This window comes from Calliphora vicina, chromosome 1, assembly GCF_958450345.1.
Source record: "Calliphora vicina chromosome 1, idCalVici1.1, whole genome shotgun sequence".
NCBI classification, from domain to species: domain Eukaryota; kingdom Metazoa; phylum Arthropoda; class Insecta; order Diptera; family Calliphoridae; genus Calliphora; species Calliphora vicina.
Genome location: NC_088780.1, coordinates 67,201,644 through 67,345,822, shown reverse-complemented (window position 1 = coordinate 67,345,822; position 144,179 = coordinate 67,201,644). Strand labels below are relative to the sequence as shown.

Below are 144,179 nucleotides of genomic sequence, written 5' to 3'. Positions count from 1 at the left end.
GAGTGGTTGGGGTTTTTTTTCGCGATTTCTAATGTTTATCACATTTTTTGTCTTAAAACCTTTATCTTCTAAGCTTTGCTTTATTTCGAGTGGTTCAACATTACAGTCAATACCCTTTATTACAACTTGTAGACCCTTGCATCCTTTCAGCTGATAGGTGTAAAAACTTTTCTTTTGAGTTTCAAAATCTGTTACAACCTTTCTATAATCGTTTTCACTAATGACCTGTATTTTAGTTTCATGAATCGTGCCTTTCTTGATTGGGATAACGTAAAAAGAGTTCTCACCTATTAATGATATCAGGCTCTGAACCAGTGAGTTTGAATTATTTTCTCTCAAGTAAATAGGGGGTGGTTTTATAGAGGTAATTTTATTTACTGGTTCATCTGTTTCACATTCCAGAATAGAAAAACGATTTTCATTGTTTAGTCTATCAGGTTCACTATCCTTATATAATTTAGCCAAGGGTGCCGCTTTCGAAGACTTGGGACTTCGTGCCCGTTTTAATACTGTAACATACCGGTCCATTCCAACCTGTATTTGGGATTTACTATCTTTATTTAATGGTTGACTAATCTTGGGTATAGCGCCGCTTAATGGGTTAATTTTAATTGTAGTCGGTGTGGTGGATTTCGTTTCTGAAGCTGATATTGCTAGCATACTTTCAGGCGTAAATAAAGTATTTGTATTTTTTGGTAACTCCAGATTAACTCCAGATAACAGTTGGATTTTCTTTTGTTTGACAATCATTAGTTGTTGACAATGCGGGGGAACAAGAACGAGCACGGTTAACAGGCTTGGCGGTTAAAAACATCTATTCTTCTGTTTGTTTTGTTTATATTTTTTTCATCTGCATTAACTGTAACGTATGCATTTGTGCCGTTTACACAGTGTTGCCAGAAAATGAATTTCAAAATATGCTAAAACTTGAAAAACTAAGTGCTAAAATGTTCTACAGAAGAAAAAAAAGTGGTAAATTTTTTCAATGTAACAATATAATTTTACAAATATAAATTAAAGTTTTTTCTAATTTTGTTCATAACAATTGTTGACTTGTTTTAATAGATTACATTTCATACTGTACAGGAGAAGAAAACAACTTAATAAAACTTAAATTTCTGTAGTTGTGATTTTTTTTTTAACACAAAATTTTATGAAGGTCTTCATCCAATTTAATGTTGTCACATTGTATTTAATTAATGGTGTATTACGGGATTATCTATCGAAGTATGCAAAAAACTAAATTTTGGAAAAAACGAGTTACGGCGTTTCTATATTAAGGTAACGAATTATTAATTTCTTTTCTTTTGAGTTTCAAAATCTGTTACAACCTTTCTATAATCGTTTTCACTAATGACCTGTATTTTAGTTTCATGAATCGTGCCTTTCTTGATTGGGATAACGTAAAAAGAGTTCTCACCTATTAATGATATCAGGCTCTGAACCAGTGAGTTTGAATTATTTTCTCTCAAGTAAATAGGGGGTGGTTTTATAGAGGTAATTTTATTTACTGGTTCATCTGTTTCACATTCCAGAATAGAAAAACGATTTTCATTGTTTAGTCTATCAGGTTCACTATCCTTATATAATTTAGCCAAGGGTGCCGCTTTCGAAGACTTGGGACTTCGTGCCCGTTTTAATACTGTAACATACCGGTCCATTCCAACCTGTATTTGGGATTTACTATCTTTATTTAATGGTTGACTAATCTTGGGTATAGCGCCGCTTAATGGGTTAATTTTAATTGTAGTCGGTGTGGTGGATTTCGTTTCTGAAGCTGATATTGCTAGCATACTTTCAGGCGTAAATAAAGTATTTGTATTTTTTGGTAACTCCAGATTAACTCCAGATAACAGTTGGATTTTCTTTTGTTTGACAATCATTAGTTGTTGACAATGCGGGGGAACAAGAACGAGCACGGTTAACAGGCTTGGCGGTTAAAAACATCTATTCTTCTGTTTGTTTTGTTTATATTTTTTTCATCTGCATTAACTGTAACGTATGCATTTGTGCCGTTTACACAGTGTTGCAAGAAAATGAATTTCAAAATATGCTAAAACTTGAAAAACTAAGTGCTAAAATGTTCTACAGAAGAAAAAAAAGTGCTAAATTTTTTCAATGTAACAATATAATTTTACAAATATAAATTAAAGTTTTTTCTAATTTTGTTCATAACAATTGTTGACTTGTTTTAATAGATTACATTTCATACTGTACAGGAGAAGAAAACAACTTAATAAAACTTAAATTTCTGTAGTTGTGATTTTTTTTTAACACAAAATTTTATGAAGGTCTTCATCCAATTTAATGTTGTCACATTGTATTTAATTAATGGTGTATTACGGGATTATCTATCGAAGTATGCAAAAAACTAAATTTTGGAAAAAAACGAGTTACGGCGTTTCTATATTAAGGTAACGAATTATTAATTCAAAATTTTTTCTGAAAATAAATTGGGAATAAGAAATTGTAGGTTATTTTATAAAATGTAGTACAAAAATATTTAAATAAATATTTTAATTTTTAAAAAATATATTATATTCAGAATTGAATATTATTTTATATATGTATTTTACATTAAATATACATACATATATAGTTTTTTTAAATATACTTTTATATTGAATTTCTGTTTTTGTTTTAAAGAATAAAATAACAAATATTTTTTATAACTTCCATGTTTTAATGAAATAAGATTTTTAATTTATTAATACATTTATCAATATTATTCGATACAAAAGCTATTAGAATACCTACTGATTATACAAAATAATTAATTAATTGAATGATGATCTTATTTTATTTGCAATATCATTAGTTATATTTTAAGTGTAACAACATGCATTTTCGAATTTCAAAATTTATCGTTAAGAGATATTCCCAATTTGTCACTTAACACTTAAAGATTCGGCACAGCCGAATAAAGCTCTCTTACTTGTTTTTATATAAAATAAGCACTATTTTAATAATAGCTTCATCTAAATATCAAATTTTAGTTCTAATTCAAACTTAACCGTTCTAAGTGTTAAAGAAATATTGTCTTTTAAATTTGCTCCTGTAACATCAGTTGATGTCGAAAGAACATTTTCTATGTTTAAAAATGTTTTCAGATCCAATAGACAACGATTTTTATTTGAAAATTTAAGTAAATTTTTTTTGGTTAAAAATTTTGTAAAAGTTTGTTTTTTTAAGAGCATATTTTTTAAATTTTAAGAGCATATTTTAAAGTTTTTACTGCATATTTAAAGCGCCTAAAACGCTTTTTTTAGAGCATATTTCCGGTTTCCCTGGTAATGACAATAGAAAAATAGGCAATTCTTTAAATAAATTTTCACCGACAGAATTTTTAAAATTATATACTTTGAGATATAAGAACACTGATTTTGAATAATATTTATATCAGTTAAACTATTTTTGAACTCTTCTAAAATGTTTGTAATTGGGCTCTTTACATGATTTAGGGTATTTTGTATAGAAAACATGGAAATATTTTTTAATATTTTTAGGCAAAAGATTTCTTAGTTGATTAACAAGTTCTTTTAAAAATAAAATGCAAATATTTCGAATTTTCTTCTCATATTCAATTGAATTTTTTTTAGCTAATCGCTTGCTTTATTAAATTTTCAAATTCATATCCTAAATACGGAGATGGAAGTAAAAATTCATTAAAAGAATCTTACTATTAATGTTTCAAAAAAAATAACTGTTATTATTTTCCCTTTTGTTTTTAATTTCTTTAAACAACTGATATAAAACAGTTGTAAAAATACGTAACACATTACATAGTTATAAAAAAAAGGAAGTAAATTTGTGCGTTGTGTTCATTTACTTACCACACCGAAAGAAATTTAGTTGAAATATTAATAAAAGTTAATTTTTATTTCTCCAAAAACATTTTATGGAGTAAAATATTTTTTGGAAGTAAAAATTTTTTCGAGAAAAAATTTTTTTTATCAAGCAAATTATGCTAAAAAGCATTTAGCATAATTTTTAAAAATTTCAATGCATTTTCAAGAAACAAAATGCTAAATCTAGCACTGAAAGTGCTAAAATGGCAACACTGCGTTTACACTCAACCTTCGCTCACTGTTTTCGTTTAAGAGACTCATTTAAGAGTAGTTGTAAATAATTTAGTTAACACTCTTGATCTTTATTTAATGTTAATGTACAAAAAAGGTTCAAAAGAAATAAAGAATTTTCTTTACTTATTTGTCTTTTAATTTATGTTTTGATTTTTTTTTATTTAATATTATTAAAATATAAGCGTCCTTTCGCGTTAATAAAAAACAGGTGTAATTTATATTTATTTCCCGATAAAAACATTAGGATAACGAATTAACTCGGAGTAAAAAATAAAACACGTCCAATCTCTATCACAGTCGACATGACTACTACTATATTAAGAAATGAATTGTACAAAATAACATGAATTTACCATTTTTGTATAATTTAAAATTATTATTATACTTGAATTTTGTAAATATGCTTATAATTATCTCCGAGTTTTAAGGTTGCATGATAGCAAGGGGGCCGGGATGTTTATGCGTAAAATACATTTGTTTTTTAACTGCCCAAATTTAAAGGTCCTGTGCTGTACAAAAACTTCCAGTCGACGGGAAGTTTTTGTACTCTCACTTGCTCTCTTTATTAAAGTATTGTTACGTTTTAACCTTTTCAAAACTTTGGTTTATTTTCTTGAAATAAACCGGATACTTTTGATTTCAAATAAAAGCCGTTTAATAGTTTAAAAATTGTAACAACTCTGTTGTTAATATTGTTGTTAATAACATCAGACACTTTCTGAATTTTCTTATCTGTGGCTCTAGAAGATTCTTGAAGTTCTGTTAGAAGTTTATCGTTGTTTACTCTGGAAGTTCCTTTAACTTCAGCTAACAGCTTCTCGTTGTTTACTCGAAGTTCAGCTAGTAACTGCTCGTTCTTTACTTTAAAAATTTCTCGAACTTCTCTAAAATTTTCCTGAACTTCAGCTTTAACTTCCTTCAATTTGTCCATCATAGCAGCAAACATTGTGCTTAAATCCATGCTGCTTGTTGTTGCACATGTAGAAACTTCCATTTCTTCTTTATACTCGAATTCATAAGCTCCAATGTCAATATCACGCCGCTTAAATTCATCTATTATTCATTCTCTGCAATTCTGCCTTGTTACCTGCTGGTGGTAGCTCCAACTTACTCAATTCTTTCTTGAGTTGTTCAACTTTTAGTTCTTCAAACTTCATGCTTATTATTTTGCAATCCCACTTCTGACACCAATTGTTACGTTTTAACCTTTTCAAAATGTTGGTTTATTTCCTTTAAATAAACAGGATACTTTTGATTGCAAATAAAAGCCGTTTAGTAGTTTAAAAATTGTAACAACTCTTTATTTATTTAAAATGTATAACAACAGAATTAAATAGTCACTCAATGATTTTTTATACACGTTTATAAATTCGCAGAAATACAGACACACTTTATAATGTACACGAATTCACTTGAAAAACACAGCACTCAGTTGATGTTTATTCGAAAAGCGTCTCTGATAAACTCACTAACGACTGCAACCTCTGCCACTATTTATAACACTGCCATCTGCACTCTAGATTGCTATTTAACTGTCTAGAGCTTTCTAATACATACGCCATCTGTGGTGTACTTTCTACAATGTTCTTTAACTGAATATTCGAATTCGAATATATGGTCGCAGCAATACGGTCGTTGCCTTTTATTCAATGTTAATAATGCCCATAGATATGTTACAGTTTGCTATTACAGGACTGCTATGAAAGCATTATGCTACTTTTAAATCAGCCGTGTTAAAATCGTTATATTTGAATTCAAGTACAATTTCGTAACAGTATTATTATCCGTGTGACTTAAAACAAAAAAGAAATTGTAACTAAACTTTACTTGCCAAACAACCCGATAGAAAAAAGGTTCGTACAACCACAATAAAATATTATTGAAAAGTATCCCATACTAATCCCCGTGTTTTTTATTTATCAACAATTTGTTAAATTTATTTACGGTACACCCCAACAGTAGTGTCATCGAGACATGTGGAATAAAATTTGTAGAACTAGATCTTAGATTTAAAAGAAAATTTATTTGGAATTTCATAATAGCAAATGTAGGAAAAGCAATTTTGGGTTCAGATTTCCTTCTCTACTATAAAATTCTACCGGACTTAAAACATTGTAAACTAGTTGATGGTAAATCCTTGCATAGTATATCTGGAATTTATACATCAGAACCTTTAATCGAACTACACATGCTTCAAACAGATAATTAACATCACAAGTTATTATTAGAATTTCCTCAATTATATTCCGTTAATCGCATTCGACAAGTAACGATTGATCCACACGTTTACCATCACATTGAAACAAATGGTGATCACATTGAAAGAAATAGCAAAAAAAGAGTTTCATTACCTACTAGATGATAGATATCCTATTCCTTTTATAACGGACTGCACTTCAAATTTAGCAGGTTGTAAATTTTTCTCAAAACTGGATTTGGTGAAAGCCTATCATCGAATACCAGTGTTTCCTAAGGATATAAAGAAAACAGCAATTATAAAACCATTTGTATTATATGAATATGTAAAAATTCCATTTGGACTAAATCATCATGGAATTATTATAAATTCAGCAAAATGCGTATTTGGAGTAAACGAAATTGATTTTCAAGGATTTCATCTTATATCCGATGGGATAAAACCCATGTCAGATAAAGTACAAGCCATATTGAAATTTGAAAAACCACAAACTATATACCAACTGCGAAGATTTGTAGCGATAACAAATTTCTACAGACGTATTTACCACATGCTGCTACTCACCAAATATTATTAAATTAATACCATAAAGGTGCAAAGAAAAAAGATAAGCATTGAGTTAAAAGGACTCAAGCATCAGAAAAAGCTTTTGTAAAATTAAATTCGGAAATAGTAGTACTTATGACCGTGAGTTATTGGCTGCATTTGCGGGAATAAAACATTTTCGTTTTATGTTAAAGGTCGACAATTCCCCTTATATACGGATCATAAACCACTTACTTTCGCATTTCGGCAAAAATCAAAGAACGCTTCACCCCGTCAAATTCGTCAATTGGACTATATATCTCAATTTACAACAAACATTCAAAATATTTCTGGTACTTTAAACACCGTAGCAGATTGTCTTTCAGGTGAACATGTCATAGTCGAAATTAATAAAAAAAACATTATCCGAACTTTATTTAGATGATCCGGAATTGATAAATATTCTAGCTAATCCTAATGTGTCATCACTAAATTTGAAAAAATTAGTGTTCCGGATTCCTCTATCGAAATATATTGCGATATATCATCAAAGAACGTAAGACCGTTTATACCAAAAACAATGAGAAGAGAAGTTTTCGAAAAAAATCATAATTTACATCATCCTGGTATCCGAGCAAACAAACGTTTGGCCATCTATTAATAAAAACCAAAATACTTTACGATAAAAATGGGAAAAAGATAAGATACCATTTCGATAGAGCGAATTAAACCAGCTTATATAGATCACGGTTAGTTTTGATAAAATAATTGGAGAGGGGATTGATGTGGCGACGAACATATTGTACTGCACAACTTACTACTTTTTATTTTTTTTTAATATTTTACCTATTTTTAGCCCTTATTAGTTTTTAACAATTTTTTATTGTACTAATTTATGCTACATAGAAACTTATTATAACGTATTGTATGAAGAGGATGAATGCTATAAATATAAACTCAGTTGCTGTTATATATAACAATACATTTTTTATAAAACATGGAGAGCTTCAACTATAAGAAATTGTCTGAAAGTATTTTAAAAATAAAAAGCGGGAAGATGTTCTAAGTTACGTTCAAAGAAACGTAATCTTATATTCATGCAGCATCGAAATACAATTAGACTTGGAACATAAAATATCAAAGAACTACAAAAAAGTTGGATGGAGCAAACAAAGATTTTATACAAGGGCGAACTTACTGTCCAGGTATCTTCAGAAAGTACCAACCAAAACAATCTTGGGAGACCTCCAAAATTGTCGACAACTGTAACGATAGATCTTAAAGGCGGAAACTTAAGGATATCAATGCACAAATCGGATGTGAAAATATCCATGAAACTTTTCTATATCAATTTCGATCATAGAAACAAATCACAAAAGTCAATATCATTCAAAAAGTTTTTAACGCTAGTCCATTAGAAAATAAATTCTTAAAAGTATTCCAACATCAGGAAATTGATGTTCTGAAACACACTTTGCCCCAAAGAATGGCACCTACGTAATGTATTTAAGCCAAATCCACCCAGCAATGATTTTGTACTGGAAAATCCTCCTGTTCATGAGACAGCGGATGATCATATCAGAGTAAGTCCCGAGGACGTTCAAAAAGTTATCAAAAATAACATAAATACAAAAAAATCTCCAGGATATGACAAAATTACGCCATCCATGATTAAAAATCTACCGAATATAGCTATAATCGTGCTATCTGTATTGTTTTCTGCGATCATTAGACTAACCGTTTTCCCAACAAATTGGAAAATTGCTCAGATCATAATGATACCTAAACCAGGAAAAGATTTAACAATGCCGTCTTCATACAGACCTATAAGTCTACTGCCATGCATATCAAAGTTATTTGAGATAATATTGCAATGTAAAATTATGCCATACTTAAATAACCAAAATATTATCCCAGTTCATCAATTTGGTTTTCGTGAACAACATGGAACAATTGAACAAGTTAATCGATTGACTGGATAGATCAGAAAATCTTTTGATAATAAAAAATACTGCTGTGCTATCTTTTTGGACATCGCCCAGGCCTTCGACAAGGTGTGGCATAAGGGGTTATTTCACAAAATTAAGTGTCTACTGCCATCATGTCATACATATCAAACCGAGTTTTTAGAGTGAAATATTGCTATTATGTAACAGGAAATTATGAAATTAAAGCTGGTGTTCCACAGGGAAGTGTTCTCGGACCAATTATTTATTATATATATCTCTGACTTGCCTGTGTGTTATAGACTTACCATATCAACATTCGCTGATGATACGGCAATACTTAGCTCACATGCAGATCCGCAGGTAGCTTCTAAGAAAATGGCCAATTATCTGAGACTTGTGGAGATATGGTTGAATAACTGGAGAATACGAGTAAATGAACTCAAGAGTAAACACATCACATTTACTCTCAGAAGGGGAGATCCACCTATCACACTAAATAACATAAAAATTCCACAGACAGATACTGTTACATACCTTGGTATTCACTTGGATAGACGACTTACTTGGCGTCGTCATATAGAATCAAAGATACTTCACATGAAGTTAAGAGCCTCTAGCCTTACTCAGCCTCTAGGTTACTCAATCACCAATCTAAATTAAGCCTTGACTATAAAGTTATCCAGTATAAATGTGTTTTAAAACCAATCTGGACATATGGAATCCAATTGTTTGTAACGGCCAGTAATTCCAGTATTGAACTTATACAGAGGGCCCAATCGAGAATTCTTAGGACAATGACAGGCATAAGCGTAGCTAGACTATTCTTCTGGGGTGGGCAAGTGCCCTTCCAAATAGTAAAAATAAACAATTTTTTTTATAAAAAAAAAATAATTTTTTATTAAAACAAAACTAAAATATCACAAAAATTCAGTTTGCTAACATAACTACTTCATTTTTAATATTTAAAACTGCTAATTTATTTTATAAAATATTTTTATATATTTAACTTCCAATAATCAACTGAAGGAATAGAATCCGGCAAATCCAGATTTTAACTTTTACCTAATGTTGATTATATATAAAAATCTTCAAGAAAACTTTTAATTACAGCGTAATTTTTAATTACTGACTTACAATTTTCATATCTACAACTCCATCTAGTTGTGCAAAGGATGTTTATTTTATACTGTTTAATTTGAAGAGCTTGGCTTAGGCTTTTTAAATCATTATTATTTTCTGGTTTCGAAAAGTGAATGAATAAAGTCTCTATGCTAAGAATGTTTGCGCTGAGCCTATCGGATAAACAATGAACCAAAATGGCTTGCGGATTTGACTCCTTTATTTTAGCTTGTAAAAACCAAACATTACATGTGCTCCGTTGTACGATTGGCATTGGAATATTTTTTAACTTTTTGGGTTCCAAAAACCCCATGATTAATGTTCTAGGGCACAGGAATCTCATAACGGAACAATCTACAAATCCAAAAAAATCTTTCTGCGACTTTCCAAATTTTTATCTGGGGTGGGCAGATGCGAGTCTGGGGTGGTTTTGCCCACCCCAGCACCCCCCTATCTACGCCAATGATGACAGGTGCACCTTGGTACATAAGAAATGAGAACATCCATAGAGACCTACAAGTACCGTTAGTTAAAGATGAATTCAAGAATGTCCGTGAGAAATACATCATGAAATTAAGGAACCACTCGAACCCGCTTGCAACACATCTCACACAGACCCAAACAAGATCAAGGCTTCGTAGAGCCGATCTACCACCCAGCTAAGATGTGGCCCATATGTACATCAACGCTCCTGTCATAGAGCATTTAGTTTTAATTTTAATTATAAGATTTTATTACTTATTGTCTTTAAAAAAAAACGTTAAAAAATGCGATTAACTCGTAAACTATAAGAGATATTATATGGCTAGATTTCGTCTAGTAGATCCCATATTTATAAAAAACTTTTATATATATGGGCAAATAAAAATTTGCCATCATTTTTAATTCATGATATACCCGAGGTGCCCCACTTAGGGGCATTGTGGCTCACCGCCCCCTTAGTGTTATAAGCCCAAATTAAAAACTTAAATTTATCAACACCTAATCTATAGCCGGTCTGTTCTATTTGTTTAGAAGTTACAGATTTATTTCCACTTTTTTTCTCAGTCTCCCACTGTGCAGCATGTGCTTTACCGCTAGGATGATTTGCTTGTACATGTTAACAATTTTTAATTTAAACAAAGTTTTGGCTGTGAAATGTGTTTCGGATATTTGAATTTTAGGAAAGTTTCAATTTCCTTTGTATGATAGGATGCACCAGTGACATTCCATGTTGCACTCATGACATTCTCATGTTTATTTGATACTAGCTGACCCGACAGACGTTGTCCTGTCCAAATTAGAAAAAAGTTCGATTTGTGAATTTGTGAGAATCTGTTTAAAATGTGTAAAAATAGTTAAAAAGAGAAGAAACCGTATTTTTGTATGTATGTACAACGAATCTTAAGGTGTTTTATTTACATTTTAATTTAAAGATCTATGTTCAGGTAACCAATTAAAATAAAGAAATACTTTTTTTCGATTGTTTTGCTGTGATATCATAATGTCGTTGAGTGCAATGCTCTATAATACACGACATTTTTTGTTGTTGTCTGGCATGTAAACAAATAATGCTGATGGTGTTCCAACACGGGAACACCGCAACCCGCTTTGATTGTTTCGAAAATATTGCAACGTCATCCCAAACGATAATTTTGCTTGCTGCAAAACTTTGGCCATCTCACTGTTCTTGGAAACGTTGCATGTTGGATTTTCATTGATTCGCATATTCAATGGCAACTTGAGTGCTGAATGAGCAGTTCGACAGGACAACCCCTGTAGTTTGCTGTGTGGTTACCTCCGCAATTGCTGCATTTTTTTATTTTAGGATTTGTTACATTGGGACGTGTTATGCAACTCCCCGCAAATAACACAACTGGTGGCAATTTGCAATATGCCTTGGTGTGTCCATATTCGTGGCAATTCATACATTGGACGGGGCCAAATCGTTTGTGTGGTTCTTCTACCGTAATTTTACGATGCAATAAGTACTTCATCTTATATATGGGATTTGTTTAACTTTTTTAAGGTTTATGTCAAGTTCAACACGGAAGAGTGGTTGGGTTTTTTTTTCGCGATTTCTAATATTTATCACATTTTTTGTCTTTAAGCCTTTATCTTCTAAGCTTTGCTTTATTTCGAGTGGTTCAACTTATAGTCAATACCCTTTATTACAACTTGTAGACCCTTGCTTCCTTTCAGCTGATAAGTGTAAAAACTTTTCTTTTGAGTTTCAAAATAAGTTACAACCTTTCTATAATCGTTTTCACTATTGACCTGTATTTTAGTTTCATGAATCGTGCCTTTCTTGATTGGGATAACGTAAAAAGAGTTCTCTCCTATTAATGAGATCAGGCTCTGAACCAGTGAATTTGAATTATTTTCTCTCAAGTAAATAGGATGTGGTTTTGTAAAGGTAATTTTATTTACTGGTTCAACTGTTTCACATTCCAGAATAGAAACACGATTTTCATTGTTTAGTCTAGCATGTTCACTATCCTTATATAATTTAGCCAAGGGTGCCGCTTTCGAAGACTTGGGACAACAAGTTGTCATCTATTCTTCTGTTTGTTTTGTTTATATTTTTTTCACCTACATTAACTGTAACGTATGCATTTCTGCCGTTTACACTTAACCTTCGCTCACTGTTTTCGTTAAAGAGACTCATTAAAGAGTATTTGTAATTACTTTCTTAAACACTCTTGATCTTTATTTAATAGTCAATGCACAAAAAAATATAAAGAATTTTCTGTACTTATTTGTCTTTAGTTGTTGTTTTGATTTTTTTTATTTAATAATATTATTAAAATAAAAGCGTCCTTTCGCGTAAATAATAAACAGGAGATATTTATATTTATTTTCCGATACATTAAATAACGAATTAACTCGGAGTAAAAATAAAACACGTCCAGTTTCAATCACGATCAATTTACTTCAAATTGTTTTTCGCGTCGCAACTCTTGATTAAATGCATCGCAATCAAATTGTTTTTCGCGTCTCAACTCTTGATTAAATGCGTCGTGCATCGGACGATTGAGAGCTGTCATGCCTAACTCAGATAATACCTTTTTCGACATCAATCACATGTCCTCAATTAACATGAATGAAATAAACAAGATTGCGACATCGACAATTCCGTTATTTTAGTGTACTCTTTTACTCTTTTTTCGTGACGTCAACAGTGACCCTTTTCTTATGTTTTGAATGTAAAATACTTACTTTTTATATGAAATTTCAAAAATTGCAATAATTATAACTAGGAACGCCCGGTGGCCGAAATTCGATCACTTTTAAACGCTTCTTACCACTTTTATGGAAAGAATTTAAAAAAAAATTATGTTCTGCAAATCTAGAGAAAATAACCGTTTAAACCAAATATGTTTCATCAATATTGGTGGACAATAACATACTTAAAAGTGTACCACAAAAAAACGTGTGGCCTATTTATATATAAGATAATAATAAAAAATCAAAATCGTGAACTAAAATATAGCAAAAATATTGAAAATTAATGAAGTAAAATATGTCTAATAACATAAAACCTAAACTACTTTTTATTTTATTAAACATAAATAACTTTTAAACATAATTATTGACTTTTCCATTCTAAATCACATACAATTTTCAACAGATATAATACAATCAGTTTGGGTCACTGTTGACGTCACTAAGCTTAAGAGAATTTTTTAAGAGAGCCATGTCGCCATCTGTGTTTATTTCTTTATGCTCAATTAATATCAAAGCCTCGTTGAAAAATTTCCTCGCCCAGTTGCAAATTTGGATTTGATTTCTAATACGCATCTGATGCAAAATATCATCACACATGGCATCTTTGTACTTACTTCACAAATCAGTCGGTTTATCTCAACTTGATTCCCATATGTTTAGATGTACATAATGAAGTGGCCACTTAAAATCCGGACTGATTAAAACGAGCATAACTTTTAAATGAAACAACGTATGTTAACATTGTATACATGAAATTAAAGGTAAATTATTAAGCTTTAAAAAAATATAACTGCAGGTTTATGTGTCTTTGTTTCGAATACATTTTCTGGCCTTTCTTTTTATGCCTCCTATTAATAGCTGCACAACTTTACTTCCCACTTCTACCGTTATTCCAGCATATTTATTCCACTTTGTTCTCATCAAAATCTGGTTATTTACTGTACCTGCACTCTTTTTCAATTTACGTTTAACAATTCTCCAATATATCTCGATTGGACGAAGATTTGGGCAATTTGTTTAATTGATGTGTTTTGCTATAACATCAATATTGGGCCTTTTCGGAAATGCATCACTGCGCTGCATCTGATGCGCAGTACATTCTAAAATGCAAAAGTTGCCAACACTGTAAATGTCATGAGTAACAGTAAAATATATGAAGTGCAAAAACCCATCAAACAAGCAGCACAAAAGCATCACATTGTCTGCGCATCAGCATCAGCTGATTTGCATGAGCATCGCAAACTAATCACAGATGCGCATCAAATGCAGCGCAGTGATGTATTTCCGAAAAGGTCCATTATTCTGATTATACCACTTCATAGTTGTATTTGAGTAATGACAACTTGTCATTGAGTAATGACAACTTGACTAAAACTTTGTATCAGATGCGAGATGTCTTATAAATGACAACAATCGCTTTTCCAAACTATCTTTTTTATATATAATTCTGAAAATTCTTTAAAAACATTTCTGAAAATCTTGACTCTTCTAACCTTCTTTGTTCAATTTTACGTATTCATATTTAAAGACCACACAACCTCGAGCTGCCGAGATGTAAAATTTCTGACCTGATATCTGCCAAAAATCAGATTTTGGGTTTCTTTTAACACGCCAAAGTCGGATTTTCTAGATATTTGTGCACAATTTTATCACTAGCTTCTTTTTCCATTGTGTCTACACTTTTTAAAACTAAACATAATGACTTGCAATTCATTGTAGAAAAGCGGTAGATTTGTTGTTAAAAACATATGTATGTAAATCTTTTTCCATTTTGATAATTGGGAGCTTTGTTATGATTACTACAGTGCGTACGGATTTTAAGTGGCCAGTTCTTTATTTTTTTTATTTGATGAGCATTTTACGAAAGCACTGCATCTCCGAGTTATTATTTCCAATGAGTGTCATTATCTAACAATCGCATGCGTTGACATGCTTCTCTATACGTTACACAATTCAACATTTATAGTTCGTAAATCTCGGAATGATGTCGGTCCACGAACGTTGACTAATAGCAAACGCAAATAGAAACACTCATCGTTTCTTGGATGGACTGTGTAAATGGGACCTAATACGTCGTATAAAAATAAATGGGGGAAACGTGGAACTGGATTTCCTTGTTTTCGCCGTTGAAATTTCTTTGTCGAATGATTCCAAGTAATATCTTGGCATTTCGGAGTAAGCAGCGTTCGGGCACATTTCTAAACATCTGGTCAATGTTGTAGATGGCGTTCGACCAACTCGCTGTAATACATTCTCCTCAGTAAAGTACACTTTTTGGACATTTTCCAGATTTTCCAGCAGCTGGATGTCTTTCATGAATGGTAAATGAAAAATGCGCAAAATTGCTTCATTACTGCTAACATAGCGGCCCATTTGAAGTTGATTGACTTCATCGTTGGAATTTTCCGCACTAACTCAGCCAAGTCATTGCATTTGGTTACATATTTGCAGATGTATTTGATAAGTGGGCGTGGACAATTTTTCTTTCTGTAAAACACTTTTGTGCACTATTGCGAACATTTAAACAAAAAATTACCAAAATCCGTCAATGCGTTCTGCGATTTTAATATATCATATGTCGTTAATTTTTGTTTTATTAAAAACTTAAATTGGATTACTACGATTATTTAACAAAAATTAACAAAATATACAGCAGCCGTTTTCGGATAAATCGTAAAAAAAAGTAGGCGTGGTCAAATTTTCTTTCAGTAAAAACTTAAATTATATTACATAGTACAACATTTTTCAGTTCATTGCTTTGGGACTTAATTCTGACAATTGCACGTGAAAGTAGCCCCAAGAATAAGAACTTCTGCATCATTAGTTTTGTCAAGTTGGCTGCCGTAATAATTTAATGGCCATACGAATTTTTTTTCCTCAAGGTGGATTTTTATCACTTTTTCTATATTTTAGCACGGTTATATCTCGTATACAGTACGGAATATCTCTTTTGTGGCTGGATCAAAGTTGTAGATATTGAATAGTAGAAAAAAAGTACGGAACATACCTACCCGAAAAATGTGCACCCAGTGCCTTAAAAATCGCAAAAATCGAATTATGGACCGATCACCATGAAATTAGGTCGTGTGATTTGTGTCTATATGAAAGTTATTTATCATGAATATTGTATGTATACCATATTTTTTTACAGATTTATGCACTTTAAAGTGATTTTCGGAAGCGTGTCTTATATGGGAGCTATGACAAATTATGGACCGATTATAAAAAAATTTGGTACATATAATGTGTTTGGTCTAAGGACGAAGCCTGTTAAAATTGGCTGAAATCGGTTCATTATTTCACCTAGCCCCCATACCAATGCCCTCCCGAAATTGGACTTTATCGGTCATAAATGTTTAATTTATATATGTATCTACACAAATTTCGCTCAAAATATGTTTTATATATACAAAATTCATCTCAAAAAATGTTATTATGGTATACATACAAAATTCACGATAAATAACTTTCATATAGACACAAATCACACGACCTAATTTCATGGTGATCGGTCCATAATTGGATTTGTAATCCAGTTATTGAGCAAAAAAGGTGAAAAATTTAAAAAATGGCCATTTTTGCGATTTTTAAGGCACTGGGTGCACCTTTTTCGGGTAGGTATGTTCCGTACTTTTTTTCTACTATTCAATATCTATAATTTTGCTTCAGCCACAAAAGAGATATTCCGTACGGTATATAAAATCCACCTTGAGGAAAAAAATTCGTATGGTCATTAAATTATTACGGCAGCCAACTTGACAAAACTAATGATGCAGAAGTTCTTATTTTTGGGGCTACTTTCACGTGCAATTGTCAGAATTGAGTCCCAAAATCTTGTGTTGTACTGTGTTATTACGAACATTTAAAAAAAATTAACTATATCGGTGCAGCCGTTTTCCAATTTCAGATAAATCGAAAAAATTGGGCGTAAAAGCAGGCATGGTCAAGTTGGACTATGACGAACATTTTACAAAAACAAATTGGTCAAATCGGTCCATCCGGTCTCAACTGATGCAATTACCAACGAACGACATTTGATTTTTATTTATATACAAGATAGATTTTCATCATAATTAGTTCATCATTTCAAACATTTTATCCATCATTTCTTCGAGTCTCTCCATAAACCGACTCTATACATTTGTCGTAATGCATTTAACTGCCTGGGAATATTATACACCATTATTGTTGAATTCATTTGTGTTATTTTTAAGAGAATTTAAAAAAAGGTTATTGTTGATTTTATAACATCTCATGTCTTCTAGACTCATTTATGTTTTTAAAGTGGGATGCTCTTTTTATACCCTTCACCTTCGTGAGAAGGGTATATTAAGTTTGTCATTCCGTTTGTAATTTCCACAATATAATTTTCCGACCCTATAAAGTATATATATACTATATATATTCTGGATCCATATAGATAGCGGAGTCGATTAGGCCATGTCCGTCTGTCTGTTGAAATCAACTTTCATACATCAATATCTCCGGAATTCTTCCGACTCAGTTGTTATTTAAAATCGAGAAAATCGGTCCACAAATGGCTGAGATATAAGGAAAAAACAGGACAACCTAGATTTTTTAACTATTTTTGAACTATATCTGGATTACTAAGTCATAAATATAGACAATATGGATATCTAATGATAGATATTTCAAAGACCTTTGCAACGACGTTTATAAGACCATAGTAAGTTGGGCCTACAATGGAAAAAATTATATTAAAAAAAAAATTGAAAAAACCCAAAAAAAATTTTATAAATTTAAAAAAAAAACAATTCCAAAAAATGAAAAAAACAACTTTGTAAAAAAAATTTTTATTTACCTAAAAATATTTAAAATTTTTATTTTGAAGTATAATTTGGGGAAGGGTATATAAGATTCGCAACAGCCGAATATAGCTTTCTTACTTGTTTTAATTAAAAGAGTTGAATGTTTCTGATGTCTGCTGATTTGGTCGTTTTTATCGCATCCAAAAGGCTTTTTGCAGAAAGATTTGGTGTGACCGAATTGCTGACAACAATGATATTGAACCAAATCGTCAACTTATTATTAATATTTTTTAATATTAAAAACATATTTATTAATATGGTTAGTATCTACAAAAACCTAGAGTCTAGTGTGAAATGATGGCAGAGAATTTACTTGATCTCTCCACTGATCTTGAATTTATCGATTATCAGCCGAGAGTGAACTAGTTCCTGTAATTTTTCAACATCAAAAAGTTATGTAGAACTACACTGGCTAAGACAATTTTGTCTGCATTTTTTGGAGACATATGCATTGTTGTATGTATTACTCTCCATCTATTAGCTAAAATACCAAAAGCATTTTCTATATGCACTCGAGCTTTGGACAACATAGTATTAAATTTATCTTTATCTAGTGGCAAGTGGTGTCCGGGAAACGGCCGCATTAAATAATTTTTTAAAGGGAATGCATTATCCCCGACAAAATAATATGGAAAATTTGTAGAAATGCCCGCTAAATTAGTACAGCCAGGAACTTCCAAAGTTTCATTTAATATTTGTTTTCCAAATATACTTCGAACAAGTACTTCACCATCACTCTGACTGCCTAAAGCTCCAACGTCTACGTATGTGATAATTAAAAATTTTGCTTATGTTATTGTTACTGCCAAGCACGTATCGGCATCTATGGCTTTTCTGTGGGAAAATCGTTCCATTTTGTTTTTCAAAAGAGACAGCAATAAATTGTAGTAGGCTACGGTCATCCGAAATGCTTTAAAAAAATGCTCTTCATCTTTTTCTATAAGCTGCCGTACACATGTTTGATAGAAGCCTTCCTCATCTCGAGTTATATTTACCGCCAGACCCACCATCTTCTGTTATCTATATATATAAAAGTGAATGTGTGTCTGTATGTATGTATGTTTATTATTATTAGTTTGGGATCTATAGACGGCTAACGGCTGAACCGATTTGCTTGAAATTTTTACAGTATATTTATGTATGTCTGGAAGGAGCTATAGGCTACTTTTTGTTTTGAAATTTTAAGTGGGCGTGGTACCTCCCATACAAAGTTAATTTTTAAAATCAAATATTTAGGAAACTATAATAGCTATAGTCCTCAAATTTTGCATGAGCAATTCCACTGTTGGTTTAAATATTTGCGGATAAATGGGAGTAGTAGCCACAGAGGGCGTGGCACCTCCCATATGATGATTATTTAAAAAATCTTATATATGGGATACAATAAGAGATAGAATCCATACATTTTGTACGGATATTCTACCATCAATTTTAATATTTAGGACAAGAATGGGCGGACTGAAATAGTGGGCGTGGCACTTCCCAAACAATCTAAATACTAAAATTCATATCTATCTGTATAATTGTAGTATGTAAAGCGTTCAAATTTTGTATGAACTACTTATTTAGGCCAAAAATGGGCAAAATAGCAATAGTGGGCGTGGCACCTCCCATAGATGTGATGAAAAATTATATATAGGGACAGCTATAGCAGCTATCAATATTAATATTTAGTACAGAAATGCGCGGACTACCAAAAATATTAAGTAAATGTTAAAATTTGTATGTATACATTTGAAACCCTTATACATATATGGGGCATTTCATGTCAAGTGAACCAACTTTTGAAATCGATGTCTTCCGATCGGGATGAAATTTGCACCAAGGTTAGCTCTATTGGATAGTAACTCAGACACAATTTTTCAACAACATCGGTCGAGAACTCTCTGAGTTATAGGGGGTAAAATTTTGACAATTTGGTCAAACAGGGGTTTTTTCTTATCCATGTAACTTATTACCTATTGTTCTTAGCAAAATGTGTCCCAAATAGTATAGATAGCTATTTCTTCGATCTTTCGAAAAAAAATATTTAAAAAAAAAAATAAAAAATTTTTAATATTTTTTTTCCGAAATCAAAAACTTTTTTGACTTTTTTTTAAAATACGTCCTTTTTTTTTTTTTTCTTAAAATAAAGTTTAGATATTTTCCTTGAACACCTACTTGGTCGCTTAGTGGGATGCGAGTGGGATATCTATCAAAATAAATATTTTGTAACTCAAAACATAAAATTTTTGACTTTTTTTGCAAAATCAAAAACTTTGTTGACTTTTTTTTTTCAAAATGGACCCTTTTTTAATCTTTTTTTTTAGGTCAAACAAAAGCTTAGATATTATCCTTGAAGACCCTTTTGGTCGCTTAGTGGGATGCGAGTGGGATATCTATCAAAATAAATATTTTTTAACTCAAGACTTACAATTTTTGACTTTTTTTTTTGCAAATACGACTTTTTTTCCAAATGGGCCCTTTTTTTAAAATTTTTTTGTAGTCAAAAGAAAGCTTAGGTCCATTCCTTTAAGATATTTTTAGTCCCTTAGTGGGATGCGAGTGGGATATCTATCAAAATAAATATTTTGTAACGCAAGACATACAATTTTTTAATTTTTTTTTGCAAAATCAAAATTTTTTTCCAATATGGGCCCTTTTTTAATTTTCTTTTTTGCTCAAAAGAAAGCCTAGGTCCATTCCTTTAAGATATTTTTAGTCCATTAGTGGGATGCGAGTGGGATATCTATCAAAATAAATATTTTGTAACAATTTTTTAATTTTTTTTTGCAAAATCGAAATTTTTTTCCAATATGGGACTTTTTTTTAAAAATTTTTTTTGCTCAAAAGAAAGCTTAGGTCTTTTCCTTTAAGACCTATTTTGTCACTTAGGAAGATGTGAGTAGGATATCTATTAAAATAAAAATGTTGTAACTCAAGACATTCAATTATTGACTTTTTTTTTGCAAATTCGATTTTTTTTTCAAAATGGGCCCTTTTTTAAAATTTTTTTTTAGTCAAAAGAAAGCTTAGGTCCATTCCTTTAAGATATTTTAGGTCCCTTAGTGGGATACGAGTGGGATATCTATCAAAATAAATATTTTGTAACTCAAGATATACAATTTTTGATTTTTTGGCAAAATCAAAAACTTTTTTGACTTTTTTTTAAAATGGGCCCTTTTTGTAATTTTTTTTTTTGCTATAAAGAAAGCTTAGGCCTATTCCTTTAAGATGGTTTTGATCGCTTAGTGGGATGCGAGTGGGATATATATCAAAATAAATGTTTTGTAACTCAAGACATACAATTTTTGTGTTAAAACATTTATTTTGATAGATATCCCACTCGCATCCCACTAAGGGACTAAAAATATCTTAAAGGAATGGACCTAGGCTTTCTTTTGAGCAAAAAAAAAAATTAAAAAAGGGCCCATATTGGAAAAAAATTTTGATTTTGCAAAAAAAAATTAAAAAATTGTATGTCTTGCGTTACAAAATATTTATTTTGATAGATATCCCACTCGCATCCCACTAAGGGACTAAAAATATCTTAAAGGAATGGACCTAAGCTTTCTTTTGACTACAAAAAAAAAAGGGCCCATTTGGAAAAAAAATCGTATTTGCAAAAAAAAAAGTCAAAAATTGTAAGTCTTGAGTTAAAAAATATTTATTTTGATAGATATCCCACTCGCATCCCACTAAGCGACCAAAAGGGTCTTCAAGGATAATATCTAAGCTTTTGTTTGACCTAAAAAAAAAAATTAAAAAAGGGTCCATTTTGAAAAAAAAAAGTCAACAAAGTTTTTGATTTTGCAAAAAAAGTCAAAAATTTTATGTTTTGAGTTACAAAATATTTATTTTGATAGATATCCCACTCGCATCCCACTAAGCGACCAAGTAGGTGTTCAAGGAAAATATCTAAACTTTATTTTAAGAAAAAAAAAAAAAAAAAGGACGTATTTTAAAAAAAAGTCAAAAAAGTTTTTGATTTCGGAAAAAAAAATATTAAAAATTTTTTATTTTTTTTTTTAAATATTTTTTTTCGAAAGATCGAAGAAATAGCTATCTATACTATTTGGGACACATTTTGCTAAGAACAATAGGTAATAAGTTACATGGATAAGAAAAAACCCCTGTTTGACCAAATTGTCAAAATTTTACCCCCTATAACTCAGAGAGTTCTCGACCGATGTTGTTGAAAAATTGTGTCTGAGTTACTATCCAATAGAGCTAACCTTGGTGCAAATTTCATCCCGATCGGAAGACATCGATTTCAAAAGTTGGTTCACTTGACATGAAATGCCCCATATATATAAAAGTCAATGTGTGTTTGTTTGTTTGTATGATTGTTTGCGTATTTGTAATGACACTCGACTTACAGTAAGGCAATTAATGAACAATCTAATCGGAGCGAACTTTATAACTGGGAATTATAACTTCGGAAATGCCATTTGATTTTATTCGATTGCAGTTTCCTATTTGCTTAGTATTTGCAATGATAATTGATAAAGCTCAGCATCAGTGTTTGCAAGTTTGCGGACTAAATCTAGAAAATCCATGTTTTTCACATGAACAGAAACTAATTTTAGATAGACTAAATATATTGTAAATCTTTACGGTACGGGTAGCGAAGCACACCGGGTTTTAGCTAGTTTCTTTTATATAGTTTATCTTTAACTTCATACACTGAAACTGTTGTTCGAAATATTTAAATAATGGTTGTTACGAAGTTTATTAAATTTTCTGCAGACATTTTTTTAAACAAATATAAAAAGTAATTTTATTATTTATCAAAACGTAAATATTACAGATTAGCTGTCGTATTGTAGCTGTACAGATTGTAGCTGTCGTATTTAAAGTAATTCAGTAGCTGCCACACGACTACAATTTCAGCCAGCAGAATTTGTGTTCATGTAGTCGTGTAGCCTATTGTCTTGAATGTGTTTAATGCATTACTTAAAGATAATTTTATTGCGGAGTTTCGTTTTTTTTTAGTTTATTCAATAAGCTAACTAAAATATATTTTACATATTCCAAACTACTGACTTATTTAAAAAAAAATTATAAAACGGATGAAATACCTCAGTTATTAAATATTAAGGAGTAATTTTTATCTTCTTTATTTGCCTATTCGTTTTCATTACATTTCAAACAATTTCATAAATTTCTTAATATATCTGTAAAAGCGTCTCTATTTCTCGCCTCGCTCAAAAGATTTCTTACATCTTGGATACCAGTCCACACCATGATGTTGTCAAGCCATGTAGTTTCCATTCTTCCTCTTGTAAGCCTTCTTTCAATGTTTGCTCGTAAAGTTATTTGTAATATTTTATATTTTGGGTTTCTCATAATATGGCCCAAATATGCTGTCTTCCGTTTATTTATAGTGACTAGGAGCTCTCTACCGCGGTGAATTTTTCTTAGTACTTCGCTGTTCGATATATGACTCCATGGTATTTTGAGTATTCTTCGATAGATCCACATTTCAAAGGCATCTAGCCTCTTTATATCTATTGCTTTTATGGTCCATACCTCCATTGCATATAGTAAAACTGACCACACATACGTCTTGATAAAACGTAATTTAGTTTGAAGATTAATGTCATGGCTGGTAAAAACTTGCTTGTATCTAAAAAACGCATCTCTTGCCATTTCAATATGGCATCTGATTTCCTTCTAACAATCCCATTAGTCATTGATTGTAACCCCGAGATATTTAAATCAATATACTCTATCGATGTAGGAGTTTCTTATTTTTAACCCTCCGTTAGTCGCAATCATTTTCAACCGAGACTAGTCGCAATGTATCAAATTGATATCAATAAAAGAAAGGCGCGTTTGAAAATAATCTCTTCACTTTTTATTTCGAAAACATAAAAACAATATTAAATTCAAAGTATTTATCAAAAAATAGCTTAAAACTTAGCGTGTTTAAAAAATTTACAATAAAACAATTTTTGCCTGTATCAACTAGATCAGTTGCGAGTAACGGAGGGTTAAGATGGTATTGTTATGGTTATTTTTTCTACTCACAATCATATATTTTGTTTTTCGTTTATCTTTAGGCCGTATGCTTCACTGTTTGTCGTTAGTTTATCTACCAGGTCTTGAAATCCAGTCATGTTATCAGCCAGTAATGTAGTGTCATCAGCATATCTAATGTTGTTGATAAATAAACCGTTTATGTATATACCCTTTCGGACGTTGTTGATGGATTCTTGGAAGATTCTTTCGGAGTAGATGTTAAATAATAATGGGGATAATATACAGCCTTGTCGGACTCCTCTGGAAATTAGAAGACTTTCTGTTAGTTCTACGTTGACATCAACATGCGCTGTTTGATGCCAATATAGACTTTTTATACAATGAATTTCCTTGTCGTCTAGACCTATAGACATAAGAATTTCTATCAGTTTATCATGCTGCACCGTGTCGAAGGCTTTTTCATAGTTAATGAAGCATAAGAAAACATCTTTCTGTACATTTCGGCATTTCTGAACCAGTATTTGTATAGAAAAAAGTTCCCATGCCTGCTTTAAAGCCAAACTGAGACGCTCCCATTACCCTCTTGCATTTTTCATTAATTCTGGAGTGAATTATTCTTAGGAATATTGTGCGTGGCTCATTAGAGTGATAAGTCTATAATCTCTGCAATGTTTTGCGTAACTTTTCTTGGGAATGGTTATAAAAGTTGATCTTAGCCAATCTTGTGTGTATTGACCCGTGTCATAAATAAAGTTGAACAGCTCTGTTAGAAGTTGAGTGATATTGTCGTCTATCAATTTAAGTATTTCAGATGGAATCTCATCAGGACCACAAGCTTTCTTATCCCGCAGAGACGTTATTGCAGACATCACCTCTGTTTTAGTGATTAACATCAGTATCAGTAAACACTTGTCTAATATATTCATTCCAAATAACCTTCTTTCCTTGAATGTCGAAAACAGCTTCGTTGTTGTTGTTATATAGTATTTTTGTGGTTGGATTGCGGTATATGCCGGCAGCTTCTTTCAGTTTTTTATGTAGATTAAAGTCGTCATGTACGTATTGTAATTGTTCGATCTCCTGACATTTTGTATTTAGGTGTTCGCTCTTTGCGATGCGTATTGCCGTTTGAATCTGCCCATTTAATTCATAATATAATTCATAATTTGAATTTTTATGCTTTCGACGTTCCTCCATTAGTTCCAGTATTTCCTTTGTCATTCCCAGGGTATTGTCTGCTATCGATTTCAATGTTATCTTAACAGATTCCATATATAGAGTTCCATACCGTTATCTAGCTCTCGATTTATACGTTCCTTAACATTTATTCGAATTGCAGGCTCCTCAAGTTTCCTAATATTTAGTTACCTACGTACTTTGCTCTTTGTATTCATTGAAAGTTTTGTACATAAGTTCGCCATTAAAAGATTATGGTCAGACGGTACATCCGCCCCTGGGTAGGTTGAAGTTTTTGTTACAAAAGAGCAATAGCGCCTCTTTATCAGTATAAAATCAATTTGATTTCGGACAATGTTACCTCTTGTATCCTGGGGGGATTTTCAAGTATAGAGTCTTCTTGCATGAAGGCAGAACAGTGTGATAGTTATCTTCATTTCGTGTTCTTGACAGAATTAGCCTCTTTCATTTCTGTCGCCTCTTTCATTTCTTTTTCCTAGTCCGAATTGTTCTGTTATACCGGGTATATTTTCCTCATCTACTTTCGCGTTGAAAGCACCTTGAATGACGGTTATCTCGTGAGATTTCGTCATTTTTAGTAGGTCATTAATTTCATCATAGAAAACTTCAATTTCCTCATTGCTTTTGTCAGCAGTGGGTTCATATATTTGGATAATATTTATACTTATTGGTTTAGCCTCTAGCCTTATAAGCATGGCTCTGTCTGATTTTGGAAAAAATCCGGTTACACATTTCGCTATTTTGTTCTGTAAGATAATTCCCACGCCGTTTCTGTGATTATTGTTTAGGTTTCCTGAATAATACATTTTCGCATTTAGAGAAACAAGTTCTCCGCAATCTGGCCACCACGTGTCACATATACCAAGTATATCAATTTTAAGCCTGTTCATTTCGTTTATGGTATTGGCTAATTTTCCAGCTTCATAAAGGCTTCGTACATTTCGGATTTCTGATTTAATCGGTTAATCGAGCAAATAATTAATCGAGGTTTAGATTTAATCGGTTAATAATCGGTTAATTTTTAATTATTCGATTAACCGAATAATTTCCATTTTAATTTTTAATTAAAAAGAAAAGCAAGAATTTTGTGTACTTAACATTTCAACAAAACAATAAATAAACATGTGAGTTTTTTTAGGATTTTAGGAAGATCTTGTGAAATGATCTTTTAAAAAAGACTATAATTTAAATAATTTCTTTTTAAACGATTTGTTTTAGTTTTAATAAAACTTGACTTGAAATAATTCTCTCACTGATTGTAGATATTGGAGAAATCGAAAGTAAGGCATGATAAAGAATATCCAATTTTTCAGTTCTTTTTTTAGTTTTTTCTAAGCATATAAAATCCTCCATCATACCATGGGAGTCCTGTTTGGATTTTTTTTAGATTTTGAATACTTTAATCGTTTCTTTAATTTGTGATAAAAGACTCGTTTCTGTAATGCCTTCAGTTTCGTCTATTACAATGTTGTCCTCCGATTCATTAGGACAAAGTTCATCATAGAACATTCTAGAAAAAAGGATAATTTCCAAATTCCTTAGTGTCAGTTTTCGTACTATACTTCAAAAAACTATTTCTAGAAGGGAATGTTTACGAGTTAAAAAATAAAATTTGTGTGTTTAAAACTATATTTCTATATGAAGTGCCAAAAAAAATAAATTTCGGTTAATCGGTTAATCGACAATCGAAATCGAAAATCGTCAATTTTGAATTATTCGAACAGTTAACCGACAAATATTAATCGGTTAACCGATTAACGGTTAATCGATTGAATACCCTAGTACATACCACGTTAGCTGCCGACAGATGGGTATCTAAACGACATTACCAGGTATTACTTGGTCTAAGACCGGAAGTGTGAGTTGCTTGGGAAATTCGTCAAATGAATCACTTCTGGCCATTTCCAAGTGAATGGCAATCAGAAAGCTTTCAACATCTGAGAAAGACCCCGATATACTATTTTATACTATTCTCTAAATAGTAAATATCGTCGGCGTGTTAGTAATTTTCCAAAAAAATCGTCAAACGACAAATCACTAAATTTACTCTAAAAAATCTAACACCACTGCCTATACACATGCACATAGTAAATCCTCTCTATCCGCCGGTCTATGATCTAAATCAGTGATGTTCATGCCATACAACAAATGTTTAAAAAATTTAAACACATTTGTTATGCTATTTTAAAGAGCATAATAAATGTCTAATTTTTTCAGAAATTCAATAAGCATTGTTGCATAGCATATGAAGCATAGCAAACACACGCGTTTCAATTACAATTGAACACAAAAAAAACAAAGTCAAAAATAAATAAAAAAATTGAGAGTATTTCGGCCGTATAATGTATATTCTTTCATTTCCTTAAAATTTATATTACATTAATTTTATAAATTGGTTATATCTGGCAAAAATTCTAAATCTAAACATTCTTTATTTTGTTCTTATTTTAAGTGTTTTTTTTATGTTTGCAATTCTCTCACCAATAAATCTTCATTTTTATTTTTGAATATCACTGATCTAAATCTACAAAAAAGTGGGAGTGACAGTTTTGTTACGCGACTATTCACATTAACAACGTCTCTAACTTGATGTCATAAAAATAATAACTCAGCCTTGTTATCTTCAACTGGGGTATCCAAATCCAATTTGATTTTGAGAAAATACAAATTGCAACCAGGGCTGTCAGATGAAGCGATTTCTCGTTAAACGTGGCGATTTTTCATTGCATTTGGCGACCAAAATTTCCAATTGGCGACATGGCGATTTTTTAACAAATTATTTGTTTTTCTTGAAATATTTTTGTTGATATTTATTAACCCAATAGTTAATATAATTAATCATTTATAATCCGATAATATGGATACAGGTAGCATACATGATCAAATAGTTTCAACAATATAATTTGTTTTTCTAAAATGTTTAAGCCGTCATTTTTAAGTAATAATGGAAATATTGATAACTTAATATGCTCAATAAAATTGGCTATTGGTTCGACGGAGTCTTTGGAATCAGTAATCTATCGATTTTGGCACAGAATTTGAAATGGAATTACAAAATATAAAAATGGATGAATATGATGTAGAAATTTTAAAAGAAAATTGTTTTTTTGTACTTAAAAAGCTTTTAAAAGAAATGCTTAAACGGTTACCAGAAAATATAGCTCTTTTTAAAGTATATAATGAATTTTCAATATTGAAATGAAATGGAAATTTTAGGTAGTTCAAAATTCATTAACTTTATTTTTCAATCCAAAAGTATCTGCAGGGGAATATGAATTACAATGGTCAAAATTAGCATATATAAATTTGTTCGATTTTTTGCCATAAGTTTACAATTATTGAGATGCAGGTGGAACATTTCACTCTAAAGACTTAGCATTGGCTAAGTAGAAAGGAAATTTCAATATGAACTTTTAGATTCATTGATAAGAATAGTAAGTTATATAAATGTTAATAAATTTTGTTGCAATTCAATTCAGCCTACAGATAAAATTTAATTCTAATACAATGTATACTTTTGATATCAATTTAATATAAATAACTAAATAATAACTAGATTTAAACCGAAATAAATTGACTTTATAATACATACAATTAGTATGTATGTATTTTACAATAAAAAATTCAAACAAATTATTTTAGCGATATTTGGCGATGGAGGTAAAAAAAATCTGACAACCCTGATTGCAACGTGAAAAGTAATAGTTTTATTGGTGTATAATGGTTTAGTATAATTGTTCCTTATGTTAGTTTGTGTTTGTTTGATTAAAATTATTATTATTTTTTTTATTTTTTATTTTTTTTATTATTGTTTTTTGTTAAATACAATTTTTAATCCCTGAATATCAAAATATCGGTAAAGTTATTTATAGACGGCAATACTGAGTATTAATATTTGTCAAAAATTCAAGTATCATAATACAATTTCATCGTCTAAACAAATTTTGTATTAGATTTTCAAAAAATACGAATTATTTTTATACCCTTCAGCTTCGTGAGAAGGGTATATATAAGTTTGTCATTCCGTTTGTAATTTCTACATTTTTCATTTCCGACCCTATAAAGTATATATATTCTGGATCCTTATAGATAGCGGAGTCGATTAAGCCATGTCCGTCTGTCTGTCTGTCTGTCTGTTGAAATCAATTTTCTGAAGGCCCCAGATATCTCCGGGATCCAAATCTTCAACAATTCTGTCAGACATACTTTCGAGAATTTTGCTATTTAAAATCAGCAAAATCAGTCCATAAATAACGGAGATATGAGCAAAAATCCGAGACAACCTCTGAAAATTTCATCAAAAAACACAATGTATTGCATGCTTTGACAAAAAAACAACAAAACGTATGGTTGGATGTGCAAGCTTTGCGTATTTTGTTTTCTTTTTGTGTTTTGTTTCTTTTGGCGATGTTGTTGTTTTTTATACAACTAAACGTTTGTTTGGTTGTGTGTTGGTTTTTTTGACAAAAAAACAACAAAACGTATGTTTGGATGTGCAAGCTTTGCGTATTTTGTTTTTTTTGTGTTTTGTTTCTTTTGGCGTTGTTGTTATTTTTTATACAACTAAACTTTTGTTTGGTTGTGTGTTGGTTTTTTTGACAAAAAATCAACAAATCGTATGTTTGAATGTGCATGCTTTGCGTATTTTGTTTTTCTTTTGTGTTTTGTTTCTTTTGGCGTTGTTGTTGTTTTTTATACAATTAAACGTATGTTTGGATGTGTGTTGGTTTCATTGCCTTGCGTATTTTGTTTTTTCTTTTGGTGTTCTGTTTCGTTTGGCGTTGTTGTTGTTTTTTGTGTTCTTGATAAATTTAGGATGCTGTAAGCTGAAAGTGGGCAATGACATACATACCTATATACTAGTTATAAAAAATAATGATGCATCCACAACAAAGGTGAAGGGTATATAAGATTCGGCATAGCCGAATATAGCACTCTTACTTCTTTTGATTTACTTTTTATTTTCATATGTATCGGGTATGTATTTATAAATACAAATAAGGCAAACAAAGAAAACATTTAATAGAAATAAAGTTTTCAGGAAAATATCAATCAACAAAGAAATAAAATATTTTAATACTATCGTGTAAACAATAAATGTTTTTTCGAAACGATTTTTTTAAATACCGAATGATATCAATAATATTTTAAATTCGATAAGTGTTAATACTCAGTATTGCCTTGTATAAATACCTTAAATAAAATAATTGAGTTCGAATAATAGTTTACAAAAAAATCTATTTATTTCAAATATGTACCTACTTTTTGTTTTATTTGAATAATTTTGCGATTACATTCGTGACACATTATAAAAATTATTGTTCTTAATACTAAAAACATACATACATATGTAATAAATTTACCAATCAATATTTTCATAAGCTTCGCTAAATAGGCGACTATTTTCGGAGTAGAATTGCGAATACCAATTGCGAAATAATTTAACTGACATTTCTTCTTTAACTAACTGTGGCTGCTTTCGAAATATCTTGTGATTCCACATACTCATATCCCGTTCAAACTGTAAATAATGTTTTTTTTTTATTATAATTAGTAATTTAAAACAGATATTACCATAATGCTCTCTCCTAACACTACAAATTTCATAAATGGACCCAGAATTCTAGGTGCATAAAATCGATGAACAACTTTTTGCAACATGGGTTCAATGGGTGTCACTGTTTGCAAAACTTCTATACGTCCCATTGATGGGGACTTCATGTGGAGTTGTACATATGATGGTCCAATCTGTAATCAAACAAATAATAAATAATTTTCAGTCTACAATACTAAGTATTAATACTTGTCAAAAACTCATGTATCATAATACAATTTCATCGTCAAAACAAAAATTGTATTAGATTTTCAAAAAATACAAATAATTTTACTGATTAACAAGATATGTATTTTTTGAAACAATTTCTTGACAAACCGAATGAATCCAATAATATTTTAATTTTGAAATGTATTAATACACAGTATCGTCGTCTATAAATATCTTAATGAAAATTTTATAATTAAACATACCTGTTCACCTACAACGTCCATTTCAAAAGCATGTATTTTTTTCGTAATTTCTATGGAATGTTTCAATGTAACTCTTGCAATATGTTTTGACGGGGCTTCCGATGGCTTCCACCTTAAAAAAAATTGGTTTGAAATTAAAATCATAACATAACAGAAACTGGACAAAAGTAAATCGAATACAATTTTATTCTAACAAGTAACTTATTTCGTATCGCTTCGATACCCAAATTATAGTAATTTAAAAAAAAAATTGAGAATTTTGTAAAAAGTAACGAAAGATTGCTAACAAATATGGAGAGAAGCGCGATTGTTTTTCAAAACGACTTGAGTAATATTGGGAGGTCAGCCGTTTCTGCTTGCAAAATTGAAAATCTTTTTCCGGTATTTTGCCTATCAATTTTCTTACCTTTAGGTACTTTTGCGGTCTAATACCAATAATTTCAACAAATAGATATATATCAGTGTATAGTTACTTATGGAGTAAAAATGTTCGGTAATTTTTGATGATTTTGGGCTATGTCCTCTTTTCAGTACGGTAATGTACCTATCAATTCCCACTTGTATTTGTGGTTTATGTGCACTATTTTTGGACTGACCATTTTTAGGTATTGCTCCCAATTGGGTCAATTGGGTTCGTACTTACTGTGTAAGTTTTAGCTTTAGGGGATGAATTACTTGGCATACTTTCAGGTGCTACCAAAATATTACTGTTGGTTACCATATTTCTATTAACAGACAATGATGGAGAGCGATCACTTGGTTTGGCGGTCAAATACAAGCTGTCATAATTGTAATCCAAATTTTAAAATTTTGTTTCAATATCAAAAGTGGATTCTCCCATATCAAACCGGACAGAAAACTGCTAATTTTGGATTTGACATATTCGATTTTAATCAAAATTACCACACATTTACGGTTGCAGAGGGTTCCTCAAATCAATCATCGGAAACCCTTTCTACTTCAAAAATATCGCGATTTGAAAATTAGTTAAAATTGTCTAAAATTATATACACATAATTGCCCATAATATTGAAACTACTCAAAGTCCAACATAATTTTTGATTCCATTTTAAATGCAAAGATATTGTCCTTAAAATTGTGTAAATAAAATTGTTTACTTTCAAAAGGTTAAAGTTCAATTTTCGGAGTAATGTAAAAAAATCAAAGATCGCAGTGTTAAAAATTCAAAAAAAAAAAGTGGAATCAATTGTTGTCAATTAACTGTTTCTCTGCCGTTTACAGTGGATAGACGTGTTTTACATCGCTCTCACAAATAAATAAAATAATTGTGAAGATAAATACAAAAAAAAAAAATATATACAAAGATAAGTAACAGCGAATGGACGCTTATTAAATACTTATTAAATACTTATAAATATATTTAAATATTGATTTAAACAGCCAAAAAAAATAAAAAAAAACTGTTTGTTAATGCAAATATTAACAATCAGAAAAAAAACAAAGCAAAAGTAATAAAAAAAAACAACAACATAAATAAAACCCTAAATAAAGAGTGTAGTGTTTGTGTATGAGTTTCTCTTACTCTCCAACAAGTGAAAGGAGGCTCAGCAGCAATGGAAATAATGCATACATTGTTGTGAGCTCTCCATACAACAATAATAATACATATGATCCAAAAGATCACAAAAATTATTTAAGTGTAAGAACAACAACAAACGAGAGATCTCCACTCTCTAGTGCGCCAAAACAAAACAATTGTGTAGAAGACAATATAAAAGAAATTATAGAAAAACAAACAACAACTCCAATGGTTGCTGAAAATAGTAATGCTACTGTGATCAATGTCACAAATAGAAGTAATGAAAATATTAACTCTATAAAAACCGGTAATGATAAGCAAAATCAATCGAGTTTTACATTAAAAAATACTGGTGCCATACCAAAAAATACTCGAAGTATAGTGAAAAATACGGGAAAAATCCTAACAGGAATGGACCGTTACATCACTATAACTAAACGCAAGTCCAGTCCTAGGACATCAAAATTGGAACAAAATCCAAAACAGGCGAAGAAAAATCCGGTAAGTCAAAATCGTTTTGCAATTCTTGACAATCAAGAAAGTAAGGAAAAACCCGCAAAGCCTGTAAAAGACTATAAGCCACCTCCTCTATATTTGCGCGAACCTTCTACAAATGCTTTGGTGAACAAATTGTCCCAACTTGTAGGTAAGGAGAATTTCCACGTGGTCTCTCTACGTAAAGGAAATATTCAAGAGACAAAGGTACGAACTTATTCGGAAAAAAATTTCAGAATGATTGTTGATAATTTCGATTCCGAGAAAAGAAACTATTATACATATCAACTGAAAAGTGCAAAAGGTTTGACAGTAGTCATCAAAGCTATAGATAGTTCTGAGCCAACTGATGATATTAAAAGGGCGCTAGAGTCTGAAGGCTTTGAAGTGAAGTCCATTCACAACATAATAAATAAGAATAAAATTCCTCAACCAATTTTTAGAGTTGAAATCACTTTCAACTCTTCTCAATTAAAGAAAAAGGGTGACACTCATCCAATATACGGTTTAAGATATCTTCTTAATCGTAAAATAATTGTAGAAGAACCAATTAAGCGCAAAGGTCCACCTCAGTGCCTTAATTGCCAAGAGTTCCGAACATTCTGCAAATTACCTTCTGTATGTGTAAGATGTGGAGATATTCATTAAAGTCAAGAATGTAGTAACTGTGGTCAAAATCACACCGCAAACTACCGGGGATTCCCAGTATTCCTACGCATACAGGAATCAACGAAGGCAAGAAGACCTTTATATGCTCAATATACGGCTTCTAACTTTCCAAGCCTTCCTGATGCTTCTAGTGCTCAATATAGAAGTATCATAAAAAACAATAATCAAAACAAATCGTATGCCCATACGACAAATGAGGGTTCAGTTACCCAAATGAAAACAAACACTGGTGCTTCTAGTGCTGAATATAGAGGCATCATAAATGATAATCGTATGCCAATACGACAAATGAGGGTTCAGTTACCCAAATGAAAAGAAGCAATGGAAATAATACCCCATTATTTTCATATGCACATGCATTAAAAGAGGGTGTACCAGTACCCGACACTAACTCTCAAAGCTCTATTGAGAATATAATTCTAACCATGAACAGTTTCATGACGAACATGCAAAATATGTTTCAACAATTGATGCAGAATCAAAGCATGCTCATGCAGATCCTGCTAAATAAAAAATTAATTCTCTAAGAATTTGTTTTTGGAATGCTAACGGCCTTAGCCAACATAAGAATGAAGTACAACAATTTCTCCACCTTCAGGAAATTGATGTACTACTCGTTTCTGAAACACACTTTACCATAAAGAACTGTTTCAGAATTAACGGATACTTATGATACAAAACATCCAAGTGGTAGAGCTTGTGGTGGAACAGCTATATTAGTGAGAAAGGATATTAGACATTTCCCAATGCCAGAATATAAAACGGATCACATCCAGGCCACATCTATAAATATACCTGATGGTAGAGTTACAATATCTTCAATATATTGTCCTCCTAGGTATAATATTAATCGAGAGCAGTTTCTCGAATATTTTAGAACTCTAGGTCCAAGATTTATAGCAGCTGGTGATTACAATGCAAAACATACATTTTGGGGCTCTCGCCTTATTACTCATAGAGGGAGGCAACTGTTAGAAGCAATATCGTCTAACAGACTAGATGCCATATCTAGTGGCCAACCTACTTATTGGCCTACAGACCTCAATAAGATTCCCGATCTAATTGACTTCGCTGTAATCAAGAATATAAAACGAGAATTTATTTCAGTGATCCCTTCGCTGGACCTCTCGTCAGACCACTCGCCTACAGTTTTAACGTTATTAGCAGTTCCAAGTAAATTGGAAAACTCTTACTCTTGTTTCCCTAACAAGAAAACGAACTGGTTAAAGTATAAAATGTATGTTAGCTCACACTTGCCACAAAACATCTCATTGAAAAATGAGTGTGAGATACAATCCGCTGTCGATATATTTACAGACATTTTAACAAACGCCGTTAAAGTGTCCACGCCCCCAGTCACCCTGGGGAATTACAGACATTCAAAATGTCCTAAAAACATTGAGTCTCTTATCAAAGAAAAGAGAACACTCAGACGTCAATGGCAACAATCGCGATCTCCGAACGTAAAGGCTAAACTTAATCAGTGCCAAAGAAGACTTCACGTCGCCTTAAAGATTAATAAAGAATCTAACCTGAGAAATTATCTTAGAAACTTAGACCCTACTAAGAACACAGAATATAGCCTCCGGAAAGCTGTGAAAAATATGCAATGCCCTATTGTATATGAGTCGCCCATATGCCTTCAGAACGGAGAATGGCCAAAAAATACTTCAGAAAAAATCGAAGCATTTGCCAATCACTTGGAGAATGTATTTACCCCAAATGATACAAATTCATATATTAGAGACTAGCTGAACCCGGTCCGCGTTGCTGGCCTTTAGAAAACATCTGTTTTATATTGCATCTCGATCTCGATTTTAATGTACAGTGTTAGACAAAGTCGAGAACCAAACTTCAATGTTAATACATGTAGTAGCATTTCGGCTGGTTCCGATGAATTAAAAAATTCAGTATGGAAATTTCTTATTCATGCACCTAATATGCAAGAGTAAACAAAATTGTTTATCACAGTTACCCGCCAGGCTATTCTGAAGGTTCCCTGAAAATTTCATCAAAATCGGTCCAGCCATTTTTTAATCCATACGGAACGTACATACACAAATCCATTTTTATGAAATATAGGGCATTAGCGGTATAATGTAAAAATTGGACTTTTATACGTCACTCCGCCCACAGACCAAATATCAAAAATCTGACTATACAGTGTTACCCGCTGGGAAATTCTGAATATTCCCTGAAAATTTCATCAAAATCGGTCCAGAAGTTTTTTATATATATAGATGGTATTAGCGGTATAATGTAAAAATTTGATTTTGCCACGCCCCTCCGCCCACAGACCGAAAATCAAAAATCTGACTTTACAGTGTTACCCGCAAGGATATTCTGAAGATTCCCTGAAAATTTCATCAAAATCGGTCCAGCCGTTTTTGAGGTCATTCGGAACATACATATATACATACATACATACCCACATACAAACATCCATTTTTATATATATAGATAGATAGATAGATAGGGCATTAGCGGTATAATGTAAAAATTAGATTTTTACACACCCCTCCGCCCACAGACCGAAAATCAAAAATCTGACTATACAGTGTTACCCGCTGGGATATTCTGAAGATTCCCTGAAAATTTCATCAAAATCGGTGGAGCCGTTTTTTATATATATAGATGGCATTAGCGGTATAATGTAAAAATTTGATAATGCCACGCCCCTCCGCCCACAGACCGAAAATCAAAAATCTGACCTTACAGTGTTACCCGCTAGACTATTCTGAAGATTCCCTGAAAATTTCATCAAAATCGGTCCAGCCGTTTTTGAGTTCATTCGGAACATACATACATACATACATACATACATACATACATACATACATACATACCCACATACAAACATCCATTTTTATATATATAGATAATGTCATAAATAATGTGGTGCCAGCCCCACTAAAATTCCGGTTCTCAGCCGTGAGGACGACGGTCAAAGGTCTTAAGGCTGGAAAATCACCTGGTATAGATAAAATTACTACCACGATGATAAGTAATCTGCCCAACTCAGCACTGAGAATTATTTTGTTCATATTTAACTCAATACTACGTATTGGATATTTCCCATCCTCATGGAAAATATCTGATATAGTTATGATACCGAAACCGGGAAAAGATGTCACTCAAGTGACATCATACCGTCCCATTAGCCTATTGTCAATATTCTCAAAACTTTTTGAAAAGTTGTTACTTGAGAGACTTATAGTGCACCTTGACGAAAATTGCATTATTCCTGACCATCAATTTGGTTTCAGAAGGAAACATAGTACTATCGAACAGGTACATCGGATAACTACACGTATTCGGAAAACCTTCGAGAGCAAGCAGTATTGTTCCGCATTATTTATTGACATATCTCAAGCCTTCGATAAAGTCTGGCACGATGGACTAATACACAAAATTACTAGATTACTACCTGCGAACGTACATAAACTGCTTAAAAATTACATACAAGAAAGATCTTTCCAAATCAGATCAAAGGATGTGATCTCAACACGTCGAAAAATATCCGCTGGTGTACCACAGGGAAGTATTCTAGGGCCGTTCCTATATATTTTATATACTGCAGATATGCCCACGAGCGCACTGACTCACACATCTACATTTGCGGATGATACCGCTTTTTTAAGTACACATGAAAACCCCGTAATAGCTTCTCAACAACTCCAGTCTCACATCGGCGATTTGGAAAAATGGCTGGACAAATGGAAAATTAAGGTCAATGCAACAAAATGTATTCACGTTACATATAAGATAAATAATATCCATACAGATAAATAATATCAAAATCCCAGAACAGAGCCATGTGCGATATCTCGGTATCCATCTTTATCGCCGTTTAACATGGTCCCACCATATTGAAGCCAAGGTTACGCAAATAAAATTAAAGTCAGTCCAACTGTACTGATTAATTGGCCCACGCTCTGCTCTAGACTTGGAATACAAAGTGCTTTTGTACAAAACAATTATAAAACCGATATGGCTATACGGCATTCAGCTATGGGGAACAGCCTCCTCATCTAACGTTGAAAAATTGCAAAGAAAGCAGTCAGCACTGTTAAGGACAGTAACAGGTGCCCCATGGTACATTCGCAATAGTAATATCCATAGGGATCTCAATGTCCCCATAATACGTGAGGATATCAAACTCTCCAGTCTAAAATACATTTCAAAACTAATGGATCATCCAAACCCCCTCGCCAGGGAGTTGCTGTCATTTAAGGGTCATAGACGACTGAGGCGATTGGAAACACTGGATCTGGCCAGATAATCATTTAACGAGCACTCATGTTGGATATTGCAGCGGCAATAACAACTTTAGTTTTAGTTTAGGTTAAGATTTGAATACTTATTTGTAAATTTCTAATAAGAAAGATTCAATAAAGAAAAAAGAAACTGAAAAAAATTATATTTGATATTTCTAAAACTTTGGAAGCTTTGATAACTTATCCCACGATAAAAGGGATTGTTTTAAATTTAAAAATTTAATTTTGTTGTAAAATGATTCGTCTCCGAAATCATATCATTGCTCTAAGTACGCAATATCATTTTTTATGAATTGATTTGCTTCTAATTGTAAAGGTTTTGTTTCGAGAGATGAAATCTTTTTTAAAATAGTTTCAACTTTACTTCCATATTTTAACCGATTTTTAAGGCAATTCAAAAGATTACTCACTGTACAGTTTTATGATAGTAAAGGAATCACTTTCTAGGGCTAAATTCATGCATTCATGTAATACATAAAATACAAATATGCCTCTGACAAACCTTCATCCATATAGTCTTCATCATCATTATAAAAAATTCCCATGTGACTATTCGACAAGCGTTTTGAAGAGGTATTTTTACCTCTTTACTGCTGACCAAGGATATATTATCGGTCGGTTGCTCGCTAGGTACTAATCACTGTAAGGAAAAAATACAACTGACTATACATTTGCAATAATAATTCTATAACTGTACAAATTTTATGTACAAAATATTAATTAATAAATAAAAATATTTTGCAAAATGGAAGAAATTATTTTTTAATTGGACAAATTGTGTTTTAGCTGGAAACTGGACAAGACACAAAAAACTGGACAATCCAGGCCATTCCAGGCCGTCTGACAACCCTAGCCCGAATACAGGTTGTTCGGCTACAGTTCAGTAGTCTAAACTCTTTGCCCAATATTCATAAACAGTTTTAAAATTTTTCAAAGGTTTGTAAAACAGAATTTTAATATAAACGTTTGAATAATTATTTATGAATAAGGCTTTAAGAATAAGGTTTAAAATACTAATTTTATTTTCCAACAACATGTTTTACTCAATTCCCTATTAGATAAATTCAAATAGTGTTGAAAATAGCAATTTAACTATAGTTATTAAAAGAATGTACAACCGTTATGGGCGAAAAAATATAGTAAGGGCAAAATTAATAAATATAAGGCTTTCAGCACTCTTTCGGAATTCTAATGCTGAAGGTCTGAAGATTATGTCATATTTTGTATTTTTTAATGTTCAACAATCGTTCCAGATTTTTCGAAAATAATTTTGAATAACCGAGTGAATATCCCCACAGATTAAGTCATACTCGCTTTCAATGCTATTTATATTAAACAATTTTACATATAAGTATCGAAGTAAGTATCGAATTATTTATTAAACTAATGGTGTTTTCTTTTCTGACACAGAATGTTGCCTACATATACATATATTTTGTACCATTTATTTAACGATCACAATAGAACAAAAATCATTTCCATTTATGCACTTTTCTTTTATGTAGCTTATAAATATTATAAAACTATACTTTTTGCTTACATAAAAAGTGGTGCATTTCAAACTCTTTGATTAAATTGATGGTGAAACATGTTGCATATATTCAGGGTTTTAGGTTAACATTATTAGAAAAGAACACGACCAAACTACATTTTTATCAGAAAAGAGCACAAAGAAGGGTAAGAGCACAAGAAAGGCAGAATAAATGCATCATTTATGCCAGAAAAGAAAACACCATAAGAAAACGTCAGTCTTTGAGTATGATAACAAAGTCGGAGTAAACTACAATGTTATTCATCTGATAGTATTTTTGATTTTCATAGACATAGAATACTTAAAAGTTAGAACTTGAGATTCTCTGAGACTTAAAAACAAGGGACTTAATATATGAAATTATCAGAATTCCTACCCAAATTCCAAAAAGTCAAAATATTCTTGATTATTATGCATATAAAAAATATTTGTCCGTCAGACTGTACGTACGAAGCATGAAAATGATGGTATTTAAAATCAGCGAAATCCATTTACAAATCATAGAGTTATAAGGAATTTTCCAGGTTTTCCCATCGAAAATGGGAAATATAGGTCAATCTGGGCAAATAAAAGAAAACATCGTTTTTATTTAGATACTTTTTGAGTTTTTTAAACAATGAAAACAAAAAAACGTTTAAAGAAGAACTTTTAAGGTGACTCTTAATGGTACTTTGATCCTAGATTATTCTAGAACCCTGAAAGTTATAATCCTTAGTGGTCAAGGTGTTGGTAGCAGTGCCGAAGATCTGAATGGCTAGTAAGTGGTTAAAGAAAACTAGTCGCTAACAGCTCCCCTCCGACGCCAGGGCGCGGGTCGGTTGTAATACAGTTTTTGCCTAATCCATGTAGCCGTCCCTGCATGGAGTGTCCATCCCCTTACGCGCTCACTCGTGGGAACAAAAATGAAAAATTCACCAACACACAATAACAAAAAACAAATAACAGCAAAAGGTCAGCAGGGGAAACCTATGCTGGCTGATTGCAAACAGTCAACTGTCCAACCATCTGGTGACAGTTTGACTAAAAGCAGCGAGGTAGCCTTGGACTTTAAGCCGAGCACCTCAAAAGCTGCATTAGCCCTCGCTGGTAATATACCAGCAACAGCCCCTTCATTGGACACTGTCGAAAAGACAGTTGTCCCTGCGAAAATGCTACAGGTTGGATCGTCGAACCAGAACTCGGGTCCAACCACCGTAGCCCCACCCGCCACTACGGCAGAACCGAACGCCCCCATTCGCAAAGAACCATCTAGGAGGGCTTTCGTGCAAAGGCGTGCCGCCATGCGCATTATCGACCGGCTTGGATCCAAGTCGGCCGATGCGCTTAACATCGACGAATTGTCGAAACTAAGTTGGGCTAAGGCCCAACTGACTGAGCTGGACAGTTCAAACCCTCCTCCAAGCGCAGATGCAGCGACCCAAGGCGCATCTGCTGGGCCCAAACGGCAACGCTCAGAGGAGGAGCTGCTCCAGCGAAATCCACAGCCGAGGACTAAACGTCCGAAGCAAGATGCACGTGTGATAAGAAGGCCTTACAGTGAAGTTGCTGGCAATCCACTGGTAAGGGCTATTATCGACAGGAGTGTTGATGACGGAGCTATCTCCCAGGAGAAATGGCTGAAAATCCGTCAGGGTATGCTGGGGGTATACTGGAAGATTCTCAAGGAGAATCCCGGTCCATCCCCGCAAAACGATGATGTGTACCAATGAGCGCTCAGCTCTACTGCTAAAATTAGCAATTGCGTCCCTAGGGGAATTGTGGCCTGGCGCGAAACTGGACGTGATCCCGGTAAACGAGATACCTCGCAGACCGAGATCAGTCGCAGTTATTCCGGCGGAACCACATGAACCTGAGGAGATTCTGGCATACATTCAGAGCGGTAATCCCCATCTACCAACCCATAACTGGAAGGTGGTAAAGGTTTCCGCTCCTGAAGGTGCGCATAGAAAGATGGTCGTAGTCCTTAACAAGGAATCCTTGGCGCCACTACGTGAGAGGCAAAGCATAATTTACTATGGTTTCGATAGTATCAAGCTGCGCATCTACCGTGGTGACGACAAGCTCGACCCCGAAACTTCTGGTGTTAAACTGGAAGCTCCGCAGCATATGGACTGCAAAATTAAACTGGATGACCCCGCAAGCTCTGAGGACAAAATGGAGACCCAATCACACTCCAGTATGGTTGGGGACCTATTCTGCGCTGTGGGCGATGTGGAGGATGAAGATGTTCTTCTGGAATCAGACCCAGAAGACATCGACGTTACGGTCATATATGATCCAGACCATGGTGAAGGCGATCCAAGTGAACCTTCACCACTCTAAGGCAGCTTCGGCTGCCCTGCTCCTCCACATTGCTAGATATGGGGAGGACATTGCGTTGGTCCAGGAGCCGTGGATACACAATGGCGAAATACGTGGACTCAACGCCAAAGAGTACAAACTTTTGTACATAAGACGCACAGGTAAAATAAGATCTTGCATTTTGGTTAAGAACCATATTAATATCTTCATTCTTCCTGATTACAGCGATGAAGATACAGTAGCTGCTGCTTGGGAGACAGGTGCAGGTAAGGTGTGGCTGCTCTCAAGCTACATGGCGCACGACCAGGTTGAACCACCACCAAACAACCTGGTATCTAACATGATGCGTGCCGCTCCGGTAATTATCGGAGCTGATGCAAATGCTCACCACACAATCTGGGGAACGAGGTGAGTACATTCTAGACTTCATATTAGACTTTAATCTGGTAGTTGTCAATCGAGGTTCAGAACCTACTTTTGTGGTAGCAAATATGCAAGAAGTTCTGGACATTACGCTTGTCAGTGCAAGCCATTCGCAACTCATAAGGAATTGGAAGGTTTCAGATGATTGCTCTCTGTCTGATCATAGGTATCTGACATTTTTAATAGAATTGGAAGTTGAAAAGGAAAAGCCTTTTCTAAATAGGAGGAAAACCAAGTGGGATGATCACAGGCGGATCCTTGATGGTTTACTTCCCTCACCCCCTCTTATAGGTGACACTAGGGACATTGAAAGCACTGTGGAAAAGCTCACACTTTCTCTCAGTGAGGCCACAAGACGTACATACACTCCCTCTGCTCGCAGAGGAAAGGTAAGACCTCCATGGTGGACTTTAGACATAGCGAACACTAGGCGTAGTTGTCGTAAACTATTCAACGAGGCGAAAAGATCAGGCAACTGGTCAATGTACAAGTCTATGTTGAACAAATTTAAGAATCTGGTCAGGAGCGCGAAACGTAAGTCCTGGAGGAATTTCTGCAGCGGCGTCGAAAGTTCCTCTGAGACAAATCGTCTGTGCAAGATCTTATCGAAAACACCAACTGTTCAAGGTTATATTCAGAAACAGGATGGTAGGTGGACTACTGATGGACGTGAGACACTAGAAGTACTCATGGACACTCATTTTCCGGGGAACTTGCCTCCAGACATGGCTAGTGCATCCCAACCGAACAATCGGACAACTCCGTCAATTATACTTGACGAACATTTGATAAAATGGGCCATACGGAGTTTTGACTCTTACAAGTCTCCGGGCCCAGATGGCATAATACCCGCTGATCTACAGAATAATATAGATCTAGTCACTCCTTGGCTGATAACTATCTATCATGCCTGTCTTGCATGGTCGTACATACCAAAACGGTGGACCGAATGCACTGTGACATTCATTCCGAAAGGAGGAAAAGTGTCACACACCAAAGCAAAAGATTTCAGACCGATAAGTCTATCATCATTCTTGCTGAAAACCCTTGAAAGAATCATCGACATCCATATACGAGTGTCTTTGAAACAAGGATCATTATCTCCTTCTCAACACGCCTACATGAAAGGCAAATCTGTTGAGACAGCACTTCACTCATTAGTGGGATATATTGAGAAATCCCTTGAATTTGGTAATTTCTCGTTAGTGGACTTTCTGTAACGTAGAATCTGCAATAACGTAGAATCTGCAACTATTGTTTCAGCTCTACAGGATCTTGGTTTAGACCAATCAACTGTAAGGTTCATCACAAACCTTCTACGATACAGGATCATTCGCTTCGAAAAGGGAACGGCAGTGATCACGAGAATGGCCACTAAGGGTACACCTCAGGGAGGCGTCTTATCACCACTTCTGTGGAATTTGGCCATAAATTGTCTGCTCAGGAAATTGGATCTCTTAGGTTATAAAACTGTCGCCTACGCGGATGACGTCGCGGTGGCAGTCTCTGGGATCCAATTGGACACGATATCACAACGCCTGGAACACGCATTCAGTATACTGAGTCGGTGGAGTACGGACAGTGGATTGAGTGTAAACCCAAGCAAAACTGAACTTGTACTGTTCACAAGGAGGTACAAGATTCCTCATTTCTCGCTCCCCCGATTAAATGGTGTTGAACTAACACTATCGGACAATGCAAAATACTTAGGAGTTATTCTGGATAGTAAACTATCCTGGAAACCCAATACCCTTTCAAGGACGTCAAAAGCCTTGACGGCTATGTATGTCTGTAAGAAGGCGATAGGTATGCAGTGGGGTATTAGACCCCAGTTCGTTAACTGGCTATGTGATAGGTCATTAAGCCGACACTATTTTATGGAGTTTCTGTCTGGTGAAGGCATTAGACAGTGGCTCGACGTGTATGCTATTCGAGAGAGTTTTAAGGAGAATGGCAATCCTGATAACAGGAGCTTTAAGAACGACCGCAATAAAGTCGCTCTTTACTATATTGAACTGGATCTCTGTGGATCTAATGGCAAGAAAAATGGCATTTACTTCTGCCTTTAGGCTAAACGCGATTGGTGCGTGGAAACACACTCCATATGGTCACGCCAGCATAATAGGTAGTATTAAGACTCTTCTGGAGAATATCGATTACTGCATTTCTAGGCCCTTCATAGCGAGGAATTTCGATTTCTCAATTCCGTACGGTACGGAAGCAATGAACGGGCCCTTACATGACACAACGGGTCTCTCAGTCTATACGGACGGTTCTGTGAAGGGAGATCGAGTTGGCGTAGGTGTCTATATTCGGGAACTCGATATTAGGTTATCTTTCAGACTTCCGAACGAATGTAGCATTATTCAGGCTGAATTATCGGCCATCAAAAGGGCGGCTAACTGGCTTAGTTATAACAAGATATCTGACAGGGATATTTGTATATATACTGACAGTCAGGCAGCTATGAAATCCCTAACAGGTGTATACACAACATCTAACTTAGTCCAGGAATGCCGGGCATCCTTAAACAGGATGGCGAGACATTCAACAGTCGTACTCAAGTGGGTACGGGGACACGGGGATATTATGGGCAACTGTGTTGCCGATGATCTGGCGAAAAAAGGCGCCATGTTACCTGACGGAGACATAGAGTTCCTATGTGGGATTCCGTTATCCAAATGCAAGCTACAAATTAGTAACTTCTACTATGAGCTCGCTCAGGCAAGATGGGACTGTGAACCCACATGCACTATAACCAGGACGATATGGCCCCGACTAAATCGGGGACGGACAATTCATCTTCTTGGCTTTACACGCTCACAATTGAGTGGTGTAGTGGCGGTCATAACTGGACACTGCACCTTTGGTAACCACGCTAGGAGACTTGGTTTGCCGTACCACGACTTCTGCAGAAGTTGTCAAAACGAGGAGGAGGATGAAACTATTTTTCATCTTCTTTGTCATTGTCCGGCATTAGGAGATCTACGCCTAAGATTTCTGGGACATCGTTCCCCAAATAGTCTTTCTGAGCTCTCGAATATGAGGCTTGAGGGCATTAGTGCCTTTATAGGTAGGAGTAATTGGTTGAAAAGACCAGACACGGGGATCACTTTAGAGTGATCCAATAACCGCCGACTCATTGGCACGTAAATTCTTCAAGATCTCCTCCCTCTCCTTTTCTTCATACATCTCCTTCTTAACTTCTTCAATCATCTTCTTCTCCCTTTTTCACTTATATCTGTCCCTCTTTCTTCTGCTTTCTTCTACTTTCAGGTAACACAAAAGGACCATTGCTGGACCCATGTGAGCTGCTCTTCTTTCTTCCTCATTTCGTGGCTGCCTGGAAAACCTAACCTAACCTAGTGGTATAAAATGTTTAGCTTGCTTATAGGGGGGTCAGACGGCATGTATTGCTTGTGTATTGGGACATGTATTCGATACATATGGAATTCCATGAGTATGTCATAATTCACATTATACATACGATTCATAATTTCCACGTTCAAACGTACATATGTAATTGCATGTGACATAACCTCTATAAGTTTATATGTTTATTGTTTTTAACAATATATTTATTTAAAACATTTTTAAATCACAATAAATATATTTAATGCAATGAAACTTATTTTATTATGATTCTTCTTTACTCGCTTTTGTTTTGTTTTTTTTTATTTTGCACTCACACAGTGTTGTATTTGAAAATACAACACTGTTATACACACGAAAATAGAACATGCTCTAATTGCCAAAAATATCACGAGTAATACACATGTATTTTACATACACAAAGTTTCATATGGATCACACGGTATGTATATGTTTACATATGGAAAAATGTCCCAATACATGGCACAAAACACAAGCAATACATGCCGTCTGACCCCATTTTTAATGATCCTGCGGCGTCAAATTTATATCATAGGTTTCAGCATGTGGCAATAAAAGGCGATGGGCTTAATAGGACATTTAAATAAATTAATGAACATATACAAATAATATTAGGCACAGATATCTACTTGAGTTTAGTAATAAACCACATGACTTAATAATATTTCTAACATTTTTAATTTATTTGTTGAGTATATTGAGATTTCAACTGACTTTCAGATGTGTCTGCATTACTGATAATAGCAAAAGAAATGTGAACGTTTTTTTTTCCACAACATTTTTTTTGATTTGGTGATATTAGACTTTCTTCGAATAGAAAACAAAAATTATATATACATTTATACAAAACATTTTCTGTAGAAAATGTTTAATACACAATTTTCTAATGAAAATAATGTTATACACAAAATCTTAAATGGAAAATACTTTTCTTCATATCATACTGCAAAATTAAATATATTGAAATTATACACCATCTTTGAACAATCAATGGGTTAAGATTTTTTGCAATGAGTGAGTTCAGCATTACTCATTAGTCCACAAATTTTAAAGTATTTGGTATTTTGAATCTTAAAACAAAACAAATATATATAACAATTAAAAAATTATCATAATTATGATTCATTCCTTACCCATAACACTTTTCTTTCTTCTGATCACATTATTTTCTTATTGTTCTGAACTTAATTTGACTTATACATATATACGTATCTGAGTATAGTATAGTTTCATTTCAGTCTGATTTTAATAAATCTATCATTAGTTATATACTTCAGGGGTTAGTTAGGAATATAGGAAAAGGTAATATTTGTTAATACATATGATACTGTTTGTTTGTGAATTAGGAATTTACATAAAAGTGAATGTACTTTCTGTAAAATTCACCTAATCTTCAAATATGTTCATTAACCCGAATCGTCCCCGTGTGCCCATATGGATACATAAATAAAAAGTTTTTAAAAGTGCACATCAAATGTAAAGAATTTTCTTTAGAATAACGGTGCATATGGTCACACCACTTTTTCCCTTACTTTGTATGTCAGACTATAAATAAGGTTTTTTTTACCAGAAATTTAACTTAATTATTTATTTATTAATTATTTATTTATTTATCGGGATAGTAAATTAAATATGAATGTTCTTACTTGCTTTGGTTGAATTCTTCCGCTAACGAAGTAGTGGGTTAAAAGCTAATGTTCTATAGCAGTGGTACGCAAAAAGAGGCATTTAATTTGTGTGCTCTTTTGGGTAAAAAATAAAATATCCACAACAACATCAAGAAACTGAATGAATTGTGTGTATTTTTACGCTCTATTACGCTCTTTTGTTCACATTCAGGTTTTTTGACGAAAATCATCGTAACCTCAACAATATGAACGCCTACCATGGTTCTATAGTCTCACTAAAGTGTTACGTTAAGTCAACATTACGGTTACATTCCATCAACGGTCGGCTAACCCAGCCTTAAGCCTGCGCTCACTATAATTTCCCCTTGAGAAACTCATAAAGCGTAATCTCTGTTTATATTATTGCACTTGTGCTCTTTATAGGTGGAAAAAATAAAAACAAACACCAGAATGAAAAAAAAGAGTTTTAATTGCACTTCAATATTTGTTTTATTTATTTTTATATATTTATGTAAATATATTTTCGACGTCCATTCGCTTTAAAGATATATATATTTTTTTTATATTTCACGAATTCCACAGAAAAGACATCCGTATGGGTAAAAAATCAAATTATAAAGAGAGAAGAGAAATTATGTTAAATATAATCAGTAAATTTACAACATCATTTGCAAAGTTGAATTTTTAAAAATAACGGTTTTTTCCTTCGTTTTCCGTTACTTTTGTGAGTGAATAAGTTGGGCTAAAGTTTTGCAGTTTTTTTTTTAGCATAATTTGCAGTGCGTTCGTTATTACAGAAAGTGAAAAAAAAACTTTTTGCTAAAAATTTGTTTATAAATTGCTTATATTTATGGGGGATTTCATGTCAAGTGAACCAACTTTTGAAATCGATGTCTTCCGATCGGGATGAAATTTGCACCAAGGTTAGCTCTATTGGATAGTAACTCAGACACAATTTTTCAACAACATCGGTCGAGAACTCTCTGAGTTATAGGGGGTAAAATTTTGACAATTTGGTCAAACAGGGGTTTTTTCTTATCCATGTAACTTATTACCTATTGTTCTTAGCAAAATGTGTTCCAAATAGTATAGATAGCTATTTCTTCGATCTTTCGAAAAAAAATATTTAAAAAAAAAAATAAAAAATTTTTAATATTTTTTTTCCGAAATCAAAAACTTTTTTGACTTTTTTTTAAAATACGCTATTTTTTTTTATTTTTTTTTTTTTCTTAAAATAAAGTTTAGATATTTTCCTTGAACACCTACTTGGTCGCTTAGTGGGATGCGAGTGGGATATCTATCAAAATAAATATTTTGTAACGCAAGACATACAATTTTTTAATTTTTTTTTGCAAAATCGAAATTTTTTTCCAATATGGGACTTTTTTTAAAAAATTTTTTTTGCTCAAAAGAAAGCTTAGGTCTTTTCCTTTAAGACCTATTTTGTCACTTAGGAAGATGTGAGTAGGATATCTATTAAAATAAAAATGTTGTAACTCAAGACATTCAATTATTGACTTTTTTTTTGCAAATTCGAATTTTTTTCAAAATGGGCCCTTTTTTAAAATTTTTTTTTAGTCAAAAGAAAGCTTAGGTCCATTCCTTTAAGATATTTTAGGTCCCTTAGTGGGATACGAGTGGGATATCTATCAAAATAAATATTTTGTAACTCAAGACTTACAATTTTTGACTTTTTTTTTTGCAAATACGACTTTTTTTCCAAATGGGCCCTTTTTTTAAAATTTTTTTGTAGTCAAAAGAAAGCTTAGGTCCATTCCTTTAAGATATTTTTAGTCCCTTAGTGGGATGCGAGTGGGATATCTATCAAAATAAATATTTTGTAACGCAAGACATACAATTTTTTAATTTTTTTTTGCAAAATCAAAATTTTTTTCCAATATGGGCCCTTTTTTAATTTTCTTTTTTGCTCAAAAGAAAGCCTAGGTCCATTCCTTTAAGATATTTTTAGTCCATTAGTGGGATGCGAGTGGGATATCTATCAAAATAAATATTTTGTAACAATTTTTTAATTTTTTTTTGCAAAATCGAAATTTTTTTCCAATATGGGACTTTTTTTTAAAAATTTTTTTTGCTCAAAAGAAAGCTTAGGTCTTTTCCTTTAAGACCTATTTTGTCACTTAGGAAGATGTGAGTAGGATATCTATTAAAATAAAAATGTTGTAACTCAAGACATTCAATTATTGACTTTTTTTTTGCAAATTCGATTTTTTTTTCAAAATGGGCCCTTTTTTAAAATTTTTTTTTAGTCAAAAGAAAGCTTAGGTCCATTCCTTTAAGATATTTTAGGTCCCTTAGTGGGATACGAGTGGGATATCTATCAAAATAAATATTTTGTAACTCAAGATATACAATTTTTGATTTTTTGGCAAAATCAAAAACTTTTTTGACTTTTTTTTAAAATGGGCCCTTTTTGTAATTTTTTTTTTTTGCTATAAAGAAAGCTTAGGCCTATTCCTTTAAGATGGTTTTGATCGCTTAGTGGGATGCGAGTGGGATATATATCAAAATAAATGTTTTGTAACTCAAGACATACAATTTTTGTGTTAAAACATTTATTTTGATAGATATCCCACTCGCATCCCACTAAGGGACTAAAAATATCTTAAAGGAATGGACCTAGGCTTTCTTTTGAGCAAAAAAAAAATTAAAAAAGGGCCCATATTGGAAAAAAATTTTGATTTTGCAAAAAAAAATTAAAAAATTGTATGTCTTGCGTTACAAAATATTTATTTTGATAGATATCCCACTCGCATCCCACTAAGGGACTAAAAATATCTTAAAGGAATGGACCTAAGCTTTCTTTTGACTACAAAAAAAAAAGGGCCCATTTGGAAAAAAAATCGTATTTGCAAAAAAAAAAGTCAAAAATTGTAAGTCTTGAGTTAAAAAATATTTATTTTGATAGATATCCCACTCGCATCCCACTAAGCGACCAAAAGGGTCTTCAAGGATAATATCTAAGCTTTTGTTTGACCTAAAAAAAAAAATTAAAAAAGGGTCCATTTTGAAAAAAAAAAGTCAACAAAGTTTTTGATTTTGCAAAAAAAGTCAAAAATTTTATGTTTTGAGTTACAAAATATTTATTTTGATAGATATCCCACTCGCATCCCACTAAGCGACCAAGTAGGTGTTCAAGGAAAATATCTAAACTTTATTTTAAGAAAAAAAAAAAAATAAAAAAAAATAGCGTATTTTAAAAAAAAGTCAAAAAAGTTTTTGATTTCGGAAAAAAAATATTAAAAATTTTTTATTTTTTTTTTAAATATTTTTTTTCGAAAGATCGAAGAAATAGCTATCTATACTATTTGAAACACATTTTGCTAAGAACAATAGGTAATAAGTTACATGGATAAGAAAAAACCCCTGTTTGACCAAATTGTCAAAATTTTACCCCCTATAACTCAGAGAGTTCTCGACCGATGTTGTTGAAAAATTGTGTCTGAGTTACTATCCAATAGAGCTAACCTTGGTGCAAATTTCATCCCGATCGGAAGACATCGATTTCAAAAGTTGGTTCACTTGACATGAAATCCCCCTTATATATAATACATAGGAATAAATATCAACGAAATTCCAAGATAAATGAAGTTTAATAGAATAAGAAATAATGTAACATGTGCGTTACGAAATTGATAAATGTTTCAATATAGTATCAGATATTAGAATTTCTTTCCCGGAATATAGTATTATGTGTGGGTTTTGAGATGCTAAACCCGATTAAAAAATGTTTGATGTTATATATCTATTAAAAAAATTTTCACGCGTTTCGCACATGTTACACTTTTTTTTCTTCAATACATACAACTTGTTGCTTCTGGACACAAAATTAGACTCAGTCAATTGCAATTTTGAAGATATTTTGATAAAATTTGGTACATACAATTTGATCGGCCCATACAAATGTCCTCCGAAATTGGACTTTATCGGTCATAAATATTTAATTTATGTAGGTATCTACACAAATTTCACTCCAAATAAGTTTTATATATACAAAAATCATGTCACCAACTTTTATGATGATCGGTCCATAATTAGTCGTAGCTCCCATATAAGGCCTGCTTCCGAAAATCACTTCAACGAGCATAAATCTCTTAAAAATGTTGGAATACACATAAAATTCAACACGAATAACTTTCATATAGACATAAATCACACGACCTAATTTTATGATGATCGGTCCATAATTAGTCATAGCTCTCATATAAGGCCCGCTTCCGAAAATCACTTCAACGAGCATAAATCTCTTAAAAATGTTGGAATACACATAAAATTTAACAGGAATAACTTTCATATAGACATAAATCACTAATTGGTCATAGCTCCCATATAAGGCCCTCTTCCGAAAATCATTCACGAAAATAAATGATTGAAATTTTAAAAGAAAAATTATTTTGCTCATTTACTTAGTGTAGGTTATTATATGGTCGGGCTTGATCGACCATACTTTCTTACTTGTTTTGTATTGCATTTTATTTTTTAGAATGTTCGAAACAACCAAGTATGTATTATAAATGTACGGTGTAATTGTGCGTGACAAATGTAACATGTGCGTGACGATGTTAAAAGTTAAAAATATTAATATAAATATATTTTTTCCAGATAACATATTTATATAATCTAGGATAGCTACTTATAGCTGTAAAAAAATATGAAAATTCTATCTGAAGTAATTTCGCAGAAATTTTTGATTGAAAATGACATTAAAGAGATAAATTTTGTAACGCGTGCGTATGATACATTTTGTTTTATACCAACAAAACTAGAAAACCGCACAGTAATTATTTACTTGATTGTGGTAACCATAATATGGGTAATTTACAATTCACATGATTGTATCAATGTATCAGTAAACAAGGAACGAAAATGGCTTGAGTTGCCACATTTTATCATCGAAAACAATATAGATGTATTGTTAATTTCGGAGACTCAGTTAACAAATAGATATAATTTTCATATTCCAGGTTTCATATTTCATCTCACGATTTATCCTAATGGTAAGGTACTGGTACTGGTATTTTAATTAGGAAAAGGATAAAACATTATACCCCAGAAAAATTCTCCAAAGACTATTTGCAAGCAACATCCATTCGCTTGCGGAGTTGGAGATTTAACTCTAAGCTCAATATATTCCCCCAACGATTTTCTGTGACTAAGGAACATTTTGAAGAATTTGTTAATACACTAGGAGATCATTTCCTGACTTGTGGCGACTACAACGGTAAGCATACATATTGGGGTTCCAGATTAATGAATCCCAAAGGCAGACAGCACTAGTTGATCGACAGACAGGACTCTAGTTGATCGAAAAAATTGCTTAAATTTATATCACCTGGACAGCCTACTTACTGGCCTTCTGATCCTAGAAAAATTCTGATCTAATAGATTTTGTCATATCAAATAATTTAAATAGAAATTATATTATTGCAGAAACTATTACTTAACTATTACGGCCAATATCCAGCGTATCATACAGAAGCTTTATTGTTCATGATTTGTTGGTTGAAATATAAAAAATACATAAGCTGACATATCCATACTTGTATCAGAGACTTCAAGTATCTAATCTTTTCTGCCTTGGATCACTCTAAGTGCAAAATTCCTCATAAACTTAAAATGTATATTTCTAATACAGAAATTAATAGACTCCTCCTCGAAAACTTAAAATGTATATTTCTAATACAGAAATTAATAGACTCCTCCTCGAAAAGAGGAGATGTAGAAGAGATCTCCTGATGCTAAGCTGAGTCTGTCCACTGCAAGTAGGAAACTAAAAAGAGACCTTCATTCGAAAGGGGATTGCAGAAATCGAAACTATATTTACAGTTTAAGATTTACTAAGCACACAAACTTCTCCCTTTGGAAGGTAAAAAAATAAAATTTTACTTTTCAAATGCGAATAACTTGTAAACTATAATAGACAATATCGAGCCCTTACCGCCAAATTATCATAAGCGACATTTTTAAAATTTCAGAATTTAAAATTTTATGGACTGACTGATGTTTTAGCGTTCTCAGAATATCAAAATTGTTAATAACATCAAAAATATAGGGTGTAAGATTTTATCGTAAGTCAATGTTTATATTTTACAGTAAACTAATTTTATCGTAAGCGACACACAGTGGTAAAAAAAAAGAGGGAAATAAATCTGCAACTTCTAAATAGTTAGATTGGTTTGAATGAAATTTCACATGCGCAAAGAAGAAGGGGCGCGACCAAGGGCCCTCAAAGTAGGACACCTCGGGTACATTACATTTTTAAAACGATATTATTTCTTGGTTTGAGTTCCGATTTCAAAAACATTATACATGTAGAATCCTCTCATCGAGCATTACAAAAAAACTCGTCGTAGCTATCAATTATCTATTATAGCTTAGGAGATATTCGCATTTGAAAATTAATTTTTTTTTTTTTGATAACAGCGTACCCAAATATTTTCCGATTTTCTCCAGGTTTCCTTTATTGGACTAACAACACATGTATGTGTCAAATGGAAAAAGAACTGTTTAAAAATAATGACTAAGTCCAAAGTTATATGCATTTGAATTCAAAAAATTTTTAAAAAACGATTTTTCGCTATTTTTTGGGAAAAAAGAACTTTTTTCTTTTTAAGTTATGGCAAAAAATTTCTAAGAGGATGTATAATGAATTTCTACTTTCTGAAAGCTAAGTTTTGATAAAATATTTTAAAGGAAACCCAATTTCAAAATTGTTGTTACCGTGTTTATGTAAAATAAAACTTTAGGGCAAAAATTCTCAAATCGCGTATCCGATATCAAAATATAGTAACCGATTATAGGTGGCTCAATATGTTTCTAATTATTTTGTAAAGGGATAACCCCGACCCTGGTATGGATATTATAGCCAAAAAAACTAAAAATTAGCATTTTTGGAATTTTTCAACACTTTCTTGGGAATTGCGGGATTGCTGATAATAAATATCAAAATTCATTTTTATTTTTCCATTTTAAATAGAAAAATCTACATAGCTGTAAAATTTCATTAAAAACTATTCATAAATAAAAATTTAATTTCAATTCGAAAAATTTTTATCTATGCAAAAATCCAATAAAAAACATTTTTTTGTCATATTTTTCTATAAAGTATTCCATGAATTTTTAATTGTCAAAAGTTATAAATATTTTTGAAAAATAGACAAATAGCTTGAACGAAATTATATTATATCGTATCATAACTTTTTTAATTCTATGTATAAATTTCAAAATAATCAAAAAAAAAAACCTCCTGTAAAATTTGTGTTTTGTCGCTTACGATAATTTGGCGCTAAGGGCTCGATATATATAAAAATCTTTCAAATCTGATAGCAAACAAAGATTTGTCATAATTTTTTGATATACCCGAGGTGCCCGACTTAGGACATTGTTATATTCCATATATATAACAATCTTTCAAATCTGATCGCTTATTTTCAGTTCCCTTATTGTGCGGTAGATGTACCTGGGCATGTAGATCAACGGATAAAGCCATTGTTATCGCTAAACATTTAAGTAATGTGTTCCAACCCCAATAAATAATTTTGGTATTAAGGGAATTTCCTGTTTGCATAGAAACCGACTCCGAACTAATCAATGTTAGTCTCGAAGATGTTCAGAAAATGATAGGGAAGCTACCAGATGTGGCAATTTTTGTGCTCACAGTATTATTCAATGCGATCTTGTCTCTATTTTTTCTAGTTTTTCCGAGTAATTAGAAAATCCCTAGGAAAGGATTTTACATTGACATCATCCTACAGACCTATTAGTTTATTGCATTGTTTGTCTAAACTATTTGAGAAAATAAAATTTTAACATTCTTAAATAGTCCAAACATTATTCCAGATCATCAATTCGGATTAGGTGAGTATCACGGAGCAATTGAGCAAGTTAACCGCCTAACTGGAGATATACGAAAATCTTTCGAACTGAAAAAGTACTGTTTCTAGATGTTTCGCAGGATCTTGACAAGGTTTGTCATAAAGGTCTAATACACAAGATTAAATGCATACTGCCTTCTAGTACACACAAAATATTAGAGTCTTAGATATTGGATCGCTTGTTTAGGATATAGTGCGGCGATTATGTGACAAGCGATTATGCGATCAATGCTGGTGTACCACATGGAAGTGTTCTAGGACCAACCCTGTATTGCTCTGATTAGCCCGAATCCGAAGAATTAAACATCTTCATCTTTGAAGATGATACTGCAATTCTTGTTGTCAGCATCTAGAAACCTAGATATTTATCTCAGACGTGACTAAAAAATTGGAGAATACAAGTAAGTACATAACGTTTTCACTTAGGAGAGAAAGTTGTCCACCAGTGACTCTAAAAAGCGTGAGCATCCCACAGTTTGAGCACGTTACATACCTTGGTATTCATTTAGATAGACGCATTACTTGACGTTGGTACATAGAAGCCTAGCGGCTTCCATGAAACTAAAAGCTTCTAATTTCTACTGGCTAATCCACCAGCAATCGAAATTAAGTCTTAACTGCAAAGTCATTCTGTACAAGACGGTCTTAAAACCAATTTGGACATACGAAATCCAATTATGGGGAACAGCAAGCAATACCAGTATAGATATAATACAGAGAGCATAATCTAAAATTCTTAGAACCACGAAAATAAAAAGCTTTGCCATCTATTGTAAATTCGTAGTTTTAAGTCATATACCCAATATTCATACCAAAAGGTTGCCAAACATAAATCAAATACGTTTAAAACATGCCAACTACATATTTATAACCAAGGCATAACATAACAGTAGTCCCAGAGCCACCAAGTGGCTAAGAATGAGTTAAAGAAGAATAGTTATCTGGCGTTGGCCATGTGGTGGTATATTAGAGCATTAAGACCAACCTTTCTCAAATGGGGGTAATCGGCCCTATAGGTGTCCGTATAAACATTACAGAGGGACTGCAAAGAACTCAGAAAACCAACAAGCTTAAACACTGTATAATAAATATCTTTCCAATTTTAGTTTGATCAAAAATATCTTTGATTTATAATGTTTTCTTATTTACATTAATATTTTGACAGCACATTATTTTATTATAGATATGTATCTGGGTAATTGAAATCGTAAACTTTAGTTTATATATTACAAAGTTCACGTATGGACGCTGAGAATGATATCAGATATGAATTATCTGAAATTTCTTCAGAGAAGCTAGTTAATATTGAAAACAGCTGATTGAAATTAAGAAATTCAAATTAATATTGAGAAAATATAAATTGAAATTCAGAATAGTAAATATTAAAAAATCTGACAACTGCTTCCATTATCTTAATTTTATCTTATTTTTTCGCAAATTGACTATTTTTTTTTGAGACATTTGGCAACACTAGTCTACTCTAATTTTTTTTCATTTTCTGCAGCATCAGATAGAACGAAAATACGATGGGCCACACTCGACATTACATGGAGTCATCGAAGTAGCATATTTTATAGGATTTTACTTTACTTGAATTTGTTTTCAAAAACATAAGCGAAATATCTGACTATTGTTTATTATTGAATATTCTGGTGAAATGTAGTACAAATGATTTCAGTATTTTTATGGGACGGATTCTTCCTATATACATAATTAACTAAGAATTTTGTTTATATGACACTATACAGTTGAACACAAGAGTCTTGAAGATATTTAATAAATAATCCAGCCGATACTAAATAACACCTAAGTAATGCAGATGATATATAGTAGTCATTAAAAAGTATGTGGATAGATAATGGCATTTCATTACCAATAATTTTGAGAAATTGTATCCGTATATGACTATTAGGGTATTCAATTAATCGGGTTTCTGGTTTAATCGGTTAATCGAGCAAATAATTAATCGAGGTTTAGATTTATTCGGTTAATAATCGGTTAATTTAAAATTATTCGATTAACCGAATAATTTCTATTTTCATTTTAAATTTGAAATACAACAACGAATTTTGTGTACAAAACAGAGACCAAAAATAACTGTTATTAAATTTTTTGAGACTGAAAAAGTTAGGCATAAATCAATGAACAATTTTTACGTTTTCAAATAAGGGTTATTCATAATATATATTTTTTTACGTTGCTCATAACTTTTATTTTCGATTTATATTTTTTTACGTTGCTCATAACTAGGGGGCGGATTTATATGAAAATGCATGTTTTTTCTCGAACGTCCCAATACAATGTAGACTAATTATCTATCCGAATCACACATTTTGCTGTAAAATGGCATCGATTTGTTAGAGCATATTTTTGCATATTTTATTGGTAATGCATGTTTTGTTATATTTAACTTCAAAATGCATATTTATATGCATATTATCCCAATTTTTAATAAAAATATTATTTTTTGGCGTCAATGGACAATAAATTGTCTCGACATAAAGTTTTTTGTTGAATTTCTTATAGAAATGTCATCAAACTTTGCCGATTAACTTCTTTCGACATCGATGACTGCGACTTCATTTAATTAAGTTTTTTGATGATTTTAAAGTTCAGGCTTTAAAGACTAGTATTCATCCCATGATGAATACTATTAGAAGAACCTTTCTAATTTTAAAACATTAACAATTTAATTTTTGTATAATTTAAAGAGTCTTAACTAGTGGGAACTCTGACGTGTATTTTTTGGACATTGCGCGATCCATAGTTAATTATTTTATGTTTCTGCATGAAAATATAAGTGCATTATTTTTAAATTTTTAGGTCATATTTTGATTTTTTTGAAGCATATTTTAGGCGCATATTTTTCAATAATAAATGCATAAAAATCCGCCCCCTACTCATAACTTTTTTTTCAATTTGTAAGTTTTTAAGTTGCCTAATAAGAGTTATTCTAAAGAATATATTTTTTTCGTTGCTCATAACTCAAAAGAAGTTTTCTTCGCCACGTTGGTTGCATTTTATTAGTACATACATTGAATTTAACCGATTAACGGTTAATCGATTGAATACCCTATTGACTATGGTTATTTACTTACAAAGCGTCCCAATGATGATATCCTGCACTTTTCAAAGCACTATTAAGTGGATCTGTACCTCCTGCTAAAACGCTGGCCTTGTGTATCGCTCTGAAATGCGCCAAATCTGCACCATTTTCTGGAATTTCTTGTATGTGACAATTTACATAAAATTCATTTCTTCCATGATAAACAAACTCTTTTGACTCAATTTCTTTTACCACAGGAAGAGGCCATGGTTCCTGATCAGATTCGGAGTGGTACCAGACAAATATGTTGTCATTTATTTCACACGATATCCATTTCTTGACCTTTGAGGTCTGTGGTGCTATATGGAATAAAATGATTATGATGATTGATAAAAGAGATTTTTGAATACACTTACCACAAGTGCTATAAGGCACATTGACACACTTTCCATCACTGCCACGAAAACTCCATTGATGAAATGGACATTCAATTGAACCACCAACAACTCGACCACCGACTCCTAGATTAGCTCCCATGTGTGGGCAGTACGCGTCCAACACATATACTGTATTATCTAATGTCCGAAATATCGCAAATTGTTCACCTAGAGCAGATACACTTTTAGCTTCACCTTGCCTGAGATCTGAAGACTCCATTATACTATACCATCCATTGGGATATGGAGGTGGCAGTTCCTTAACGCCAATTTTACGTAATTTGCGTATTCTGTTTATGGCATCTTTTTTACTGACTGCATTTAAATGTTTCTTATCGCGCAGGATAATATTGTAACCGACTTCATCAATATTCTTAAATAATTAAAACAGAAATACAAATATAATTTTTATATTGATAGTACATATTCAATATAATAAGAAGTCAGCATGAAGATAAAGTTTTTAAACTTGGAAAACACAATATTGTATTATCAATATTAATCTTTGTCATTTAATGACCAAATAAATGTCATTTCTTTCTGAAAACTGGAATCTGATGTCTAACACTGCAGCCACACGATCAAGTTTTTCTTGATAGTCTTTTACATATACTGTTTGTCAAAATTTATAAAAATTGAAAGCTGTGACGTAGGCAGCACGCAACTTGAAAACAATTTTAGTACAAATTGGGCAAAAACCTGTAATCAGCTGTTTTCTTGAAAGAAAAATTGAAAACCAACTTGAATGAGAAATTGAATGCAAGTTCGTTTCAATTCTTAAAAGTGTGAGTGTATTAGTAAAAAAGTGTGAGTGTATTAAAACTTGAAAGGCAAAACTTGATCGTGTAACCCCCAAGTAAGCAACCAGTAAAATTAGCAACTATAGTTTATATACATTAGAGTGCTCCAAAAAAATAAAATTGCGAATTTTGATCGTCCCCCCCTCTAGAATTGTTCTATGTATTGTAGAAACACGTTGTGTAAAATATTAGGATGATAGGATAAGGTTAACTGGTGGCGCAACGACGCTGAAGTTTTGAGGTGCATTTACAAGGGGAAAATATGCAATTTTTTCAGTTTTTGTAAAAATTTTGCCATTAAATAATGACTTTTACAATTTAATTTAAAAGAATCGAAATGTGTACGTAATTGTCGTTATAATAAGATATAAAAGACAAAAATTGGTGAAAAAATGTTAAAGTTATTAAAAAATCGCCAGGCCATTAACGTGTCTCAGGCCACTAGAACAAGAAATTTATGAACAAAATTAACATATTTTGAGAAATATTAAAATAAAAGCTTATTTTTACTTAAAATATATCCATATTTACTTGTATATGAGTTTTTGTACTCGTAGGATACCGTTAACCTATTCGCAGGTATGACCAAAAAAATTAAATTTTTTTAACGGCAGTTTCAAAACTCCAACTTCAAATTTTTAAAAATTTTGTTAAACAAATTTCAGAATTTTTTGATCATCACATGGGGATTTATTGACAACATAATAGGGAATAAAAATGTGAAAAAAGTATGTCAATACCTCCTATAGTTTTTCCGTACCTGCGATATAAATTTTGCGATTTTCGAGAAAAACTAATTTTTTGGCCATATTTTGGGGAATGACCAGAATTTCCTTACTGTAATGATTTTTATATTTTTCTTTTTAAAATTACCTGGACTATATTATTCTGAATAGCTTTTACTTAAAAATCATTGATTGTCTAGATTGTCAGGAACATGCTCAGAAAATGGTTAACACAATCATGAGAACTTATGTTGAAACATATGGGTGTTAACCATTTATTGAACATTTTCTGACAATATTGTAAGAATATGACAACCGTGTATACGTAACATCATATAATAAAAAATGTTAATCAATTTAGTGCTTAAAAAATATATATTTTTTTTACTTAATTAAGAAAAGTTTCTGATATGGTTATATTGAAATAAATTTATAACAGGAACATAAATTATTACCACATACATATATATTTTTACTCAAAATCATTGTTTAAATCTTAATTACTTTGGAATTTTATACGGTTATCTTTTATTAAAGTGACACCACTGAATTATAAATCGGCTGTTTATTTTGAAGCTGTCGTCTTTAAAAGAATTCAGCAGCTGCCGCACGACTGCAACTGCAGCCAGCAGCATTTGTGTTCGTATGTTCGTGAAGCCTGCTGTCTTCAATGTGTTTAATGCATTAGAGGTATACTTGGGCAATAACGGATAAAAACTGTACCTCTATATCTGCAAAACAAATACCTAGAAACAAACAAAACCTAGAAATAATATTTTAAATGTGTCCGCCAGGTGTATGGTACTTTTTTGAAATTCGAAACTCAATTGGCCATAAAGGGTAAAAATAGTCCCCTTAGTTCCCAATATTTAATGCATCTGGCTCAGATCAATAAAAACACTGCGTTACACAATTTTGGTACAATCTTAACTGTTAGCTGGAATGAGTAGGCAATGAGTCATGAGTAAATGTTCCAAACGTATGTGGTATCCATCACGTCTAGTTTTCGAGGTACATGTCAATTATTTTTACTACCCTTACTTGCTGCGGGTAGTCACTTTGAGTCTTCGGGCACGGTGCAGGGGCTTAAGCATCCTAGAACTACCCTCCCCATACCTCACAGCGTCTGACCACTATGTTAAGAGCGGCTGTGGGGTAAATGACCATCTTCGGTCGCCTAGCGATCACGACTTCAACGTGGTAGGGAACAGACCCTTAGTTAGGGCGGCTACCAATTTCCTCCGTCTGCATTTTTTTTATGTCGGTCGGTGACTGTGGTTTGGGTTACCTAGGCAACATAACCGTATCATTTAGCGTCTGTTTCCTATGTTAAGGGCGGCTTGAAAGTACAATCTGATTCTGTCAGTCCGAATGTTTTTGGTAAAAACTTAAATACAGGATGTGTCTGACTCACATTGAGCGGCATCCTGGTCTGCGTCTGACTCCAGTGGAGCTTCATCCTGGTCTGCGTCTGACTCCAGTGGAGCGGCAGTGTCTTTTTCTTACATATGGTAGAGGTATAAACTGAAAAGGTTGGCGGGCTACAAACGCTCTCTCCGGTATGTCAGGACGTTGGACTCACGAGATCCCGCGTCTTTGACCACCAGGGAAAAGCGTTTGCGGCGTAAACATTCCTACCACATATAGAAGTATGAAGCTATGCTAAATACTACTGTTGTAGAGGTCAGTCCAGCCAAGACTACGACCGAACCAAACCAGAGCAGGCCGGTGGTCACATCTAAACATGTACCCATGCCAGCACTGGACCGAACACAATCACCGTCTCGGAGGATATTGACGTACGCCCATCTACATCAAAGAGGGCCACGTCGGGACCAAAGAGAGGTGATGACCAATGCGGCACGACGAAGTCTGCTAGCAAAACACCCAAGGTGCTGTCCGCAATCTCCTCTACTCGAGAAACCGCGACGCTTGCCAAAGGTCCAGCAAGTAGACCTAGTATTAAGCGGCAAAGGTCAGGTGAAGCGCAGGCGTCTGAGAGTAAGCGGCTGAAACCATCAACTAGCTTAACATCAGCACCTGAGCTACAAGTAGCCATCATAGATCGTAGTCAACCTGATGGGAAAATGACTACGGATAGATGGTTGACGAACTCGCACGCAGTGAGGATGATTCCTTCAATGCATTCGACAGCGCCAAATGGTTAAAGGGTGTCAAGATCATCGGGTGTGGTAACGAGAAGGCTCTAGGCTTTCTCAGAAACTGTATCCGAGGAGTTGGCGAACTCTGGCCCAACGCAAGAATCGAAAAGGTTTTTTTTTGCGTACGACGGTGAGAGTGTGGGTTCCTCTTTTGGTGGACGAAGCCACTCTAAGACTTATAAAACGTCAGAACAAGGAACTTGGCACAGAGCACTGGACGATTGAACGAGGACGCTCGAGGGACAAATGAGAAGGCAAGAATCTCGGGATCAAAATTGGTTCAGAATCCCTCCGACTCCTGCGTTCTTCGCAAGGCATCATTAAGTACGGGCTAAACCAACTCCGGTTGATCTAGCCCGCGGTGAAGCGCAACGATGAACCCAAGCGGCCTGAGAGTGGTACAGATTAATCTGCATCACTCCGAAGCAGCATCGGATGATTTGCTGCGCTTCATGGAGAGGGAAGCTATCCACGTGGCCTTAATCCAAGAACCCTGGCTTGTTGCCAGTAAAGTTCGAGGCGTCCGGTCACGAAACTATGTGCTCCTTTCTCCAACCCCTGAAGGTAAAGTAAGGAGCTGTATTTTGGTCAGGAAAGACATTAAGGTTTTCGTTCTATCTAATTACAGTTCTGGTGATTTAACGGTAGTTGCACTAGAGCAACAAGGGTTACCAACCCTAATCATATCATCTGCGTACCTACCATACGACGAAGTTAATCCGCCCTCACGTGCCGTACGCACACTTGTAGACTGGTGTAACACAAGGGGCCATGATCTCATCATAGGATGTGATGCTAATGCCCATCGTACTCTGTGGGGGAGCTCGGATATAAATGACAGGGGTGAGTGTTTACTTCAATACCTTCTATCTTCTAAGTGTTTGCAATAGGGGTAATAGACCAACGTTCTTCAATAGGATCAGGGAGCAGGTCATTGATATTACTTTGGTAGGGAACACTGACTCAGTTAGAATTCTTGATTGGAGAATTTCACTAGAGTGCTCATTATACGATCACCACAGGATGGTTTTTACGATACAGCTTACACTGGATAGGGAAAGACCCTTTAGAAATCCGAGGAGAACCGACTGTATCAAATTCAGCAATCTTAGTGGCACCACACCTCCAGAAATGGATAGATTAAATGGTACACGGGACTTGGACGACTCGGTAGAGATTCTATCCAGGTCATTAAGGGAAGCCTACAATGCTTCGTGTGGGGAGCGGCAAGGACCTAGGTAATTCCGGCAACCATGGTGGAATCCTAGACTAATGCAGCTAAGGAAGGAATGTAGAAAACTTTTTAATAAGACGAAGAGGGACCAAGACTTGTAAAGCTGGCACGATTATCGTCAAAGCTTCAACACTTTCAAGAGGGAAACCAGATGGACAAAGAAGGTATCTTGGGAGCGTTTCTGTGAGGAACTGGAGAATACCACGGAGGCATCTCGTCTACGAAAGGTACTATCCAAAGATCCTGGTACGCCTGGATTCCTGATGAAACCGGATAGTAACATTACTGAAAGTAGTACCGAAAATTATGGCTCCGCTTCGGAGCACCTTGCAGCTTCTCAAATCCACATACATAAGTGAATTAGTTAGCTCCATTGTTAGCGTGGAGAAAATTTCGTGGGCGGTGTCATCTTCCAAGCGTTACTCCAAAAATCAATTTCAACCATCATGCCATGGCTTATAATGATATTTAGGTACAGCCTGGAAACAGGATACATTCCTAAAGAATGGAGAGAGGTTACAGTGGTATTTATCCCCAAAGCTGGAAAGGTAAACCACAGTACCGCCAAGGACTATAGACCGATCAGTCATCGTTTTTATTGAAAACACTGGAAAGAGGGGACACTTGACAAAAAGGAGTATGTTATGGCATCTTTCTTGGATATAAAGGGTGCGTTTAACAACGTGAACATATCCGTAATAGTTGATGCATTGGGTGACTTAGGTGTGGATCAGCGGATAAGAAATTGGACAGAAAATATTCAAGGGAAGTTTCTTCCCACAATAAATGAACTCATGGAATCAGCTCTCAGCGTTATGCTATCATGGGCCAAGGAAAACGGTCTAGGTGTTAAACCTGCCAAGACCGAACTGGTTCTTTTCACCAGGAGATATACAACTCCAGAATTCAGACCTCCACGACTGGATGGTACTTTTCTGAAGATTTCAAGCGAATCCAAATATCTTGGCGTAATTTTGGACTCTAAGCTCTCGTAGAAACGTGCCTTCTATATATGTAAGAAAACCTTTGGGAAGAGATGGGGTCTTAAACCATACATTGTACACTGGATGTACACTAGGCTGTCCCGTCTTTGGATGAGAAACATGTTTTTTCGAGCTACACTTTCACAAGAGGTATCAAAATTTGCGTAATTTTACACAGATTAAGGTAAAAGTAAAAAAAATCGAATTACATGCCATCTTGAGGGCTCTACTTTTGAAAACGTTTTTACAAACCTGAACCGTATGCTTAAAAAAAACGAGATACAAATTTTTTTTATTGATATATTTTATACTTGCAATTAATGTAAAATAAAATGAAACTTATAATAAGTGACTAACCGTAATAATTGGTATATAATTTGAAAGTGAATGTTTTGGGTCAGGAAAAAAATTTTTTCCGGAATTTTTTTTTATAAAAAAATCGTCATAACCGGTGTACGTTATAAACGAACTCCACTGTATCTAGCAAATTTGTAGTGTCGTTTTTATATATAGTCGTGGCATATTTATAACATGTGTCGAATTTAAGGATAGCGAAATATAATCATGAGAATAACTACTTTTCAAAACTTTGAAGATCGGTAGAGCCCTAAAAATATAGTTTCATTTTATTTTTAAAATCATTTTGGTAATCTACGATCAATTACGCAAATTTTAGGAGGTCTTGCGTTAGCGAAATAAAAAAAATCTCGGGACAACCTAATGTACACCGCGGCCATAAGACCTATTTTGACCTATGGGGCTCTTGTTTGGTGGAGAGTGGTAGACACTAAGACTCACCTTTCTAAGACTCATCGTATTGGCCATGGCACCATCCTACAAAAGATAGGCAGGCAAATCATAGGACGGGAAACGAACTACATAATATCTTCACCGAATTTTGATAGAACATTTAAGATCAGAATACCGACAAGAGATGATTGGGCCGCGAACTCCGTCCTAAGGGATGACGTGATCTCAATCTACACTGATGGTTCAAAGACAGAAAGAGGCACAGGCTCGGGAATCTTCTCAGATGAGCTGGACCTTTTGATGTCTCTTCGATTACCCGATACATGCCATCGATACAGCCGCGAGAAGAATCCGGGAACTGAATCTCGAAAATTCGACTATACATATCTACTTGGACAGCCTTGCATCAATCAATGCTCTTAACTCCAACGTGATTAGGTCAAAATGTCTTCTCAATTGTATCAAATCACTGGCAAAACTGACACAACATCACGTCGAGTTGATACCGCACACCCTGTTCAAAAGTGACACAACTTAAAATTTTAATTTTTCAGAAATCTAAAATAAATATATAACAATTGAAACATAATGAAAGACATTTGTGTTTTTTTAGCCACAGTTAATAACAACAGAATACACTGATGTCTTTTCTATAGATAAACAAGTATATTGTGCATAGTTTAAGCGTAAAATTCATTTTTAGGGTTTATATAACTCGAAAAATTAATTTTGAGTTGTGTCACTTTTGAACTGGGAGTGCGATATGGGTTCCGGGACATGAGGGCATCCGGGGAAATGAAGAATCTGATGAGTGCGCAACCGTCCCTGGACGGATCTCTTGCGCAAAGGGATATTCACACTCCCTTGGTGACAGTATCGAAATTGATAGATGAATGGGCTTTGAGCAAGACGGAACTCAGGTGGTCAAATATCATCACTTGTAGAATATCCAGAATGCTCTGGCCCAATCTGACAGAGGATAGAACTAGGACTCTTTTGTCTCTTAGTAGAAATTCGATTAGGATTCTTACGGGTATAATTACTGAGCACTGTATGATTGGACATATGTCGGAGCGTATGGGTTACCCACGTTATAGCTATTGCAGAATTTGTTTAAATGAAGAGGAGGAGGAATCGGTACAGCACCTTCTATGTGAATGTCCAGCCTTACAAGAGTATAGACTACTACATCTTGGTAGAGCTCTTTTCCATGATCTGGACTGTCGCAGAGATGTGTCACTAGTAAATATGATCAGTTTTATTAGAAGTACCGGCTGGTTTCTGTAGGGAAACTATTCTCACTTTATGTTTGAATTTTTCAGCATAAGTAAGGTATAGTATTTCTAAGGGTACCACAATGGGCCACCGAGTAGGGTTGCCAGCCAGGCTGGACTTAGCTGGATTGTCCAGCTTTTTTGATGCCTGTCCAGTTTCAAGCTAAAATTGAATTTGTTCAGCTATAGGGTACAACTAGAGGCGCAACTGAGAGTAAGCTGAGAGTAAAATAATTACTCTCTTCACACGTACTTGTGATATGTGAATTCAACATACTTGTGAGAGAATTAAACACATACAAATACTTGAAATTTAAACTTCGATATTCCGATTAAATAGAGACCGAACTACTTTATTACACTTCTACACAATATTTGGCTTTTTTTTGAATACTTTTAAGGACACTTTTTTGCCGAAACACGTTAATTTTGCTCAAACGAAAAAAAATATTTTTTATTAATTTTTGACAATTAATTTTATTTGTGGTGGAATTTAATTTATAGAACAGAGTTTCAATTTTTGGCATTGAAAATAGAAGAAAATTTAAATAAATTAAAATTTAAACATTTTTATACAACTCTGTGTGAATGGTGAAAATTAAAACGGCACCAATACAATATCAAAACTATGTACTAATACATTCTCACGACTTAGGTTTTTGACAACAGACTTAGGTTTTCTCCTTCTCAGTAACGCTTCTATGGATATATTATTCTATGTTTTCGACGTTAATATCCATAAATGAAAATTTACTCTAACACAGGTCAACAGGAAAAAAGGCTTCACTAATAACTGTTATTATAATAACAAATTGAAACAAAAAATATATTTTTTAAGTGAAAAAATCAAATTTTTGTGTTTTAAACAACTCACGAAAAATCTAAAATGGCAGAAATTGTTCAGGTTTATTACTTTGTCGCAAAAGCGTATATAATAGCAATAAAATAGTATATCGAACATAAAAATCGATTGATTCTTTTCGAATTTATTCACAATTAAGTAAATTCGATCCTTTTCAAAAAATTTTACTCTTCTTTCGATTGCTTGAATTTTGAAAACATTTTCCCTATGCTAAGTACCATAGTTGGGGGTAGTGCACTAAATGTTGATTGAAATCAGCATTGCACTGTCACTCACTAAAATTGCAAAAAATTTAGTTTGCACAATTTTTTATCAGCTTTAGTGATAATGCTTATTTCATAAGTCCCGGTCCACACTGTGAAACATTTCCTGCAAAACATTTGAGTTTGTTGATGAAAGGGGAAAGAGGAATGAAAAAGGGATCTTTGTTTCATGTACATGAAGTTTTTGTTGAGTATGCCATCGACATTTATTCGTTCGTATTCGTACTGTACAGAACTGTCAAAAAATGAAAAGCAAAAACTTCACTGTGTGGACACGAATGCAGTTTCAAAAGAGAAATGTTTTGCAGCAAATGTTTCACAGTGTGGACCGGGACTAACTAGCACTAAAAAAAATAGTGATAATTTGATGATAATCACTAAACAAAGATTTAGTGCAAAAATCTGCACTACAATTAATTAGTGCAAAATTTTAACCTGCAATCAAAGAAAACTGCGTTGAATATACTATCACTTTATTTTCAAAAAGGAGTAGTCATGAAATTGTTGAATCCAAATTCGAAAAATAAAAATTTTAAATATTTTTTGTTATTTTTAAAGAAATTATTAGTCTTAGGTTTTAAATTAGTATACAGAAATAAACTTAAAACATTTTGAACTTAAAAATTTAGTGCACTATTTGAAGTTGCACTCAAATTAGTGCATACGAAAACGTTGCAATAAACTGATTGCATTTTTTTAAATCAACTAATTTAATTTTGAGTCCAAAATTTTTTAACTCACTATCACTACTTTTTAGTGAGGCTGCTAATTTTCAACTCAGCACTAAATATGAACAAAATGATTGCACTAATTTTGCACTATCACTAAGTATTAGTGCAAACTGCAAAATTAGTGCCTACCCCCATCTATGCTATCTACAAATTTTCACATATATCTTGCGTTTCGATCGGCTCAGTAGTTTCGGAGTTGTAATAACAAATTGAAGCAAAAAATATATTTTTTTGCGTGAAAATAAAATTTGTATTGCTTTAAAAAAATCATGAAAAATCGAAATTCTGATACCGAACAGAAAAAATTTTACAATGTACAATATATACCAAACTTAACTGACAACAAAAACATAAAAACAACTATTAAATCACGGAACATATGTTTTGCATACAAACCCAACAATATTTTCTAAAACAAAAACACCGATTGACAAACAACAACAAAACAATGTTGTGTATGAAATTCAATGCAAGGGAAAAGACAACAAAAATTGTGAACTCATATATATAGGTACAACAAAGAGAAGCTTAGAGACAAGAATGGGAGAACATAAAATGGGCATAATGAGGGGAAAAGAAACAACTGCACTTGCACAACATATTTTAGAAACAGGACACTAAGCTGATTTTGAAAGTGTCAAAATATTGGTCAAAGAGGGCATGGAGAGGAAAAGATATACGATTGAAAGCTTGAGGATACAACAAAAAATTGAAAAAACGATGAACCTAAAAGAAGACACGGCAAATATAAATATGAGTTACAGGGTTGCTATTAATTAAACGAACTGTGATATTAAACTAAGTTGTACAATTGTGGTTATATGTATGTATTTTATGTTTAATATTGTTACGTTTTAACCTTTTCAAAACGTTTGGTTTATTTCCTTTAAATAAACCGGATACTTTTGATTGCAAATAAAAGCCGTTTAGTTGTTTAAAAATTGTAAGAACTCTTTATTTATTTAAAATGTACAACAACAACAGAATTAAATAGCCACTCAATGTTTTTTTATACACGTTTATAAATTCTCAGAATTACAGACACAATTTATAATGTACACGAATTTACTTGAAAAACACAACACACTGTAAGAGCTAGTTTCTGGGATAGAGATAATCTACATTCTTCGCTTAAACCTAAATTAAACTAAAAATTGTGTTTCTCACTTATTGTGTATATGCTATATAATCTAGGTTTAACTGAGCATCATTGGTGAGTTAAACCTAAGTATAAAATGCCAAAGCACAAACAGATGGAAAATAAAATAAACAATTCAGCACAGCAGCTCTTTGTTTTTATTTGCTTTATTAACATCAATATAATTTTTAATATACATTTTATATACATTTATGTCGCTTTTTCTTTTAGAAAGTTAAAATTTACAAAAAAAAGTTATGTAACGCATTTTCTTATAAAATGTATAGTACTGCCATATTTATATGAACAAATTTGAAGAATAAACATGTGATTTGACTGAAAAGTATGGCAATGCTAACAAAATTAATCCACTAGTGAGAAACACAATCATTGGTTAAATTCCGGCAAAATATGTTTCAGAATTAATATAACAGCGTGTTAAGCTGAGTTTAACTGACAAGTAAGAAACTAGCTCTAAGGCACTCAGATGATGTTTATTCGAAAAGCATCTCTGATAAACTCACTCACGACTGCAACCTCTGCCACTATTTATAACACTGCATTACCATCTAGAAAGCTCTTTAACTATCTAGAGGTTTCTAATACATACGCCATCTGTGGTGTACTTTCTACAATGTTCTTTAACTGAATATTCGAAATCGAATACAGCGTTGCCAACATACGATCAAATCAACTGAAAGCTTTTATTTAATAATGCCCACAGATATGTTACAGTTCTACAGCACTGTTATTTGAAAGCATTATGCTACTTTTAAATCAGCCGTTAAAATCGTTATATTTGAATTCAAGTACAATTTCGTAACAATATTATATGTGTAATGATGAATGTAACAATAATTTAATGTAAAGAAAATATCTACAAAAAACTATAAGTGTTCTAAATGTTTGTTTTGAAAATATTGTTTTAATTTTAAGTTTTATTATTTAAATAGACGATCCCTTGAAAAAGTAGACATAACATCTACGAAACGTCGGGAAAATTGTAATAAAAATATGATTTTTTATTTACATTAAGGAAGTTCAGGCCCTATTAGCTTAAGAAACTCATAAACTTGAAAACGGGAGAAATTGTTCAGATTTATTGCTTTATCGCAAAGCCACATGTAATAGAAACAAAATGAGATTCGATCATAAAAATCGATGGATTCTTTTCGAATTTATTCACAATTAAGTGAATTCGCTCAATTTCCTAGTTTTTTTTTACTGTAGCACCGTGTACAATGGATATAAATATATTTTTAAAAAAATATTTACACAAAACCAAAATTAACATTGTCTCGGTCATATTTTTAATGTCCAGTTTTTTTTTGATTTGTCCATCTTTTTAAAACCCAATGTCCAGCTTTTTGCGAATCTGAATCTGGCAACCATATCTCCGTGTGAACTCGCTAACTTACGAGCAACCCACATAACCTAACCTACTTTAGGGTTAAAAGAAACTGTTACTGTTTTCGATGTATTGTACTTTTTTATTGTTTTGTTTAGTAATCGTTCCTATTCGATAACGTCGACATATTTGTTCACATTTAATTGAAAATCCAATATGAATAAATACTGAACTAAGTGGTCGTAGCAACTGCTTAATTGTCAATAATTGGCAATAACCAAATACCAATTACGTGTAATTGGTATTTGGTATTTGAAAGTAATTGATAAAAAATGTGTAATGATTACTTTTAAAGTATTTATTACCAACAATGTAATTATTAAATAACTCGTACATTACACAATATACGAAACATAAAAAATTTAACAGAAACCAAATATGTTATTACTAGGGGTCGGATTAATACAGTCAGCGTCTAAAGAAAGTGTACAACTTGTTTTTACATTTAAAACATTTTATTTACATATTAAAAAACAATTTTTTCTCCAGTTCTAGTATATTTAACAAAACATTTAATTGTTCTCTTGCAATATATAAACAAAAAACTAATCTATTTCAACTGCAACAAAAACAGTAACAACAAAACCAAAAATACTCCATTTTTAACGCGTCAGAAAAAAGTGTACACATTTAGAATTGCAATAAGATTTTTCTAGCTACATACAAAAATATATTGTTATTCTTTATTTTTGCCTAGATTATAATATTTTGTGGATGAGATTTTAAGATAGTAGCTTTTCTTGTTTGATCGCGAGAACTTAAAAACCAAAATGGGAAAACAAACTGCAATTGAAACAAGAAAGTAAGTCATAAAATTTAAAAATGAAGGCAAATCGTCACGTGAAATCTCCTCTATAATAGGAAGAAGCCATAATACTGTAAAAAAAATTATAGACAAACAAAAAAATTTAGAATTTTAGAAGATCAGCAACGTGCCGGAACACCAAAACGCCTTAACAACCTTGAAATACGATCGATTGTGAGAGCAGTGAAGAAAGTATTCACAGTAAGTGCAGTAAAAATATGCGAAGAATTAACAGATTCGTCTGGAGTGAGAGTTAGTAACAGTACGATTCGCCGAGCGCTACACCCAAATGCTCTATATGGTGGAGTTCCGAGAGAATATCCCCACATTTCCAAACGAAATAAAGAGCGACTTCGAGAATTCGCAAACAGGTATAAAAACCAAGAAAATTGTTTTGGAATAATGTGCTGTTTACGGACGAAAGCAAGTTTGAGATTTTCCGAAGTAAAAAAAGGAGTAAAATTTGGAGAAGCAAAAATCAAGAGTTCGACCAAAAAATGTACTATCCACCGTAAAGCATGGTGGTGGTTAGGTGATGGTGTGGGGGTGTATGGCGGCAAGTGGAATGGGAAAACTTATATTTATTGATAGTTTGATGAGAAAAACCGATTACCTAAACATTCTTATAGAAAATATGGAACCCATCATTAGAAAATTAAATCTAGACCGAATCTGGATCTTCCAACAGGACAACGATCCGAAGCATACTTCTTAACTTGTTAAAGAATGGTTGTTGTATCAAACACCGAAACAACTGGAACACCTCCCACAGTCACCGAACATTAATCCCATTGAACATCTGTGGGAGCATTTTGACAGACAGATCAGAAAATGAAATATTACCAGCAATGACTCTCTACACGAAATCCTGCAGGAAGAGTGGTTCAAAATCCCAACATAGGTGACATCAAAATTAGTAGAAACAATGCCAAGGAGGCTTGATACTGTTTTAAAACCCAAAAGATGTCAAATAAAATACTAAACACGTTTTTTCTTCTAATTTCCCTAAACTGTACACTTTCTTTTGACGCGTTAAAAATGGAGTATTTTTGGTTTTGTTGTTACTGTTTTTGTTGCAGTTGAACTAGTTTAGTTTTTTGTTTATATATTGCAAGAGAACAATTAAATGTTTTGTTAAATATACTAGAACTGGAGAAAAAATAGTTTTTTAATATGTAAATAAAATGTTTTAAATGTAAAAACAAGTTGTACACTTTCTTTCGACGCTGACTGTATGTAAATGCATGTTTTTTCTCGAACGTCCAAATAAAATTTAGACTAATTATCTATTAGAATCGCACATTTTGCTGTAAAATAGCATTGATTTGTTAGGGCGTATTTTTGCATATTTTATTGATAATGCATATTTAGTTATATTTAAGTTCAAAATGCATATTTAATTGTTTGTCGTCAAAGGGCAACATATTTGTCGAATTTGTTATAGAAATAGCTCTAAATGTTGTCGACTAACTTCTTCATTTCTATGAGCAATTGAAAATTATAATTCAAAATATTGTGCTTCAAAAAAGTTTAGAGTTTTGTTGCTTCATTACAATTTGCAATTTTTAAAAGATTTCGTTATCGAACGATTTTGTAACTTCACATAGGTACAAAGTTTTACCGCTCTTGACAGTCATTTCCCAGCAGTTATATGAGATTAGTGATTTTACCTAGCATTTAGGGTAGAGTTGTGTAGCTCATGAATGACCTAGTTCAATTGAGCTATTCACTCAACTGAGCGAAGTGAATCATTCATCACACTGAGCGTTTTCAGCTCAGCACTGAGCGTTTTCAACTGAGCGGTATTGTTTTATGCTCATGTTTCTTTCAGTACTCATGAAAGAGCTGCACAAGCACATTCATTTGTCTTCTTCAATGTTTCACATGTTTCACTTTACTCGTCAATTCTGTAACATTCTTTCGCTCACTGACATTGAAAAGTGAGTGAGTATTGTGTCCTACAAAAATAAAACGATCATTCGAATGTAGGTTTGTTATGTATGTATGTATATCAGTGATGTTCAAAAATAAAAATGAAGATGTATTGGTGAGAGAGCTACCCAGCAAACATAATGTCAAACACTTAAAATAATAACAAAATGAAGAAAGTTTAGATTTAGAATTTTTGTCAAATAAAACCAATTTATTAAATGAATGTAATTTAAATTTTAAGGAAATGAAAAAATATACATTGTAAGTCCGAAATTCTCTTAAATTTAGTATTTATTTTTGACTTTGTTTTATTGTGTTCAATTGTAATTGAAACGCGTGTGTTTGCTATGCTTCAAACAAAATCAACCAACAACAATGCTTAATAAATTTCTGGAAAAAATTGCGATAGTCCGTCACATGTGGTTTCTTCGCATTCTCAGCGATGAATGAACAAAAGTTTTTAAAAGAGCATAACAAATGTGTGTAAATTTTTCAAACAATTGTTGTATGGCGTGAACATCACTGATGTATATGATCGTATGCTGCCGCGTATATATTTTTGTTTCAAGAATTATTAGAGTTATTCAAATTGTTTTTGTTTTCATGAAGGAATTTTTATATGTGTGCTATTGAATGAATGTGAATTTATTTCAGTGATGTTCAAAAATAAAAATGAAGATATTTGGTGAGAGAGCTACCCAGCAAACATAATGTCAAACAATAACAACAAAATGAAGAAAGTTTAAATTTAGAATTTTTGTCAAATAAAACCAATTTATTAAATGAATATAATTTAAATTTTAAGGAAATGAAAGAATATACATTATACGGCCGAAATACTCTCAAATTTTTTATTTATTTTTAACTTTGTTTTTTGTGTTCAATTGTAATTGAAACGCGTGTGTTTGCTATGCTTCATTCAAAAACCAACCAACAACAATGCTTATTGAATTTCTGAAAAAATGAGACATTTATTACGCTCTTTAAAAGAGCGTAACAAATGTGTTTAAATTTTTTAAACAATTGTTGTATGGGATGAACATCACTGATTTATTTATGGTATGGTGATGTAGAATGAAATAAAGAAAGAGTATTGCTACAGTTTTTAAGTAAATTTCATAAAATAATAATGAAAAAGGGAAATACATAATTGTTATTGTTAAAATAATAATTGTAATTGAAAGTATGTAATTAGTAAAAAATACTATTTCAAAAATACATTAGTGGGATTATTTCTAACTAAACACATAATTAAAATTAATTTAATTAATAATTATTAGTAAAACAATAAAATCTTATTCCTTAAATTCAGAAATTCTATTTATATATTGTTATATCATAAAATAATTAAGTTAATGTTGAAAATATACAAATTGTATCACAAAACTATTTTTCTTTCGTATTTTTAGTAGAAATATTGTTGATCATATATATATAAGTTGTAAAAGTCAGGTAAAAAATATATTTTTTGCCAATTGATAACTAACATTCCCATTGTAAATGGGAAAACATCCAAAAAATTGCAACAATATTCATTTTGGTTTAGTTATTGTCACATTTTTATTTTGGATCACAATTATCAGATCATCAAAATATTTTTCAAATTCCAGTTAATATCTTGAGTTTTTTGGTAATTTTATTATTTTGTGATAAAAGAATACCTTATAGTTATTGAATGTTCTGCTTAACAAATATTGTCTAAACATTTGGTTAGCATCGGAAATTAGAAATAATAAAAAATTAACTTTTTTCCGCAAAAATATTAGTTTAAATAAAATACAATTTGATTTTTTAAAATTTTAATCAATTATTTCACGCATAAATCTCTAATTGTCAAAAGACTGTGTGTTTTTACAACTAACAACAGAAATAATTGATTTAATTCACTACAAGCAATTCTCAAAATGAAATGGTCATTATACAACGTACTGAGGTAATGAGCTAAAAGAGCGACCTAGTTCATTTCAGTGAGCTGAGCTGAAAAGAGCGGTCACTTCACTGAGCTAATAAACCCAACTCTAATTTAGGGTGACAACGGGGTCCCTTCGACTCTACGTGACAACTAGCTACATAACTAGCTACGTGACTACTTATTTTAACACGTGAATGTCACAAGCAGAGGGTCAATTGGTCCTTTGGATTACTAGAAACGAATGCAATACTCAGATTACTTAGAGGCACTTAAGTGACAATTTACACTATTGACTTCTCTCTGCAATACAAATAGCACATACGTGTCAAATGACCGAAAATAAATAAATTGGAGTCAGCCAAATCATCAAACATTAGTCTATAAGTAAGGTTTCCCGGGAAACGGGAATGAAAAAGAAGTTCCCGGGAACTTCATGATAGACGGACGTGTGCGGAAATTGATTTTCTTAATAGTTAAATCGATGAGCATTTTTTCTGTTTTTTCAATACGCATTCTTTAATGTGTGTTGTTGTCATATTTAACTTTGTTTATTTACAAAGTACTAGAGAAATAGACTCTTTAAAACAAATATTGTAATATACAAAAAAAATGAGTGAGCTTGATGCTCCCAACTCAACAACTAAAAATGACAATATAAATGTTAATAATAAAATCTTCAATAAAACAAAATATAATAAAAGAAAAAGTGACCTCGAAATGTGTTCGCTACCTAAACACTTAAAAAATAATTACTGGTCAGTTCTCTCCAATGACAACAATTGTAACAAGGATCTGTTGAAAAATTTCAAAAATATGTTCAAGAGAATGAGAGACCAACAACATCGAAAAATGCATCGTCGAGCATCGCTGCAATGAATGTAAACAGCACAAATAAAGAGAACACAAAAAATATTAAAAACAACAATAAAAACCCACCAATAAATATTTATGATGTGGAACCTAAGAGACTTATCGAGTTTATTAAAGATGCGCTAAATATTAAAGAATTTAAAATTAAAGAATTTAACAATAACAAATTAGCATTGTATACCACAACAGCTGAGGATTATTATAGAGTGAAAGCATACTTAGAAAAAACCAAAACAAATTTTTTTACTTATACACCCAAAGAAATTAAGACAAAATCTTATTTACTAAAGGGCCTAAGTGCCAATATCGAACCAAAAGAAATATTAGATGAATTAATTAAACTTCAAAACGATAACTTAAAATTTCTAAAAGTTAGTCCATTTACTACAAAACAATCAGTTATCAATGGTCAAGCGTTACCTATTTATCTTGTACAAATATATGGTGATAGCAAAATAAATGAACTTAAACAAATTAAAGGTATCCATATCGATGTATACGCTGGGAGGCACTGAGGAAAAGCGAAATACCACATTGTCGAAATTGTCAACGTTTCTTTAACAACGCATCAAATTGCTACTTACCACGAAGGTGCGTTAAATGCTCTCAAAACCACGAAATAGGACAATGCTCCCTCAAAGATATTCCTGATAATGAGAAAGAAAAACTTTTTTGTGTTTTATGTAATAAATACGGACACCCAGCGCGCTGCTGCGTCCTACAAGGGGTGTGATAAATATAAAGAATTGCAGCAAAAACTTCGAGCTAAGAAACAAAATCTTTCCCAAGGAAGAGCGAATAATCCAACAGTAACTTTCAACAATGCCACAAGAAAGGCGAATTTATACAAGGTGGTGGTAGTTCTACAAAAACAACAATTGGTCTTAACAAATGTCAAAAAACAGAAATTAAAAATTAAACAAATATGTATTAAAACTAAATATAGTGTAGATAGTTGAATAGTGAGGGCTTTACTTATTTATGAAAAATATAAATATTTTGTTAATTAGCTTAGAATATGTAGATATTGAAGTATAAAAACAAGCTTTGACAGTTGTTAGAACCAAACAAGCGAAAAAAGAGTAATCAGCTGATTGACTGACTCCACCTTGTATAAATTCGCCTTGGCCACAAGTTTTGCAAATATTGTAAAAAATAACAATACACCGATGGAAACTATGAACAACTCAATTAAGAGTGTGTTAGAACATCTGAATAATTCAATACAAAATATAGCAAATCAATTAGTTAACTTAAACAAACAATTAGAAATACAAACGTCTAGAATAGCCACTCTTTTCTCGATGCTGGAATCTTAAGTAATAACAATGGAGGATACAATTGAAAAAACTCTTAAAATTATTCATATAAACGTTAATTCCTTAATAAAATTAAGTAGGCGTTATGATCTAAGTAACTTTATAACTAACAACAAACCTAATTTAGTATTACTGAATGAAACTAAACTTAACTCTAAGCATAAAATACACTTTAACAACTATTGTTTTATAAGACGAGATAGAAAAAATGCAAAAAGAGGCGGTAGGACTGGTATTTTAATTAAAACTAAGGGTTAAGTATAGTAATTATACTAACAATATTATAAATAAATTCGAATATTTCGAAACTTGTATTATAAAAATACCTCTACCACACAACAAGTTGCTCTATGTAATATCAGCATATATTCCTTCCGGAAAAAACTATATCACTCTAAAGTCGGAATTATCTCAACTTTTTCAATACTTAAATTTAGAAAATTCAAATTATTATTATGTTCTTGCAGGGGATTTGAACTGTAAGCATGAAGATTGGGGTAACAGTACAAATAATCCACAAGGAAATGTGTTGAAAGAATGGCTTTCAGGCAATGAAATGATATTAAAATCGAAATACTTCAAATTGAAAATGATCATCCACTTAGTCTTTACAAAGATACACCCGCTTTAAAACTAAACTATAGTAAAGCCAATTGGAAAAAATTTAACTATAATATGTTATCTGATTTAAAAGATATTGAACTAATACCTAATGACAAAAACCTTTCAAATTCAGAAATTGATTTCCATCTACGCAGGCTTAATCAACTAATTCACAGTTCCATAGAAAAAACTATCCCAAAATATAAAAATAAAAATGAATTTGAGAAATTTACTAGCCCGATTATAAAGAAGCTTAACCTGAAAAAAGCAAATTAGTTAATTTAATCAAAAAACATAATGGACTAGAGATTAGTTTGTCTCAACGAAACTTAAATTTACTAAAATCAAAAATAAAACTTATCAAAAAACTCATAAATGATAACTTTATCCTGACAGTCAATGAATATTACCATCATAAACTTGTAAAAATTAATCAAAACAACCCTTCTGAAATGTTTAGTGAGGTAAAAAAACAGTTTAAACAAACTCATTTAAACACACCTAACATTTTAAAAATACCTACAGAATATGAAATTTTTATAAGAAATGCTGGTATAAACCCAATTATATTAGAAAAAGATAATCACGGTGAAGTATTTATAGTGAGAGATGATGTTCAAAAATTGAATGTGATCGGAACATTTTTAGAATCAGTTCACTCATATAAAGAAATTGGTACAAATAACCGATTACATGTCCAAATCGATAACTGCTTCAACAGATTTTTAAATGAAAAAAATCAGTATGAATGCAACAAATCAACAATTACTTCATTTAGATCATCAAAATATGCCAATAACTTTAATGATTTTTCTAACGAAAAGTATTTTATTACCAAAGAATGTCTGGAGGTTTTGATAATATTCCGAATACTGTGTTGAAAAATCTCCCAGAACAAATTATACTTGAATATTGTACCCTATTTAACAATATGATCAATAACGCATACTTTCCTCATGCTTGGAAAGAAGCTAAAGTGGTTGTATTACCCAAAAAAATAAGGACAACAGCAATCCAAAAAATTTAAGAGCAATTAGTCTGCTGCCAAATATAAGCAAAATATTTGAAATTTGTATAAATAACTACATAAATAGTATATGTAAAGAAAAAAAATTAGATTGTGAAAGACAGTTTAGGTTTAAACACAAACATTCTACAATTCATGCAATACATTTACTGGGGCCTATTTCACTAAACTACAATTCTACAAGTTTACAAGTTACAATCACAAGTCTAATTCTTACAAGTGCTGATAAATTGTGTTTCATTAAAATTTCCACACACTTGTAGCTTTTTGCACTTGTAAACTACAATTTCTACAATTACAAGTTCTTGTACATATATATCGTGATATTAATTTTACAATTCTTATTTATTATTACTCAAAATGCTAAAATATCCTATAAAAACGCAATATAACATATTTCAATAATATTTCTTATATAAAAAATATTTTTTAAGCCGAATTTTTTTTTCATCCAAAAAAAAAATTAAAAATCCAAAAAAAATGTTTTTAAATTTAAAAAATTAAAATTTTTTTTAAAATTAAAAAAAAAAAATTAAAATTTTTTTAAAAAAAAAAATAAAATAACAATTCGAAAAATATTTTTTCCAAAAAAATTTAAATTTTGTATTTTGAAGTATAATTTGGTGAAGAGTGTATAAGATTCGGCATAGCCGAATATAGCTCTCTTACTTGTTTATACCCAATCTATCGGAAAATGTGCGGGGACTGATAAAAATAAATACTTTTGCAATTTTGGGTACTAATTTAGAATTTTCTATATATGTTTAGATTTCCAAAGTGGCTATTCCCAAAGGCAAAAAAAAAAACAAGTAAGAAAGTATAGTCTGTGAAGCCCGACTATATAATACCCTACATCAATCGCCTTAAATTTAGGTGGCATAACTTCTGTATATATGAAACCTATTTAATAGTAAACAAAATAAATAAAGCGTTACTTTAATATAGAAAGCCCCTAATTCGTGTTTTTTATAAGCCCAGATTTTTGATTATTTCGATAAATGGTCCAATCATACTATATCATATTTAGCAAAAAAATTCGTCTTAAAAAAACACGAGTTAGGGCCTTTCTATATTAAGGTAACCAAATGCTAATTAATATTAAAATTTTGTTTAAAATTTTATTTCAATTTATCATTCACTTGTAACTTGTAAAATTTTTTCGAGGGTCTCCGTCGACCCTAAGCTTTTTTTCTACAATTCTACAAGTTTACAAGTGCAAATTTAGTTTAGTGAAACAAAACCACTTGTAGAAGTATGACTTGTAGACTTGTGACTTGTAAAATTCACTTGTAGCTACAAACTTGTAATTGTATTTTGATGAAACGCAATTATTCACAAGTTCACAATTTTACAGCAAAAACACTTGTAATTGTGAACTTGTAGCTTAGTGAAATATGCCCCTGGTATCAAATATACAATGGAAGTTAAACAAATCTTTAGCCACCGGCGCTTGTTTAATAGATTTCGAAAAGGCGTTTGATAACGTCTGGATTCCTGGGGCCTATTTCACTAAACTACAATTCTACAAGTTTACAAGTTACAATTACAAGTCTAATTGAAGCCCGACCATATGATACCCTACATCAATCGCCTTTAAATTAGGTGGCATAACTTCTGTATATATGAAACCTATTTAAAAATAAATAAATCGTTACTTTAATATATAAATGCCCTAACTCGTGTTTTTTATAAGCCCAGATTTTCGATTATTTCGATAAATGGTCACTTCATATATCATATTTAGCAAAAAAATTTCGACTTAAAAAAAGTGCAAATTTAGTTTAGTGAAACAAAACCACTTGTAGAAGTATGACTTGTAGACTTGTGACTTGTAAAATTCACTTGTAGCTACAAACTTGTAATTGTATTTTGATGAAACACAATTATTCACAAGTTCACAATTTTACAGGCAAAAACACTTGTAATTGCGAACTTGTAGCTTAGTGAAATAGGCCCCAGGTCAGCTAGTTACTCATAAGATTTTTTTTTGTTAAAAACAATAAATTAATTCATATTATATATTGTACTTGAGAGCCCATTTAAAGGGACTGTGTGTTATAAATTATATTTATGTTTACTATTTGTTTATTTATAGTTTAATCTTTATATATTTTGAATAAATAAACGTATAAAAAAAAAAACAATGAAGAAAAAGCTATAGAATTGATATTGGCCTTAAAAGGAAATGCAGCACTAGTTCTTGAAAGCGTGCCAGCAAGAAACAGAAATTGTTATGATGACATAATGGAGGCGCTACAACGTAAGTACGGTGGCGAACATAAAAAATAATTATACCGAATGGAATTGCGTGTTAGAGTGCAGAAGGCAAATAAGACACTACAAGATTTTGCGTTGGAAATCGAGCGTTTGCTACAGCTCACTTATCCAGGGGAAAACAATCCATTTTTGGACCATATCAAGATAGAGGCATTCGTTAATGGCATTCGTGATCCTGAAATAAAACATGCGGTTTGTGCTACACCTAAACCATCATTTGCTGAAACCGTCTCATTTGCAGTGGCACAAGAAACGGCGAAAATAATTTCAAAGCCGCAAATATGCAAGGTGCGCAATATCGAAGTTATTGCTTAAGATGAGCGAAATATAGTCGACGAATTAAAAAAGGTCTTGGAGGCGTTTAATGATAAGCATAGCAATGCCAGAGTAAAATGTTATAATTGCGGTAAATCTGGTCATATTCAGCGAAACTGCAAAGCACCGAGAAAACGAACCAGATCGGTTTCGCCTCCAAGAAACAACCAGCCAAATCATCAATCGTCACAAGAATCACCTTTAAACTAAAACGAGCTAGCACTATGGGCCAAGAGCTAGCTCCCACATCTGAGGGCCCCACAATCTCCATATCAGTAATGCAGCAGAAAAATAGCTATCTTAGGGCTAGTGGATACATCAACCGTCAGAAGCACATTTTTATTATAGACACAGGAGCGTCGCAGCCCATCGTCAAGCCCGATTTAGTCAAGAACACAATTGAACCATTACGTGGGGAGTCAGCCACTGTCTATGGTAAAGTAAATGTGAAAGTAACCATTGCCAATGATAGCGTCAATCATGTATTTATTGTTGCCGATATTGTGGACGAAGTAATCATTGGTGCTGATTTCATGATTACTCACGACATTGCTTTGGATATGGGACAAAAAGTTATGATTTGGCGAAATGTGGAAATACTCCTTGACGTCGGATATGAAAATAGGACTCAAGTAAGAAAGCTAGTTACCGTCGAGCATCAGAGACTACCACCACAGTCAGAAACTTTACTATGGGCCCGTATGGAGGGAGATTGTGAGGACAACAATAAATCCACCAAGGAACACGAGCTACTAGCGGAATATGTGGGGAAATGGGTAGGAGGATTAGTGCCGGTCCGACAAAAATAAGGCCAAACAACTTCTGAAGTAACATACCTCTTATTGGCCTTAAAAAGTCAAAGCCAAGGTAGAACGGCAATTGTAAAGCATCAAAAATAAATACTGGCGAAGCGAGTATAGAAAGCTGAACGACGTTTGAGGGTGCTGTGGCTTAATTGGTTAGCGCGTTTGATCATTAAGCATGATATGGTATTTGTGGCCTGGGTTCGATTCCCAGCCGCTGCCAATCAACAACATCAGTTTATAATAATTATTAGTTTACTAATAACTAATATTTATCACAGCGCCCTCCTTCGGTGGTATAACACTAAAACGCCACCGAAGTAAAATAATAAAATAATGGTTGTTGGCCTGACTAAGGCGCCATCTCACCACCAGAGGCGCTGCAACCTGCACTAATAACAAACATAACGCGCAATTGCAGAGTTGTTAAATAAAAGCTTTTCTCCTCCTTTCACCACCTTTTCCTCTACACTCTATCCCCTTTCCAAAGAAAGTAACACATTTATATATAGGCATAATTAATTACCTGAGTACTTCCACTTCTCTTTTTTAAAAAAAAAAAAAAAAGTGGTTAGATTGCAGAAAAAGACGAAGAGAAAACTGCGTTTAGTGCTAGTGATGGATTATGGCAGTTTAATCTGATGGCCTTTGAACTCTGCAATGCTCTAGCCACATTCGAGTGTTTAATGGAACATGTGTTGAAAGGAATTCAGTGGAAGACATGCTTGGTGTACCTCGATGACATAATTGTCATAGGGAAGTCTTTCGATGAACACCTGAAAAACCTTGAAGAAGTCCTTAAACGAATAGCTGCGGCTGGACTAAAACTTAGCGTAAAGAAAGGTGCATTGTTCCAGAAAGAAGTTAAGTATTTAGGGCATCGCGTAACAGCAGACGGCATATCAACAGATGAAGATAAAATACGAGCCGTAAAGGACTCGTCCGAAAAATCTTCACGAATTGCGCAGTTTTCTAGGCCTTTGCACGTACTAACAACGATTTGTACCGAATTTTGCCAGTGTCGCGAGCGTTCCTGTGGAGTGAATATCAAGAACAGGCATTCCTTCAGTTAAAGGAATTGTTGTGTACAGCACCAACTTTAGCATATCCCATCCCAGGGGCGAAGTTTTTGCTAGAAAGCGATGCGAGTGGATACGGAATAGGCGGTGTGCTTTCGCAGGTGATCAGGGTAGAAATTTTGAATCCGCCGTATTCAAGGAAATGTGCGATTTATACGGAATAAGAAAAACCAGAACAACGACACTGCATCCTCAATTTGATGGCATGGTCGAAAGATTCAATCGCACCCTGGAGGAATATTTAAGAAAAGTGGTGAGTGCACACCAGGAGGACTGGGATGAACACATACCAAAATTTCTATTGGCATACAGGTCAGCTGTTCATGACTCGACCTCTCGAACACCTGCAAAAATTGTCTTCGGGACAGAACTCAAGTTGCCTGGTGATTTAGAGTTCGGTATTAAGCCCTCATCAAATAATGAAAACACTTCCCAAAGCAAGATGACCTTAACGAACTTTACGAATTCGTACGCAGACGAATAAAAATGAACAACGACAAAATGAAAGCCAGATACGATCGAGCAGCGAATTCTGAGGTATTTAATGAAGGCCAAATTTTTCTGCTGTATAACCCACAACGCTCCCAAACTACAAACCCATTGGGATGGACCATGCAAGGTGATTAAGAAACTAAACGACGTGGTGTACATAATACAGAAAGAAAAGAGCCCGAGATCTAAAATGAAGGTCATACATCTAGAACGACTAGCTGCCTACGGGGGGCAGTGTTACGAAATTGTACTTGAATTCAAATATAACGATTTTAACGGATGATTTAAAAGTAATGCTTTCCAGTGCTGTAATAGCAAACTGTAACATATCTGTGGGCATTATTAACATTGAATAAAAGCTTTCAGTTGACCATTGAACGTAAGTTGACAACGCTGTTTGCTGCGACCGTATATTCGAATTCGAATATTCAGTTAAAGAACATTGTAGAAAGTACACCACAGATGGCGTATGTATTAGAAACATCTAGACAGTTAAAGAGAAATCTAGAGTGCAGATGGCAGTGTTATAAATAGTGGCAGAGGTTGCAGTCGTTAGTGAGTTTATCAGAGACGCTTTTCGAATAAACTTCAACTGAGTGCCTTAAAGAGTGCTGTGTTTTTCAAGTGAATTCCTGTACATTATAAAGTGTGTCTGTATTTCTGAGAATTTATAAACGTGTATAAAATAAAACATTGAGTGACTATTTAATTTTGTTGTTGTACATTTTAAATAAATAAAGAGTTGTTAAAATTTTCAAACTACTAAACGTTTACGTTTATTTAAATGAAATAAACAAACGTTTTGAAAAGGTTAAAACGTAACAATATATAAAAAACGATTGGACCGATTTTGATGAAATTTTCAGGGAATCTTCACAATGGCCCAGCGAAGGGGTACGTAAAAATTTAATTTTTACATTATACCGCTAATGCCCTATATTTCATCAAAATGGATGTGTGTATGTATGTATGTTCCGTATGGACTCAAAAACGGCTGGACCGATTTTGATGACATTCTCACGGAATCTTCAGAAAAGCCTTTTGGATAACAGTGTAAAGTCAGATTTTTGATTTTCGGTCTGTGATAAACAATTGTGTTTACTTTTGCATATTAAGTGCATGAATAACAAATTTTTTTTTTAAATTTTTATTTTATTTTCCTGATATAACAACTTCAATTATAATAATATGTACATATTTACAATATAATCATAGTCAAACACTAAAGTCGATTCTTTTAAAAACCACTTAATAATAAAAACCCGCTTTTTATTAATTTGCAACCATAGTCAAAATTAAAGTATGTTTTAAATTGAACCGACTTTAACTGGGTGCCACCGCAAATGTAGAAAATGTTTTCATACAATATACAACAAAAAACAGACAAGTGGCAACGCTGAACAGCTGACATACAAAATTTAAAAAAATCCAAAAAACGTAAACAATAAAAGTAGCCGGGACATCTAAAGAAAGAAAGTTGTTTGTTGTGGAAAAGTGGAAAATATAAGATTAATATCATAATTACGATATGTTGGTACTACTTTTATTGATAACTGTTCAATAATTGCAAAATCTCTACCAATATCTTGTAACTTAAACAATTTTTACTTTGTGACGAATTTTTTTACTCGGCGAAGAACAGTTTATGCTGTTGTTAAACGAGTTAAAAACAACTTCAGCTAGTTTTATATTTAGAGTCGACTTCAGCGTCAAAAGTATACTTTAACTTGTCTATATAGACCTAAAGTCTACTCTTAAGTAAAGTCGAGTTTAATTCTCAAACTCGACAAAGAGTTCAAGGACTCTTTTTCTGCTTAAATATAATATTTCATTTTATAGTATAGTTATTAGTAATACATTATAATGAATGAAGGTGAAAATTTCTAAAAAAACCTATATGAAATATTTTATTTTTATGATAAAACTTAAATCTACTTACTATTCTAAAGGAGGGGCTAGCTCAGCAATATGATCGTATTCTGAATAGGAACATTTGGAATTAAAATTTGTATTCAATCTATCTATCTTGACTGCAACCAAATCAACATCCGCAAGTTGATAAAGTCTATCCGTAAGATAACATCTTGGAAGATTTAAAATTAATAAAAATATTTTACATTCTTCATCCATTTGATTTCGGAGTTATTTATAATTATTTTATTTTGGGGAATAAAACATTCTTTTCTCTTTCTGGTGAAAAATATCGCCTGACTTTTATCACAATTTAATGCTATTTTCCATTTCGTGAAATATTTTAATAATTTTCCAAGGGCTAGCTGCAGATTTGAGAGTATTTCAGAAGATAAATTACCTGAACACAATACTGCTGTGACTTCAGCGAAGATGGACATGAAACAGTGATCCAAAGTTGGAATATCAGCTGTATATATACAGGTAGGCCTCCATTTACGCTGTTTGTCGGGCCAAAAAAAATAGCGTGTAAAACAAATTCGCGTAAAAAGAGGTTCTAATTTAGAACGAAATGCTTTTGTGGGGCCAATAATTTTTTATATCGCGTAAAACAATACATCAGTCACATAACAAAAAAGAAATTGGGGCCTAAAAATCGCGTTAAATAGAGAACACATATGTACATACATACATATCGTCACCTTAAATGAAAGCGGACGTAACTACACAAAAATTCAAAATCGAGTATTTGATTGATTGATTAAACAATTATTATTGATTTTATAACGTATCCTGTAAAAACAATAAAAATGTAGTTACGTCCGTTTGCATTTAAGGCAACGATATATACTTTAAGTAAACTTATTTTATTTGTACTTTTAAAAACTTACTTAAAACAAAACTCAACTAAAAAAAATATTTCTTATCGAAAAAATGTCAATTAAAAAAACAAAATATTCTAATACGTAAAAGAGATCAAAACATAACAAAAAATTCATAAAAATTAACGAAGTTTTCAAAAAAGAAATCTGTTATTCGCTTGTGTTTTTTCGTTTCTGGTTGTTTGTTGACGCGTTATATAAAAATCGTGTAAAAAAAGTCGCGTATTTGAAAAAATGGTTGCTAATTTGAGTTCGCGTTATATCGAATTCGCGTAAATAAAGTACCGCGTAAATGGAGGCTTACCTGTATTATATAATATTGGAGATGAACAGGATCCCTGAGGGCAACCAGCATTTATCCGGAAAACGTTAGAAGATTTGGAACCAATATGAACTCTGAAAGTCCTGGGGGTAATAAACTTTGGATTATTTTAACTATACTTGAAGGAAAGTTAAACTTTATTAACTTATGAATTAAACCGTCGTGCCATACAGAATCAAACGCAGCTTTTATGTCCAATAGTACCATACCAGTTGATTTTTACTGGTTGAAGTTAGACTTCACGATATTTCTTATTCGGACTAGTGGATGTAGGGTATTGTGTTCCCTACGAAATCCAAACTGTTGTGGTGGCAAAATGCTATTCCCATCCAAAAAGTAGTTTTACCCTTAATAACTCTTTCTAGAACTTTACTAATGGATGACAATAAACTGATGGGGCGGTAAGAAGTTGGAATATCAGACGGTTTATTGGGTTTTTTATGGCAATAACTTTAACCGTTTTAAAATCATCTGGAAAATAGCCTAGTTTTAGACAGCTATTAATGAAAATTGTCAAAAACTTAATACCCTTTTTAAGAAGACCTTTAAGAATCCTGTTACAAATGCCATCTACACCAGGTGACTTACCAGGTTTCAAAGCGTTTACTATAACTGAAACCTTTTCATACGTTACAGAAAAATTGTCAATTGTGTTGAAGTTTGAATTAAAGTCATTGATGCTATTTCTAACTAGGTTTTCTGTGGCTGAGTCACTCATATTAGAAGAATATAAATGATTATCACAAAATATTCGAGCTAATAATTTACGAAGCGTGAAGAATTATGCTTCAGAATTGGAATGTTCTTAGACCTTTTCCTTAAAATTTTTGTTAAGTTCCAAAAAGGAGAAGAATTTGTATCTAATGTGGATAGTAAGTAATTCCATGAACTGTTTTTGAACTTATCAATCTCCCATTTGATTGCAGAATTTAAAATTTTTAATTCATAATAATCATATACATCCCTAAAACGAAGCTAATTCCTACGATGATAGTTTCGCCTTCGAATCAATAATTTAATGTTTTCTGGAAACTTTTTGTTGCTAATTTTCTTAAGTTTCCTTGGAACGCTATATGTAACAGCATCGTTCAAAGTTCATATGAAATTATTAAGTGCTGAGTCAATGTACTCTTTATTAATTATGTTAAGAGGAAGAACAAGACTTATGTTTATAAATTGCGAAAAAAGTTTCCAATTAGCGTTTTTAAAGTCAAAATAACTGAAATTAGTATTTTCATAATTACTTTTCATGGTTAGTCTAACAGGAAGATGGTCAGAACTTAATCCGTTGATTACTTCTGGGGATGATACATTCATTGTATTATTCGTTATGAAAAGATCAAGTGTAGAACACTGACGATTTAACTGATGTGGTATGTAAGTAGCTTCATTCGAAAATAAAATATTCAAGTTGTAAGAATCTTGGTTTTCGTATAATATATTGCACCAACAGTTTGGTTTTGCGCAACCCCATGATTGATGTCGGCTATTAAAGTCGCCACCAATGATAAATCTTTCACCCCTACTGAGTTTGTGAAGATCAGACGCAAAATGTCTCTTCTTAATATTGTCAGCTCGGCCACCTGGAAAATAACACGAAAATATGTTTACAGTACCTGTATTTGTGTAGATTTTAATACCGATATTCTCAATAAGGAAAGTATTAACAATGGGTATTACTGAATGGAAGATATCTTTCCTAATAACTATGGCCACGCCTCCTCCTCTCTTTGATTCCCTGTCATTTCTGTGAATATAAAAACCTTGGTGACCAAGTGAAATATTTGGCTTAAGCCATGTTTCAGATATCAAACATATGTGGATGTTATTAGTTAATAGAAACTGAAACAATTCTATGTTTTTATTTTTAATGCCATGTGCATTCCAAGTTATTATATTGATATCATTTGCCATTATGCTAAAAATTTAGATGCAAGGTTTGTTATCACCTCGAACTGATCTAACTTATTTTTACAATTTCTGAGGTTAGTAATTAATTCTATAGTAAGCGCTTGTATTTCTTGAATAGAAAACGGTTCTCCAGTGTTTGTTGTTGGAATGTTTACAACATTTGCTGGATGATTATTGTTATTGTCATTAAAGTTGTTTTGGTGGTTTCTTGAAAATTGCCATATGCTTGATGGATGCGGAACATTTTGTTGGAGTGTATTTGGAAAATGATGATTGTTTACCATATAAGAATTACTTATCTTTGATGGTTTGTTTATTTGTTTATTTTGCTGCTTCAACTGCAGGTAATGTATTTTACTGGGGCAATTATCATCAGTTGATTTGTGGGGCCCATTGCAGTTTGCACATTTAACTACATTTTCATTGCAGTCAGTGGTGATATGATTACCGGCGCATTTTGCACAGAAGGTTTTCACCTTGCGGTGAAATCCCATTTGATCTTAACATAATCCAGGACAGAGTAGTCTTAAATCTTTAATGGAGATTGTTTTGCGTTTAAAATAAACTACATAGATTACAAATGTTCCATATTCCAATTTCTTATGAACTATTTTAACATCGAGACATTGAAGTCCTTTGGTGATTAATTTTTTTTTATTATGGCTGGGTCTTGAGTGTCCTGATCAAATAATAATGCTTTGTAAGGTTTCTCATCCTTCGTTGCGTAGGTGAATAATTCGTATTTTTCGCTAAGTGACTTACAAATAAGATCAAAATCATGTTTTGTGTTACAGAACAATTTATGTCCTATTGATATTTTTCTTATAGCGTAGTCTTTTATATTTGTAAGTTTACATATCTCATGAATTTCTTCGATCTTACATTTAAGAATTGTTATTGGTGGGACATGTATTCTGGTTTCACCTGGAATTTTATCATCATCAATGGCTTGTAACTGTGAAAAATAGTTAACATTTTCTGCAGTGTTATTGTTTTTGGTTTTTTTTTTTCATTGTTACAAGATGTGCATGCACATCATCACTTTCATATGATCTCTTTATTTTGCTTTAGTACAATACTATTTGTTTTTGTAAAGTTTTTTTTTATTTTATTTAAGAACAATGTAAATAATGTATGCTTATACACAATAATAAACTGGTTTGAAGCTAATGAGAGTATACACGTCTGTAATAGGCGAGAACTAATCATTGACTGAACAAGAAATTTAAATACAAAATTTTTGAATTCATTGAAACCAACCGAAATGCCACTACATGTATTAACTTTGAAGGTTGGATCACCGACTTTGTCCGACACTGTATATTAAAATCGAGATCGAGATGCAATATAAAACAGATGTTTTCTAAGGGCCAGCAACGCTGACCGGGTTCAGCTAGATCTTAATATATTCTGAAAGTTTTCCTAAAATCGGAAAACGTTAACCCTTAAATCGTGGAGGTAAAATTTTACAATATTTGGAATTTCTAATATATAATATTTCGAATAGATTTTACTTAAAATTAATAACAGTAAGGAAATTGGGCTCATTCGCCAAAATATGGCCAAAAATTAGTTTTTCTCTAAAATCGCAAAATTTAAATCGCAGGTACGGAAAAACTATAGGAGGTATTGACATGCTTTTTTCACATTTTCCCTATAATGTTGCAAATAAATCCCCATGTGATGATCATAAAATTTTGAAATATTTTTAACAAAATTTTTAAAAATTTGAATTTGGAGTTTTGAAACTGCCGTTAAAAAAAATATTTTTTTTTGGTTATACCTGCGAATAGTTTAACTGTATCCTATGAAGATAAAAACTCATATACAAGTAAATATGGATATATTTTAAGTAATATGTTAATTTTGTTACTACATTTCTTGTTTTAATGGCCTGTCGATTTTTTAATAACTTTAACATTTTTTAACCAATTTTTGTCTTTTATACCTCATTAGAACGACAATTACGTACACATTTCGATTCTTTTAAATAAAATTGCAAAAGTAATACATAATGGCAACATTTTTTTAAAAAAACTAAAAAATTAGCTTAAATTTTTTTTGGTGGTATTTTAGGTCATCACGAAAGTTTTCAGGGGTACGGTTTCAACATTTCAAAAACTTTAATTCTAAGGGACACTCTAACGTTTATATTGTACTTGAATTCGGGATCATGTCCAACTAGCTCAAATTTTTTAAAGCATAGCTCCAAAGAGTTTGCTAGTCAATTGTTTTGTAGATTGTTCGGGAATATTTCTGATGAAAATTTAATGGTGGACTTTGTTATCGAATGTTTTTTAACATTATCAATACTTGAATTGTTAACTTTAAAGTTACTTTTTGTTTAATATTTAACAACTAGCTGACCCGACAGACGTTGTCCTGTCCAAATTAGAAAAAAGTTGGATTTGTGTTTTTGAATGATAACCCTCTAACCGGCCAATTTTATTACGAGGTAAAATAATATACCAGGTTATTGTTTGAAAAAAAGAAATAGGTACGTTGGAATAAAAAAAAAAAAAAAAGTCAAGTGCACGTTCATATTTATCACAATAAGTAAATTGTTTGTCTCTTTACACATATTTACCGTTATAACGGGATAAATAAGCAAATAAAGTAGCATTACATACATTTAACATCCCCCGCCTAAAGGCAGCCTTGCCGGTTAGAGGGATAATATTTTTTTTTACCATATTTTCTAAAATTCCATGCTTTTTGCTTTCGAATTTGAACATTTTGCAAACTATTCTTGCTAATTGTTTATTACTAAGTATTTTGAAAAAACTATTGATTTTGAGATACAGAGGTTTTGGTTATTTATTACAGAAACTAATAAAACAGGAGATTGCAGCCTATGCCTCTCCTAAGACATTTCCAAATTTACTAGATTATATAGAAAGGTTTACTACGAAGACGAGCTATGAAGTCCTGATCGGTTTAGGGTTCAGCCTCAAAATCATTTAATGTAAAATAATAATTAAGAGGCCCCCACTAGTTAATTTGTCCAACGAATTCTTGTCGTGATAACCATCTTGTAGATGGATATTTAAATATAATATGGATATCAGTTCCAAAATATTCTTCAAATTTAATAAAATCATTTCTTTGTCTTGAACTATTACTAAAAAGGCAATCCCTCATAAATGTATAATTTATTTAATATACATCAGTTTGAGTATTTGAAAATGTTTCAAATTAAGAGAACATTAATGAAGTAGCCAATGCTACATCAATAAAAAATGGACTATTTTAAAATTGTACCAAATGGCTCGCGGTAGTACCACGATACAAAATGAGTCTAAAATGTACCAAACAAAGTACAATTGTACCATGTTTGCCAACCCTGTTGCAACGCCATCGCAAATGATCAGTTTGCTTGCTGCAAAACTTTGGCCATCGCACTGTCCTTGGAAACGTTGCATGTTGGATTTTCATTGATTTGCATATTCAATGGCAACTTGAGTGCTGAATGAGCAGTTCGACCGCCTTCCAACAACGTAGCTGCAATTCCTGATGAAGCAAGTGCAATATCATTCTGCGAGCGTATCGTTGCCAAAATAAACGCGATCAAAAAGTTTTTCCAGTTCAACCGGGAGCGTGCAAAAAACTATCCTTACGGTTCCATCTTTCACAACTTTCATAAGAGTGTCGTACGCATATTTTTGTTGACGATTCAACAGTGGAACTTTTGTTCCCTCAAGGCATCGCAATCAAATTGTTTTTCGCGTCGCAACTCTTGATTAAATGCGTCGTTCATCGGACGATCGAGAGCTGTCATGCCTAACTCAGATAATACCTTTTTCGACATCAATCACATGTCCTCAATTAATATCAAAGCCTCATTGAAAAATTTCATCGCCCAGTAGCAAATTTGGATTTGATTTCTAATACGCATCTGATGCAAAATATCATCACACATACCATATTTGTACTTACTTCACAAATCAGTCGGTTTATCTCAACATGCTTCCCATATGTTGAGATATACGTATTTGATGAGCATTTCACGAAAGCACTGCATCTCCGAGGGATTATTTCCAATGAGTGTCATTATCTAACAATCGCATGCGTTGACATGCTTCTCTATACGTTACACAATTCAACATTTATAGTTCGTAAATCTCGGAATGATGTTGGGCCACGAACGTTGACTAATAGTAAACGCAAATAGAAACACTCATCGTTTCTTGGATGGATTGTGTAAATGGGACATAATGCGTCGTATAAAAATAAATGGGGGAAACCTGGAACTCGATTTCCTTGTTTCCGCCGTTGAAATTTCTTTGTCTAATGATTCCAAGTAATATCTTGGTATTTCAGAGTATAGCTGCGTTCGGGCACAATTCTAAACATCTGATCAATGTTGTAGATGGCGTTCGATCAACTCGCTGTAATACATTCTCCTCAGTAAAGTACACATTTTGGACATTTTCCAGATTTACGGCTAAATGAACAACAGTTGGATGTCTTTCATGAATGGCAAATGAAAAATGCGCAAAATTGATTCGTTACTGCTAACATAGCGGTCCATTTGAAGTTGATTGACTTCATCGTTAGAATTCTCCGCACTAACTCAGCCAAGTCATTGCCTTTGGTTACATATTTGCAGATGTATTTCATAAGTGGCCGTGGACAATTTTTCTTTCTGTAAAACACTTTTGGGCACTATTGCGAACATTTAAACAAAAAATTACCCAAATCCGTCCATGAGTTCTGCGATTTTAGATATATCATATGTCAATTAATATTAGTGGTTATTTTATATATGTCGTTAACTTTTGTTTTAGTAAAAACTTAATCCAATTTACTACGATTATTTAACAAAAATTAGCAAAATTGGTGCAGCCGTTTTCGGATAAATCGTAAATTTTTCAGTAAAAACTTAAATTAGATTATTACGAACATTTAAAATATCGGTGCAGCCGTTTTCAATTTTAGATAAATCGAAAAAAGTGGGCGTAGAAGTAGGCATGGTCAATTTTTCTTTCCGTAAAAACCTAAGTTGGACTATGACGAACATTTGACAAAAAAAAACTTGTCCAAATCGGTCCATCCGTTCTCAACTGATGCAATTGCCAACGAACGCCATTTGATTTTTATTTATATATGTATACGGAATTCATGTCAGCTAATTTTATGATGATCGGTCCTTAATTAGTCATAGCTCCTATATAATAGCCGCTTCCGAAAATAACTTTAACATGCATAAATCTCTTAAAAATTTTGGTATACACATAAAATTCAACAGAAAATTCAACTCTCATAAATAATCACACGACCTAATTTCATGTCGATCGGTCCATAATTGGTCATAGCTTCCATATAACCCACTTCAGAAAATCACTCACGAATATAAATTATTGAAATTTTAAAAGCAAATGAGACTCTTGCCAATGTTTCTTTGCAATCTATTTTACTTCATATTGCTGAAAAAATTTTTGAGATGCAAAAAGACGCTGTAATGGAAGCGGAGAAGACATATTTTTTAAGCTCCGAATTAATATTAACCCAGCAAAAATTTTGTGAATTTTTGTAATGACAACTAGTTATTTCATGCATTATTTTGTAATGAGTGGTGGTTACCCAGCACACTATTTTATTTACTAGAACTTTTGCATTTAGCACAGCTATCTAGTGTGTTTGACTGGAAAACGGGAGGTTAGTGGTTCGCCATTTTCTTAACTGACTGTAAGTACATTTGTAAGCTTGAATTTTTTAAAAATCTCGAACAAAGGTAAGTAGTGTTTCAGTCAAATAATAAGTAGTTATACATTGGCTCCAATATTACTTGCTGGCTTACTAAGTAAGTAAAGTTTTTGCTGGGAAGCTGTACCTCAGATCCATTAATTTCCACATCATTTTTAGATAGCCGCTTACAAAACCGGAAACGTTCCACACTTCTACCAGAAGTAATTGAACTGTTATGTTGCAGTGAACCCATGGAAGAATTTCACTTTAGCCAAGACAATGAAATTAATGAAAGCGGAAAGATGATCTTTTTGATTTAAATTTACAAAATGAATTAGATTTAAGCAATTACTAAAAGTCTTAGTATAATTAAAATAAAATAATTTATTAAGTTTGCATTAATGATTGTAAATGGGTTAATTTTTGATCGTTAGTGGGTTAAATTCCATTTTGTCGTTATTAATTTAGCACAGAAAAAGTATTCATTTAACCTATAGTGGATTGGCAGAAAAAGGGAAATAATTTGACATATTGAACACAAAAATTGCAAAAAAATGTCTATTTCTTGAGTTACAAAATATTTATTTTCATTGATATCCCACTAAGGCACTGTGGGAGAAATCAACAATTTAGTGGCGCAAAATAAAAAAAAAACTTTCGCATATTTGATTTATTGTTATGTAGTTTCAATCTATAGTTGTTGCTGTACTTAAAAATATTTAACATTTATTAATAACTTCAGTGGTTTGGTATTGACAACTAATTAAATGTAAAAAATATTTCAGAAATTTTTTTTATGAAGAATTGGTTTCAAAGTTGTTATTAAGCTGGATAGTACAAGGTTTTCTTTAAGCTGTATTTTTACTTTTTTTTATGTAGATGGAATATGAGGCTTGGTAAATCAGAAAAATAAAAATATATTTTCCGCTATTTGTGATAACCAATGGCCATATTCTTATATAATTTTATTTTTTACTTTTTGAATTTTCGAAAGGTTGCCAGTTACTAATGCTGTGAGATGCAGTCCTAATTTTTTTACCAATATCAAGGCCATATTACAGACTATATATGGTAAAAAATTTAGCTGCGAAAAAGTGCGAGGTCGATGTAAAATCTGATACTAAATTTGTTCCTTATTTTTTAAGATTGTATATAAGAAGTGCTATTGGTAATTACATTATATAAAAATGACATTTATGTAATTCTAACTACTTACAAGTTGCTAAAAACAAATGCCAATATACCAAATTTCCCTTAAAATTATGAGTCCTTTTAAATATGGTAGTGCTTTATTTAGATTAAAAATATAACATTTGCGTATTTCGCCTTTTATCCAATACAAAAATACTGAAATATCATTGGATAAAAGACAAAATGCGTAAAATAGGATTTGATTTTAGACCTATCGTTTTTTGGTTTTTTTTTCGTCAAAAAAATCGACCCACCGTAATGTACATACTTTATTGTTATTTGTTCTTATATAATGTACTCATGCAAGTATTTTAAGCTTTTTGGTGTCTAATAAAAATTAATTGCTAAATAAAAAATGTTCTTTCAATTGTAAAGACATAATTATGTACGTTTATTTCTTATAATTTTCGGGATTTTAGATTTCCCGAAAATCTTTACCAAATCCCGAACCTCGGGATTTTAAAAAATCAGTCCCGATTAGCTCTCTAGTTTCATCTGCAAGCTATAAAAAAGTGGAACCGTTATCGAAAGATGTTAGGCAACTTTTGTTGGATCCATTACTTCCTAGTGATTCATCAGACTCTGAAGTCGACTAATTTAAATAAATTTTAAAAATCTCATAATAAAAATTCACAAAATTGTAACAAGTGTTAGTTAGCTTAATTACTCTTTATTTCATTGTTTAATTATAACTAAATTATTTATAATAATGAAATAAAATCATTTCATAACTAATAATTGTTATTCGTTTTTAAAAATAAACTTATTAATAAAACTAAAAAAAGTTTAATTTTATATGAATATTTCGACCTAAATGTCCAAAATCTATAGATTTAAATAGTTACTTGCTATAAATAAAATTACTTATATAATTTAAATTTTTTTAAAGATATATTAAAATAATTTCTTACAATTGAAAATAGTATAGAATTTCTTCCGAGGTAGTGTAGTTTAGAAGCCTCTCCCGCTCATTCTACTGAAGTAGCAGTACCCATTTTGCATTACTTTATTAGCTTACCTCCTTGCCTACAATATTTCCATATAAATGAAATTAATTTGGCCAAGCGTTTAGAAGATACGAATTTAGTTCCACTAAATTATGGTTTTCTCCCACTGTGTAAGGGACCAAAATTATCTTAAAGCTTTTTTTTGTGCAAAAAAAAATTATTGGAAAAAAGGGCCCATATCGGAAAAAAAGTTCGATTTTGCAAGAAAAAGGCAAAAATTGTATGTCTTGAGTTACAAAATATTTATTTTGATAAATGATATCCCACTAAGCGACCAAATAGGTCTTAAAGGAATAGACCCAAGATTTCTTTTGAGCTAAAAATAAAATTTAAAAAAGGGTCCATTTTGAAAAAGTCAACAAAGTTTTTGATTTTCCAAAAAAAAAGTCAAACATTTTATGTTTTGAGTCACAAAATATTTATTTTGATAGATATCCCACTCGCATCCCACTAAGCGACCAAATTGGCCTACAAGGAAAATATCTAAGATTTATTTTAAGAAAAAAGGGCCCATTTTTAAAAAAAGTCAAAAAAGTTTTTGATTTTGGAAAAAAATATTAAAAATTTTTTTTTTAAATATTTTTTTTTTCAAAAGATTGAAGAAAGAGCTATCTAAGCTATCAGTTCAATGATCATAAAATTCATAGGCCTATGATATTTGATTTATTCATACTATTGTCTCTCAAATAAAATCAAGTTTTGTGTTCTACATCGTATGGTTTAAAAGTAATTGTGAATTTTTTTAAATTTTCAGGACGTCATATTTTTTTTGGACCGGAAAGGGTATCGAAATTTAAATGGCTATGATTTTAATTTTGATACAAAACTGATCAAATTCAACTGATGAAATCGTTTTTAGACATAATATAAAAAAACGATAGATTTTGCAAGTGTACATAACTAATGTTTTTCCATAATAGGGCCATACACAATAGTGCAATCAAGTGCTTGTGCCAGCTGATTGACTGTGTATTAGCTTGTGGTGTGATTGTACCAGCTGCTGGTGCTTTACCATAAATAGTTTGATATTTTTTGATTGTATGGGCATGATTGAATCGTGTGTTGTAAAATTAGCTCATAAAATTAAAATCGTCATGGCATAAACATCAAAAAAATAAAAAAATTTAAATATGAATGCCAAAGAAAAAATATTTTGGGGAGCATTTCTCGAACGTAAACAATGCCTAGCCTATGGAATGTTAAAAGTACGGAATGGTAGAACAATTAAAACAGGTGGACCAAGAAGCAGATAGAGAAAAAGTGGTAAAAAGAACAAATTTGGAACAAATTACAAGTTTTTCGACCAAAAAAGTGAAAAATCTGCTGCAGGAACAGATGATGTTTTTGTGGTATTACGATAAACTCAATTTTTGGAATATCAGGAATGTTCCAGAGAAGGAAAATGTACCATCATCACCTTCTGCGCTGATTGTCAATTCTTTTAGAAGTTTAATATGTTGTAGTTCCCCTTTGTTTTCTATCCATTTCTTTATCCAAATACGATTTTTTTGCTCATTTTTCGTTTTAGGATAATAGCAACAATAAGTTTCCACACAATTTTAAAAAAAAATTAATTTTGTACCAGCATGCTGATGTATTGTGTGCTTCAAGCTTAATTGCACAATCACTTGATTGCTCAATAACGATGGTGTTGTGTATGGGCCCTATAACTATTTGAAAACTTGTATGAATTTATATTTCTCACACATAATGTTAGCAAATTGAGCTTGTATTAAATTTGAAAAGTTCTCCAACGAAATTAACTGAATATTGTTTTAAACTGTTAAGACTAAATGGGAAAACCGGACTGACAACATGATTGACCAATACTCAAAATACACTCAGGTCTCGTTTTATGCGATAGATGCGTTCCAAACGATACTCTTGCGTCATATAAAAACTAATGATTCGTTCAAAATTTTGAAAGACCGCAAAAATTCAAATTTTAATTAAAAATCCAGAGCGAAATCACATAAAAAAAATCAACAAAAATATATTTATTTCATTTAATTAAACAGTAAAAACAAAAACCCTTTAAAAAAAAATAAACAAAAATATAATATTAATTCATTAATAACAGAAAACGATCAAATATGTAAATATGTATGATCAATCTGAATGACTGAATAATTGTCGGCATAGTTTAGGAATTGGTTCAACGTCATTTTCATCACTAGATGATATAATCATATCATCATATTGTAGAATATCATTTTCATCACTAGAATTTAAAAAAAACATCTAAAATTTTAGAATCTGTTAAAATTCCAAAAAAAAAAAATGTGAATTTAAAAACCGCATAAATTTGAATCTGCATAAAACGAGATCTGAGTGTAGATAAAATATTAAAAAACCGACATCAAAACTTCGTTCTTTACTTGTTTAAAAAAAATTAAATTATTCGAATAATTCGATTAATTTTAAATGTGTGATCGAATTATTCGAACAAGTTAAAATCTCTTATTCGTTTTATTCGAAGAAGAGAAAAATCGAATAATTTGAATACCCTATAAAAGGTTTCTAAAACAAAATTACTGTACAAAATCTGTTTTATAAATCTTTTGTAAATTTAAAAATTATTATGAATAAAGCCTTTAAAAACCAACAAGTTGACAACACAATCACACATGCAGCCACCTGCAGCTCACTGTATAGTGAATTTATGTGGACAGTGATTTTCGACACTTCTATACAAGTGATGACAAACAGAGTTGCCAATAAATAGTTTCAGAAAAATTTACTTGATGCTGGTAAAATAATAAATATATTTTTACTTATTTTATGTATTTTTGTAAAAGAAAATAGTACAATAGTACTTATCGTTTTCGTAAAAACAACAATTTCATTACTTTTTATAAATAAAATTGTTACTAATGTCTATAAAAATTGTTAACACTAACATTTTCCCCAGAAATATTTGTATTTGAATATCATAGTAACACTACAGTGTCCAAAAAAACCGGCAAATTTAAAAATCGGTTTCCAGTTTAACCGAAAAAGTGTGTTTTTGAAAAAACCGGTTTTAATTTTTTTCTTAAAAAAAAACCGATTTCGGTTTTTGTATTCAAAAAAAAAAACCGGTTTACATTAAATTTTTATTCAATATGAAACATTTTTTAATTCTTAAGGCTCTATCTTTATGCAATTACTTTATTCCTTTTACGAAATATTGTCAAATGCTACAATTTTCTATAAAATAAAACAATATTTTTAAAAATGGTATCAAAGTTTTACAAAAATATGTTTAAATAGCTTTCATTAAAACCGTTAACCGTCTTAAGGTAAGGTCAGACTACGCAAATTATTTGATACAAAATGTTTCATGTGTTTGATCAAAACTATATCAAATAATTCATGGGTTGATTTTGTGGTCACACTGTACACATTTATTTGCAATATTTGTTTAATCAAACTATACAGAAATACTATCAAACACACGAAGGGGAAAATATATTTTTCTTGTGGTCACATTTATGGTAATATTTTTTTTAAATAATTATTAAATAAAGCTGCAAAAAAACTTTAATTTCTTTCATCAATAAAGAATACATTTCTAAAAATTAAAATATTACTAGATTTTGCTTTACAATTAAAAGAAGTGTGAAATTTCAGTACTTTTATTTAAACATCAAATATTTTATGTTTCTAGTTTGAACAGAAAATATTTTTCACGGCAAACAAGAAAACAGCTGAATTTGGTCAAACAAATTTATTTGCCGATAAGAAAACTTTCTTGTAATGTGACCAATATGTGATCACTAAACAGCAAATATTTCCCTCCATTTTGGGTCATTTTTTATTTGATCTTGCAATTCATTTGCAAGACCAAACTGCGTCAAATAACAGCTGTTGCATCATGTGTAATCGTAAAAGTAGTGTTGCAATACATATCTTAAATTAAAAATCACTACATGAAAACAAATCGTGAAAAGAACTCAATCTTGAACAATTTAATAATATAATTATTAACGGTCTAATTCATAATAACTTAAAACAGCTTTATAAGTCGCTAATAAGAAAAAAATCGAAAAACAGTATTCATAAACGTTTAATAGTGTTATAAACTATTCATAAATTTGAAATATTTATTGTAGGTTCGACACTACTTTAAACCTACTTTAAGGTACTATTTTTCCATCTTATCTGGAAAAAAGCAAATTTTAAAGGTAATTGTTTATAAATTTGCAATAATAGACGATACTATTGCAATTGCTAAACATAATTTTAACTCCGACGGGGAATAAATCACACTTTAATAATATATGATTTTGTTTCATATTCCTCCGGCAGTGAGCTTCATGAGGTTCGCAAGTGAGTTTTATAGACATTTAGTAATTTTCTATTAACCTGCAACGCCATGTAATAATACAATGTGTAAACATTGTTGAAGAAGGTCCACACAATCTAATATACCAACTCCAGAATTAAATTAATGTGTTTCCACACAGAAATCCATTAAATTTTGTTAAAATTTCACAAAATGTCAATAAAAATAAATTAATAAAACAAATTATAAAACAGTGATGTTTATTTTATCACAGAATATTCGTCATTCGAATACTTTAAATAATAATTATAATAAAATATATAAAAACTTTTGTATATTAATACATTTTAGCGTAATATAAATTTACTGGAATCAAATATAGATTATTTTCACTAAAAATTTGTTTTTATCATCAAAAATGTATTATTACTAAAAACAAACAATGAAAAAAAAGAGAATTAACGAATATTTTATCCTAATGACAAGCAACACTAACAACGAACAAGTAAGAGTGCTATATTCGGCTATGCCGAATCTTATATACCCTTCACCTTTGTTGTGGATGCATTATTATTTTTTATAATTACCTATATATGTATGTACATTGCCCACTTTCAGCGTACAGCATCCTAAATTTATCAAGAACACAAAAAACAACAACAACGCCAAACGAAACAAAACACCAAAAGAAAAAACAAAAACAAAATACGCAAGGCAATGAAACCAACACACATCCAAACATACGTTTAATTGTATAAAAAACAACAACAACGCCAAAAGAAACACAGAAGAAAAACAAAAAACGCAAAGCATGCACATCCAAACATACGATTTGTTGTTTTTTGTCAAAAAAACAACACACAACCAAACTAAACTTTAGTTGTAAAAAAACAACAACAATGCCAAAAGAAACAAACCACAAAAAAAAACAAAATACACAAAGCATGCAATACATTGTGTTTTTTGATGAAATTTTCAGAGGTTGTCTCGGGTTTTTGCTCATATCTCCGTTATTTATGGACGGATTTTGCTGATTTTAAATAGCAAAATTCTCGAAAGTATGTCTGACAGAATTGTTGAAGATTTGGATCCCGGAGATATCTGGGGCCTTCAGAAAATTGATTTCAACAGACAGACAGACGGACATGGCTTAATCGACTCCGCTATCCAGATCCAGAATATATATACTTTATAGGGTCGGAAATGAAAAATGTAGAAATTACAAACGGAATGACAAACTTATATATACCCTTCTCACGAAGCTGAAGGGTATAAAAAGTGGAAATAACAGAGAAGCATTGCCAGCTTAGACAAAAAACAGTACATTAGTTATTGTGCCTTTATCTAACGTTTATGAATACAATACTTTTATTAAAGGTTTATAAAGCTAAAGTGTTTGTTAACAAATTTGTGCTTTAAATCTACAATAAAAGACTATAAGCCACCTCCTCTTTATTTGCGCGAACCTACTACAAATGTTTTGGTGAACAAATTGTCCCAACTTGTAGGTAAGGAGAATTTCCACGTGGTCTCTCTACGTAAAGGAAATATTCAAGAGACAAAGGTACAAACTTATTCGGAAAAAAATTTCAGACTGATTGTTGATAATTTCGATTCCGAGAAAAGAAACTATTATACATATCAACTGAAAAGTGCAAAAGGTTTGACAGTAGTCATCAAAGGTATAGATAGTTCTGAGCCAACTGATGATATTAAAAAGGCGCTAGAGTCTGAAGGCTTTGAAGTGAAGTCCATTCACAATATAATAAATAAAAATAAAATTCCTCAACCAATTTTTAGAGTTGAAATCACTTTCAACTCTTCTCAATTAAAGAAAAAGTGTGACACTCATCCAATATACGGTTTAAGATATCTTCTAAATCGTAAAATAATTGTAGAAGAACCAATTAAGCGCAAAGGTCCACCTCAGTGCCTTAATTGCCAAGAGTTCGGTCACACCCGAACATTCTGCAAATTACCTTCTGTATGTGTAAGATGTGGAGATATTCATAAAAGTCAAGAATGCCCCCACTCAAAAACAGATAATATAAGAAAATGTAGTAACTGTGGTCAAAATCACACCGCAAACTACCGTGGATGCCCAGTATTCCTACGCATACAGGAATCAACGAAGGCAAGAAGACCTTTATATGCTCAATATACGGCTTCTAACTTTCCAAGCCTTCCTGATGCTTCTAGTGCTCAATATAGAAGTATCATAAAAAACAATAATCAAAACAAATCGTATGCCCATACGACAAATGAGGGTTCAGTTACCCAAATGAAAACAAACACAGGTGCTTCTAGTGCTCAATATAGGGGCATCATAAATGATAATTATCAAAACAAATCGTATGCCAATACGACAAATGAGGGTTCAGTTACCCAAATGAAAAGAAGCAATGGAAATAATTCCCCATTATTTTCATATGCACATGCATTAAAAGAGGGTGTACCAGTACCCGACAATAACTCTCAAAGCTCTATTGAGAATCTAATTCAAACCATGAACAGTTTAATGACGAACATGCAAAATATGTTTCAACAATTGATGCAGAATCAAAGCATGCTCATGCAGATCCTGCTAAATAAAAAATGAATTCTCTAAGAATTTGTTTTTGGAATGCTAACGGCCTTAGCCAACATAAGAATGATGTACAACAATTTCTCCACCTTCAGGAAATTGATGTACTACTCGTTTCTGAAACACACTTTACCATAAAGAACTGTTTCAGAATTAGTGGTAGAGTGGTAGAGCTTGTGGTGGAACAGCTATATTAGTGAGAAAGGATATTAGGCATTTCCCAATGCCAGAATATAAAACGGATCACATCCAGGCCACATCTATAAATATACCTGATGGTAGAGTTACAATATCTTCAATATATTGTCCTCCTAGGTATAATATTAAACGAGAGCAGTTTCTCGAATATTTTAGGACTCTAGGTCCAAGATTTATAGCAGCTGGTGATTACAATGCAAAACATACATTTTGGGGCTCTCGCCTTATTACTCCTAGAGGGAGGCAACTGTTAGAAGCAATATCGTCTAACAGACTAGATGCCATATCTAGTGGCCAACCTACTTATTGGCCTACAGACCTCAATAAGATTCCCGATCTAATTGACTTCGCTGTAATCAAGAATATAAAAAGAGAATTTATTTCAGTGATCCCTTCGCTGGACCTCTCGTCAGACCACTCGCCTACAGTTTTAACGTTATTAGCAGTTCCAAGTAAATTGGAAAACTCTTACTCTTGTTTCCCTAACAAGAAAACGAACTGGTTAAAGTATAAAATGTATGTTAGCTCACACTTGCCACAAAACATCTCATTGAAAAATGAGTATGAGATACAATCCGCTGTCGATATATTTACAGACATTTTAACAAACGCCGTTAAAGTGTCCACGCCCCCAGTCACCCTGGGGAATTACAGACATTCAAAATGTCCTAAAAACATTGATTCTCTTATCAAAGAAAAGAGAACCCTCAGACGTCAATGGCAACAATCGCGATCTCCGAACGTAAAGGCTAAACTTAATCAGTGCCAAAGAAGACTTCACGTCGCCTTAAAGATTAATAAAGAATCTAACCTGAGAAACTATCTTAGAAACTTAGACCCTACTAAGAACACAGAATATAGTCTCTGGAAAGCTGTGAAAAATATGCAATGCCCTATTGTATATGAGTCGCCCATACGCCTTCAGAACGGAGAATGGGCAAAAAATACTTCAGAAAAAATCGAAGCATTTGCCAATCACTTGGAGAATGTATTTACCCCAAATGATACAAATTCATATATTAGAGATAATGTCATAAATAATGTGGTGCCAGCCCCACTAAAATTCCGGTTCTCTGCCGTGAGGACGACGGTCAAAGGTCTTAAGGCTGGAAAATCACCTGGTATAGATAAAATTACTACCACGATGATAAGTAATCTGCCCAACTCAGCACTGAGAATTGGATATTTCCCATCCTCATGGAAAATATCTGATATAGTTATGATACCGAAACCGGGAAAAGATGTCACTCAAGTGACATCATACCGTCCCATTAGCCTATTGTCAATATTCTCAAAACTTTTTGAAAAGTTGTTACTTGAGAGACTTATAGTGCACCTTGACGAAAATTGCATTATTCCTGACCATCAATTTGGTTTCAGAAGGAAACATAGTACTATCGAACAGGTACATCGGATAACTACACTTATTCGGAAAACCTTCGAGAGCAAGCAGTATTGTTCCGCATTATTTATTGACATATCTCAAGCTTTCGATAAAGTCTGGCACGATGGACTAATACACAAAATTACTAGATTACTACCTGCGAACGTACATAAACTGCTTAAAAATTACATACAAGAAAGATCTTTCCAAATCAGATCAAAGGATGTGATCTCAACACGTCGAAAAATATCCGCTGGTGTACCACAGGGAAGTATTCTAGGGCCGTTCCTATATATTTTATATACTGCAGATATGCCCACGAGCGCACTGACTCACACATCTACATTTGCGGATGATACCGCTTTTTTAAGTGCACATGAAAACCCCGTAATAGCTTCTCAACAACTCCAGTCTCACATCGGCGATTTGGAAAAATGGCTGGACAAATGGAAAATTAAGGTCAATGCAACAAAATGTATTCACGTTACATTTACTTTAAGACGAGAAAGTTGCCCTTCCATACAGATAAATAATATCAAAATCCCAGAACAGAGCCATGTGCGATATCTCGGTATCCATCTTTATCGCCGTTTAACATGGTCCCACCATATTGAAGCCAAGGTTACGCAAATAAAATTAAAGTCAGTCCAACTGTACTGGTTAATTGGCCCACGCTCTGCTCTAGACTTGGAATACAAAGTGCTTTTGTACAAAACAATTATAAAACCGATATGGCTATACGGCATTCAGCTATGGGGAACAGCCTCCTCATCTAACGTTGAAAAATTGCAAAGAAAGCAGTCAGCACTGTTAAGGACAATAACAGGTGCCCCATGGTACATTCGCAATAGTAATATCCATAGGGATCTCAATGTCCCCATAATACGCGAGGAGATCAAACTCTCCAGTCTAAAATACATTTCAAAACTAATGGATCATCCAAACCCCCTCGCCAGGGAGTTGCTGTCATTTAAGGGTCATAGACGACTGAGGCGATTGGAAACACTGGATCTGGCCAGATAATCATCGAGCACTCATGTTGGATATTGCAGCGGCAATAACAACTTTAGTTTTAGTTTAGGTTAAGATTTGAATACTTATTTGTAAATTTATAAAAAGAAAGATTCAATAAAGAAAAAAGATACTGGAAAAAAAAAAAATCTACAATAAGATTTTATTATGAATTAGACCGTAAATGTTTATTTATTAAATTATATTACTATCAACGCATTAAAATTTGTACATAGGTATAAAGCTACGTACACACGGTTGTCATATTCTTACAATATTGTCAGAAAATGTTAATAGTACATAAAGTTTACAAAATATCCCTAATATAATAAACAATTTGGAATTTTATTGTATTTGTTTTGGCTTTGTTTGGATTTTGAACTAAAAATCGCTTTATTCAAACAACACCATAATGATTTTTGAATTTTTTTTATAATTTGTTTGAATTTTATATGATTTTCTATACGAAAAATGTAAACTCTATCAGATAGTTTAAATTCTAAAAATTAATAAAAAAAATCTTTTTTAGATTGTTCAAATTGGACGTGTTTCAGAAATAAAAATCTGCTAGAAGTGTAAAACAAAATTATAAAATTCTGTGTGTTAAAGACTTAACGTGAATTGAACTATATTTAAATATTATTAATCGAACATGAGTGTATCCAAACTTTATTCATTCATGTTCACAAATATTATAAAATTTTACGGAAATGTTTACCTTTTTTACATACATTTTTAATTAATTGCAATCAAATTATATCTAAACTATTTTCTTTGATTTTAAATTCAATCTGTACAAATACAATAAATATTCAATATATTTGAGCAATTTTAAATTTTGTGAATAGACAAACTAAATCTATAAAAAATAATCAAACATCAGACTATGTGAAACGTATACAAATATAAATCGCATAAAAATGCAAAAATCGCAACATAGACTTCATTTCTTCAATTAGTTTTTCTCCCAGTATGTCATTCTAGGCTGAATGACTTTTATGTGAAGAAGAAGACTTCATTTATTGATGCAATTTTTTAATGAAAATAATTTAAATAACAAATGTTCAAGAAATATTGAATACGTATTTATGTCTAAAAAAAAATAGTGAAATTGTGTGTTTTAATTTATTACCAAAAATATTTAAATAATCTCATTTAATTTTTCTCATTTTTTTTTTTTTGCTCTATTTGATCAAACAATTATTTTATGAAAGTATTTTATATAGTGTGACCACCCGGCAAATATATTTACTGATTCTTTTTCGCAGCAGTTTGGTCAAACAAAAAGTGAAAAATTAAATTCACTATATCATTACAAAATTCAATAAAACTTTAATAAAATAACTGCTTTAGAATTCGAATCAAGTGCTTTAATTTTAAAAGATTTGCAAGATCAAATTATATATTTTTAGCTAATTATGTAGCTAGGGGTCACACTATGTTCACATTAAGTAAATATTTAATTTGCCGTCAAATAATTTTGTTTGACTAAAATCATCTGTTTTGTTGTTTGCTCTAAATTTTATTTGTGGTCAGATTCAAGCAATGAAATATTTGACGAAAAACTTCAAATATTAGCTGTGTCTGACCGTACCTTTAGACCCCATTCACACTAGGCAATTGAGTTGCGGAAGTCTCTTGCCCAACAACAAAACAGCATGCAAAATTTTCTTCTCCTTAACCCGACATCTATAAACACAAGAGACTTGCGCAACTAAATTGCCTTACTCAAAAAACCTAAAAGTTAAAGAAATCCGAAACCGATCGAGTTTACAGATATGAAAAAACGGTTGACCGATTTTCGGTTTTGGAACTCTAGTTATGTCACATGCAATTACATATGTACGTGCGAACATGGAAATTATGAATCGTATGTATAACGTGAATTGTGACATGCACATGGATTCCATATGTATCGAATACATGTCCTAATACATATGGAATACATGCCGTGTGACCCCCCTTTAAGAGGGTACCAAAATCGTTTAACGCAGTGTAATAGATTGCGGCAATATTTAATAATATTTGGATTATAGTCACATTAGCGATATAATCCACAATTTCACTGCAACATCAAAAGTCCTTTAATGGAATAAAATAAGATGAAATTAGGAAATGCCTGACTGAAAACTTTAAATATAAAGTTTTCAACTTCTCGAAATTTCTAATCTAATGGTTATCGATATTTTTGTATATAATTTTATATTTAATAATCGGCTAGATATGTGAAATGAGCTTATAAAGTAAACTTTTTATATGAAATTGATTCATGGGTGCATTTAATGCTCATAAAATGTGATTACATATATCGCATTAGTGACTATACACAAAAATATTTTTGCTGCATACCTGGACTAACAACAGATTCCACAGCTTTGTGGTAGTATTCCTTCGCGAACAATATTAAATTGAAAACAAGTTTTATAACGAAATAATAAAATTGTGTTCTAGAGAATAAATTTCTCTAGTCTAGACTAGAGACTAATTAGATATGAGACTAATGGATCATATTCTATGCAAATAATATGGTAATAGAAATACGTACCTTTTTCCAATTGCACGGCATGTAAAATAACCAATAAAGCGTGGCTATTCCAATAATTGTACCACAAACTTTATATAAACTTGTAAACAAAACACCATCTCCAATAAAATGCTCCATCTTGTCAATTAGATAAATTTTATCTAATGAGTTCAAAACTAGTGTTTTATTTATATTGAAAAATTCCATTTTCAATTATCCTAAAAATAGAGAAAATAGTAGCAATATTAACAAGAAATTAAATATAATCTGCTATAACAAAAATTTTAATAACTTTTCCGCATTAAGTGAAAATCTGTTAACACTACGTAGGTATTTATTTGCGAGTTTTATATTTTTGTACAATTCTCCTGCAAAATTAAAATGTTTGCAAAGCGGTTTGCGTTTGTTGCTACGATATGTAGTTGTTTAATCAGTTGCGGACCAAAATTACAGCTCGTTCCAAGGCGAATTTATATAAGATCGGTCAGACGATTTTTTATATTAGCTGCTGTCAATTTCCATGTTTATTAACAAAATACAAATTTTTTACGTAAATGATTTAAACTTTGCAAATTTTTCACACAAATTTAATTTGTAATACAAATTTCTTCATGTTTAGTTATAGTATATCAATCAGCTGGTTATAGTTGTTTTGGAACTGCCATCTTATTTAATGAATTCGCCTTGAGTTCGTTCTTGTGAGAAAATTTTTACGCTTTTAATTTTTCGAGAACTGACAACATTTCTTTACCATGTTGACATCTTTACTTTCAACATTATCATATTGATTGCCTTCCTTTATATGATTTTAAACCATTTATTTCATTTGAAAAATATTCCAATTTACCTACCTACATCTAATTATTTATTTACATATTTATTTATTTGTCTCAAGTATTCAAATGTACATACAAACGTAGTTTGTGTATATATTTAAATGAGCTCGTTACTATGTGTATACATTAGGGGAACTCCTTTTCTTTTTTAAGATTCCATTTCTCATAATATTTTTAAAATGGTGAGATGAATTATCAAAACGGACAGAAATCTGGTATTTTCGGATTTGACATCTACGATTGTAATGAAATTTACCACACATATTACGGTTCCTCAAATCTATGACTATTTCATAGGAGAACCTTTCCATTTAAAAAATATCGCGATTTGAAAAATTTGTTAAATTTGTCACAAATTATATACAAATAATTGCCCATAACTTCTAAGCTACTCAAAGTCCAACATATTTTTTGATTACTTCAAAATTTTTCAATTTTCAAATCGCGATATTTTTACATCGGAATGAGTTTCCATTGAAAATGTCGCTGATATGAGAAACATATTGGATATATTATGTATGTGGTAAATTTTATGAAATCGGAGATGGCAAATCCGACTTCTGTCCGCTTTGACATGGTTCTTCCCAATAGACTTTTGAAAATTTTAAACAGAAAGAACTAAATGAAAGTTCATCTGATTTAGAATATGTTGACATTAAAAGAAATTCAAAATCCACACAAAAGATCTAATATTTATTGCAACAACCAGCGACTTAAAACACGATTTTTATTATTTGGACAAATTTTCTAAAATTTAAAATAAATTAAATCTTTTTTTTTATATAATGTAATTTTAACAGTTAATCCCACTTCAACAGAATGTGTTATTTCTGTATCTTTTTTGATAAAAATTTTATTTAAAGTCATGTTAAATATATTTAAGTTATGATAAATTTATTTTTAAAAGACTGAACGATTTTTTAATTAGTTTTAATAAAAAAAATATGTATATTTAAGCTTAATTTATACCTCAATTCATAAATTGACAAAAAAATGCTAAAAACCTGTTATCCGAACCGGTTTTTGATGTCAAAATTCGAAAACCGATTTTTAAAAATTACGCTTTTTCGAAAACCATTTTTTGTATATGTCAAATATGCTTTTGTTTTTTGATTATTTATGAAAGATAGTTTTTTTTTTAAATAAATATTACCAAAAAGTTTGTCGATGGGTGGTCGTGGGTCACAAAATTGCAAAAATTGTTAATTGCTTCTTGAATATTGAATGTTTTTTTTTTTCATATTTTATTATGCAGTACGAAAACTGAAAAGAGCCCTTCATTTAGAAGAGGATCGCATAAACGAAAATTATATTAAAAGTTTGACGAGTACAAAATACACAAATTTCTCTCTTTGGAAGGCAACGAGGAACATTAAGCCACCGGTAGAGACACAAAGCGCTTTAAGAAAAGCTGACGGAACCTGGGCACGAAGTGCTATGAAAAAGCCTCAGTATTTGCTGAACATTTAAGTGAAGTATTTCAACCCAACTTCATAGCAAATGACTTTGAACTAGAAGAATTGCCAGCTTCAACAATGGCTAATGCAGCCCAATTCGATATTAGTCCTGAGGATTTTAATAGAGTAATTAAAAATAAATTAGACTTGAAAAAATCAACGGGATATGAATTAATAACGCCATCAATGATTAAGAACCTACCAAACGTGGCAATAATTGTGCTATCTATATTGTTTAATGCGATCTTGAAACTAGGAATTTATCCAAAAAATTGGAAAATTTCTCAAATAATAATGATACCTAAAGATTTAACCCTGCCATCTTCTTATAGACCTATTAGCCTACTCCCTTGTTTGTCGAAACTATTCGAGAAAATATTCCAGGAAAAGATAATACCTTTTTTGAATGATGGAAACATTATCACAGTACACCAATTTGGTTTCCGTGAACATCATGGCACCATTGAACAGGTCAATCGTTTAACTGGAGAGATTAGAAAATCTTTTGAATTAAAGAAATATTGTTCTGCCGTCTTTTTAGACGTTGATCAGGCTTTTGACAAGGTATATCATAAAGGTCTATTACATAAAATCAAATGTTTACTACCACTATGTACTCATAAATTGCTGGAGTCTTATTTATCAAATAGACTTTTCAGAGTTAAGTACAATGATTATGTGACGAGGGAATACAAGATTAGAGCTGGCGTTCCACAGGGAAGTGTACTAGGACCTACACTATATTTGATTTACGACTCCGACCTCCCTACGTGCGATAAACTAACAATTTCAACATTTGCTGATGATATTAGCTCAGACGAAAACCCACTCATGGCATCTAGTCAACTACAGAATTACCTCGTACGTGTGGAGTCATGGTTGGAAAACTGGCGAATAAAGGTAAATGAGCTGAAAAGTAAACATGTTACGTTCGCTCTAAGGAGAGGAAATTGCCCACCTGTCACACTCAACAACGTTAATATACCGCAGTCTGATTGGTAATCATCTAGATAGACGGCTTACTTGGCGCCGACACATAGAAACCAAGAGACTTCACATGAAGTTAAAAGCCTCTAGCTTTCATTGGTTAATCTGTGACCAATCAAAAGTAAGCCTTGAATATAAAGTCATCCTGTATAAGACCGTTTTAAAACCAATTTGGACATATGGAATTCAATTATGGGGAATGGCTAGCAACACCAGTATTGATATTATACAAAGGGCCCAATCTAAAATTCTTAGGACCATGACGGGAGCACCATGGTACATAAGAAATGAAAACATCAACAGAGACCTAGAATTGGTAAAGGAAGAGTTCAAGAAAGTCCGTGAGAAATATATTGTGAAGCTGCGAAACCATCCCAATACGCATGCAAGACAACTTGTGCAGACCCAAACCCGATCTAGGCTCAGTAGAGCAGATCTACCACCCCGCTAAGATGAGTGACAGTTTACCATTAAGGCTCTCTTGTTGAAGAGCAAATAGTTTTAATTTTAGTTATAAGAATTAAATACTTATTGTAAGATCGATAACAGACAGATTCAATAATTCAATAAAGCGTTAAAAAAAAATACTTTATTTATTGTATCTTCACAAAATAATGTGAACTATCAATAATTTGTTCAAATCTTAAATCTAAATATTAATTTTTATTTACGTTCCACCACAGTTGGACGAAAAATTATGTTTAACTAGGATCGCCTGCTGGTCAAAACTCGACCACTAATAACAAAATTATACAGTTACTTTGAGTATACGCAAAAATATTTTTCACGTTTGTGTACAAATACACGTGTATTTAGATATGCTTAAACATGTTGTTGTTGTTTTTCAAGCAAATTTAAAACGCTTTTTAACACTTTTATGGAAAGAATTTTTAAAAAAAATTATATTGTGCACATCTAGAGAAAATAATCTTTTAAACCATATAGGTTTCATCAATATTGGTGGACAATAACATACTTAAAAGTGTACCACAAAAAAACGTGTGGCCTATTTATATATACGATTTATAGATCCTATCATCAGCGCAGGTCTGTTGGATTCCTTCTTCTTAGTCGGATGTAGCCATTACTTTTCATTAATGTTCGTGCAAGTGGGTTTGGGTGAACTTCTAACTTTTTCAAATATGACTCCGCTTGTTTTTTTATTTCATTTTTCACCAGGGAGACACCTACATATTTCCTTATGAATGTTAATATTTCTCAAATACCAAGGCGCTGCTGTTATCATTCGTAATATTTTATTTTGAAATCTTTGAATTTTTCCATATTAGAAGCTGAGGCAGTGCCCCATAATTGAATTCCATAGCACCATATGGGTTTTATTATTGAGCTGTACAGCTAAAGTTTGCAATCTAACTCAATCTCGAGTTTTTACCAATTAGCCAGTAAATTTGTAGTAATTTTAACTTCATTTGAGTCAATTTCGTATCTATATATACGAGGTAAGATGCAGAGCTAGATATTTAACTTCAGTTTGTTGAGGTATTATATTATTATTTACTAGGATTGGAGGGCACGATTCTCTACGCAATGTGAATGTAAGATGTATACATTTTTGCTCGTTTACTTTTGTTCTCCATTGCAAAAGAAGAGTAAGTAAGAGTACTATATTCGGCCGTGCCGAATCTTAAATACCCTCCACCTAAATATGATGGTATAAAAACTGAAATAATATAACAATTGTTAGAAAGACTAGTTTACGCAGAAGATATTTTATTTCAAATGTACAAAAAATTGTATTTAATTCATCAATTTAACAATTTAAAAATTTAACAATTTATATACTTAATAATTAGTTAATACGTTTGGATCAACATTTTCCCCTTTTAACCTCAAGTGAAGAAAAAGAGTATAAAAAAGGGTACACAAATATATTTAGACAAATTTCAAAATATTTGGTTGTGGGACATATGTGGGAGCTATGACCTATTATGATTCGATTGTCATAAAATATTTTTACCTTATTTTTATGTATTTATATGAGAGCTGTGGCCAATTATGGACCAATATTCACAAAATTCAGTATTATGATTTTTGAATACAAATTCTTTTTGAATACAAGATCTGTGTACTATTTTGGTTTAATATATGGATGCTATGACCTATTATGGTCCTAAGTATTTAAGAGCTATTTTTGAAGAATTTCATATAAACAACGCTATTAACAAGAGTGGACCTTATATGGGAGCTATGCCGAATTATGGACCAATATTTAAAAAATCTTGTAGTACGATTCTTGGATACAAATTACTGATCGGTGTAAAATTTTGGTTCAGTATAGATTTTTATGGATATTTGTGCAGGTTAATGTGTTTTCCGGAAGTGGTTCTTAAATGGAGGTTATGACCAATTATGGGCCTATCATCATAAAATTTGGTACATTGATTTTTTTTATGTATCGAATAAATTTGTTTTGAATTTCAACCTGATAACTATATTTGTAAGAAATTTATGAGGATTTTAGTGATTTTCGGGAGTGGACCTTATATGGGAGCTATGGTTAAATATGGACCGATATTCACAAAATCCAGAAGTATGATTACTGGATACAAATTACTGATCTGTGCGTAATTTCATTTTGATATCGATATGTTTTTAATATTTTTTAAGGTTAATATCTTTTTTCGGCAATGGGCCTTGTAGGGGAGCTATGACCAATTATCGGCCAATCTGCATAAAATTTGGTACAGTGATATCTATATATATGAGTATAATTTTTGTCAAATTTTAGCATGATAAATGTATTCATAAGAGATTTATGAGTACTTAACTGATTTTCGGAAGTGGACCTTATATGGGAGCTGTGGTCAAATATGGACCGATATTCACAAAATCCAGTAGTATGATTTCTAAATATAAATTACGGATCTGTGTGAAATTTTGTTTTGATATTGATATTTTTTAGATATTTATGTAGGTTATTGTGTTTTTCGGAAGTGGTCCTTATATGGGACCTATAACCAATTATCGGCCGATCTTCATAGAATTAGGTACAGCGATTTTGATATATATGGGGATTATTTATGTCGAATTTCAACTTGATAGCGACATTTATAAGATATTTATGCTTATTTAAGAGATTTTCGGAAGTGTACTTTATATGGGGGCTATGGTCAAATATGGGCCGATCCACGAAAAATTTTGTAATATAATTTTTTTTACCACGAAACTTATTTTTGCTGCATTTTATATGGATATTCCTGTTCTGTAGGCATTTATAGACCATAGAACCATATTTCGGGAAGATATTTGTATGGGGGCTAGGAGAAATCTTGGACCGATTCTTATAATTTTCACCAGAGTTACTCCTTTTATCATAAAAGTAACGAGTGCGAAATTGTATGATTGTAAAGTACGCTTTGTTATTAGATTTTTATCTTAGACCGGCATCCAGGTGCCTATGGTCCTCAATACGCCAATATCCGAATTTCTTCGAAGAGCGTAAAGTCCCTACACAATAAAAGATGAGTCTTTGTATGTGGTTTAACAAAGTCTGATTTTATTTATATAATTTCGGGGTTTATATACTATATTTTAGTATCCCCTCTCTTATTGTAATTAATAATCTATCTTAGTCTAATCATAATTCTATTTTCCTATTGGCTATTACATTTGAGTGATATTTAGTGCATGTGAGTGTTTTGTGTGTAACATATCCCAGCAGTTAAGCAAGTAGTCAATGTATCCCTTAAAGACAGTAATTGCCACAAATGTCTTATCACTTGGCTGATTCCAATTTATATATTTTGGTCATTTGACACGTGTGTGCACTTTGTAGTGCAGAGAAAAGACAATTGGCTAATTTATACGTCCCAAGTAATCTAGCGTGAAGACAATTGTCACTTAAGTGTCTCTAAGTAATCGAGAGTGTAGTCACTTTAAACGTTTTGTGAGTAATTCGTACAAACTGGTTTTTTACAAATTGTGTTAATGTAATTCTCATACAGTTTATTTTTATTTTTGCTTAAGTATACTGATATCGCATGTAACATAGCATGAAGTCAATAGTCACTTTAGTGTCTCTTAGTAACCTATGGTGAAGTCACTTCAAACTTTTTTTTGTACTGCAGTTTATTTTACCCACCAGAAGCGTTGACTACCTTCGATCAGCTATCCGATAGTCACATTGTAATCAAAAGGGTCAATTGACCCCCTGCTTAGGACATGCACATGTTAAAATAACTAGTCAAGTAGCTGATCAAGTAACCAGTTACAAAGCTAGCAAGGTAACTGACGCTATGTAACCAGTTTGTGAATCCAATGCGTTGCCTACTTTGGACCAGCTATTATACAGTCCCATTGTAATCAAAAAGAGACAATTGACCCCCTGCCTAGGACATGCCCGTGTTAAAATGACTAGTCACGTGGCTATTGAAGTAACTAGCTCCCACCCTAAATGATGGGTAAAATCACTAGTTCGGTACTGTCTCCTAGAACTGCTGGGATGTGCAACATGACACTTTACATTACTTTACATTGTTTCTATTATTATTATTATTATTAAGTAGGTGTATAGCGAAGTGTGTTGGTACACTACATGATATTAGCTGCAATATATTTACAAAAAATGTCCAAAAATATGTGAAAATTATCAATTTTTTTTGAGGTTGTCCCACATTTTAATTCATAACTTTGGTTCGACTGTACCGATTTTGCTGATTTTTAATACCAAACTGCTTAGGACAATAATAAACATTTTTCTTGCAACTCTACTAAGTTTGTTTGCGTATTTTGGACGTGAGCGTGTTTTACACAGACGGACAGACGACAGACAGACGGACATGGATCAATTTGAAAATATTTGAAAATATATTTCAGGTATTTCATGTAGAGCATTGGTCTCCAGCAGTACGCCCGCGGGCACCGTCTATGAGTGAGTTTCTTATACAGTGCCGGACTTAAATATTCACACAGCATACAGATTTATCTTTAATCTACCATATTTTTTAAACGAAAGCCACAACTTTGGTATGAGTTTCAAAAAAATATTTATTTACATATAACTTATTGAAATATATGGAAAAACTAAACATAAGTTGGCACATTTTAGAAAAGAAAATGAACTAATGTTTCGAAGTTCGATTTTAAGGGGACAAAAATATTCACACAGTTTCTAATTTTTAATAGGAAAATCGTTTTTTTTAATAGTTTAATATTTTGTGGAGTAGCCTATATTTTTAATGACTTCTTTAAATCGTCTTGGCATTGAATAGACCAATTTTTGGTGACGTAAGCTCCAATATTTTACCATTCTTGTGACAGGACTTCTTTAAGTTGAGTCTTACTATTCATGTCAGGTGATTGCGGAGGAGTCGAGAGCATGTGGGGAACATGATGCACTGTCCATATTCGGACGTCATGGACTGTGTGTTTGAGGTCATTGTACTGTTGAAAATAAAAATGTTCCCAATTTTTAACTTTAGAGCGCATTGTAGTAGGTTTTCTTTTAAAATATTAAGGTACACTGTTTTGTCCATTGAACCGTCGATGAAAACTAAGTTTCCTACACCAGATGCAGCCACACAACCCCACAACATGACACCTCCTCCACCATGTTTGACAGTGTTTACTACATTGTTCTTTTCCAATTCATTGTTTGGCCTTCTCCAAACTGTTACTCTGTCGTCCGATTGAAAACTACTTACAAACAATCTTACAAAAATAAATCTGAAGATTTCTGGAATACTATTCTTAGATAATATTTTTCAATAATATTTTTTAATTATAAATCAGCTGTTTACTTTGAAGCTGTCGTCCATGGCGTAATGATTATAAAGGCTGCATTAGTCTTTGCGTTCTGTAACGTTTCTGTTCTGTGCCGTTCTGAATGCTGTTATATTGTAGTTAGTTTTTCTGTAAGATCGTATCAGCTGTTTTTAAAATAATAACCATAAAACCATCTTGGTGATTTTGTTACTATTTTTAGTGTTTTTTGTATTTAGACCTTAAACATATTATTGTGAACATTTTTATAAATACATACATATATTTTTTGTTAATGATTTAATTTAAACTAATTTTTTTACATACATAGTACATACATTAAAAGAAATTTATATTTATTTTATTAAATTTCAATGTTTTTTTTGAAAATATTATATTCTTTATTCTTTTGTTAATAATAAATATTTCCCTTTCAAAAATGTTGGCACCACTGCTTTCATATTGTTGGCATTTTTGTGTATATATGATATCAGCTGTTTTAGCTGTCACTTAACGTTGCGGACAAAATTCTGTTTTCAACAGATTCATCCGCAACAGAACGGCAACGTTACAGAAAAACTAACGACATACACAACTTTCCCTATGCTAAAAACAAAACAGCTGATTCGGAACGGAACGTACAAACTAACTAGGCCTTAAGGTGTATGCGTTACGGCAACAAATACAACAATGCAAAAACAAATAACTTTTATAGTGTCAAAAACAACTGACATAATGTATACAAACTACAGCAAAAAAAAACTTGACAAGATGAAAGTTGTAAACAAACTCGAGCTAAAAATAGTCAGCTGTTTGATTAATGTCACCTTGTATATCATTACACCATGCTGTCGTCTTTAAAAGAATTCAGCGGCTGCCGCACGACTGCAACTTCAGCCAGAAGCATTTGTGTTCGTAAAGCCTGCTGTCTTCAATGTGTTTAATGCATAATTGTCGTTCTAATCAATCCCAGCAGTTTGAAAAGTGCCAATTGCAAACCTTTCACTAGCTATATTACTACTTCTACAACTAACTAGTTCGATGTGGCTGCTAAAGTGGTAGTTAAATGGTTACCACTTGCACTTCATTTCACCAGCATATTCAGTAATAAGCAATAGTCAGCTATTTGTCGTAAGTTTTTAAAAAATAAATTCAAGAAAAATAAAATCATTTAAATATACCACTTTGATGGCCACATGTAATGCTGAATGTGGCCGTTTGTGTTTTCATTCTCAGTGATGATGTAGAAAATGCAAAAATAGAGGGTTAGAACAGCCCTGCAGTTCATTGCACTAGTTCCGCTACGTCGAATTCGTTGGCCACTAAGAACTACTACTAGTGAATTTTCAACCCACTCGCAACGTTATTGACTGGTGAATTTAACACGGGGATGTCATTGCAAGTGGCCGATTGGGACACTCTGCATAACACTTCACTATTAAATTCAATAGTGAAAATACTCCAGCATTTGAGAAAAAAATAAATTTTTCTGAGAGCGGGGTTGAACACATAACCTCTCGTTTTCTAGTCAAATGCTCTAACCACTAAACTACAGAGCTCTTATTTGTACTGCTCTCTAATTGTTATTAAGAATAACATGTGAGTCTACTCTCTATTTTTGCATTTTCTACATCATCACTGAGAATGAAAACACAAACGGCCACATTCAGCATTACATGTGGCCAACGAAGTGGTATATTTTAGAAGATTTTATTTTTCTTGAATTTATTTTCAAAAACTTAGGACAAATTGCTGACTATTGTTTATTACTGAATATGCTGGTGAAATGTAGTGCAAATGATAACCATTTAACTACCACTTTAGCAGCCACATCGAACTAGTTAGTTGTAGAAGTAGTAATATAGCTAGTGGTAGGTTTCCAATTGGCACTTTTCAAACTGCTGGGAGGGAAAGGCAACCTATACTATTGCATTTTACGCAGTGTTGCCACTTCATGTGTAATTACACATATTGTGTGTAATTTTAACTTGGATGTGTAGCCCATTTGTAATTGAGTGAATGTGTAATTGATGTGTAATTTTAAATTCCAATTATATCCAAAATATATTGTCAATGTATTACTACGTTTATACGCACGGCTTATTCGCAAATAAAAATATTGCATTTAGAAAAATTTGCCCATAAACAGTGAATTCATTTTTTATTTGCGAATAGCTAACTCACGAAAACAATTCCTGGTTAACGACACTATTTGCAAATTAGATTTTAAGCATTGCCATATGTTTTAACGTTTTTAGTTTATTAAGACGCTTTTAAAATATTTCATTGTGTTTTTGCATTACTTGGATTGCAAAACAAATATGAATTTTTGCATTTAAAAAAATAAAAAATTTATCATATTTTATTCAAAAACATTACTACCAAATTATTTAAGTTTACAGTGAGTTAGTTAATTGCAAATAATTTTTATTTGCGAATAGGCTACGTATAAACTAGGGTATTCATTCGACTAATGATCGTTCGATTAATCGAATAATTTTTTTCGAATAATTATTCGAACAATTTAAAAATGGCCATTTTCGAATAACGAATAATTCGAACAATTTTATGTAGAATAATCGAATAAAACGAATAAATGTTCATATATATTTAAATTTATTAAATTGCTTAAAATTTTTCATAATTTCAAATTTAAATAAGTAATAATGACTCACAAAAATAGTATTGTTTCTGAAATTTAACAAATAACTAAAGACAAAGGGACTTTCGATCATTGTAGATGAGTGTTAAGATAGCTCCTTTTATAAATATATAAATATTACTGCAAGAAGTTACAATTCTAAAAACAAATCTTTCAAAATTTTTAACTTAGAACTTGAACCAATGAAAATAAAAGGTACGGAATAAAATATTTGTTATTTAGCTGGCGAAATATTATAAGAATCGCAATTAATAATCAAAATTTTAAGTTAGATTAAAGTGGAGTTGAATGTGATGGAGAATGTGATTTTGAAACGGTCGTCGAAAGTGATATTGAGGATGACATTTATAATGATTACATTGAAATAGATGAAGGCCATGATCTTAAAATATATGCGTATAAGTGATGTTATTAACCGCGTACGTAAGTGTTGCAAAATATTTAATAAATCGAATGATAAACACAAATATTGCAAACTAACGTTTTGTTGCAAGAAAAGCATGGAGTTTGTCTTATACATGATTTTGAACATCGTTGAAGATCTTTGTCTAACATGGTAATAAAATTTTTGCGTATTTGTAAATGCGTCAGTCATGCACTGTCTGACTTCAAATCAGCCACGTTCACTAACAATAATATCAAACTTTGAACAGATTCCCTTTATTGTGTAATTCCCCAAGACCACATTATTAAGCAACGATTCGGACACGTTGATAGATAGAACTTGATGTATAATACAATTTGTTATAAATAATTTAGAAATAGTGAATAATTAATTTACTAAAGAATTAGATACTCAATTTAAAACCCGAATTAATGAACGACATAAAAAAGTTCTTAATACGTTTATATTGTGTTTGAATTCAGGATCATGTCCAACTAGCTCAAATTTTTTAAAGCATAGCTCAAAAACTGAAACTAAAGGGGGAGTTAATCTCATCAGAATATTTCTGTTGAAAATTTAATAATGGACTTTGTTTTAAAATGTTATCAGTACTTGAATTGTTAACTTAACGTTATTTTTGTTTTTCTTTAACAATAAAATATTAAAAAACCTACATCAAAACTTCATTCTTTACTTTTTTAAAAAAAATTTAAATTATTCGAATAATTCGATTAATTTTAAACGTGTGATCGAATTATTCGAACAAGTTAAAATCTCTTATTCGAATTATTCGTTTTATTCGAACAAGAGAAAAATCGAATAATTCGAATACCCTAGTATAAACGTAGTATATGTCTTTTATTTATATTTTGGATTTTAATTGAATGAATGAATTATGGATTGTTCTGATTTCAAAACCGACTGAAATAAATATGTACATTTATATGAGGAAAAGTAGCTATATCCTCTATTTTAGTTGATAAATCCAGTATCTCTAAATGTATATATCTTTATTATATTGTACTCGTTTGTTACTCAGTATAATGGAATTATATGTACTAGGATCGCCCGGTGGCCGAAATTCGAAAACCATATATGCTTTATTAATATTGGTGGACAATAACATACTAAAAAGTGTACCACAAAAAAACGTGTGGCCTATTTATATATAAGATGAAGATATGAATCAAGTTTGAACTAAATTAACATTAAGGTTTGCAGAAAAATACGATAAGTAATTTGGAGATTGCTATGATTGGTTTTCCAAGTGGACATTTCGCCGTTTGTGATAGTTTTGTTTGCGTAATATTGGTAATAGAAACTAAATTTTAGTTTATATATAAGACTTTTAATTCCAACATGAAAAAATTATAAAACAACAAATACTATTCAATAACTATACATTTTTACAAGTTATTACAAATTGTTATTGGAAAACGTTAATTTTGAAGATAACCCAAAATCGAAAATTTGTATTTTTATAATTTTAAATTGTTTATAGAATAAGGGTAACGGTATTTACAGATAACGGTATAAACTATTATATCGGTAACGGTAATTGCAGTTATTTCTGGGTAACGTTAGCCAATCTTAAGAGAAAAAAAACAAGAACGTAGGAATTTGTGTGAGAAAAATTTATTTACAAATTGTTACTAGTTAATTTTTATACCCGTAAGAACTGTTTTGTGTTTAATAAACAATAAAATTGACTTACTATTTTGGAAGCTTTATTTCAAATTTCTAACTACAAATTTTAAAAATATAAACGTTACAAGATTTTACTTGGTAAAGTATTTACTGGGAAGGAAAATGATCAGAGCTATAATTTTTAAACAAATAGTAAACAATATTTATCTTTGAAACTGAAAACAAAACTGATTTCAAGCATTTAATACACCGTCCGACAAATAGAGAAAAAATTCGTTAGACACGAACCGGATGATATACATACGTCTGAAACTATAAATGGAGAAAAACTGTGTTTTCAGTTTTTCATTTAGTGATCCTGTGTCCTTTTTTAAGGACTTCAAAGAAGTACATTTTTCAAAAAATATTTAAAAATACTCCTGCTATTCCAACAATGACAAATTGTATGTTAAAAGAACAAGAAGAGTTGTAAAATATTTTGTATTATCTTTATTTTATCCTATAAGGATCAAAAGATGTCAAAAATGTCCTTTAAAATGTTTATTCTTTAATATCCTTTAAGATTGCCAATAAATTCCTTTTAAAAAAATAGTGCGTTAAAGACCCAAATATTCTATAAGATCAAATTAAAATATAAAACAATTTATTAGTATACAAAAAAGTTTTATTAATAAAACTGCATGTTTACAAACTACACCACCATAGTGGGGGAGGTATAATGGGTTAGAGCTGTTGTTTGCAACATACAAAAATATTGTCCCAACACCCACCTTAAAGTATATCAATCTGCTCAGGATCACTTTCTGAGTCGACTAAGTAAAATTAAATTTTATTAAATTTTTAATAGAAATGTAACAATTTCCAATGGAACAATCTCCGAATGGACATTGATTAATATTTGTTAAAAGCGTATTTGGGATTGACATATATGACTGATCTCAAGAATTCATTAAATTAGAAAAGTTCACTAAAAATAGAGATTGCTAACCTTGCTTTAATACCCCTCATATATCCAATTCCTGGATAAATTTAAATCACCGCAAGTGAAAATTGTCCATTGACAATAAAGTGATCGTATTTGGTCCAAACATTCCAGAGTCCACTGTGGCAAACCTTTTATATTCATGACAATTTTAGACAATTTCTCCTATTGAAATCATGAAAATTTATTTACATGTGTAATTTTTTCTCGTATGTGTAATTTAGGCATTAGGCATGTGTAGTTTATAATTTTCTTGGTGGCAACACTGATTTTACGACTGTATTAGTTACACTCTCTCCGCTCTCACCACGAACCGGTGTTGCCCAGGGTTGGCTAAATTGATACCATCGTACTTTTTTTGATACTATTTGATGTTCAAAAGTACCGTGGTACTCCCGAGACTCATTTGATACGCACAAATCATATTGATACCGACATTGTAAATAATTTCAGAGAAAACTGCAAAAAATTTTATTAATTGAAATTAAACATTTAGCTAATGAAAATATATGTATGTAATTTTTGGTAAAGGTATCGCGACTAAAAAACGAATTAAATGAATTAATATTTTAGTAAAATTGTTTTTATGCTAAATTCCCAATTTTATTGATAAATTCACTGAAATTTATTGTTGGGGGATAAGCTAGTTCCTATGCGCATTTCACTGGTTGCTTAGGCCAGATCATCAGGAAGACATTGTCTAATCTTATTCAAACCAAAGATTTACTTAAATCTTCAAATACTTGCTATTTCAATTTAAATGTTTGCAACAAATTATTATCCAAAAATACATAAAAATTGTATAATTGTATTTACAACTACTTATGATCACAATTTGTTTTATCTATCTAATATATAAAAATCTCGTGTCACAATGTTAGTGTTTGAACTCCTCCGAAACGGCTCAACCGATTTTTATGAAATTTTGTATGTATGTTTGGTAGGTATGAGAATAGGTCGTAAAGTATATTTCATACCGCTTTATTTTTACCATTTTTTGGCCAAAAGCTTTTTTTCGCATTTTATTAATTTGGCATTAAAAAATACCTATAACCCCAAATTTTCATCAACCGACCCTCACCTACCCGTTTTTTAGCCGAGATTTTAGTATTTTGTATGAGCAATATCCAAATATCAATATTTAACTATTTTTATGAAATTTTGTATATATTTTTGGTAGGTACGAGAATATTATATATCATACCGCTAGGACATTAGAATGTGCCTATCCACCCATTTTTTAAAATATTTTTCGCCAAAAAATTTTGTTTGTATTTCTCTTCATTTGGCATCAAAAATACCTATAATGCCAACTTCTCTTAGAATACATTCGCTATTTTTTATTTAACAACCAAAATATTCACTAGAAATAATTTGTATGGCAGAACATCGTTTGCCGGATCAGCTAGTATTATTTATATATAAATTTTGTTTTTATAAAATATGTCTATATGAATTATAAAAGAATATTTCATAAGCAAAAATATTATAATTAAACAGAACTGAATTCAATTTTAAGTTATTATTACTTCTATGCTTTAAATGAATTGTTATACATCTTTCTTGTTGTTAATAAATATTAAAAAAAAATTGTTTTAGTACCCTGGTGTTCAAAAAAGTACTATCAGTAAAATATTTTGATACCGAAAGAAAAAATCATGTTGCCAGTAAACTTTCGTCTCTTTTCCCCAATTAAAAATCTCATATTGTTCATCATACATCTTCAAAAGTTGGGACATTTTTTTTTTCACTGGCAACGCTGATTCTTAAATTGTGCGATAAAAAAACGATACACAACCTGCTTGTTTGAGTTCTCAAGCTAGACTGCACAGATTATTACAGATAAGAGACCAAAAGTTGGTATTGTTTACATTTTTTTAACATTTTTTCAATGCCGCCATTAAGGCAGATCTTAGAGCGAGAGAAAAAATAAAATGTAGTAAAAAATCGATGAGTGTGTGAGACGAGATATAGAAAGATAAATTTATATGTTTGTCCCTCTTTTAAATCTACCGTGGTTTATGTTAGTCTATGCTAGACTGTATAGACTAACATAGACCCGAATCAGCTGTTTTTAGCAACATGGCGGAGGCAAACAAAAAAAATTTACGAAAAATTAACAAAATAAAATGTATAATAAACCACGGTAGATTTAAAAGAGGGACAAACATATAAATTTATCTTTCTATATCTCGTCTCACACACTCATCGATTTTTTACTACATTTTATTTTTTCTCTCGCTCTAAGATCTGAATTAATGGCGGAATTGAAAAAATGTTAAAAAAAAATGTAAACAAAACCATACGGTTCGAAATTACTTGTTTGACAGCTGTCAATGGTCTCTTATCTGTAATAATCTGTGCTAGACTGATTAAAAGTTGTTTATTCCTCTACAATGCGTGTGTACACGTACGTAAGAGAAGAGTAAAGGCCCAACTATAATATGCATAAACTAGCTTAAGTCAGCTTAAGCAACTGTGCGAATACATATAAAATGTATGTGACAAACTATAATGTACTTAAGAGAGTTTCGTCAAGTTTCGTCAAATTTTATTTGCATAAGCAAAGTGCGAAGCTGGTCGCACATTCCGTACGGAATCAGCTGTTTGCAAGGCGAATTTATACAAGGTGGAGTCAGTCAATCAGCTGATTACTCTTTTTTCGCTTGTTTGGTTCTAACACCTGTCAAAGCTTGTTTTTATACTTCAATATCTACATATTCTAAGCTAATTAACAAAATATTTATATTTTGCATAAATAAGTAAAGCCCTCACTATTCAATTATCTACACTATATTTAGTTTTAATACATATTTGTTTAATTTTTAATTTCTGTTTTTTGACATTTGTTAAGACCATTTGTTGTTTTGTAGAACTACCACCACCTTGTATATATTCGCCTTGGCTGTTTGTTTATTTTATACAAAGAAAATAGAGAAATAAATGAAAAGGATGAAGAAAATTAATTTATTTTGATAAAATAATAAGAAATACGTATTTTTTTAATTGCATGTTGCACATAAATGTGCAAATAGAGCTAAATTGTTTTGAATGCACGTAAGTACATTATGGTCATCTAAAAGATTCTTCGGATTTCCTTAAGCATTTGACAGACTTTTCGTTCGGTTATGACATTACCTTAAGCTAGCTTATGCATATTATAGTTGGGCCTTAAATGAAAAACGCGGCGCCTATGTTTTGCCTTTCCCTGCATTAGAATCTAATACCACGATCGGCAACTCCTATACACAGTGCATTTTGGCCGTTACTAAATTTACACAGAATAGAAAACACAATTCAGTTTCATATGAGCTGTCACAGAAGAAGGTTGTGTTGTCGCTCGTTTCTTGCTTTTGTTTATGAATAAATGTTAATGCAGAGGTGGATAATTCATATTATTGTTGTACCTTTTTTAGCATCTACACTACATATTAAGTAGTATTTAGAATTATAAACTATTTTTAATGTTTTTTCTCTCACCTTTAGATGCTTAAATGGGTTTTTAGAAGTTTCTTGTAAATTATTATTTTTCATACACAATAATTGCTAGACAAATAGGTTAATTAACATGTATATTCTTAAAAAAAAATACAACTCAATTTTAACATTTATTTTCCCCATAAATAAATAAATATGAGCAAAGAAACCAAAACCATATTTACTACATTTGAACTAAAACAGTATTATTTTTGTTCCAGATTAGTATTATATCTAAATTTCAGTTTTCTATGCCTGTCTTGTAGTGAAGATGAGAGTACAACTTACACTTACACTCTTAGGGCCGTTTTCTCAATGTATCGACAAACTGCCTGTTACTAAATGTCGACATAAATTTATTAGGCCGATAAACTGTCCGTTAACAATTTTGTTTTTCTCAATATACCGACAAAAAAGATTATTTTCAGTTGGCAATACCTCTCAAAATAGATGTGAAAGTTGGGAACCGTGCCTTCAATTGACAACATGTTTACATAACTCAGCTGTTTAACATGGCCATCGACAGCCGGAATCTTTTGAAATATTCATTATCCTCCATGTCTGCCAGGTAGTTAGGCCTGGCATGATAAAATTGTTCAGCATTCACTTGGATTCACTCATCAAATTAATGTTAATTCCTCTATTAAACTTTTTTTATAAAATCTATTTAATTTCGTTTACAAAAACACATACAAACTATGAACAGCAGTCAGCTGATTGAATTTATTATATTGAGAAAACGGCCCTTACACTTGTAAAGTGCAAAATGTAGTAGTATATGTCTGCCGATCGCGGTTCTAATGACACATAAAAAAACAGAAATTGGTTAAAAAACGTTAAAGTTATTAAAAATTCCCCAGGCCATTAACGTGTATCAGGCCACTAGAACAAGAAATGTTAAAGAATTTTTTGATCATCTCATTGGGATTTATTGAGAATATAGTAGGGAATAAAAATATGAAAAAATTATGAAAATATCTCGTATAGTTTTGTCCGTACCTGCGATTTAAATTTGGAAATTTTCGAGAAAAACAAATCATTTGGCCATATTTTGGCGAATGAGCTCAATTTCCTTACTGTTATGAATTTTAAGTAAAATCTGTTCAGAATATAGTCCAGATAATTTTGAATATACTCTGAAAGTTTTACTGGAATTGGAAAACGTTAAACCTTAAATCGTGAAAGTATTTTGCGATTTTGATCTTGAAGATGAAATTTTTTTGATTGTATATGTTCTTTATGACAAGAGCTACAACTTTGCCTCAGAGAGTAACTCAAAATTTTTCAAGATATGAGCCTGAGAAATTATCACTTTTTTGCAAAAATGACACCGAAAAATTTTAAACAGCATTTTAAGGCATTTTTAAGCAAAATTCCTTAAAATTGTATTCATAAACGTATTTTAGCTTAAAATACATATTTCAAATGTTGTTTTAAATAAACGAATTTTAAAATTGCTTCGACCCTATTTTAAACCTATTTTAAGGTATTCTTTTTACATTTTATCTTAAAAAAAGGAATTTTAAAGATAAATGTTTCTAAATTTGCAATAATAGACGATAATATTGCAATTGCTAAACGTAATTTTTACTCCGCTGGGGAATAATTACCATTATAATAATATGTATATGATTTTGTTAGATATTCCTCCGGCAGTGAGCTACATGAGGTTCACAAGTTAGTTTTATAGACATTTTTGTAATTTACTATTAACCTGTAACGGAATGTAGTAATTAAATGTGAAAACATCGTGGAGGAAGGTCCACACAATCTAATATACTCACTACGGCATTAAATTTAAGAGTTTTCTCATAGAAAATCATTAGATTCTGTTACAATTTAACAAAATGAAAATAAAAATAAATTAATAAAACAAATCATAAAATAGTGATGTTTATTTAATCACAGAATATTCGTCATTCGAATACTTTTAATAATAATTGAAAAAAATATATAAAAATGTTTGTATATTAATACATTTAGGCATAATATAAATAGGAACGGTTTTTATTCGCTGATTGTGTAAGTTTAACAACAAGTTCAATCTGTAATTTCAGATTTTATTTACTGAAAAATAAAATATTACGAGAACTTTATTATTTAATATTCGTTGTTTTGCTGCACTATGATTGAAGTGGCACATAAAAGTTATAGTGTTACCATCACAGAATTTAAAAAAAATATTAAAATTCTGTTTACCTAAAATGCTGATTATGAATACGAATTTATAACAAAGCTATTTTAGGCATAAAATGTGTTTTAACTAAATTGTATTTTAAACCTTAAAATTGATTTTTTTATGAATACGGGAGTTAATCTTTATGAAAAACTGGGAGACACGGATCTTTTTTTTTTGGTCTTTTATCACATAGTTGTGTATGTATATATTTAGACAATTGGCAAATTGAAATTCTTTTTTTTCCATGCCAAGGGCGTCATCAACAATCTTTATTGTCAAGGTCTATTGTAAATATCATCTATTTAACTTACTATTATTAAGAACTAGCTAAAACCCGGTGTGCTTCGCTACCCGTACCGTAAAGATTTACCTCCATTTTCTCAATCTCTGGTTATTTTTAATCGTGACGATAAACTGACAGTTCTCATACAAAAAAAATGTTAATTGGGGGTTTATCGTTACGAAAAACGATAACCAGATACTGAGAAAATGGGGGTTAGTCTATGTGAAATTAGTTTCTGTTCATGTGAAAAACATGGATTTTCTAGATTTAGTCCGCAAACTTGCAAATACTGACGTTGAGCTTTATCAATTATCATTGCAAATACTAAGCAAATAGGAAACTGCAATCGAATAAAATCAAATGGCATTTCCGAAGTTATAATTCGGTCGCACCGATTAGAAGTCGAGTGCCATTACAAATACGCTAACAATCATACAATCAAACACACATTGACTTTTATATATATCTAAGGGTTTCAAATGTATGCAAATTTTAACATTTACTTAATATTGTTGGTAGTCCGCGCACTTCTGTACTTTAAATTAATATTGATAGCTGCTATAGCTTTCCCTATATATAATTTGCCATTATATCTATGGAAGTCCGCCCATTCTTGTCCTAACTATTAATATTGATGATAGAATAACCGTGCAAAAATTATGGACTCTATCTCTTATTGTATCATATATAATAGATTTTAATTATCATCATATGGGAGGTGCCACGCCCTCTGTGGCTTCTACTCCCATTTTGGCCTCAAATATTTATACAAACGGTGGTATTGCACATGCAAAATTTGAGGACTATAGCTATTATAGTTTCCAAAATATTTGATATTTAAAATTAACTTTGTATGGGAGGTACCACGCCCACTTGAAAATTCAAAACAAAAAGTATCCTATTGTTCCTTCCATATAGAAAAACATACAGTCAAAATTTCAAGCAAATCTGGTTAGCCGTTTAGACTATAGACGTCTAAACGGCTAACTTCAAACCAATAACTATACATACAGTAGCCCAATAAAGTCTACATACAGGAATTAAAATTAAATTTCTTTCGTTGAATGCTGTATTTGTAAGTTAAAAGTAATGAAATACTATATTTGTTAAAAAGATAAATTCACACTAAAAAAAATTAAAACAACATCACTTAAATCGGGTTTAACAACATTTCCTATCACGTCCAAAATTTCACCGTTATTAGAATTTTTGATTCTAATCAAAAAACGAAATTTTTTTTGGTTTTTTGGGCGTTATTTGATTTTTTTTTTTTTTGCTAAAATCGACATAAGATATGTATTATTATATATCTCATAAAAAAAACTAAAAAAACTGCTTTAAATTAAAGTAACATGATATTTTTTCCTGTATGTAGACTTTCTTGGGCTACTGTACATATATATTAGAGTGACAGCCGATTTTTTTTTTAGATTTCAAAGAGTGCCGGGTGGAATATTGTGACACTAGGCCTAAATGTTAAGTGCTGAAAATTTAAGCCAAAATATGTAGATTTATTTATATTAATGAATATTACATTAAAATTTTTTTTAGGAAATTAACCCTGTATCTCGCCAAAATTCGAAAAAAATGCAAATTTTTCAGTTTTTGAAAAAATTTTGCTACTAAATTAATACTTTTGCAATTTAGTGCAATAGAATCGAAATGTGTACGCAATTATCGTTGTAATGAGATATAAATGACAAAATTTGCTTAAAAAATGTTAAAGTTATTACAAATTCGCCAGACCATTAACGTGTTTCAGGAACAAAAAATTTAGAAAAAAAAATTAATATATTTCGAGAAAAATTAAAATAAAAGCTAATTTTTATTTAAAACTAGCTTTTGCCCGCTACTTCGTTAGCGATGAAAACCCCCAGTAAGGAAATATCTAATGGTTTTAAGCAGAGCTAATTTTTTATAAAAGATCTTATTTTATTTTGTTATACATATTTTTGAAATTTATTTATTTTTCTACTTCATAATTAAAGTACCTCTTTATAAACCACATTAGATGTTCTGCCTCCAGGTGCTAACACAACCAGATTGCTAGGTGTGCTCACTCTCGAGCAGGCCACGTAAAACTGGCCGTGGGAGAAGCAATCCCCTCTTAGATCAATTCCTGCTGTTTTCAGAGACTGACCCTGAGATTTATTAATAGTCATTGCGAAGCAGACCTTAAGGGGGAATTGTAATCTTTTAAATTTGAATGGGTACTGCGTTATATCCGTTGTAATTGGTATCCGTGGAATATACACCGATTCACCTCGAGAGCAGCCGGTAAATATAATGGCCTCTACCACTTTTTTGTGTATGGCCTTCACGCGCAATCGGGTCCCATTGCACAACTTAGGCGGATTGAGATTCCTCAGTAGCATCACGGGCGCTCCTACTTTGAGAATAAGTATGTGAGACGGTAGACCAGCTGGGTTTAGTGTATTTAGGAACTCCACAGGATAGTGTACAGCCTCATCCGTATGCACTACAGTATCTACAGATTTGTACTCGTATTCTGCTCCTTCAAACGACTTTAATTGGGTGTGAGAATTGCACGTTCGCACAGCCAGTCCGTGGATTTGTTGTGTATGTTGTATATATCTGGATATATTCGTGTCAATTGTTGGCACAACTATGGCAAGCTCTGGTGGAATTATCACCTTGCCTTCAGTTTCCGGATATTCTCCGTTTCCAATTTTAAGGAGGAGATCGGCAAATAGTCCTGCGCAAACGTCACCCTTCAAGTATACGCGCATGTTTTTCGTAAGGTGGAGTGTTGCCGCGATTCCTGACGATGCGACGGCTAAGGCAATTCCACGTTTACTCCTTACTTTTGCGAATAGCAAATTGATAAGAAAGGTTTTTCCAGTGCCACCAGGAGCATCAAAAAAAAATATTACTCCCCTTTCTTTCTCTATATTGGCAAGAATATGCTGATATATGTAATTTTGTTCACTCGTCAGTAACTCTTCATTAGATGTTACCAATTCACTCAGGTCGCAAATGTCATAATTGGTCTCTCTCAGATATTCTCGATTAACTAAATTTTCTACAGATCTCTTTGGTCGAGGTAAACCGTATTGTCCCAAGTTTTGACCTGCTTGCGCTAACACTGCATCCTCCATCAATATTAAGCATCTGTTGTATACTACGCCCATGAGTCGTTGCGCACTATCTTGCAATTCTCTCTCCAGTTGCCGTTTAATGTCTTCCGAGAGGCTATATTTATATTTGTTCCAAAGGCTTAAAGGATCAGGAGTTGACAGAAAATTAACATTACTGTAAATAGCTCTCGCAGCTTCAGAGGTGAATCGCATAACGCAGCTTCCTCTAAAGTAGAGTCCCAATGTCTGTCGTCCTCGAGCAATCCAAGAGCCTTACATGCAGATTGAAATGTCGGATGGATTACACCGTGCACAGTCTTCAAGTCTTCAAAAGATGTCGGACCTCTAACCTCATGGAGCAACAGGCGTAGGTGGTAACATTCCGTATTATTAGGATGAATGGTGTAGACTCTTCCCAGAACGTGTTCTTTTTTCACTCCAGGCCAGCCATCTACAACTTTGCCTCGTTTTCTTCTAGAAAATTTTTTGTTGTTCCACACAAAATAAGAAGGTACTTCATGATAAAGCAGAGTCCTAGCAAAGTTATCCGTTTTGCAGATTTCGAAAAACGCTAAGAGCGTTGTCTGTGGTGGATTGTTGATTTTCTCTAACAAGTTATTGGATGTGAAGTATACACGTTGCCCGTTTTCAAGGTGCACAGCAAGATGTAAAACAGGGGGGAACCTTTCATGAATCGGAAAGCTTAAGATTCTCCAAACTGCTTCGGAACTGCTTATGTACCTACCGCTTTCGTAGTGCTTTACTTCATCATTCTGGTTCTCTATTGTGAAAGCCGCTTGATCACTACCCTTGTTTACGTACTTACAGGTATACTTTATTGACTTAACCGAACTGCATAATTCAACATTAATATGAGCGTTGAAAGTGCGTAACAGTACAGGATTGTAAGGCACCACCCATCGGTTGTCTAAGTCAATTCCATTCTTTTTTACCGTGTAGCCACCGTCAGCTGGAGACCTCCTCCTGTATTGCGGATATCCATCGTCGTCTGTTTGTGTGTCTTTGAAGAGTGTTCGTGGATACCTTTTACTGCAGCTACCATCTTTCATACAGGGCGATTTGTGGTTTAAACTACCGCAAGGGCCGTGTATCATGTTGGATTTTTCAATATCGTAGAAGAGAGGGTCTTGCTCAGGATCAGGTATTTCAGCTCTAATAACATCATCAATTTTGTCTGGATTAATACGCTTCTGTAGCCATAATAAAATATGAACATGGGGAAGACCCCGTTTTTGCCATTCCACTGAATATATAAAACAACGCACCGGTCCAAACAGGTCTCCTTTGGTTAGAATAGCTATAATTTTGTTTACCTTAAGGTGGAATACTCTGGCTGAAATATCATGGCGGTCATGTGACTTTTGGCCTGGTAAAAGTATGTCTGTTATTTCTTTACATTTGGGATTACATGTAAATGTGATAAAAAGGTCCGGACGGCCGTATTGACGCACGTATGTCATGGCGTCTTGTGTACGCTCGTACATATAACGTGGCCCACCAGTAAAAGATGACGGGAGTACCACTCTTTGACCCAACTGCTCTCCATCAGAATCTTGCCTACCTATTGCATCCTGCAAGTGTATGTAGCTATCAGCCCTCAGATGCGCTTGGTTGTTCTTGATGTAGTTTAACCTTTCTATCTCTATTTTGGCGTACATATACTAAAAATTGACTAAAAAGTGAACGAAAATACACCAAGTGATTATCTTCACCTTGTCTAATCATTATACGGTAAGAATAGAAACTCGCAGCGGATATGGTTTTTTAAGTATTTGCTTAGTCGCAGGGTCACGTTGAGGTAACGAAATTGAGTACCCATCCTCGCCACGGCAAAACAAAAGCGGATACTGCAGGGCATCGTATGAACGGTGTATCTCACTAATTCGACGCAATGAGTTATCGTGGCTCTCGATGATAATGTCACTTGCCTCAAATTGCTGATCTACCATTACTAAGGCCACCTCATTCGACGTAGGTTCATTAAAGCGACCCCTGTGGCTGTTTGGCGGCCTCCGCTCGTCATTAATGACTACTTTGAATGGTTCCAAAGTTGCTGGCACCTTGTCAAGGGTGGTCTTCAAGACTCTTACATATGCATTAAAGTTATGTAGCATTCCTTGTAATTGTCTCACTAAGCCAGGTTTCACATATGGATGGTTATTACACCTCAATTGTACTTCTCTGTCGTCTTCACCAACAAAATATATTTGTAAGAATTGTGGTTCCTTTTGAGGTGCTGGCAACAAACTCCCAACCAAGTGGTATACCTGGCCCTGAACTTTAAAAGTGTACATAAAACCGTCCTGTATTATCTGTTTGGCACCGAATGAAGTCATTTGAAATGCATTATTATATTTTCGAATGCCGTTCATAAAATGAGCATGTTCTGAATGTAGACCCATTACCAAACTATATAGTGGCTCGGGTAGTTGTTCATAAGGCGGAAGCTGCACCTTTCCAGAGCTACAGCACATTCCGGGTGCTTCCTCCTTCCACTTGAGAGCATTGCACCACCGGCACTTGTTGGTCATGGAACTCAAGTGTACGCTGTTGTCGTTTTCATAATCTGTATCGATATCATATGCCATGCCGGAAAAAGTCTTGATTTTCCAAGAGCGTCGCTTCCTTTCTGCTTGACTACCCGGATTATTTCGATGATATTGAGACTGTGACGTCCTATGCATCACAGGGTGAGCTTTTTGGTATCGAGCCACGGCTTCTCTATTCACCTCAGGATGAGCTTTTTGGTACCGAGCCACGGCTGCTCTATTTACCTCAGGATGAATTTTTTTGTACCGAGCCACGGCTTCTCTATTAACCTCAGGATACAGTTTTTGGTACCGAGCTACGGCTGCTCTATTCACCTCAGGATGAACTTTTTTGTACCGAGTCACGGCTTCTCTGTTCACATCAGGGTGAGATTTTCTGTATTTAGCCACTGCTTCTCTGTTAATATTTGGACTATGTTTTTGATATTTTGATACAGCAGCTTGGTGAATTGATTGATGATTTAAGACATACTTTTTAGAAGCGGATTGAAGTTGTTTTTTCCGTATAGTGTTGGTGTATCTTGTCCGACGTTTTTTAGAGTATTCGGTAGGGATGGTAACACATGATGATTGATAGACACTTGAGACACAATCCGATTCTGGCGGCGATGAGAAAGCTATTTCTTCACTTCCCCTTATAGTTATGATGTCATCGACGATAGAGTGCAGTGAATTAGAGTATGTGGGTTCAGTTATTGATAAGCCATCGGTGTTACATTCGTATATATCGAAATGACCACGTGATAGGTCTCGTGAAAAACGTAGTCGTCCCACTGGACAACCCACGGTGCCAAATCTTACGTACAACTCACCGTTACGATAAACTTCAAAGACCCATGCAAAGAGTCGCCCTGCCGCTTCGAGCTCACATAAGCCACCATAAGTAAAAGGCCGTAACATGTCAATGCAGTATTCAGCGGGGCTCGAGTAATTATCGCCGTTGATGTCGTGGGTCATAATAGAAAACTCTTCCCAGTTGGCCACCACATGGCTAACGATTTCTTCACGAATTTCTCTCGCCATCATCTGCGTATCATACAACAGATAAGCAATGGCCCTAAAAAGACAGGCTCCATCTCCTATTATAGGAACTACAGTGTGAGGCACCATAGTCCCACCAATGTTCAAAGATTCAACAAACATTGCGATAAAAAGGAAACCTATTAAAAAAAGGTAATTGAATACATTTTAAAGAAAGTTTGCTTATTCCCAGTAAAAATGGATCTTCCATATAAATAGGTTTGCGATAGATTTAAGCTTTAGTTCCGCTTACAAACCTGTTTGCAAATGGAGAGTTTTCAACTGGAAGCACTACAATCTAAAAACATTATTTGTTGGTTGTTACCGATTTGAAAGTCGTTGCTGAAGAATTTCTGTTCGTTTCCGGATTCAAACACCTAAAATTTTTTACTGGGTTATTGTATTGCATATCGTGTATTTTAATATTACTTACCAATTTTATGGCGATATATGTGTGTCTTTTTAAATTCCCCAAAATATGGCCAAAAAATTAGTTTTTCTTGAAAATCGCAAAATTTAAATCGCAGGTACGGAAAAACTGTAAGAGGTATTGACGTAATTTCTTCATATTTTTATTCCCTATTTTGATCTTAATAAATCCCAATGTGATGATCAAAAAATTCTGAAATTTGTTTGACAACATTTTTAATAATTTGAAAATGGAGATTTGAAACAGCCGTTAAAAAAATTATTTTTTTTGGCCATACCTGCGAATAGGTTAACGGTATCCTACGAAGACAAAAACTCATACACAAGTAAATACGGATATATTTTAAATAAAAATTAGCTTTTATTTTAATTTTTCTCGAAATATATTAATTTTTTTTTCTAAATTTTTTGTTCCTGAAACACGTTAATGGTCTGGCGAATTTGTAATAACTTTAACATTTTTTAAGCAAATTTTGTCATTTATATCTCATTACAACGATAATTGCGTACACATTTCGATTCTATTGCACTCAATTGCAAAAGTATTAATATAGTAGCAAAATTTTTTCAAAAACTGAAAAATTTGCATTTTTTTCGAATTTTGGCGATAATACAGTTTTTGGGTCAGTTTGACCCAAAGGAGATACAGGGTTAAATTCCTAAAAAAAATTTTAATGTAATATTCATTAATATAAATAAATCTACATATTTCTAGAAAACAATGCAGAAATTTAACTAGTTTCACCTATTTATTCCATATAAATAGTAAAATTTTGCATATATGTATCTGAACTTTGACCTCGATGTGCGTCCAGAAATCGTTTTGGCTCAAAATTTCAGCACTTAACTTTTAGGCCTAGTGTCACAATATTCCACCCGGCACTCTTCAAAATTTTAACAAAAACAAGTGATTGTCACTCTATTATATATGTATGTACATATAAACACACATTCACTTTTATATATATATAGATAAGGGTTTAAAATGTATACAAATTTTAACATTTAGTTAATATTGTTGGTAGTCCGCGCACTTCTGTACTAAAAATTAATATTGATAGCTGCTATAGCTTTCCCTATATATAATTTGTCATTATATCTATTTGTCATTATATCAATGCATGTCGACTGTGATAGAGATTGGACGTGTTTTATTTTTACTCCGAGTTAATTCGTTATCCTAATGTTTTTATCGGGTAATAAATATAAATTACACCTGTTTTTTATTAACGCGAAAGGACGCTTATATTTTAATAATATTAAATAAATAAAAAAAATCAAAACATAAACTAAAAGACAAATAAGTAAAGAAAATTCTTTATTTCTTTTTTGAACCTTTTTTGTACATTAACATTAAATAAAGATCAAGTGCCATGGTAGGCGTTCATATTGTTCAGGTTACGATGATTTTCGTCAAACAACCCGAATGTGAACAAAAGAGCGTAAAAGTACCCTGCAGTTCATTGCACTAGTTCCGCTACTTCGAATTCGTTGGCCACTAAGAACTACTACTAGTGAATTTTCAACCCACTCGCAACGTTATTGACTGGTGAATTTAACACGGGGATGTCATTGCAAGTGGCCGATTGGCACACTCTGCATAACACTTCACTATTAAATTCAATAGTGAAAATACTCCAGCATTTGAGAAAAAAATAAATTTTTCTGAGAGCGGGGTTGAACACATAACCTCTCGTTTTCTAGTCAAATGCTCTAACCACTAAACTACAGAGCTCTTATTTGTACTGCTCTCTAATTGTTATTAAGAATAACATGTGAGTCTACTCTCTATTTTTGCATTTTCTACTTCATCACTGAGAATGAAAACACAAACGGCCACATTCAGCATTACATGTGGCCAACGAAGTGGTATATTTTAGAAGATTTTATTTTTCTTGAATTTATTTTCAAAAACTTAGGACAAATTGCTGACTATTGTTTATTACTGAATATGCTGGTGAAATGTAGTGCAAATGATAACCATTTAACTACCACTTTAGCAGCCACATCGAACTAGTTAGTTGTAGAAGTAGTAATATAGCTAGTGGTAGGTTTCCAATTGGCACTTTTCAAACTGCTGGGTACACACATTTCATTCAGTTTCTTGATGTTGTTGTGGATATTTTATTCTTTATCCAAAAGAGCACACAAATTAAATGTCTATTTTTGCCTACCAATGATCAAGAGTGTTAACTAAATTATTTACAACTACTCTTAAATGAGTCTCTTAAACGAAAACAGTGAGCGAAGGTTGAGTGTAAATGGCAGAAATGCATACGTAACAGTTAATGCAGATGAAAAAAATATAAACAAAACAAACAGAAGAATAGATGACAGCTTGTTTTTAACAGCCAAGCCTGTTAAGGCTCCATTAGTCTTTGCGTTCTGTAACGTTTCTGTTCTTTGCCGTTCTGAATGCTGTTATATTGTAGTTAGTTTAGAATCATGAAATTTTAACTGTGGGTTCCTCCCTCCCCAAAACGATCCGATAAGAAGGGATTTTAAAAACGGGTAAATTCGGTAACCTTATATCTTCAAAACTAATAAAGATACAAAAAAAATTAAAATTGCATGTTACTCCATTTAAAAAATAAGCTGACAGGTGTTTCGTACTTTTTCGAAATTCGAACCTTTTAGGGGAGAAAACGGGTAAAAACTGTATTTTGGTACTTTTTTTGCACCCTATGTATCTTTTAAACCAATAAACATAGAAACAAATTTTAAATCGTATTCTTTACTTATCAAAAAATAAAAAATATAAGTTTGGTACTTTTTGGAAATTCGAACTCTTAAGGGATAAAAAGTGTTTTTATTTTTGGTACTTTTTCATAAAATATGTTTTTCTATAATTTGACATAGACATTCAAATATTTTATTATGAGCTGCCACCACGATACAGAAAATTATTTTAATAATATTTTACCACCGCAATGGGGATAAAAAAGGTACCAAAAAGGGGATTAATCGGGGAAATACATTTTATTGCAAATTATTAAGCCGATTTTGATAATTTTTTTAACATTGGTTCCTGGATTCATACAAAAATCAACTAACAGGTTGTTATTTGGAACTCGAATGCCATGCTGTATTTTTGGCCAAATCCGGGTAAACAGTTTGGTACTTTTTTAAAACATATTTATTATTGGGCACATTAACACAGATTTTAATCGTTTGAGACATGTCTGTAACATAAACAACTTTTGCAAAATGAAATATTTTTAAATTTCAAACTTGAGGGGTGTTCAAGGAGGAAAAGGGAAATAAGTACTTTTCTCCTAAGGTACCTTTTTAATATTTTAAATTATTTCAGTTATCAACATTAAAGTTAGCTGATATGTATCTGAGTGAAGTTAGTGTTAGGAATAGGGGATAATATTTAGGTACCAAAATGTGTGAACTGAACTATAGGTACTTTTTTGTTCTTCTAATGGTACTTTTTTGAAATTTCTATAACAATGGACTTAGAAACATGAAATTAAGCATATATGGTCCTAAGTGAGTGAGAATTCTAGGGGGAGACTTTTTGTTACTTTTTCTTTATTGGAATGGTACTTTTTGTTATTTCTTCACCAATGAACCTAGAAACATGAAATAAAGCTTATATATAAACCGAGTGAGTGGGAAACCACAAGTGTGGGTTTTTTGGTACTTTTTCTATATTCTAATGGTACTTTTTTGAATTTTCTATAACTATGGACTTAGAAACATGAAATTAAGCATATATGGTCCTAGGTGAGTGAGAATTCTAGGGGGAGACCTTTTGGTACTTTTTCTTTATTCTAATGGTACTTTTTTGAATTTTCTATAACAATGAACTTAGAAACATGAAATTAAGCATATATGGTCCTAAGTGAGTGAGAATTCTAGGGGGAGACTTTTTGGTACTTTTTCTTTATTCGATTGGTACTTTTTGTAATTTCTTCACCAGTGAACCTAGCAACATGAAATAAAGCTTATATGGAACCGAGTGAGTGGAAGACCACAAGTGTGGACTTTTTGGTACTTTTTTCTATATTCTAATGGTACTTTTTTGAATTTTCTATAACAATGGACTTAGATACATGAAATTAAGCATATATGGTCCTAAGTGAGTGAGAATTCTAGGGGGAGACTTTTTGGTACTTTTTCTTTATTCGAATGGTACTTTTTATAATTTCTTCACCAATGAACCTAAAAACATGAAATTAAGCATATATGGACCGGAGTGAGTGGGAATCTACAAGTGACTGCTTTTTGGTACTTTTTCTATATTCTAATGGTACTTTTTGAATTTTCTGTAATAATGGACATATAAATATGAAGTTAAGCATATATGGTCCTAAGTGAGTGAGAATTCTAGGAGGAGACTTTTAGGTACTTTTTGTTTATTCTAATGGTACTTTTTTTGAATTTTCTATAACAATGAACTTAGAAACATGAAATTAAGCATATATGGTCCTAAGTAAGTGAGAATTCTAAGGGGAGACTTTTTGGTACTTTTTCTTTATTCGATTGGTACTTTTTGTAATTTCTTCACCAATGAACCTAGAAACATGAAATAAAGCGTATATGGAACCGAGTGAGTGGAAAACTACAAGTGGGTGCTTTTTGGTACTTTTTCTATATTCTAATGGTACTTTTTGAATTTTCTTAATGGACCTAGAAATATGAAATTAAGCGTATATGGCCCTAAGTGATTGAAAATTCAAGCGGATACCTCATGGTACTTTTCGTTTATTAGAATGGTACTTTTTTGAATTTTCTATAGCAATGAACTTAAAAACATGAAATTAAGCATACATGGTCCTAAGTGAGTTAAAATTCCAGGGGGAGACTTTTTGGTACTTTTTCTTTATTCGAATGCTACTTTTTGTAATTTCTTCACCAATGAAATTAAGCTTATATGGACCCGAGTGAGTGGGAAACCACAAGTGGGGGATTTTTGGTAATTTTTATATATTCGAATGGTACTTTTTTAATTTCCTATAATAATGGACCTTGGAGTTTCCAAAAAAACGAAGAATTTCAAAACCACGGTTTCGGTTTTAAAAAATTAAAAACCGATCGGTTTTGTGATAATTTATTAAATATTGAGTACTATAGAAACAAAATTAGTTGATAATATAGGAAATGATATACAAATTTAAAATTCAAACTTGACGGGTTATGGTTTAGTGAATGCGAATTCAAAAGTGATAATCAATGTTACTATTTGTTTATTGCAATGGTACTTTTTGAATATTTTATAATAAACCTAAAAATTTAAAATTAGGCACACATGATTCTGAATGAATTTGAATTCACAAAAGGTGACTTTAGTAGTAACTTTCTTTTGCATTTTCTATAATAATAGACCCAGAAATATGAAATTAGACATTTACAATTAGATTCACAAATGGAGACTTAATAGTACTATTTCATTCTTCTAATTGGGGTGGCGAAGCGCACCGGGTCAGCTAGTAATAAATATTTCCCTTTCAAAAATGTTGGCACCACTGCTCTCATATTGTTGGCATTTTTATGTATATATGATATCAGCTGTTTTAGCTGTCACTTAACGTTGCGGACAAAATTCTGTTTTCAACAGATTCATCCGCAACAGAACGGCAACGTTACAGAAAAACTAACGACATACACAACTTTCCCTATGCTAAAAACAAAACAGCTGATTCGGAACGGAACGGAACGTACAAACTAACTAGGCCTTTAACCGTGCTCGTTCTTGTTCCCCCGCATTGTCAACAACTAATGATTGTCAAACAAAAGAAAACCCAACAGCTGTTAATCTGGAGTTACCAAAAAATACAAAGGCCCATAATCATAGTCAAAAATAAAGTACATTTTAAGAGAATTAAACTCGACTTTACTTAAGAGTGGACTTTAGGTCTATCATAGACAAGTTAAAGTATACTTCTGACGCTGAAGTCGACTCTAAATATAAAACTAGTTGAAGTTGTTTTTAACTCGTTTAACAACAGCATCAGCTGTTCTTCGCCGAGTAAAAAAGTTCGTTACAAAGTAAAAAATGTTTAAGTTACAAGATATAGGTAGAGATTTTGCAATTATTGAACAATTTTCAATAAAATTAGTACCAAAAATGATATTAATCTTATCTTTTATATTTTTCCACAACAAACAACTTTCTTTCTTTAGATGTCCCGGTTACTTTAATTGTTTACGATTTTTTGATTTTTTTTTAATTTTGTATGTCACTTGTTCAGCGTTGCCACTTGTCTGTTTTTTGTTGTATATTGTATGAACAAATTTTCTACATTTGCGGTGGCACCCGGTTAAAGTCGGTTCAATTTAAAACATACTTTAATTTTGACTATGGTTGCAAATTAATAAAAAGCAGGTTTTTATTTTAAAGTTGTTTTTAAAAAGAACCGACTTTAGTGTTTGACTATGATTATGGGCCAAATACTTTACGCCTGAAAGTATGCTAGCAATATCAGCTTCAGAAACGAAATCTACCACACCGACTACAATTAAAATTAACCATTAAATAAAGATAATAAATCCCAAATACAGGTTGGAATGGACCGGTATGTTACAGTATTAAACAGGGCACGAAGTCCCAAGTCTTCGAAAGCGGCACCCTTGGCTAAATTATATAAGGATAGTGAACCTGCTAGACTAAATAATGAAAATCGTTTTTCTATTCTGGAATGTGACACAGATGAACCAGTAAATAAAATTACCTCTACAAAACTACCCCCTATTTACTTGAGAGAAAATAATTCAAACTCACTGGTTCAGAGCCTGATCTCATAAATAGGTGAGAACTCTTTTTATGTTATCCCAATCAAGAAAGGCACGATTCATGAAACTAAAATACAGGTCAATAGTGAAAACGATTATAGAAAGGTTGTAACAGATTTTGAAACTCAAAAGAAAAGTTTTTACACTTATCAGCTGAAAGGAAGCAAGGGTCTACAAGTTGTAATAAAGGGTATTGACTGTAACCACTGTGACGGTTGATACTTTGAAATTTCTTTGGGAAAAATATTTTGATATTTTTTCCCATTATTTATACTATTGACCAACACTGAGATCAATGAATGATCATCACTGAACACAATTTTGGTTGGTTACT

General features: G+C 32.2%; 1 protein-coding gene across 1 annotated transcript; it reads right to left on the bottom strand.

The window, feature by feature from the left end:
* Positions 1–30,287: 30,287 nt before the first annotated feature.
* On the bottom strand, positions 30,288–109,513 carry nvd (neverland). The gene is made up of 6 exons (XM_065498828.1): positions 109,393–109,513; positions 58,708–59,101; positions 58,344–58,650; positions 31,097–31,208; positions 30,644–30,817; positions 30,288–30,590 (listed from the first exon to the last, which is right to left on the bottom strand). Exons 1-6 carry the CDS (start codon positions 109,507–109,509, stop codon positions 30,429–30,431), a joined length of 1,266 nt encoding a protein of 421 aa, XP_065354900.1. The 5' UTR covers positions 109,510–109,513; the 3' UTR covers positions 30,288–30,428.
* Between the last annotated feature and the right edge of the window lie 34,666 nt (positions 109,514–144,179).

Coding starts and splice junctions, on each gene's coding strand:
- nvd (XM_065498828.1), bottom strand. CDS start 109,509: ATGGAGCATTTTATTGGAGATGGTGTTTTGTTTACAAGTTTATATAAA. Junction 59,102..109,392: donor TGCCGTGCAATTGGAAAAAG/GTACGTATTTCT, acceptor TAATTATTTAAG/AATATTGATGAAGTCGGTTA. Junction 30,818..31,096: donor TGGACGTTGTAGGTGAACAG/GTATGTTTAATT, acceptor GTTTGATTACAG/ATTGGACCATCATATGTACA.